The 144,179-nt window shown below is 34.9% G+C and overlaps 1 protein-coding gene across 2 annotated transcripts; it reads left to right on the top strand.

Moving 5' to 3' along the window:
- The first annotated feature begins 25,224 nt into the window (after positions 1–25,224).
- Positions 25,225–118,224, top strand: LOC129751676 (uncharacterized). 2 transcript variants are annotated; one of them, XM_055747333.1, is made up of 9 exons: positions 25,225–26,479; positions 54,331–54,450; positions 54,704–54,912; positions 89,450–89,588; positions 89,780–89,929; positions 90,002–90,145; positions 90,253–90,474; positions 108,120–108,388; positions 115,905–118,224. In XM_055747333.1, exons 1-9 carry the CDS (start codon positions 26,326–26,328, stop codon positions 116,415–116,417), a joined length of 1,920 nt encoding a protein of 639 aa, XP_055603308.1. In that variant the 5' UTR covers positions 25,225–26,325; the 3' UTR covers positions 116,418–118,224. The 2 variants fall into 2 exon arrangements, with proteins under 2 accessions (XP_055603308.1, XP_055603307.1); XM_055747332.1 differs by having other exon boundaries at positions 54,698–54,912.
- Positions 118,225–144,179: the final 25,955 nt, after the last annotated feature.

Raw genomic sequence — 144,179 nt, 5'->3', positions numbered from 1 at the left:
GTATATAATCCCCTAATGATGGTTATCCTGATTATTCCGTATTATTGTAAGAACAACCAAAAACCATCGTTGCATGTTGTTATTGGTTTTAATTCTCCCAGACCATTTATCGCCGGGAGATTACCAACAAACAACTCTCTGGGATTCTCAACGTGGGGCTGCTTTAAAGGAAGCTGAACCTTCTTAAAAACAATGATTTATGTATGCTCATAAAACAAACCACGAGGGATGATTTCCTTTTCTGAATTTCACTTTTTTTATTACGCTGCGAGCACTTCATTCATTTTCGAGCTTCCAGACAATTACCTAAACGTTTGCGTTCTGAAATTAAATCATTAACCAAGTGTACGACAGTTTTGTGCCGTTTGAAGAAAAACTAAAGCTTTAAAACTTTACCCCACATTTTTCAGATGTGCTTGCTGTGAAATTATCTTCAATAAAAAGTCTTGTTCAATATTTTGTTTCATTTTCTACCTGTTCAATAAAAACTGAAATCGATAATCTTCTGGTATAAATTATTAAAACATGTTGAAATACCTGTTAATCCTGTTATCCAGATACGAATTCCTCAAGGACGGTGAAGTGTCGTAAATAATTAAAAAATTAAAATATCTTCAAGAATCTAAGCTATTTAGCTGGTTTGATGAATGAATGATTGATTCCTTGCATGGGAAAATCAACACTTTGAATACCGTAAACTGGGTAAACATTAAACACCATTCAATTTTAATGGCTTCTAAAAAAATATGTCGAAAGATAATCAAATGGTTTATGTCTAAAAAATTTGTTCGTACAAAATTTTAATCTATTTCTATCCCTATAGCTGAAGTAGGAGAATGCATAAATTTGCTGCACACATTTAAGGACAAAAACGACTTGCTGTTATCGACAGAAAAAAATCCACACCTCTATAAAAAAATGGAGTAACGATAAATCCAAAATCGTTTAACAATTCGCTATTAATCAATAATTCATCTTGTATTTGATTTGGTTTCACTATTTATCTGCGAATACACTTATCTATTTATGAAAGGAAGATGCCAAAGATATCAATAGTTCAGTTCGCAACCCCAGGGTGCAATTCATTTAGTTCCAGTAGATTGCATTCCTGACCTCATTGTAGGTACTAATGATTGGCTGAAGACAAATACGGATCCCTTTGAGTCAATAACGTTTAGACATTACATTGCACAGACACCCCATGATATCTGTAGGAGAAATGGGGACACTTGATCCCTGGAGATAATTGATTCCTTAGCTACATCTCGAAACTGGAATGTCTTACACTGATCAAATGTATGAGAAAAATGAGCCAAATGGAGCAAAACAACAATGTTTTAACCCTTTAATGCATGACTTTTTTTTTAAATGAGAACAGCAGTTACTGATTCAGTAAAAAAAATTAACTCGAATAACATAACCCAAGTAATAATTTAGCTTCGTTATGGTCAGCAAAACTTCGTTAGGACTATTGGTCACCAAAGCTTTTATAAAGCTTTCATAAAACATTTTTTGTTTTTTTTTCGATTCTGTGAGTTCTCCGAGTTTTTTTTCAGCAAACATGATGGTTGACGATTGATGATTGCATTATTGAGATATGATTTGGTATAATTAATAGCCAAAAAACCAATGTTTTAACCATATTTTGAGCATCTTTTCTACTGCCAGTCAAGGATTTAGGTAGAATGTATATAAAATAGATCTTAAAATAAATGCACCTCGTCAAATCTGATGGTCAATCATGATAGAATTGATGGAAAATAGGCAAGAAAAATATTTTCAAAAACTTGACATTGTGAACCCATCAACATGGCATTATGCAACCAATATGACGTTAGTTAATTCAATGCTTAATTGCTTTATTATGGTCAGATAAATGGATAATTATTCTCATAATGGTTTTATTAGAGCCATATAAAAAGCTAAAATTGGACGTTCCTCTCGCCAGCAAAATCAATACACGCTTAGGATGAATTCCTCATTTCTGGGTTCTTAATCATTAGTACAGTAAATGAGGACAGACTTTTTAAATTAAAAGGGATTCCTTGGGAATGAGTTGAAGTCGAATTTCTTTAAAATGTTGAAAATGACTTAAAATTGCATGAAACCCCAACAATATTGGTATTGGGTGAAAGGGCTAAATGAGTAGAAATCGAATTTCGCAATCAAACGCCATCTTGAAATCCAAGATGGCAGCATCCACTTAACTTTAAAATGCTGTTAATCACTGAAAGTTGCATGTAATCCCCACATTATTATTATTTGGTTAAAGGGCTAAACCAGTAGAAGTTGAATTCCGCAATCTGAAGCCATCTTGATCCAATATGGTGGCTTTCACTTAACCTTAATATTGTTATCATCAACGTTATTCATAGTCAATTTCCGATCATTTTTTATCAATTTTTAATTTTTTTATCATTTTATTTTGCTTATAATTTTTGTTTTTTGTTGCTATTTATTTCATTCTACTTGGATGAGGGATGAATCTTCCTAAAAGGAAATACAAATCCGTAAAAAAGTCATTCTTCATCATTTTTTACCTATTTTTTTGTCATTTTCGTCCTTGGTTTGTATTTGGTTTTTAATTTTATAAAAATACTAGCTGATCCCGCACGAACTTCGTTTCGCTTTAAATCATTGGTACGTCAAAATGAGTTTAGAAAATGAATTCGAAACATTCTTTCGACAATTTTGGGGAAAAAATTAAACAGTGTTTAAAGTCGCTACTATTACTATTACTTGAAATTCAAATTTAACGGTTGATTGGCTTTTTATTAAAATTTATGTGAGAGTGTTTTCTTCTCGATCGATTGCAAAATCTAGACACTATGGCAGAAACATGTACTATTTGTTTATGTGCACGACTCTTTTGCTTGACCTTCACACTTAAATTGGTATCAATTAACTGCCTCCAACAAAATTATTGCACAAAACACTGAACTTTCAATGAAACCCTCTTTTTCCGTCCCATGGCCCGAAATTCGATAATTGAAACCAATTTTACGTTCCTCAAAACTCCCTTGTGCCATTTTTCTTTTCAAATTATATGTAAAATAACGTCAGGAACTTGAAAACAGTGAACAGTGAATATAGACGCCCTTTTCGCCGGCCCTTGACACGGAACATGCTACCTGGAGTCAATTGCTCATAGTTTATAACCCTCATCTGAACATTTTCATCTCAATCCGATGCATGATCACGACAATATCGCGAAAACAGTGAGCAACTAACATGGACGGCCTTTTTTTTACCACGATTCAAAACTTGACACCTGAAATCAATTATCTTTTCTGTTAAACTACCATGTGTCAATTTTCATTACAATTCTATGCTCAATCAAGAGAATATCGTAAAAACAGTGAACAGATAATAACCCCTTTTGCCGACCCCTGAGGTAAGATTTGAAACCTGAAAGCAAAAGAGCGTCCCTCAAAACTCCTATGCGGAAATTTTCATCTCAATCCAATGTAGAATAACGTCAAAATCGCAAAAACATTAAAGTTGGGTATGGACGACTCCTTCCGCCGACTTCTGATCCGCAATTCGAAACTTGAAATCGATTGCTCGTCTCTCAAAACACTCATGTGCTAATTTTCATCACAATACGATCTATAATAACGCCAATATCTCAAAAACATTAATCAGTGGATATGGACGACCCCTTTGGCCGACCCCTGACCCTAAATTTGATAACTATAATCGATTGCTCGTCTCTCAAAACACTCATGTGCTAATTTTCATCACAATCCAATGTAAAATAAAGCCAATATCGCAAAAACATTAATCAGTGGATATGGACGATCCCTTTTGCCGACCGCTGACCCTAAATTTGATAACTGTAATCGATTGCTCGTCTTTCAAAACACTTATGTGCAAATTTTCATATCAATCCGGTGTAAAATAAATCCAATATTCCAAAAACATTTACCAGTGGATATGGACAACCCTCTGGCCGACCCCTGACCCTGAATTTGATGACTGTAATCGATTGTTCGTCTCTCAAAACACTCATGTGCAAATTTTCATCACAATCCGACGAAAAATAACGTCAATCAAGCGAAAACAATATTTGTCTTGTATGGACGACCCCCTTCGGAAGGGGTCATCCAAAAATCTATAACATTTTTCATCATTCCTGGTCCTAATGAGTATCCATGCCAAATTTCAGATCTCTAGCTCTTAAGACGGCTGAGTCTATAGAAGACAAACAAACAAACAAACAAACAAACAAACATACAGATAATTGCTTTATATATATATAGATAGATTCATCTTTTTGTCATTTTTAACTATTTTACAAATTTAAAAAAAAATCGTTTTTCTTATTGCATAATAGGTATTTTTTTACACTGATATACGTACCGCGTAAAAAAACCGTGCAAAAAAACCGTGTTAATTCCCAAAAACCGCGTAAAAAAAACCGTGCTCATTGCGGAAAACCGTGACATAAAAGACCTTTAAATTTATGCAGCTCTGAAACTTGAAACAAAAAGACATGTAACTTGACGTTTTAGACCTGAGACTTGACACCTGAGACCTGAGACCTGAGACTTGAGACATGAGATCTGAGAACTGATACCTGAGACCTGAGACCTAAGACATGGGACATGAGACCTGAGACATGAGACTTGAAACATCAGACCTGAGACTTGAGACCTGCAATATGAGACCTGAGATCTCAGACACGAGACATGAGACATGAGACATGAGACCTGAGACCTGAGACATGAGACTTGAGACACGAGACTTGAGACCTGAGACCTGAGACCTGAGACCTTAGACCTGAGACCTGAGACCTGAGACCTGAGACCTGAGACCTGAGACCTAATACCTGATACTTGAGACATGAAACCTGAGACATGAGACTTGAGACTTGAGACATGAGACATGAGACATGAGACATGAGACATGAGACATAAGACATGAGACATGAGACATGAGACATGAGACATGAGACATGAGACATGAGACCTGAGACATGAGACAAAGAAAGTTGAGACATGAGACCTGAGACCTAAGACCTGAGACCTGAGACATGAGACATGAGACATGAGACATGAGACATGAGACATAATACATGAGACATGAGACATGAGACATGAGACATGAGATGACATGTCTCAGGTCTAATGTTTCAGGTCTAATGTCTCATGTCTCGTGTCTGAGATCTCAGTTCTCATATTTCAGGTCTCAAGTCTCAGGTCTAATGTCTCAGGTGTCAGGTCTCAGGTCTCATGTCTTAGGTCTCAGGTCACAGGTCATAGGTCTCAAGTCTCATGTCTCAGGTCTCAGGTCTCAGGTCTCATGTGACACGTTCTTAGTCTCAGAGTCAAGATTTTCCCAACTTCAAAAAGATTCTAAGTGTTTTCCTTTGAAAAGGATTTTCTCTCAAAAACCGTGTTAATTCGCGAAAACCGTGTAAAAAAAACCCGTGTTAATTCCCGAAAACCGCGTAAAAAAGCCCTGTAAAAAAAACGTATAAAAAAACCGCTGAAAAAACCTAGGTGTATTGGTGTTTGTCTAAATTATATTGATCCTATTGTAGCTGAAACTATAAGGTTATATTGTCTCTGAAAACCGTTCATGTGCAAAATGTTGCCAAAATAGAATGTTGCAAAAATGTGGCAAGAATGTGGCCAAAATAGAATATTGCCAAAATCTGAATTCTGATTGTTTATGCGATTTCCAATTGTTTACAGTATTTTTGAGATAAACGAAAGCTGCCATCATGAATTTCAAGATGGCGTTAGAAAGCGCAATTTGACTTCTTTTCGTTGATCCCTTACAAATAATATCCATAATATAAGGGTTTTATGCGATTTTCAACATGTACAGAATTTCCAAGTAGCCGCCATCTTCGATTTCAAGATGGCATCAAACAACGAAATTCGACTTCTACTCGTTTAGTTTTTTCACCATATACTCATATTTTGGATGTGTCATAGGATTCTCAGTAATTTACAGCTTTGAAAATAAAAACCATCATCTTGAATTAATGATGGCATCAAGTAACAAATTTTGTGTCCTATTTGTAAGGCCCTTTCACTTAATATTCATATTGTAGAGATTTTCATACAACTTTCGGTGATTTGAAGTTTTCAAAGATTTGTATAAATTTTTTATTTTAACTCGAAACCAACACACAAAACTTAAAAAAAAAATTAAAAAATAAGGATTCCAATTCAAGTATTTGCAATCTAACCTGAACGTGTTCTGTTTTGACATCTTGATCGAGAACTGTCACTAAGTTTTATGGTAATTTAATAATCAAGCACTGAGCGCTTTTATAAAACAAGCAAAAGAATGCTTTGAGCGAACTTCTAATTTGGGGTTTATTGTAGCTTTAACAGAGCATTCAAAACTCTTTCAAAACAACTAAAACAGTATGTTTAGTAAAAGCTTTCTAAGTGTTTGCAAAACTACCAGAACAAATGGTCGAAACAAGAACATAAGCATTTTCCATGGCTATTATAAAACCGTCATGAAACGAGCTGCACAAAAAATGCTATAAAAAAATTATAAAAAAAAATCCTATTTCAAGTTGGCTTTATCTTTGTTACTTGGGAACTATACAGGTTTGAAGTCGTTATTTTAACTTTTATAAAAGTTCTGGCCCATCAAAGTTGAACAATAATTTTTCAAATTCTTAATCAATTTCAATACTATTTTGTAAATTTCCATACCTTGTTATTTGGGTGCAGAAAATGTGTTTGTGGTTGATTGAGCACAACAAATTTAGTAGTTTTTTCAAATCTGAAGGAATAACAGCGCTTTCCCAAAATCTACTTTTTTTTCAAATAAAAAAAACTCTTTCAATTTTTTCGCATACTTTGTTTAATTTCTCACACAAACATTGAAATATCGTTAGAAAAATACCATTGGGTAATTTCTTTAAATCTCTAGAACATCTTTTGTAAATATATCACTCAAAAATATCCACGTGTTTCCGAGACATTTGGATTTTGATAAGTGTTGTTTCAAAACAATACTGTGGATTAAAGGGTTAAGCTCCAAAAATTTCCACAAAATAATTTTTCGAGTTATTGCACTTTGTTTGAAAAATTTCACAAAGTATGATTTGTAGTTTTTTTTTTTTTTTGAAGATATTTCAATATATCAAGCGTAAGTGTGTAATATGAACTTCAAAATGTCACAATTTCAAAGCAATGGTAAACTCTCAACTTTTTTTCAGAAAAAGGCATGATATCTGTTTATGTTTTGCAAATTATGAGTGTGTTTATATTTATCAAAATGAACTAAAATTCATAGATTCTTTACAAAAAATCTCAAACTCCCCTTTGTGTAAAAGGGAAGATAAGTGATTTTCATGCACAAACCATTTTTCACCCGAAGCAAAAATCAATATTTCAACCATACATGCTCTGCATTCCGTTCCATCATCAATTAATCGAAATTGCATCTCCCTCAATGTGATCTTGGTCAAGTTTTCGAGTGCGGTTTAGATACAAAATGTATGCAGGCTGGACTGGCAGGCATTGAGATGTCGATGTTTGCCTTCGGATTTCAGTGCAGTCTGTGGGGAAAGGATAGAGAGTGATAATTTATATGTCCTATCACATTCTACTCTTGAACTCAATTTAAATTCCCATCTCACGTCACATAACACACGTTCAATGCTAAAGAAAACACGTCCAAGTTCCCGCGATATTACACGATGATGCTTTATGTCCTGCCTTCTTCAAAAAATACTTAGACCTGTTGAACTATTAAATAGAAAAATTAAAAAAAAATATTCTAAGAAACATCACACCGGAAGTGTGAAGATACATTTTAGAATTTATCAAACTATACCTAAGTCGACCTTTCCCCACTGCATTATTTGAAACAACCCTTCTTTGAAAGTAATTGTATATTGCCGTTAAAAACAAGATTCCATTTCAGTGTTCGGCAAGCAATTTCTGAGTGTGTCTAAGTGATTCGAGAACAACTTCCTAGTTTGCACGCAAACTGGATGCACATAAATTGCATTGTCTAGCTCGACCGATGTGGTTTAATTTGTAGCATTACAATTCTCGATAGGTTTCTTGGTTTGACTTGGATTGTGAATACTTAAGCTGCTCGAAATCAAAGTGTTGGCCCTCAACCAGAACCATTATTGAATCAAACCAGCTGCATCTGTGTGGAACTGGTTCATTTCATCGCAAGGATACGTTTAAGATACTGAGTCTGGAGGCGAAGCGGAAGTAAATGAGAGCTTACATGTTTCGGTAAACAACCCGACCATTCGGCGGGTGAATTGTTCTTAGAGTTTCAACGAAAGTTTTTTTTTTATTCAAATTAAATGGTACATTTCACATTAATACATGACCCAACAATTTGTACACAGAAGGTCTTAGACTACGCGAAAAAGGTGATGAAGTTCAAACACTGATGAATTGATGTAAGTCTAAGCAAATGTAAGAGAAGTTTAACGAGGTGACATCTAGCTCATCATTCTCGAACCATAGGCTCTTGTGTGAGCATTTTCTATTCCACTAGCGCTATTCTAGAAACGGTATAATCACTAAGAGCAAGTTTTCTGGTGTTGGGAAAAAGTGGTAGAAATTTTGACATCTTGAAAATTTTACCATGCAAAAATGTTTTCAAGAGCTTTGGGCGTTGTATTTTTTTACAGCACTGTTTCTATTTCAGCCGTATGTGATACAAATATTGCTATTTTTGCATCACAGCATACAACACGTGTTGTAAAAAAACTTGAAGGCCACAGATCTTGAAAATGTTTTTGCAAGGCAAAATATTCAAAATGTGCAAAAAGTGACAAAATTTCTACCACTTTTTCCCTACACCAGTGAACTTGCTTTAACTATTGAGATGATGGTTGAGGGAAGAAAGGAAGCCCAGTGTTTTATCAGTTTCAGCGATCTAATTCGTTGTTTTCACATCAAATCCACCAAACATCGTATAGCTACAACGAACGACTCAGTGCAATGATGCATATGTTTTAGAATACTGAACACCGGCATTAGTTCGAAGAATCAATCAGCCGATTCATTTTTCGAATTCATCAGTCCAGATTGTTTTATTCGGTTTGATTGCTACACGCTTATTCATTTAAAAACTTGTGTTCGATGAATTAAATTATTTATCATGATTAATGATAAATACTGATGATGATCATCGCTCAATTGTTTAATAAAACATATTGCCTGGTACGGGATCTGGATGGATCGCAATAGAATGATCCAATAATTTTGCTTTTTCAGATTCTGGAACCGGTCAGATTGGCCATGGCCACGGCCAGATGTCCCTGAACCATTTCTCCGGTCAATTCACATCATGTAACCTTGCTCTCATGTGTCGCAACTAGAAATATGATAATTTTGATTTTTTAGATTTAGGATCCCGGATTGGCGATGGCGTAGGCCCAGATGTCCCGAACCATTTTGCCTACCAAATCGCAAACAACAAAAACTTTGCGAAACGACTATGGAAACATAAAAATCGCCAGCAAACAGATGAAAACAATTGGATCGATTTTTCCTTTAGTCAAAGATAAAACACCATATGGGGAAAACACAAATGTAATCTACAAAATCTAATGTGATGGAGAAGAGAAACCGGAAACAGACGATGAAAATGTGGGGCAAAGGCATGCTTCATAGGACTTACTAGCGTGAAACTGAAGCAGCGAATGTCCCAATATCGATGTCAAACAAATGAATTGAAACGTTTATGAGAACTTGGATACACTAGAGCAGACTACCCAATTGCAAAGCTGAGCCAACAAACTGCACTTCTGGATCATGAAATCACCACGCACCACCTTTTCGACATCGAAGGAGCCAGGATTATTGACAGGGGAAACAACCAGGAAAAATTGAAGATATTGGAAAGTTGCCACATTAAAACAATTAAAAACACAGTAAACATTGAGGAAGACACTGAAAACATCCATTCTTCATACGCTAACATTTTCCAATTACTCGGAAAAATTAGCGAACTGCCAGATAATAATTATTAAAAAAAATACACACAAAAAACTACACCAACGACACTCATACATAACAAGTGATTTTTGATCAAAACAAAATAAGTGAAAAGTGAAGACTGTGCTAAAAGTTAGATGCTGTGGAAAATTAATGCCAAAATCACTAGACAAACGGATTTTTATCCGCAAACAACTGTACGCAGTAAGTCGATACACTACGCCTTATATCTAAAAACACGAATTAAACTAAATTATTCGGAAAACAGATCAAAAGACAGCTATAAACGACCAGCCGAGTCAACACTCACAAGAAAACGGCATCTTTTCAGTAAGAAAACATAAATTATAATCAGCAGAACTAACTAAATAAACACTGTTTTAGTCCCTTAAGAAGATTCAATAAAGATCGAAACGTTGGAAACGTAAATCAATCAGTCGGTTTTGCTAAAAATAAGACTGCAAGCCGAAAAAACTCCACGAAAAAAAATAAAAAATAAAATGGAAATCAATAGCCATGATGAACAATGTGGGTGCAATGACAGATCCTTAGGGAACATCGGATGGTATGGTCTTTGCCGATGATCGTAAACCATTTATAAGAACTCAGATGGAGCGGTACGACAAAAGGCTCTTGATGTATAGGATCATACGTCCATTTATGCCTCATTCAGAAAAAGTTCGGATGATCATCGTCGGATCAACACGATCGAAGGCTTTTGAGATATCTAACGACAGAACTTCTAGGTAACTGCCAGCATGTATAGTTTCTTCCAGAATGGATTCAAGGTGACAGAAGTAGTCATCGGTAGAACGACCTGGACAGAACGCAAATTGTCGGTTGTCCAATTGTAATTTTAATCAAGAAGGGCCTGTAAACGTCGATTAATAATACGAGCCCTGATTTTATCGGAACGATCCAGTAGGGTAAAAGATTTATAATTATCTAAGTGGCAGGGATCCGAATCCTTAACTTAAACGTAAAATCCGTATTGTTGTACGGGTGTGAAACTTGGTGCACATATGCGGTGATGACACGACAACTGCAAGTTTTTGTGAATCGCTGCCTGCGGAATATCATCCGCACTTGGTGGCCTGGTAATTTATTTATTTGTTTAAGTCTTCGATATTCTAAATTATGCGCAGACTATTTACAAACTAAGGATTCTTGTCATATCAGGGTAATTGGCGAAGAGCGTATCTGAGAAATCTTTTCTGTACTTTTTCGATGCGCTCTGAATGCAGGGTGTAATACGGCGCCCACACTAGGATTCCATAATCCAAAATACGTTTCACGTGTGAGCAGTAGGTAGCGTGTGTGTGTTCCGCTTAATGAAACCCACCATTGCGTATGCTTTGTTAGTAGCGAAAGAAATATGCTCGTCAAACGAAAGCTTGGTGCCTAGAAATAGTCCTAGGTCATTGATTGAAGACTTTTTGTCAAGGGGAGTTGAGTTCATTGCATAATCAAATATAAATGGCGATTTCTTACAAGTGAATGTTATTGAGCAGCATTTATCTACATTGACTTCCCTGCTATTGCTATGACACCACGTCAGAAGAGCATTTATGTCCCTCTGGAGCAACGAGCTATCAAAATCTTCTTTCACAACTTTGAAAGTTTCAAGAACGTCGGCATAAAATAATTTTGATGACGTTAGTACAGTGGCGAAGTCGTTAACAAATAAAATGAAAATCTAAGGTCCTGAGATGCTCCCTGGAGGTACACCAGATGAGATTTCAAGCGGTTCAGATCGACTTGCCTGTACTTTTACATGTGCGTGGCGGCCGTTTAAATAAGAAAATAACCATTGCGTTAACCAGTTGGGGAAGCCCATCCTTATGAGTTTTTCGATTGCCAGAGCGTGTGGAACTTTTTAAAATGCCTTGCTTAAGTCGATGTACACGGGCGTCAGTTTGTTCAAAGTTAGCCATTTTATCAATCAGAGACGAGAGCCAGCAGATCGTGGCCTGAGGGGAAATTATTCCGTGGACATTCCAGTAGATGGCATCGTAGACCAGACGCTCGAAAACTTTCGATAAGTAGCTGAGAACGGAAATCCCTCGGTAATTTACTTCCTTATTGATGTTACCTGATTTCTGGATCTCAAACGTGGAACTACATCGCCGATGTCATCAAAAGGCACTAGAAATCGAGATTCGGGAGCGTAAGTGGAGATGGATTAGGCACACGCTGCGAAGAGATGAGAACGACTCGATAATTTTAGTAAATGTTACTTTGCGAATTGCTGCTTTTGTAAATTAATGCTACCCACGTACGATATTTAAAGTACATAAACCTAAGTGTACAGCAATTTGCGGATGCCCGGATATTGTGAAAAAACTACTTGGATTTTGCCCAATTTTATCCACATTATTTGGAAAATGAAATGAGAAAATCGAATTCAGTTTAAAATTGTTTGTCGAAAATAGGATTTGTGAAAGTTTGTTTCATCAAAAATCAAACCAAAACTTTCCTTCGTAAGCTTCAAACATAAATTTAACACTGCTGATTTGTTGCGACAAAAAATGTAAGTCGTTTTTCTTCACTAGATAAATGTCTGGAATTTCCTCAGATTTGGCCGGATATTGCTCGGTTTTTGGAATGGAAAATTTCAGATTATTTACCCGGTTTTCAATATGTTTTTCAAATAATTTGCCAGGAATTGCTCGGCCCGGCTACGTACAAAAATATTTTATACATAAACCTACATTGGACCTCTTCGACTGATGCACTGTTCCGCACTGCATAGCGGCTTTTTTTTTAAAGAAAACATTCCTGCATTGAAATCTTTCTGGCTTGATACACTGAGCGACACAGCAGCGTCGCTAGAGCACAATTTCCTAGCCAGCTCCTTCTCTTTTCTTTAGAGCGAGCGACGTCCACCCGACCGTCAGAGCAACCGCAATCGGGCGCACTCGGCAAAAAGATAAGTGAACGTTGATCGGCTGAGCAGTGCACTCGGAAACCGAAATGATAAAAGTGTAATTCGTTCTCTGCTCTGTTCTGTTTGCGAGGTGTGGGACAAGCATGAAACGAGTTTGCAGAGAGGCGCTTGACTAGAATCCAGATGGTCATCGAAGAAAAGGCAGGCCCAGAAGCTCGAGGCGGCGTAGTCTAGCCGTTGAAACCGACACAGTTGACGAGAACCTTGGCTGGCAGCAAGGAAGACAATGGCTCCGGATCGCCAGCAGTGGAAATTTTCTATCTCAGCCCTATGCGTCTGTCAATCGGCGCCGGACCCTTAGGTAGTATAGGGATTACGAGGCAATTTTTCCAACAATTGGGGGTTTCGCCTTCGCTCCAAATTTTATTAATGATTTGTTAGTTAAAATTGTTTTACTGATAGGGAGAATTTTTTTTCAAAACGGGTAACCAACCTCATCGGAATCAGCAGAGAGGCTCTTGACTTTCTTTAGAACAAACTCCAGTTCTTTTAGTGTGAAGTAAAAGTTTTAGTCTGGATTGTGGTCAGCGGATAGAGTGGTGATGTTATGGGGAAAATGATCTATAGGGGATGAGATTATTGGAAAGATCAATGCGAATAGGAAAGCCATTGTTGAATAGGGTAAGACTCTTAGAGGAGATAATACTTTCGTTATACGATCCTTTGTTGTCGGTTTAGGTATATCCCCAACTCGTGGAATGAGCAGTCATGATCAGAAAAGGGTTTTGAGGAATAAAATTGTTAAGTTCTTCGCAGAAATCTGGATGCCTCATAAAAGGAGGGATATAAAAAATGGACGACGCACAATAGGCCAGGAACCACACCTTTGTGTTCAAAATTGACCGCATGCCAGAGGGTTGGTTGTAGCTCATCGATTTCTTGGACAAAGTTATTCAACTATGTGTGTGTGCTATTGATGGATTTTATTCGTTTTTTTATTGCCTAAGTCCATTGAGATGCTTACCACTAGAAAGACCGCACCAGTCAAAATGACTGGTTTGACACTTTGTTTGTTGAATATCTTTTAAATAATTCGTTTTAAAAATTAGCAAAAAATAAGACTTTTTATAGATTTTGAATATAACCACAAAACTGTGTATTTTTTTTTCTTAAGCTCTTCTAATAAGCGAAATTAATTTCGCCATGGGCACTTGGACAGTGACCAGTCAAAATTACTGGTAAAATTCACAACCCTATAACTCAAACAAGCCAAATTTTAGATTTAGTACCTTGCCATAAGACGGCGATTCTACGTCAAAGTTTTTTTTTTTAATTATGTGACTCACCGCTCAAATGAGTCACATACAGTTGCGTTCAAAAAAGAATGAAATCGCGTGAAGCTGCGCACCCGCTTTCAATTTTGACAAGCTGCCATTTCTCTCTAGGTTGATATTTTTTCATGAAAATTTCACACAATCTAGTTCAACTATCCAACTAACACTCCACAAAATTTGAAGTCTTTACAATGACGGGAAATTAAGATACAGCTATTCCCGTAAAAAAAGGGAAATTTGGAACTGCTTCACTAAATTTGCTGTATCTTTGACAATTTTCATTGAAAAATCTTGAAATTTGGTCCACAGATGTAAAAGGGTTTGATCTAATACCAGGCCAAGTTTCGTCAAGATCGATGAACGTGATCAAAAATGGTGCCGGATTGAAAATGAGGTTCATTATCGCCCAGCAGACGATTTCATTCTTTTTTGGACGGATGTTTGTATGGAAAACTTCGTAATCTATGTATTCTTGGTTTTTCTTTTACAAAACCAACATTTATTACAAAGAATGTTGTAAATTGATAGGAACTTCATTCTTGCTTTGTTTTGAAATAGAAATTATTCCAACAGAGCTGGTATTGAAACAAAAGAGCGAATAGAATATTCGCTTTAATTGTGGATCAAATTTGTTTATCGGTGTAATTAGCAGGTCATTACTGAAACTCTGTTCTTTTTATTATGAACCTTGTTGGAACATTTTCTCTTTCGCAACAAAGTACGAATGATGTTTTTAGCTATTTACAACATTCATTGTGATAATTTTTTGTTTTAAGAAAGAAAAAACCAAGAATACATGGACTACGATGTTTTCCATACAAACTTCCGTCCAAAAAAGAATGAAATCGTCTGCTGGGCGATAATGAACCTCATTTTCAATCCGGCACCATTTTTGATCACGTTCATCGATCTTGACGAAACTTGGCCTGGTATTAGATCAAACCCTTTTACATCTGTGGATTAAATTTCAAGATTTTTCAATGAAAATTGTCGAAGATACAGCAAATTTAATGAAGCAGTTCCAAATTTCCCTTTTTTACGGGAATAGCTGTATCTTAATTTCCCGTTATTGTAAAGACTTCAAATTTTGTGGAGTGTTAGTTGGATAGTTGAACTAGATTGTGTGAAATTTTCATGAAAAAATATCAACCTAGAGAGAAATGGCAGCTTGTCAAAGTTGAAAGCGGGTGCGCAGCTTCACGCGATTTCATTCTTTTTTGAACGCAACTGTATATAGTTGGGGCGCGACTAGACTGAACCGTGCTAATTCACATCGAGATTTGTATTGCACTTATGCTCAATTGGTACGTTTTGTACACATTTCACTACTATCCGATTTCTTTTTTTAAATTATTATAATTCAATTATTTTAAACATTTTTCTGTGCTTGTCTTTTATCCTTCTGAGAAGAAATAATCCTGACTATAATGAAGTTTCAATTTTGCGTTAAAACTTTGTTTCATTATTTCTTTCATTGGACAAACACAAAACAGACATCAGAAGCACAAAGCATTCAAGACCGTTCCAGGATCTCGAATATCAACTTAATCGTGTTTACATCGTAATAGAAAACAAAAAAAAAATGTTCAGAACTTAGAAATGCATGTTTGAATGTTACATATGCTTCACTTTATTTTTCGGGGAGTGCATGTTTGAAATCTTTACATTTTATGATCCGTATTATCGACACACCGCTGAAATAAACTTCCGAGAGTGGAATATTACGAATACCCTTTGGCAAACGTTCTCACAAGTTTACCGTTGTTTCGAGAAAAACGCAAGAAGGATTTTTTCCCAGCAAAGGCGGCAGCTTCTTTTTCAAAGGGAAATAAAAGCGTCTTGCTTGTGAACAGTGTTTGTGAAGTGAAAATCTGCATTCTACATAACTTTGATCTAAACTATTAGAATTTTTTTTTTGCTATTTTCAATTAAAAAAAACATCATTATGAAATTTGTATATTTTATTCTTGGAGACTTCATATTTTATTCAAGGACTTGTAAATTTTATTGAAGGGACTTCAATCTACAAACACTGGCTCACCAACAGGGCGGAAAATAAGCCCTGCACATAATTCAGCCAAACAAGAAGAAAGCGCGGATGCAAAGTGAAGGTACACAGATTTTTGCTGACTCGAATTGTGAGGAATTGTACCTACATGTTGCGGATAAACAAACTGTAGAATCATTGAAACACAGACAAAATTGAAATACGTAGAAGAATGGGGCGGAAAAAATCGTACAATTTTTCAAAAAGCATCATCGTTAAAATTACTCGCAAAATTGTGTGCTTTATACCATACCTACTAGTCTGAAAACATCAAACGCGACTGAATTGAAATTTTCTGTTCATCTATGATTGGAAAACATTTGGATGAGAATACTCGGTAATTTGATCATGAGAAATCATTAAAGATTTATATCTGACTATGTGAAATCACAACAAACTTCAGATTTGATTTGTTTCTGTTTCTAAGCTTTCATTCTTTTGACCATTGTACAAAATTGATACCCTCGGTCAATCACGGAATAGCAATCATTGGCGATTAGAGAACTCGTTCTACTGAGCCACACCTACGATCATGGAATTCAAAATCATTTAACTAAGACAATTAGGAATAGCAATGGACCAATAAATATTGGAATGAAGCTGAAATGTAAAAATATCATTATGTATCAATTGCCATGGACCGAGTTTCTTGTGAAATATAAAAAGGTAACTTTTACCTCACCAAGGTGAAACTTACTCACAGCGAGATAAAGTTTACCTGAATCGAGCAGACAAAAACGGTAGAATTCACCTAGAAAAAAGGTAAATCCAAAAAAAAGTAAAGCCTACTTTGTAGCAAAGCGAAGTTTACCAGAATTGAGAAGAACAAAAAGGTACAATTCACCTAGCAAAAAGATGAATCCCAAAAAGGTAATTTCTACCTCTTCGAAGTAAAACTTACCTCATAGCGAGGTGAAGTTTTTTCAAAAATTCATTCATAAAATGTCCTCATCATATTTTGAAGCACCACTAATATAAATTTCTGTATTTTTTTAATAAGGAATAACTCAGGAATATGATAAAATTACGGATTATCAAAAATTCTTCTGATTTATGACCAAATCATAGAACCTATTTGCTGGAAAAAAATCATGAGAACCAATTGAAACATAATAATAGTTAAAAACTTTAATAGTAGGTGCTATTTTAAAGATATGAATTTCAACAAATTTAAAACAACCCGATCAGGAGAGCATATCAAAATAAGAACTTAAACATGTCTCAACGAGATATTTTTATCTTTTTCAGTTAGAATATTGTTCTCATAATTTTTGACTCTTAGTTTCTTGAATCATGGTTATATCTTAGTTTGATTGGCATTCTTGAATAGGATTGAACTCACTTTCAACGGTAAAGAATTTGTTTTAAATTGTTATAATATATTATAACCGTATCTTATTTTGATATGCATATAACTTTCCATGAAACACGGACATCGAAGTCAACGGCCCAAACCGTACTTCAATGAGTTTCGCGCAGCTGATTCATGAAATTTAATCAAATCTTTGGGATACCAAAAATTAAGCATGATTTTAGCAAATAGTGTGGGTTACTGACATTCCACTAGAATTTTTTCTCGTAGCATTCATATCTTGATAAGTTATAATTTTGATAGGATTTGTTCTGCCTAAGGGCATCCGCAGCAATCGCGAGCAAAGTGAAAATGCTCACGAGTTTAATCACTTTTATACCGCACCAAGGGTTAGTATGAAGGTGAGAAAAATAGGGCCTTTGCCGTCGGGACCGACAAAATCACCAAATTTGCTCACAAGAAAGGGGCGAGAGCAAACATGCACTGAAAAAAAATCTACCGTTTAGTGCTGAGTTAACGCCTTTCAGCGTGTAGAGTTTGTTGACATTTTGCTGTCGACAGAGAAATTTGAAATCTTTTTGTAAAACCTCTCCTTCGAAGGAAACCATGGTGCCGGAAAAACTTGAGGAACTTATCAATGAAAAATATCCCGGATCAGGTAAGTAATTACAGTTTAAATTCATTCAATTATAACTATATTTTGTAATTTGCCAGATACTGCTGTTTTTCATAAAACAAATGGAGAAAATAGTTAACGGAACTTATTTGGAAACAGTATTTCTGTGTCCTCCGAGCGACCGAATTGTAAGGCCAGCTGAAGCACCGCAGTCACGATGTAACCTAAAATCATCAATGCCAACAGATTTCAGCTGGTGGCCGAGGCATCGGTGAAAACTCAAAGCGGCTATGTTCGTCACATTTGGGCCAATTCCAGCATCCAGGAGGTGACACAGTTAAACCAGTCATTCAGAACCCTGGCCAGGAGCTGGCGTAGGCCGGTACAATTTTTAAATATTTTTTTCTGAAGATTCGCTGGAGCGTGTTGGAGCCGTGGCAGAATGATTGAAGCAGATGTCTCGTGTTAGCGCCAACAGTAGAAAGGGATCTTGCGTGGGAGAATTTTCTCCTGATGCGAACGCCTTATTTTTAAGTTCGGGTAATGCAGCTCTCAAGTTGGGAGTCGAAGTTGCAAGAATCGATGATGATCATCAATTAAAACACTTGATTATCAGTTTTTTCACTTTATTAAAAGCTCATAAAACCAACGTTTATGGCACAAATAAAACGTATGTGCATGTAAAATGTTTTCTTAAAACGGAAAAAAGGTGAATACTTGTTATAACACTCTTTCACTTAATTCAACGATTTTATCAATGAAGTTCATAGTAAATAATATTACAAACAACACTGATTGAAAAACAAACTACGAGTTCTCCCGTGAATCACTTAAATGAACTATTTTCCTGAACCATGTCGAAGGATATAATTCAAAATTTGCCAGATTTTTGGTCCAGGTCCTGAAAGAGATTTGTTTTTTTTTTTCATCACTAACTGTATAATGTCAAAATTAATGAATTTCTCACCTGAACGATTGCCCTCGATTGTTCAATGGAACCTGCTTTCTTCAGCCAAGAGAATACACCGACGGACAATTCACCTACCGGTTAAAACTCGGCCAGTTGTCTGGTTTCACTTCTTCTGTTGTTTTGTTATTCCGATCAGAATGGCACGCTGGAGTGAACGGTTCCGACTCACTGAAGCTGAATCCTGGGACTAGCGGCGGAAAACCTCCTGCTTGATGGTGGAACCCCACAGCAGCTGGTATATTTCGCGCAGGTTCCGTTGACTTTCGGATGACTGCTGCTTCCTGGACCCGCTGGGCTGGTCGCTGGGATCTGCTTGGCCCTGCTATTACTGTACGGCTAGTTCTTCCAGGATGTCGAAACATAGGCAACAATCACCATCTCGAAATTGAAAAACTCACGGCTCAGAAATTTATTTGGTTCTTATTAATTTAAAAAAATATATTTTCTGCAAAAGATTTCTCTGTGCAATGCTCAATTTGGAAATATAAATGCTTCCGTCCGGTGCGCGAAAGAGTGTGTATACCAAAACCGGTCCGCTGAAATGAGCAAAATCGGGCCGCGTATACTCCCGTATTGGTGCGTTTGCTCTAATATGCTATCTGAACCAGATATAATCTTGATAGGAGCATATCAAAAACTGATATAATTTAGCTATGATCGTATAGATTTTTTTATATAATTTGATTTTTTTTTGTTTCGATTATAGTCGTTTTACCATCTTTATGGCATTCGCGACTTTATCAACGGTGCAGTTGGCGGATTGTTATTGAAAAACTTATCCGGTACAACTGTGTTCGATGTTTGCTCTTGGGCTCGAACTCGCGGACATCGGCTCAGGAGACAACAGACTTGCCAACTAAGCTATATCACAAGCCCCATATATAATTTGAGATATTTTAACATCCTACGAGTACTGAATTATAACTTATTTAGATAGAAAAAAAATAGTATCAAAATATATCATCTTGATATAATTTTGTTTTTCCCTCCTGATCGGGAAAACTTAAAAGTGAACCCGATCAGGAGAGCATATCGAAATAATAACTCAAACGTATCTCCCCAAGATATTTACATCTGATTCAGTTATAATTAAGTACTCCAAAATTTTGATTTTAAGTTTCTCCAATCTGAATTATATCTTATTCTGATTGACAAACTTGAATGGGGTTGAGCTCATATTCAATGATCAAAATTTTTTTCGGATTGTCCTAAAATAAAATGATTATATCTTATTTTGATATACGTACAACTTTTTTTTGAAACACGGACATCGAAGTCAACCCGATCAGGAGGGAAAAACTATATTATATCAAGATGAGATATTTTGATACTAATTTTTTCCTATCTAAATGAGTTATTATTCAGTACTCGTAGGATGTTAAAATATCTCAAATTATATCAAAAAATCTATGCGGTCATAGCAAAATTATATCAACTTTAGATATGCTCCTTTCAAGATTATATCTCGTTCAGATAGCATAGTTTGATATTGGGCAGAACAAAACCTATCAAAATTATAACTTATCAGGATATGAGTGCTACGAGAAAATTTTCTAGTGGGATGTCAATAAACCACATTATTTGCTAAACCATGCCCAGTTTTTTGGATTCCATAAAATTGGTTTCAATCTTGTGGATCTGTTGAGCGAAACTCATTATTGTACGGTTTGGGCCGTTGACTTCGATGTCCGTGTTTCAGAAATAGTTGTACGTATATCAAAATAAGATCATTTTTATTTTTAATCATTTTATTTTAGGACAATCCGAAAAAAATCTTTATCATTGAAAATGAGCTCAACCCCATTCAAGTCTGTCAATCAGAATAAGATATAATTCGGATTGGAGAAACTTAAAATCGAAAATTTGGAGTACCAAATTATAACTGAATCAGATGTAAATATCTTGGTGAGATATGTTTGAGTTATTATTTTGATATGCTTTCCTGATCGGGTTGGCTTCGATGTCCGTGTTTCAGAAAAAGTTGTACGTATATCAAAATAAGATACAATCATTTTATTTAAGGACAATCCGAAAAAAAAATTGATCATTGAAAATGAGCTCAACCCCATTGAAGTCTGTCAATCAGGATAAGATATAATTAAGATTGGAGAAACTTAAAATCGAAAATTGGGAGTATTTAATTAAAACTGAATCAGATTTAAATATCTTGGTGAGATACGCTTAAGTTATTATTTTGATATGCTCTCCTGATCGGGAACGGCTCAAACCTTACATTAACGAGTTTCGCTCCACAGATTCATAAAATTGAATCAAATTTTTGGGAAACCAAAAATGGGGCATGGTTTTATCAAATAATGTGGTTTATTGACCTTCCACTAGAAAATTTTCTCGAAGCACTCATATCTTGATAAGTTATAATTTTGATATAGTTTGTCCCGTCCAATATCAAACTATGCTATCTGAACGAGATATAATCTTGATAGGAGCATATCAAAAACTGATATAATTTAGCTATGATCCTATAGATTTTTTGATATAATTTGAGATATTTTAATATCCTACGAGTACTGAATTATAACTTATTTAGATATAAAAAAATAAATATCAAAATATCTCATTTTGATAAAATTTTGTTTTTCCCTCCTGATCAGGAAAGTAAAAAATAAGGAAATATAAAGCTGAAAGTGTCAGAAAATTTATATAAAGTGTTATGTTTCAAATCAACAATTTATAGAATCAATTAGAAGCTTAAAACTCGAAAAAAGTGATCAAGGGTTTTTTGAAGGCCTAATTGTCAAAATAGCTTTATGGTATGTTCTACAATCTTTCATCGTTTTCAAATGCAAATATTTAATTGCAAATTTATTCCTGATTACTTCACCTTTAAGTGAGATATTTTTTTTTCTCTTTTTTGAATTTATCATTTTATCACTTTTAAAACTTTGTTACAGACGTCAAAGCTCTATCTTTTAAAACAACATGTTAAAAAGATATTTTTTCAAAAACTTACCTCTAAAAACTAAAAATTTGTTTGACTTATTTCGAAGCAAGTTTTGAGACAAACTCTATATGAGAGAGTTGTTGCAATTGTGAAACTACACAACTTCATTGAAGGTGTTAAGTCACTATTTTGAAGTTTAATGGCAGTTTTTAGGTGATTACTTTAAAAAACGGCATGTTTCCATTATTGTTCAATATCTCTGAAAGTTGCAAACATACCAAAACGAAAATATGTACATTAGAAAGTGCAATCTTTAGAAAGTGCAATCTTCAACTGACTTGACACCTTCAATGAAGTTGTGTAATTTTACAATTGTCACAACTCTCTCAAATAAAATTTGTTTAAAAACTCGCTTCGTTATAAGCTAAACGAATTTTGGTTTTTGAGGTCAACTTTTGAAAAAATGTCTTTTAAACATGTTGTTTCAAAAGATAGACCTTTGACGTCTTGAACTAAGTAACCAAAAAATATCAACCAAAATCAATAATAATAAACTAAGTTTCTTAAAATTTTATGATCTACATCTTTCCTAAAGACGTCATAGTGATAAAATGATAAATACAAAAAAATAGAAAAAGTTTTCTCACTTATAGGTGAATTGATCAGGAAAAAATTTACAATTAAATATTTGCATTTGAAAATGATGAAACATTGTAAAACAAACCATTAAGCTATTATGACAATTGTGCCTTCAAAAAGCCGCGAAGCGATCACGTTTTTCGAGTTTTAAACCACTGTGTTGTGGGGCGAACCACGCTTGACCTGCCAATGTGTAACTCTATCTGTATCTACCACTTCATAGTAGTAGGCCCGTGCGGAACAAAAATATGATATGTGATGATAATGCTTCTAAATAAATTCTACCTGCTCATTTTCACTATCTTTCATTTCAACTAACGTTCTATTCATCTATAAAATTTCATAATCTTAAGATTAGAGATGTACCGAATAGTAGTATTCGGCGAACGGCCGAATACCGAATATTGAACTTTTCAACTATTCGGCCAAACGAATGTTCGGCCGAATTTTCGGTCAAATATTCTATTAAGTTTTTAATGAAAAAAAAAAAACTTCAGCGATTATATCAATGCGCAATGCTTTCTATTTCTTCCAAATTAATGCCCCTCATGTTTTAGTCGATTATTTTAAACCAGATAATATTAACGGATAGTGTATTACAAGATATTTTATAGGGCCTTTCTGATTTTTAAACTGAACCTGAAAAGACATCGGACGACTATTTGCTACTAGGGCATTTATCACCAAAGAGATAGCGTTACAGTGAAATCTTGGATAAAACATGTCGAAACAGGTGCCAAGCTATTTGAAATTTCGTCTCTGATATTGAATTAGATGAAGGTCGAATTTGAGCAAGATATCTTCAAAATAGTTGTTGAAAAGATAGATGATCTTGAACATTAAGCATCGTATCTACACGGTCAGGCATTCAAAAGGATTTTTGAATAAAAAATAAAAAAAGGGCAAAATTTATGTTTATTTTGGAATTTTTTAAAAATCGTTTTTAAACACAAAATCTAAAAAAAATTTAAAAGAAATTTGATTTTTTTTTTGATTTAGCAAATAATCTGAATAAACCCGAGCAAAACTCATGAAGTTTTAAACAATATATGGACATCCCGGCCAGATTTGACTTATCTGGATTTTTTTACTGAATTTATGGGCTAGCCTGAATATATCCAGAACATCTGGAATAAACAATAATCAAAGTATAAAGCGATACCGTTCAGCATTCTCCTGTACGATCTACAGTGAAAAATACGAGGATACACCTTAGATATTTTGCTGAAACCATAAATTTTTAATGATTGCGTAGCTTTAACAAAATTACTTTTGGATTTTTTATAAATAATTAAAAGTTATTTACATAATTCACAGGTCTGTAGTACATATTCGGCCTATTCGGCCGAATACTTAGCTCAACTATTCGTTTAATCGAATATTAGGCTTAACAGTTTTTCGGCGGTATTCGGCCCCGAATATTCGGCCGACTGAATATTCGGTACATCTCTACTTAAGATGTCCCTACTTAAAAAGTCATCACTTTTTACCGATAAAGCCGATAAATTAAATATTAATTTGAATTGTGAAATGATGATTGGTTCGAAAACACTTGAAATCATTTTATCAAAATTTCGAAAGTTTTTTTTTTGCGACATTATTACACAAATATTTGTGAATAATTTTCCATATTGCAAACATTGTAGTGTTTAAGTAAAATTTACAAGTTTTGATGAACTGATTATAAAAAAAAGTCATCAGAATACTCAACATTTTTTCGGAAACCAAATATGAAAAGACAGAATTGTGGGAAGGCAGGAAATGGATCAAGTTTTTTTTTATTTGTTTAGCTACACCCTCTTAGAACACGTTGCGATCGACCTAAAACTACTTGATAGTTCTTGAATTTTCTTATGAATATGCACAAATAAAATTTTGAAAATTGGGTTTGCGAGCGCTTGACAATTTTTCCGTTGAAAAAAACACTTCCGTCATCGACGAACACAGCCTACCGAGTCCCTGTAAATAAATTTCGTAATATAAACTGTACGTATTTTGTACTGTTTCTTTCCTACAGTATTCGGTAAGCTTGAAAAGTATAACTCTCTGATTAAGCACAATATTTGACTCCTCGGTATTGACACGTTGCAATCAAAACATTTTCTCTTTTGGAGATACCAAAATCATCCATTAATTCAAAGACAGAAATTTTGTGAAATTTGAACCAACCATTGTGGAGATTTATGGAGCTTCCCTATTTCTACGTCTCGTCGTTTCTTCTTAGCTGCAATCATTTGTCTAGCGAGTGTGTTGCCAATTTTCAAGGCACTCTGAATCGTTTATTGCAGCATAACAGATTCCCAGCAACTCTGCCGGAAAGTAAACAAAAGTGTACCCTTCCATCAGCTGATTCTTCGGAAAAGCTTTCTGGGAGAACGAGAAACTCGGCTCTCAGCCGAGAAAATCTGGGCCAAAGCTTTCCGGTAACTCATTTTCCGCCGGTGCTGCTCTCGCCAAATAAATATGTACTATGGCGGCAGATTGAGTGTCGCCACCAGCAGTCAGCAGCCGGTCAATTTGGAACACACAATTTCTTTGAGGTAGGTTCATCAACTGGAAGTCTGAATCTAGAATTCAGTTACATCACAGAGTCCGTCGAAGGTGCACGTGGTTTTGGCGACCGGATTGGCCGGATGCTGTGGCTTCGATGTGTCCTCTCTACACAGCATCTGAGGTGGATTTAGAAGTGAAGTGGAGCCCATTTGTGGATGCGCCGTGAAATTTCCCCACAGCACAGGGACGCAAAGGGACAACTGTCAAGCGGGAAGTAATCCCAATCCAAAGGAGACGAGGAAAGAGAATATATCCCGGCAAAGATCGTATCGACCAAAGTGACGAGGATTAGGGTGGGATTGTTATTACTTTTTCGTTTTATATTTCCCAGCCACAGTCACCGTTCTGTGGTTTGGGACGAGGAGGTGTAAAATTTCACCCCCGCTGCTGTGTGTGAGTGCCAAATTCCACTTGAACGGTGTTTGGTTTTACGGTTGTGTAGTGTTACTTAAAGTTCTTGTACCGTGTGATGTCTCGGTCTTGGAAGGTTCAAAAAGCGTTTTAAAGGCTGCCCCTGAGTTCAAAGTGATTGATGAGCTTTTGATGCATGGCAATGAAAGCAGAAGTTCTATGCACTAGTGCTTCTTTCTACTTCATTCAAGACCTCGAATCGTGCTTCTTACAGGGCGAGTATTTTTTTCACGCCTCGAAGTCCACCATCTGTGACAACAAATTGCGGTAATGGATCATTCGCAGTTCAAGTGAAATATGATGTTTTGATTTGGTGAGTTCACAAAGAGAAGCAGCATCCGTGTACGGGGCTATAATTATTTTTTATTGGGAAAAATTGTCGGAAAGTCAGCATGGGGCCTGTTCGAAAATTGGCAGCAATAAATTGTGGAATCAATGGTGAATTTCGATGAGCACTGATAATGATGATGATTCATGAAGCCCCCATAATTATTATTTTCCGCTTCCGAGGGCTTACGGCGGAAATGACGAGTGTTTCGTGCCCTATCTAGATAGAAAAAAATCAACAGAAAAAGTGCTACCAAGCAGGGAATGTTTTTGTAATGTGGAAATGAAGGAATTATTGGAATAAAAAAAAACCCGAAGCTCAGCGTGTCACTACCATGAAGGATTAAGAGCTCAGATTGGAAGTGTTTGGGGAAATCTGTATGTGCATTGAATACGATGGTGACGGCTTTGTTCGTTTCACTGAGATTCAGAGCGTGACGAACAAGGAAAAAATGGAGCATAGGATCATAAGCGGTCTTTTCGGATTAATTATTATAGTAATTATTGTACGGCACATTTCCGGTGATGATTTAGGTAAGCATTTGATCGAATTCATTAATCGATTTGCGTTTCCAATTAGGATAATTGCCACTCAAATGTGTTAGAAAAGTACAATCTTTCTTAGTAAATTTAGTGATTTAGGATTATCAGGCATTTATCAACAGACAATTTTCAAAATATTTTGCTTAAATTAAGTTGCCATTGGGGAAATAAGGGTATATTGGCCACCTTAAGAAGGACGTTTATTTTACCATATAAATCAACTTTAATAAGTGAGCTACATGTGGTTTCATCTTGGTTTTGTGTTCAGACACTAAAAAAGTCTCTCTCCAGGCAGGAACTTGAAAAAGTAGATCGTTTAAAAACGCATTTCAATTTTTTTTGCCGAAACCTGAAAATCAGTTATTGTAGGGGCATAATGGTAGCCTTCTCTGGGGCAGTACAAGCACCATTAATCGGGGCATGATGAGCGTTTTCTGCCGTAAAATTAAGCAACGAGTTTAACTCGATGAAGTTAACTGAATTATAGAGCTATAGATTGACTATTCTTATCTAACAATTTGGCATATCGGTAAGATTTCGGAGAGATAACCAGAGGGCTCGAGTTCGATTTCTTGTCGAGGTGATTTTTTTTTCATTCACCATGCATGATCGATGCATAATCCACTAAACGGTGAGTCGTAGATCCATCATTCAAAGCAATGAAAAAATAATGTTTTATGTCTGTTTTTAGAATACAAACAATTTGCCCACACTTAAACATTTTGTTTCTGGTGCTTTGTTTGACGGAAGATGCTACTAGCTGTATGATGCAACAATCAAAACAATCGATAATAAATGGTAATCGAGTTCAAGTCGAACTTGAATCTTCTGATTACCTCCCCGACACCTCAGCTTACCAATCGTCAGATGTGAATTGATCAAACTGTAGCTCTATAATTTAGTCGACTTCATCGAGTTAAACTTGCTGCTAAATTATACGGCAAAAAATGCTCATAGTGCCCCGATCAATGGTACTATGTTCGCCCCAAGTCATCAAATTAAAGTAAAAAGGTGTTTTAAAATTGATCATATTGGAAAATCAAAAATTCTATGATGGTGAAAATTATGGAACAATGCTGCACGTTGCAGTGCAGGCATTATAGATCAAGATTGTTTAACGATAATAAGAGCTTATTTTCTGGTGCTCAAAAATTATAATATTTTCAGAGCTAAGTTGTTTTTTTTAAATATTTTTGTAAAGATTAATTTTTTGCTTAAAAATTTATACTAAAGGAACAACGATGCTGATTCTTGTGAAAATTCATATGAGAAAATACGTATTTCCTTAGAAAAAAGGGGTGCCCAGTTCGCTCCGGATGTTAATATTTAAATAATTTCATTGTAATTTGTAAGTAATCTTTACGTGTGATGGTTCATGATATATATGTTTGTATTAGGGTGGCAGTAAAATGGGTCATGTCGAATTTAACAAACTGACCATATACCATATAGCATAGAGTGCTGTTTTAGCACTTTCCACCGTCAAACGGGACATCATGCAAAAGCAGTGTTAGATGCAACATTTGTATACCACAACACTCATTAAATTTTTATTTCAATATACCTTTTCATGGAATGATAACAAATTGATGATGACATAGATTTTATCATCGTGAAAGATCTCACTCGATGTTGCCATGATATTTGCTCCCGCAGAGAAAACAAGATCCTTCTATCAAGATTTCAAGAATGCCGACTTTGAAGCTATCTCCCTCGTTCTGGATTCTATTAAATGGGCAGATGAACTAGATTTCTCTGATCCTAACGCAGCTGCCGAAAAATTTTCGAATATCCTTAGCTACACTATCGATCGCCATGTGCCTAAACGCAGCGTCGATGGTGATCTACGAACTCCCTGGGTTATTAAAGAACTGCGGCGACAGAAAACTGCAAAAAAGTGCGCTCTCCGAAACTACCATAAGCACAAGTGCCTCATCACGAAAAGGGAATATCGCAAACTGAACTCTGCTTATAAGAAAGCCAGCAAACGTTGCTACATAACTTATCTGAACCGATAACAGCGAAATTTCAAAAGCAGACCGAAGTCGTTCTGGAATCGGTTGAAAAATAAAGTAAAAATTATTTCCAAAATATAACTAAAACTATCGTTATATAATTTTTTTTCAATCCATTAGAGCCTTTTGAGCCAGCAAGTTCCTGCGTAGTGGATAGCATCTTTGTCTTCTATGGTAACTTTTTTTCAAGGGAGTTTAACAACCAGGTTCGTTCTTCCCTATTCTATGCCAACTGTATTGAGACAGAATCTTGATCGTCAAATAACATGAAAAATTAAAGATTATTACAACTTTGGACCTTAATAGATTGTAACTTGAAGTTGTGAGTTTAAAATTTAGGAACCAAAATAAATGTACGCTCGTGAGATAAAGTATAAAGATTTAAGTAGCTTATAAATACTAAATGAAAATAGTGTTTAGAGTAACGAAAACATTATAGCCGCTGCGGACTGTCTCCTCAACAGAAAATATGATGTTGAAAAATCGCGATACTACGCCAAAGACAAATCCTTTGCCAGAATTTTATTAGGCCTGACTAACGATTGACGCGAAGATTAATGACAGATACTAAAGTTTCTTATGAGAAAAGTTATTACAAAAAAATGGTTGATTCCTTCTTACAATTTCACAAATAATATCTATAAACAGATTTTCAAGCAAACGCAAATTGACATAATTTTACTACCAGACAGTAAAGGAAACAACATATTAAAAAATTTATTAATTTTTTATAATTGGAAAAAAAATTTGCTACAGATCAAAAACTAACATGGTTCTAAAGACTGGCTATAAAAACTGTAGATATAATATTTCTGATGTTTCAGCAAATTTACAAATTTAACGGCGAAAGTTTATTTATATAAAAAGTAGTTTTACCACGCAGGGTCATTCGTCCTCTGAACATATTGTTGGTTTCCTTGTTATCATGTTTATTATGATGTTCTTTTTGTGTGTGTCTGTGTATGGAATGTAAGACTCCTGCGTAAGTTGAGTTTAAATTCAGCTACACGATACCCACGCTCCGAAAGTATGTTGATGATCTATTTCTCATCGTACCAGCTGATCAACTCCAACACACGTTGAATGTGAAGGCAAACTCCCATACCTTGACATGACTGTGATAAGGCAACCAGACAACACGATCCAAACTGAATGGTTTATTAAACCTATTGCGTCGGGACGTTTGTTGAACTTCAACTCCATTCATCCTCTCTCACAGAAAATTGCTATCATGCGAAATTTCATCGACAGGGTGAACAAATTATCAACAATTATGGATGAAGACACGAAAAGGACGATAATCACCAAACATTTACTGATTAATGACTTTCCTCGTCATTTGATCAATAGATGCTTAAACCGTACCAACTGGAATAATAATCTACCAATCACTAAGCCATCCCAAGACACAAACAACAACAACAATATCACTACGTACCGATCCATCCCATCCATACCACTCCTATCTCAGCAAGTTATAAGACTTTTTAAGGAAACGTACCTAACAGTTAATATTACATACAGGGTTCATCCCAAATGAACGTTTTCACGTCAGTTGCGTTCACTGTTTACTTGGGGTTCGATTGCGTTGTAGACTAGAGTAGACATTGACTACGGTTTCATCAGGGATGTGGCAATCTAGTTCTTCTTTCGAACAAGAATCTTTTTCTTTTTTTTTATCCATCGGGAGAGACGTTTATGGTGTTTTCCTCTCAAAGCAGTACGAAGTCTCAAAAGTCAAAATTTCAACCAATGAGGAATCAGAATGATTGATGTGTTAGTGTGCTATCAACCATACTTCTCTAGCATTTAACATTTAGTTCGGGTCCTTGACAGCAAAATGTCAGGTTTGTTATGGGCCCACAAAATCGTGGGCCCGTAATTTTGATGGTTGTCAAATTCAATGACAAAGGATAGGGATGCCATCTCCCTGGGTTTCATAGATACAGTTTGTCTCACTCTCGCAGCCTGATAGAGGTGTCGCTCGTATATTCCGATGGCATTGTGCTGCCAAGCATGGTAGGAAAACGACACTTAACAAAATATACAATTGTTTTTCAGATTTATTCTAAATTATAATTGTTAATTTTATTGATTAAAATGATTATTATTCTTTGCTCTAAACTGTAGAATGATTGTTCAGTATGTTGAATTTCTTTTTTCGTGAAGCCACAAGTAATAGAAAAATGAGAATTATGTTGATGTTTTTTTATCCTACGAAATATGTATGTAGACTAAAAGCAGTTCAATTTATTCAAATCTTCATTGTTTTTGTTTTTGTTGTTGTTATTTTTGCATTTAATTCAGTATTATAGTAATAACTAGCTGACCCGGTGTGCTTTGCTACACCTTTAAAAATCAAATGATATTTTCAAAAATTATTCAAATTTTTATTGTTTTTTTATTATTATTTTAAATCAAATTATAACATAACCGCAATCACTATAAAATGAGAGCTGCAGCTGGAGTTTCCAATTGCAACGCAAAGATAACTTAAACTAATATTCTGAATCTTGCTCTACAAATTTGTGTTAATGATTTGATAATTTTAATCTGTCTGAAAAGTCTCACATTAATCGATCGCAAACAATCTTACTTATATAATATGGTTGTTTTTTTTAAATATTTTCTGGACTCATGCTAAAAAACTGATCAGAGAGCCCTCTCCCCTGTCCTTCCCTTCACCGCCTGCTGAATGGAGGTCTTGATCTTTGATAATCAAACCCATTTTTTTCGTTGCCATAAATTCTCTTATATCAAATATAGTTCCTTTGGTTGATAAGTGTTTAAGCCTCACAACAAAATGTATATGGAGCCTCCTCCTTTCTTCCCCTCTCTACACTGTAAAGCGTAAAGGTCTATAACAATCATAGAAACATATCTCGTAATCAAGTACCTTTCCATGCCATATTTGTCTTCATGTGTTGGCATCATTAGCATAAATTAAGAACTTATGCTATCAAAATTGTATTTGGCTCACCTCCCTTCTCCTATGTACCTACTCACTGAAAGGAGGATGGTGTGTCAGATAATCATAGAATCATACCAAAATGATTTTCCATGTTAAGTTTTGTCCATTTCTCGGATTTTGTAAAAATATTAAATATAAGCTTCCTCTTCCCTTCCTATAATCCCAATTCCATCATCCTACTGCAAGAAAGGTATTGTTTCACATAGAAAAAGTATTTTTCGTACTCAAATACTTTTTGATGCCAAATTTGGTTTTATTTGTTCGATTAATTCTCGAGTTATGCAAAAAAATTGTATGGAACCCCCTCTTTCCCCCTGTATATCTTTTCACTGAAAAAAGGTGGGGCTTCAATTTATGATAGAAACATTTCTTGTATCCAAATATCCTTCCATGCCAAATATGGTTATATTTGCTCGATCAGCTCTCCAGTTAGACTAAAAATTGTAAGGGAGATCTCTCCTCCCCCTTTTCATCCACCTCTTTGAATGAGTGAGGGATACCAAATATTCATAGAAGAATTTCTCGTACCCAAATATCGTTCTGTGCCAAATTTGGTTCCATTTGCTGTTGTAGTTTTCGAGTTATGCAGTAAAAATTGTATGATACTTCCCTCCCTCTTCCCTTTCTCCCCGCTGGAAGAAGGAAGTGGTCTCAAACAATCATTAAAACATGTCACGTTCCCAAATACCCGCCCATGCCAAATTTGGTTCCATTTGCTTTATTAGTTTTTGAGTTATGTAAAAAAAAAATTGAAAGAGGCCCCTTCCCCCTTTCTACTGAAAAGAGGGAAATACCTTCCCGTGCCAAATTTGGTTCCAATATCTTGATTAGTTTTCGAGTTACATGAAAAATTGTAAGATAGCCCCCCTCCCCCCTTTCTATCACCCCACTGAGAGGAGGGAGGGGTACCTTATATTCATAGAAATATTCCTCGTTCCCAAATACCACTCCATGCCAAATTTTATACCATTTGTTTGATGTGTACTCGAGTTATGCAAAAAAGTTTCTTTTGTCTGGGAGGCCCTCCCCCCCCTTCTTGGAAGAGGGAGAGGTCTCAAACCATAAAAGGAACCTTCCCCGGCCTCCAATACCCCCACCTGCCAAGTTTCACGCAAATCGGTTCAGTAGTTTCCGAGTCTATAGGGAACAGACAGACAGACAGACAGACAGACAGAAATTCATTTTTATATATATAGATTTACTAGCTGACCCGGTGTGCTTTGCTACACCTTTCAAAATCAAATGATATTTTCAAAAATTATTCAAATTTTCATTATTTTATTGGCATTACTTTAAATCAAATTATAACATCATTTATAAGCAACCGCTATAAAATGAGAGCTGCAGTTGGAGTTTGAATTGCAACACAAAGATAACTTAAACGAATATTCTAAATCTTGCTCTTTAAATTTGTGTTAAGGATCTGATAATTTGAAGCTGTCTGGACGGTCTCAAATTAATACTACGCAAACAATCTAACTTATAAAATATGGTTGTTTTTTCTTGATATGTTCTGGATTTATGCTGAAAAACTGATAAGAGAGCCCCTCCCTTGTCCTTACCTTCAGCCCCTGCTGAATGGAGGTCGTGATTTTAAACAATCATACCTAATTCTTTCGTTCCCAAAAATCATCTTGATAAGTTTTAAAGCTTTACAACAAAATTTATATGGACCCTCCTCCTTTCTTCCCCTATATACACTGTAAAGCGTAAGGATCTATAACAATCGTAGAAAGATATCTCGTAAACAAATAACTTTCCATGCCATATTTGTTTCCATTTGTTGGCTTCGTTAGCATAAATTGAGAACTTATGCTAACACTATTGTATTGGGCTCACCTCCCTTCTCCTATGTACCTACTCACTGAAAGGAGGATGGTGTGTCAGATTAGAATTATACCAAAATGCATTTCCATGTAAAGTTTTGTCCATTTCTTGGATTTTGTAAAAAAAAGATAAATGTAAGCCTCCTCTTCCCTTCCTTTATTCCCAATTCTATCATCCTACTGCAAGAAAGGAATTGTTTCACATAGAAAAAGTATTTTTCGTACTCAAATACTTTTTGATGCCAAATTTGGTTTCATTTGCTCGATAAATTCTCGAGTTATGCAAAAAAAAATTAAATGGAAGCTCCCCTTACCCTCTTAATATCTTTCCGCTGAAATAAAGTGGGGCTTCAATTAATGATAGAAGCATTTCTCAAATCCAAATACCCTCATATGCCAAATATGGTTCAATTTGCTCGATCAACTCTCCAGTTATACTGAAAATTGTAAGGGAGACCTTTCCTCCCCCTTTTCATCCACCTCTTTGAAGGAGTGAGGGATACCAAATATTCATAGAAGCACATCTCGTACCCAAATATCGTTCCATGCCAAATTTGGTTCCATTTGCTGTTGTAGTTTTTGAGTTATGATGTAAAAGTTGTATGAAACTCCCCTCCCTATTTTCTTTCTCCCCACTGGAAGAAGGAAGGGTTCTCGAACAATCATTAGAACATGTCACGTTCCCAAATACCCGCCCTTGCCAAATTTGGTTCCATTTGCTTAATTAGTTTTTGAGTTATGTAAAAAATTAAAAAGAGGGCCCCTCCCCCCTTATACCTCCCTACTGGAAAGAGGGAGGGGTCTTAAATAATCATAGAAATATTTTCGTATTCAAATACCTTCCCATGCCAAATTTTGTTCCATTTGCTTTATTAGTTTTTGAGTTACGTAAAAAAATATGAAAGAGGCCCCTCCCCCTTTCAACTGCAAAGAGGGAGGGGTCTCAAATAATCATTGAAATATTTTACGTATCCAAATACCTTCCCATGCCAAATTTGGTTCCAATATCTTGATTAGTTTTTGAGATATATGAAAAATTGTAAGGTAGTCCCCCTCCTCCCTTCCTATCACCCCACTGAGAGGAGGGAGGGGTACCTTATATTCATAGAAATATTCCTCTTCCCCAGATACCACCCCATGCCAAATTGGATACCATTGGCTTGATTAGTTTTCGAGTTATGCAAAAAATTGTCTTTTGTTTGGGAGATCCCTCCCCCCCCTTCATGAGAGAGGGAGGGGTCTCAAACCATAATAGGAACCTTCCCCTGCCTCCAATACACCCACCTGTCAAGTTTCACGCAAATCGGTTCAGTAGTTTCCGAGTCTATAGGGAACAGACAGACAGACAGACAGACAGAAATTCATTTTTATATATATAGATAATGTTATTTTTCACAAGGGTTGAACAAACATCCATAAGCGTTATGACAAATTCATTCATCTCAACGAACCGCAAAGCAAAATAAACTATTAATACTTAAAATAAACCTTTGTTGCATAAATTATATATAATCCGTTTAAACGTTTCGTTTTTTTTTCAATAAAAAAATCTGAACAAAATAAAAATAATTTATCTGTCTTGGTACTTTAGGTCACAATGCTTTCTTTCAATTATCTATAATTTATAGTTCTATAATTCCTCAATAATTTGTCACTGCATATTTCATATTTTTCATGATGATTTGTTGATTATATATTTATTCATACCGGTCTGTATATGTGCATATTTATAATTATCATATATTTTATCTTAATTGCTATATATTACTAAATATAATTAATCATTGTTTGTTACATTATTAAATTTCGTCAACTGTTTTACAAGAAAACTACTATATTTATATATTTTATTTACATATATTTTACAGACGGAATGCATCTGGGGATAACCCAAAGAAACTTTGCAAGCGGAGTGGTAGCCAACCATTGTAGGTTTCTGAGGGTTGGATGCCTTTTCTCGACGAACCATCGGCCGTGGAAGCCTTCGGGCCAATCACACAGACATAGGCAGGACCTTGCTACCGATGGGGGAACCATACATACATACATACATACTTAATCATTATGTTATAAAAGGTTTCTACTGTTGTATCAACATTTCCATCATTCTTCAATACACTTGACCACTCTACCTATATTAATTAGTTCTAGTTTCAATAGTTCGACGTTTGAGTTCTGATAGTCTGGCATTTCCTCGTACTCCCAGTCGCGAGGTTTGCACAGCTATGGATAAAGAGCGAGTATTCTATCGCTTTGTGAAATGCTTCGTTTTTCCATAGTTGATCAGCCGATTCGTTTACGCAAAAGTCTTCTATACAGTTAGTAAACAGTAGATCAAGATAATTATTGTTACTATTCTTAACATGATTAACTTGATTTAAGCCTAAAATAGAAGCTTTGCCGAAGATTAATTGTAACGTTTCGTTCTCGCCTACGACTGGAAGTAGAATTGCTTCATTGTCTTCATTCAAAATAAAGTCAGCATTGCGTTGATTGAAATCGCCATAAATGTGTAATTTTGCTTCCGGTTGTACAGCTAATGCATTTTCAAGAATGTGGAAGAATAATTTAAAATAGTGTGAAGTGGCATATTCAGGTGGAAAGTACACGGAAGCAAAAATGTGCATTTCCTTTGCCAATAATGTTTTTACAAAGATAGAATCAGTATATGTTTGCAATGTAATTTCTTCTAATCCAAAGCTACAAGAACGCCGGCACCTGACTTTTTTTTTGGACAACGCTAAATTTCTATCGCTGCGGAACACATTAAACCTCGAACCGAAAACTTCTTCACTGTTAACGCTAGAGTCCCAGCTAGTTTCAGTAAAGAGAACACTTTGAAAAGAGGAACCTAAAAGTTTCAAGTTTATTTTCTTCATTTTTACCGCGCTTCTCATACGGTTCACATTTTGGCAATAAGCTAGAATTTCGATCGAAGATCTAGTACCTAAAAGGTAGAATCAAGAGATGTATTTACAAAGTTGATATGAAGGCCGAACAACGCTCCTGTTCCGACATCAAATGAACTTCCTACATATTTCCAATGTGTTTGTTGACTTTTTTTCTTCGAAATTCACCGCTTGGATGGGATCCTACTCATTTCTCCTGTACAAGTTTTTTGGAGAACGAAGTAAATATGGCCTTTGGAAAAAAATTCAAATTATATTAAAAATTATCATAATATATATAAAAAAAATAATCCCACACAGCTTAAAAGTTTAACTTCTACGTAAGTTCATTAATATCCTTCTTAGAAGCTTCAGGTCATCAACAGAAGTGTTTGTAGAAGGCATTCGAAAAATATTTTTTCAAGAAAATTGAAATTCTAAATTCAGAAATTTGATGAAAAATACCAAATTTCCCTTTAGCTTGATGTTTTAGTATTCTAAAGTTTTAAACGGTTTAAGGATACATTCACTTATGACATAATTATTGATAATCTCATGAAAAAAAAATTATGTTGATAAATGTACCTCCGCTGTTCAAAGTTTCCCCAGTATACGGTAAGGTATATAATTTTTATCAACAGCTTGGGTCCATTGGATAATGTTGATAAGCTCTGAGTTTCTGCAAATAATAATATTTAAAGAACAAAAGCAATGCAATGATTTGTATGAAGGGGAAAATTATAAATGTAAATGTTTTTCAAGATTTCTCGTACCATAATATACCACAGCAGTATTCCAATCCAAGTTAGAACTCCAAATGGCTGAGTGTAATGCGATATATCTTCTGACTTATTCAATTTTTTCGTATTCCACAATCAATCGCCAATGGTATGAGTTTCGTCGCTGTAAAATCTAATAAATCGAGAAAAAATTGTGTTCCTTCAGAGCTTGAAGCTTGTTCCTAAACTTTCGTACAAACACACACTTTAAAGAAAAAAAAACTCTTCTATTTCACGAAACATCTTACAGAGGGAGTCGATTTTCTTGGGTCAAAGTTGGTTTCCTATTGGAATAGTTTTTGGAATTGGATATCAACTCAGAAACAATTTGATCCCTCCAGAATCAACTTTCAGTGTGTTTCCATTGCCCGAGATGGGGCTTCTAACTAAATGGCGATCACCGAACAACGTCAACACTTTGCCGAGGTGGCGATACAAAAATGTCTTCGAAAAACTTTCAAACGAAAACACGATTCGCAAAGTTTTCAACTAGTCCATCGGGCTTAACAAATGCCACATGAAAGGTTCAATGAGGTATAGGCAGTTGAAAGTTTTTGGGATAGAATATATCTGTCCGATGTTAGAACGATTCAAGGAAAATTGATGCGACAGTTTTCGATGTATGATTCAAAGCAAAGATTTTTAGGAAAAGCCACAGAACAGTTTATTTCAATACCAATTCATTCTTGTAATGATTTATTGTTGCTATGAAATCTTCATTGTCTACATTAATTTTCTAATGTACGCTTGGGTTTTGGGTTTTGCATACATTGTTTTTGTATATATCATCCTACATGCGATCAGAAACTGTAAAAGATGATGAGTTGTTGTTTTGTATCAAGACGGTATGAGGAACATAAGTAATGGAACAAAGTCTCCCCTTTTTACCCTACCAACTAACAGTTAAGCAAAAACATTTATAGCCCGAATTGAAATTGAAGTAGTTTAATGGACAGAAAGGCTTTCCCCTTAGGAAGTCGCATCAATTTCCCATTTGAGGGGGATCTTCTATATAAAGCCTCAGTTTGCCAAAACGCTCCAGTCTTTTATAGGAAAGAGTGAGGAGACTTAAACCCTCGGGTGCACAGTGGTAAAAAATGTGAAAAACGTGGTCGTTAATTATATTATTGCTAATTTATTTTGTTTTGAATTTTCTATTCTAGATGTATTGAAAACCATTGTATCAGAAATTGTAATGATAACACTAGTTTACAGCATTTTTGAACTCAGTAAACTGAAGGTCATTTCTAATGTGAAATACCACTAACTGCACTGTTTATCGTTCGGACCGTTTTGGATGTTCGTCCACACACTTTTCGGAGCGCTTGCTGGATGCGTCCGTTCACTTTCGCCGCCGGGAACCAAGAGACATGGTGATGATTCTTGACTCACAAAGAAACTTCTCGATCTGTCCAATTCACTTGCGTTCTTCCCAAAGCGTGCTGTCTTCGCGGCTGCGTTTCAATCGTACGCAACGCTTCGAACCATGTGCGTATTCGGTTTCGCCTACTTCGCTGACCACGTGTTTGAATTTGAACTCGCCGTTGGAATTATGCTAGCTATTTATAAATGTTTTAACCTAACTCCAACCCATCAGTTACTTTAAATAAAAAACAACAAAAACAATGTTACCGAGTTGGTTTGGTGAAAGAAGTTATTGATGAAAAACCAGTATTTTTCGTTCCTTCCGGGCAAAATACCTCAAAATTACATTCACGTTTGAGACTCAAGCAACCCCTCCCTATGGTCAGATCTTCCTGAAACTTGGCATGTGACCTTCTAGTAAGCTAATAAATAATTTTGACTATAACTACTTCAATTTTCAACCGATTTTGATAAACAACCACTTGAAATATTTGTTTTAAATTGACATTTAAGGGCAAAAGAAAATCGAAAATATTTTGAATGCTACCATTGAGTCTAAAACTTTCGTTGAAACAAAATTTTCTCTGAAAAAATGTTTTTTTTATTATATTTTCTCTCATAAAGTCACTAATATCAACAATACTGTTGGTCAAACTCAAAAACAGTGTTCAGATGATCGATAGAAAATTTATTCACCTTCAATATGCAAAAGAGGGATTTCAAATTACTGTTATGCCGTCCGAGATATTTCAATCTAAATACAAGAACTTTTTTATTTTTTCCGAAATTTCATATTTGGAGCATAACTCAAAAACGGTTCTATTGAGATGTTTTTGAATTTCATTTTCGGATTCAGCGCCCGATTTTACATTAAAAATGTTGGTCAGTTAATCAAGTTAACGATTTTTTTTTAAATTTTGTAAACTAGTGTAATTTTTTTTAACACCCCTATAAGTGAGATAGAAAATTCAACTTTGAAACCATTGATTCAATCTCTTTGCAGTCTTCCACAAACTTATTTGAAATACAATTTAATGAAGCTTTGTACTGAACGTCAAGTTTCAAAAACATTTATCTTAAGAGTTAAAGTGTAAAATATGAAAAATTCTCGAAAAATCAGTTTTTTAATCTTAGTATTTTTCCTGGTAATTTTTTTTTAAATTCTACAAAGCTGCTTAAATAAACAATAATATATTTTTATGGAACATTATAAACATATAAAATGTAATTTCTTAGAATTATATTGAGAAAATGCATAAAAATAGTAGGGGAGAGTGGGGTATCATGGGCCACTTTTTTTCTTTGCTCCAAAACTTTTTTATTATAAAAGATCCATTTTGACTGAAATGTTGCAGAGTGGTTGTTGAAATATGTCTGAAGTTTTCGAAAAGTTCTATCAATGAGATCAAAAGTCACGCGAGGTGCAATATTTCAGGCATGAACCTTGAAATGCGATTTCTATAGAATTTTGGACGATTCATGAGAACAATATCGTTTCCTCCACCAATCAGACAAAAAATGTCTGGCAAAAGCAATGAAGAAAAGAAAAAATGGAATAAATGATCCATTTGTGTTTTGAAATCAGAATCTCGCGATATTGTTGTGATTTTTCGGTTGAAATAGATTTACTGGTTGTTAAACCGAGAATATGATTATCCTATGGAAACATTCGTCCAAAATTCTATAAAAAACGCATTTCTAGATCCATGCCTGAAATATTGCACTTCGCGTAACTTTTGATCTCATTGATATAACTTTTCGAAAACTTCAGACATGATAGCTTCATATTTCAACAATCACTCTGCAAAATTTCAATTAAAAATGTAGCGTAGTTCAGAGATATTGCAGTTTGAATGAGAAAAGTCCAAAAAGTTCGATTTTTGTAGAATTACTGTTTCTCAGGCCACACAAACTCCAGAGAGCTCAAATTTTGTGTTATAATGGTGTGATAGATAGTTGATCTATCTAACGCAAAAAAATTGATAAAAAATATCATCAGAGTAAAAAGTTGTGGAAGTTCAAAGTCGAAGTGACAGTGAGCTTGCTTCCAAGTTCTATACAATAATGAACGGTACTGTAGCTCTCTCAAGCTAGCAAAAAACTGTAATTCGAGTGAAAAAATTGAATATTTTACTGGACAATCGTTTCAATTGCCTCACATCTAGTTTTATCAGGTGTTCAAAACTAGTACCGATCGAGAAGAAATTTATCAAGAAATGGAGGAACAGTTGTTTAATCTATGATTGGCGGCTCCGGAAGATCGATAATTTGAGGATTATTGAATTCATACTGAGCAGTTGTTTTTTTCTTTTTCAAGGATAAGTATTGAACCAGTTTAAATGCCAATGCATTTGATTTGTTATTTTTTGTCCATAAAAATGGATTGCTTTCAATTAATTGTCTGTCTTCTTTAAGTTAAGAAACGCAATGCATTATTATGAACTGATCATGTATATCAAAATTCATCGTTTCCTAGAAATGCATTTTGCAGAACGTTTGTTTAAATTCAGGTACATTTGAATGCAAAGGGCCATTTTTTTTTAAAAGAAAATGTGACATTATTTGTTTTATTAATGTTCTGTCGTTAGTTCATTAAAGCTGCATCAGAATACAGTAAGGTTTTTTTTTACACTGATATACGTACCGCGTAAAAAAAACCGTGTTAATTCCCGAAAACCGTGTAAAAAAAACCGTGCTAATTCCCGAAACCGTGTAAAAAAAGACCATTCGAATTCTGCAGCTTTGAAGTTCTGACACTTAGGACCTGAGACCTGAGACTTGAGACATCAGACCTGGACTTGAAAATGTAGACTAGAGACATGAGACCTGAGACTTTAGACATGACACCTGAGACCTAAGTCCAGGGACCTGAGATCTGAGACATGAAACCTGAGACTTGAAGAATGAAACCAAAGACATGGGACATTAGACCTGAGACCTGAGACTAGAAACCTAAGACATAAAACACGAGACCTGCGACCTGAGACATGGGACATGAGACCTGAGACATGAGACTTGAGACTTAAGACATGACACCTGAGACCTGAGACCTGAGATATGAGACATGAGACAAGAGGCATGAGACATGAGATATGAGACCTGAGACCTGAGACCTGAGACATGAGACATGAGACCTGAGGTATGAGACAAGAGCCATGAAAGATTAGGCCTGAGACCATGAGACTTGAGATCTGAGACAAGCTACTAGTGTTATTATCGCGAAAAATTATATAAGCTTCGATTACAACTTGCGACCCCTCTAGTGAAAGGGTTTGACTTGTAGGTGACGAAAAATAGTGTCGCGAAATCGCTAGTCCAAGCTACTAGTGTTAGTACCGCGAAAAATTAGTTTAGCGCCGATTTCAACTTTCGACCGGTCAAGTGAAAGGGTTTGACTTGTAGATAACGAAAAATAGTGTCGCGACTTCGCTAGTACAAGCTACTAGGATTAGTACAGCGAGAAATTAGTTAAGCTCCGATTTAGACTTGCGACCCCTCTAGTGAAAGGGTTTGACTTCTAGATGATGAAAAATAGAGTTGCGATTTCGCTAGTACAAGCTACTAGTGTTAGTACCGCGAGAAATTAGTTAAGCTCCGATTTCAACTTTCGACCGGTCAAGTGAAAGGGATTGACTTCTTGGTGATATTGGTTACAGGGGGTAATCTTGAGAATTCGGGGAATTGAATAGTATTTAAAGTGTATTTTTTATATTTTGTATCACGTTTTGTTTTAATAACTGGCAAAATAAATCAAAACGCGCAAACAGAAGCTGCAGCACCCAGCTGAAAATTGAGTAAAATCATCATTCTAGAGAGCTCTGAGAGCTGTGAGCCCGTGCGTTTTTTGATTGTTTGAAAACTTGAACAAGATGCTACAAATTTTCGAAAATTTTTATCAAACATCGCATTCTTTGAAAAATTTGCGGTTAATGAAAAAATAACTTCAAAATTTTTATCCATCCAATCATGATTTTTTATGATTTCAGCTAGTAGAATTTGGTACAGTGTTTTTCACCCCTAAATGTTTGTTGAACCCTCATGCTTTTTCCATAAAAACATTTATGGTTCAAAAAATATAAAATGTAATTCAAACAAAGCCAAAAACTACTGCAATTGGTACTTCATGCATTACGACATTACAAATACATTACAACTGGTGGAACCAATAATTTTTCTGACTACCTCAATTTAATGTGCAATCAACTTTAAAACTTTTTTGTACAAACGGTATGATTATCTGCGGAAATAATGTTTTTAAAGGCCATTGAAGTTGAAAACTGTTGAATGATGCACCAGATGCACCAGACGGTATCTCTGTTTAAAAGACAAACGTTGTCTATGCCGATTTAGGCTTTGTAGACTGAATTAATTACGTTGAAAATTTAAGATTAACATTTAACTCCAATACCGAGATGGGAATCGAACCCATGCCATCAGTAGACCAGCGATTACCGTCTTACCACGCTAACCACTCGACCAGCGAGACGTATCTCACAACTAACCTTGAGTTCTGTTTGCTTCAAACACTTTAACTTGATTGGTCGCAAATTGAAATCGGAAATGAAACTTCTTTCTACCGGTAATAACACTAGTAGCTTGTACTAGCGAACTCGCGACACTATTTTTCATCACCTTAAAGTCAAACCCTTTCATTTGACCGGTCGAAAGTTGAAATCGGAGCTAAACTAATTTCTCGTGGTACTAACACTAGTAGCTTGTACTAGCGAAGTCGCGACACTATTTTTCGTCATCTACAAGTCAAAACCTTTCATTAGAGGGGTCGCATGTAGAAATCGGAGCTAAACTTGTTTTTCGCGGTACTAATTCTAGTAGCTTGTCTCCGGTCTCAGGTCCAAAGTCTTATGTCTCAGGTCTCAGGTCTCATGTTTCATGTCTCATGTCTCATGTCTCATGTCTCATGTCTCATGTCTCATGTCTCAGGTCTCAGGTCTCAGGTCTCAGGTCTCAGGTCTCAAGTCTCAGGTCTCAGGTGTCAGGTCCCAGGTCTTAGGTCTCATGTATCATGTTCTTAGTCTAAGAGATAAGATTTTCGAAACTTCAAAAAGATTTTAAGTGTTTTCCTTTGAAAAGGACTTGGAATATTTTCTCTCAAAAACCGTGTTAATTCGCGAAAACCGTGTAAAAAAACCGTGTTAATTCCCGAAAACCGTGTAAAAAAAGCCGTGTAAAAAAAACCGTGTAAAAAAAAACCTAGGTGTATTTTTTTTATCCATTTTGATTGGAATTTAAATAGCGAAAAGATCTCATAAATTTCAAGATTAGGTGTACAATTTTAATTTCAGTTGCATTGAATATAACTTAATGAAAATAACGAAAAAAATATTTTGTTGCTAACATTTATTAAAATTGGCTATGTTTGAAGGTTCATTTACTCAATAAATAAATAAATTAATCAACCATGCAAAAGAAGAAATATCGAGCTACTAAGCAATCGTATATTCCTTTAAACAAGAATTTGTTCCAAATTGAAAACGATTTACTGAAATATTTACAATGTTTTTTATAGTAATTAATCCTCCTCTCAAGTTCGGTATTCCAACGTTTACTGTGATTTTATTTTTAATGATTGTTATTCTAGAATAATAATAGAATTTGATTGCTGTGAGGCAAAGATTTTAAAAAACAAATTCAACAATTGATATAATGGTTCCATCCTTAAAACAGGAGAACAATATTCAGAATTTGCAAATTGTTTCAAGTTTCATATAAAAGCTTTAAATCATGTTTGCTGGCGATACTGACTTATCATTGTTTTAAAGTTTTTCAATACACTCGTGGCGGCGAAGCCTAGCCGTCTTGACTGGGACCAGGTGAAGACGCTGGCTCCGGATCGTCAACAGTGGAGGTCTTTTACCACGGCCCTATGCACCGGAGGATCGGCGCGGGATCATTAAGTAAGTAAGTAAGTTTCAATACAAGCTTTCGAAGAAAACTGGAATATCAGATTTATGGTTGATCCTAGAAAGTATCTTACTAACAATCCTTCCTTCATACCTCTTTGACTTCTAGAACATGCCCGGTGCCGTTACTGATCTTTTTTCCATTAAAGGGAGAGCATGAGTTTTGTGTATTGATAATGGGTTGCTTATCCCAAGCTGCATTATTTTGGTACTTGTACAAAATTGATGGCATCTATCAATCACGGAATAGCAACCCTTGACGATGTGTAAAGGCAGAAACACAATACAGCGTCGGTCGTCGCGTCACGTCAGCGGTCAACGCTGTCGATAAGTACTAAAACGCGGACGCGACGCACCCGACGATTTTTGCATCACAATTCAGCGTCAAGAGACATCTAAGATGTATTTCTGCCTTAACTCGTTCTACTTAACCACGCCAGCGATCATGAAATTCGAAATGCATTGAATGATTTGACACAACATAGTATTACATTTTTATCAATACCATGAGAAAATTGTGGTACAGTGAAACTCCGATTTTGTCACCCCCATGATACATTTTAGCGTGACAATTTGGGGACAGTGACAAAATCGGGTAATTTTCGAAAAGCACCCTTTTTTTTAATAATTCTGTTCAAATTAATCAGAAACATCATTACTGCGTCATTTAAAAAAAAGTGTAGGGTGTTTTTTGCGTTCTATTAGTTGATAATTAAAGCGTTAAGTCTCTTTTTCATCGAAATATCACAAAATGATCATGATATGTTTCTTAAAACACTCTGTTTGGAATCAAGAAGAATGAAAGATCCTCAGTGATTAAAATCCCTATGATGTAAAAAAATCTAGGTGTTTAAATAAGTTTGAAAAATGTATTGTTCAAAACAACTTCCAATAAAAAAATCAAAACTGACAACTGGGGAAGCATTCCTTCTGCTTATTCCGAATAAAGCTGTACGGATAACAAGTTGATTGGGCTGATGTTTTAGATTTCTCGATAAATGACGTCATCTTCTTGTGGCGTATTAGGGAAATCGATTTGAAGAAAGCTCAATTGAGGCCCTCAAAGCCAAAGGGGTATAAGAGAAAAAAAAGGTCGATTTAAGGTTTTTAATGTCAACCAATTTTTCATTTTTCAAACTTTGTTTGGTGAATTTATCAGATTTTTAGCGTTTCATTTACTGTTGTGTTTAACCTAAAAATGAGTAAGATGAACTAAGCTTTCATAGATCAAGAGAGCGAGAGTAAACGGAAAAATTACTTGAATACCCTATTTCAAATAAGAAAATAAATTCTCGTTCATTAGTATCTTGAAAGTGGAACCGTATACTCGATCTTCTATTAAAGCCATATTTCTACATCCGACATCCACCTGCTGAAATACATCATTTTATAACATTAACATTCCTATTTTTGCGTTCGAATGAAAAATACAAATTTTCTAAAAATATATGGAAATTGGAATAACATAGCCACTTGAAAGCGTGTTTTTTTTTAAATAAGCTATTTCGCAATTTTAACCCTTTAGCTTCAAGGGTCCATTGTGTCGTTATATTTATTATTTTGATTGTATTTGCCAACGTTTTTATTGTTCAAATGTGAATAAAAACACTGGTAGAAAACTGACATCTTTTTTTTGTGTCATTCATAGTCGCTATCGATGTTTTTATGTGACATAACAATGTTGTCAATTAACGCGATATCAATTAATAATCATCCCAAAAGCAAAAGCACGCAAAACGTTTGAAACTGAGTATTTTTGCATTAAATAAAAAATAGTGACAAAATCGGGTCAAAAAAGGTGACAAAATCGGGGGTAGACAAAATCGGGGGCAGACATAATCGGTGCGTGACAAAATCGGGGTTTCACTGTATTGTTGAAGACTAATTAAAGTTTTTCGGGGTTAATGATATAAGGTGGATATGAGTAGTCAAACAAGCTAAGCAAAGCTATGCTAAGCTAAGCTAAAATATTGTTTTTGTTATCGATACCATATAAATTTTAGCCTGCAAGTTTGTTAGAGTTGCAGCAAAGATGATAATAACCATTATACCCCACTCCCAAAAAAATGGAAGACACACCGTGTGCGCCTTTCTCATCATTAACTTTTTTAATTTATTTGTGAAAAAAGGCATGTTGGTTATAACTTTTTTAATCTCTCCACGATTGAATCAACGACAGTCAATCTTTTAATTTTTTGAGCTTCTGACAAAAAAGATTTTTGTCAGATCCCGTCTTTAACTAAATAAACTTTAGGAAGAGGTTTATCACCGTAATTTCAGTTTGTTACTTTAAATTATCGGCCTTATCGGTGAAAAGTGATGCCCTTTCAAGTAGGAACATCTAAAAATTGTGAAATTTTGTTTATAGATGGATAGAAGGTTAGATGAAATGAAAGATGGTGAAAATGATAAATGGTGGTAAAGCATGATAACTCTGCTCATTTCCGGAAAACAGATTTTCTAAATGAAGACAACAAGTTACAGGAGTAAATATTAGGTGGTTTTGTTAGTTTTTTTTATTCTTTTTTATATTGAAGTCTGTGTATCCATTCAATCCCATCATTACACCCACTCGCACTATATTTGGGAATAATGGAGATGGATCATGTGGATGAAAGTTCTACAACAGGAAGCATGGATATTTTATAATGCATTGGATGTTGGTCGGTGATAAGTCATCAATTAAAAGCAGCTTTATTTGCAATACATACACCAGACTTCCAACAACCAGAAAATATATGGTGCGCTCAGTCATGATCATGATTGTTCTTACTGCGTATACTTCTGGATCAAAATTGTTCAGTTTTACCCAAAAACTTAGGAACCTTTTAGAAAAAATATAACAGGCTCGACTCGAAAAAATAAAATAGAATAAACTGTCGGAATTAAAGGAAGGTTTATTGTGGCCTTACTCAAATCAGTTTTTAATACCTGATACCCCTTGAACATCCTGCGCGAGGTTAATTGCCAATAAGTACAACAATCTGTTAATTAAAGCGAAGCTACAGATCTTGAAAATGAGTAACAAACAAGATGAACAAAAAGCATTGAAAAAAATGCTTCAAAATTTCCTTGAAGCACAAAAACTTATATATTGATTGAATTTGTTTTAATTGAATGATATTAAACACAATCATTTTCAATAAATATTTTTCAAGTTCTTATGTTCTTATCTTCTTATTTATTATTTTTTGCTTTTTATATCTATTCCCTACTTGAACAAGGATAAGGATAAAAATAAAACGCACCCAAAACTTATTCAGACTGCATAACAGAAAATAAAAAGACTAAAACCCTAAATAGATTAACAAAAAATGCACTAATGAACATGCCATTGGTGGATATCGGTGAGGCTCGGGCAGTCGAATCCAGGATTTCTGGGTTCTAATGCGTGCAATTGTTCAATTTATTTTGAAGCAATTATTTTTTCACCCTCGAGTCTCTTATAGAACTTTAACAAACGATTTATTTCCATTTCATTATAATATTTTTGACGTGTTTTGAGATTGTTGTCATCTTCGATTTATGTCAATAAGCAGTTCTGTTTCCTTTCTGAACGATTGAAAGAAAATCACGAATATTAACGCTCTCTGGAGCCACGACAATAAGTAAAACAGCCCATATTCCAACTTCTCCAGATTCGCATAAGTTAGTTCTTGTTGAATTGCTTAACGCACCCAGTGGCTGATTACGGGTAAGCTAATGGAAAAATGAAACTTTCCGGACAGTCTAAATACTCTCAGGAGCCACGTTTTTACACATCATAGTTTGAAGCCACCTCGAATTTCCGCGTTATTCATCATGCTTTAAAATTTGACTTTTAAAGATGACGCGTCGAACGGTTTGTGTTTTTGAATCGTTTCAGCGAAGATGGATTAAAGCTACAGTCACGACAATAATCTGAGCTTAAAAATCGTTTAAGAATTTGAAAATTAAAAATAATATCAAATAAAATCAACCTCATGCAAACAAACTTATAATTCTCATAACCTTTGCATGTGATCTTCTGGGTGTTTAGCTATGATAATTTAGAATCCGAGCTCTTTATTTCGGTGGTAACTACTTTACTAGATCTCGGATATGCAAAATTTTAGCAGCGTTGTGTTGGACTTCTGTTTTTTTATGAAATTTTTATATGGCCCATACGTTCAGAAGTATAAGAAGCCACTTAAGGATGCTCAGGAAGTTCAAACAAAGCATCGTTGTGGATCCCTTGATCTCAACTATGATAAAAAGTCTATGGCTATTGGGGATAACTTAATGCAGATCGCTTAACTATGCAGTAAATCCGTTTCCGGCAAGCAAAAATTGTTGCCTGTCCAGTAGACACCCCACAAATATCTCAAAATGAGCAGTTTCATGGATCGCAATCTGTACAACAGGTTTTTACGCAATGTTTCAGATGTGTTCTGATGGACAACTAAATTTATGTTAAAACCGGTCAGGTCAAATTCTTCGAGATGTCTACCTATGAAAAGGATCCAATCAGATTCCAATTGGTTTTTCCAGATTAATTTGTGTAAAATAAAATAATAGATCAATACATGACTGATAAAAGTATGCAAAGATAAAAAAAGATATTGGATAAAGTAAGAGTACTTTTTTAAATCAACGGTAAATCATTTTTTATATATATATTTTAACATTAAATACCATATTAACTTCTTCATTTCCTCCATAGAAAGTTTTTCGATCACATGAATAGTTTTTAAAATACACACGTTTGAAACTGCCCGGATTCTAAATGATCATATAGCCTTAATTGGATAAAACTCAAAATGTTTAACCAGGATCCATTATCGCGTACTGAGAAGTTAGCGGTGCTGATAAAATTGCTGACTCGATCGATGTTAGTGATTACCTGGTTAGAAAAAAACTATAAAGATTGGTTTTGTTTCGATAATATATAAATTTTCGCCTGTAATATGTTAGAATTGCAAAAAATCTCTGAATGTTGTGTTTGAGTACGCGATCTCGTGTTTGAAACGCTATTCGTTATTTGAACCTTAAATTGGATAAATAAAATTTTAAGACAGAAGTTTAACACCAGTGACCGTTGCAAGACACCCATTGAGGACAAAGTAAAATTTAATTTCTAAGAAAGAATCCTTTTTTAATTCATTGTCTTCTTTCTAGGAACTGTTGAACATTAGTTTTTTTCGTTATAAAGTGGAGGCGAAACGTTGGCAATGTTTTCTTGTAATACAGACTTTACTTATCTCCAAAAAAATTACGCTCTTTAAACTGTCTAGTAAAACTTCAATGACCTAGCATACATACAGAAATAAAGTTTAAAATAAAAAACTAAAACATTGATCATTTGGTGGAAAGAAATTGTTTGGTTGATTGAGACTAAAAAATTTGTTAGAACTTTTCAAATCTAAGGAAAAAACTACGATTTTTCAAAAACTACTTTTCTGAAAAAAATAAATTCGATTTTTTAAATTTTTTCTGCATACTTTCTTAGACATTTCGCATATTTTTTTTTTTTGAGCAGGGAAAATCCCCTTGAGCAGTACAGTTCATCTGACTCCTCCAAAGGGCATAAAACCTCCTCATCGTTTTTATTTTGCATTTTTTCAACTTGTGTTTTTTTGTAAGGTTTGCGTACATATTTTTGTAGTTTTTCACGTTTCACACTTCATAATTATTCATTTTAATATTGATCACTAGCGATAGTTGATGATAATGGCGGTGGGTGGCTCGGTGGTGAGAAGGAAAACAAAAAAAAATTGCAAAACTGGATATAGTCGGATGTTTGCGCAGGTTCATGATGAGGACTGATAGCTGATGGTACCTCCAGCGAGATTTAATCTCTTTGAAGGAGGTACACTAGAATCACTGATCAGTTAGGGACGTATTGGCGGATGGTTTTTCAGATTATATAGTTAGAGATTTTGTTACGAATATTAATTGGATTTGATAAGATTCCTTTCTTCTTTCAAATTATTTGGCAGCTGATTGTACTTCGACTTGCAGAAGTAATTGTAAGATGCTTTAGTTAGGTTCGACTTTGGACATCTAACTTCCAGCATTTGGTTTCTTCGCAGATTGTAGCGGTGGTTACGGATTTGTAGTGTTTCGTTGTGGTGGGTTGACGGGTTGTGCAATTTATTGTGGATTTGAACGAGGCATTGTAGTTCTCTCAACGCTAGAATGGGCATTATAGATTTCGCAGCTTCTGTGTTAAGACTTATTGTTGGGTGCAATCGTGTTTTTTGTAGATAGTTTTCAAGCATCGATTTTGAGTTGCTTGAAGCGACTTTAATTTTGTTTTCGTGGCACTTCCATATATCGCTACCATGTAATTCAATCTGGATTGAACGAATGCTAAGTACATGGCTTCTAACTGCTTCGTAGGGACAAACTTTGATACTTTCCATAAGAGGCCACAGGCAGCGCTGTTATCGTTTTTTATTTGGTTAATGTGGGGGTGCCAAGATAGTTTGGTATCAAAAGTTAGGCCCAGATATTTATAGCTATCGACGTTTTCTATGACAGTCGAGTCGATGGTCTAAACTCGGTGCTCTTCAAGTCGTTTTCTAGGTGAGTGGAACACCATGTACTTTGTTTTGGACAGGTTTAGCGATAGCAAGTTTTCGGCAAAATACCCCATTAACATGTGCATGTCATGTTTGATCCGGCTAATCGAATCGTCTGCGTCTCTTCCAATATGTGTTAACGATGTGTCGTCAGCAAATAAGCGTGTTTTACCTTTGAGCGCTAGTTTCGGTAGATCGTTAACGTACAGTAAGAACATTAGTGGTCCTATGTTACTACCTTGGAATATACCAACTGACATCGGTAGAAATGTACTTTGGGTATCGTTTATTCCTACGTTTTGGACACGGTCGGAAAGGTAACTCCGAATCAGATCATTAGCTGTTCCTCGAATTCCATAGTAGTTCAGTTTATCTAACAACAGCTCGTGGTCTACGGTATCGAAGGCTTTTTTGAGATCGAGAAAAAGAACTGCAGCAAATTGTTGATTTTCGAACGCTTCATAGATTTCGTTAGACAACTCACTTGCAGCGGTCACTGTACTAGATCCTGTTCCCCAGTTCCCCATCCTGAAGTTGATGTGACTGAAGGAAACCAATTAATCTGCAAACTAGCAGTTGTTCCAATATTTTACTCAAGATTGAAAGTACAGATACTGGTCTATAGTTGTTAACGTCAGTTTTTTGTCCACTTTTGTGTATTGGGACGATTCGTGCAATTTTCAGAAACCTTGGGAATGTACCGGTCGTAATACTTTCGTTGAAAACATTTTTCAGAAGATCAGCAAAAAGAACATGATGCCTTTTCACAAATAAGGCCGAAATTCCGTCTGGTCCTATGCTCTTTTTTGCATCCAAGTTATGAATTTTGATCAAAACCTCCTGCTCAGTTGTTGGAGTTAGGAAAATTGATTCGGATAGAGCATTTGTCAGTGTTCCATATTTATTTATGTTGCGTTGACTACAAATGGTGGAGGCAAGCTGGGGTCCCACATTTGCAAAAAAAATCGTTGAAGTGGCTGGCAACTGACAAAGAATCGCTGATGGCCTTTCCGTTTATGTTCAGTATTAGTTTATTGGTTTTCGCATTTTCCCGCATGGTCAGAGAGTTTATAGTTTTCCACATTTCTTTTTGACTTGAGGATTTGAAAAGAGATCCATAGTAGGTCTTTTTGGCTAACATTTTCGCTCGTTGAACTTTTTTGGACAGCTGCACAAGCATTTCTTGGAGTTTATTAAACTATCGATTCAAAAACACCAAAAATCAATTTCTTTTAATCTCTTGAATATTTTTTGTGACTATATAACGCTAAAACAATCCACACGTTTTCAAAACATTTGGATTTACATTATTGTTGTTCTAACCCTAATTCGCTCTTGAGTGCCAATATGACACTATTGGAAGTTTGGCTGTTTGTAACTTTCTTCGGGTGCATCCATATAATACAATTTATTCGGAGACCCTCAATGATTTCTTGAAATCTTTAATTTTACATCATAACTTTTTTTAATAGACGCACCCTGAAGGCCCAGGAAAAAAATGATACCTTAAGGGTCAATTTGACACTCCTCGCTTAAAACCACTACACCTCTTTTTTTACCAACAGATTTTTAACCAATTTATAGTTTTGTAACTGTAATATGTTTCCTTAAACAATATTCACAAGCATCACTTCAGTTTTTCGTTTTTGAAAGTCTAAGAAAAAAAAAACATACTTCGGAAAAAAGACTGTAGATCAGCTTTGGATTACTCAAAATATTTCACTCAGTGGCCAAGAAAGCTGAAGTTCGAAGCTACACGTTGCACATAAGGATATATTTTAAAAAAACTTTAAGATCTTGGCCACAAAAAAATGAAAAAAAGTGATGTAAAAACCCTACTTTTCAATCAATGAATCGTCAAAATTGTTTAAGTCGCAACAGATGAATTTTTAAAAGAGGATTGAAAAATTTACGTGATGTGGAACATTTTGCAATTTTAGATTGTCAAATAGTCTCATAGTTTTTGTCGAATTTTCAAAGTTGGCTGTTTTTTAAACTTTTGTGAATTTGCAGTATTTGCAGATTTTCTTGTACCTAAATTGAATTTTGCAGTAGATTTTGAGTATTTTAACGCAAAATTTCCTCAATAAATTCATATTCATTAAAAAGCCAATTTCATACCGATTCTAGTGAAATAATTACATAAGCGCTGAGATACTTTACAAAAATATGAAAAATAAAAATGGGACAGACTTTTTGAACAAGTCAGGAAGTCTTGAGTTACTATACTCCAAATCCAGTGAATAGTTTGATTCTAGAACAAGAAAATATGAGAAATTACAAATTCACAATAAAGTCGAAAAACAGCTACCTTTAAAAATTCGTCAAAATTCTGTGTTTTGTATTTTGACAATCCAGAAGCAATTTTTTGATGATTTCTGAAACGATTTCTGCGTTTCGAGGATGTCAATCAATGGAATCTTTGTTAACATTAATAAATTATTGTTTGTCATAAAATGCAGAAATTTCAGTAAAATCCTTGTTAAAAGTTTGCAGTATGACAACAAAAAATGCGTTTGGCAATCGATATGCTACCCTATGTTTGGTCTATTGTATAGTAAAGCGTTTAATTTCAGGAAACATGCTGACGTTCTGGTACCAAAATTTTGGTTCGGTGCATTTGCTATCGATTTGAGAGCTTTTTCTGTATGCTGGGTGCAACCGCCTGCTTGTGGTTTAAAACTTGATCAAAACTGGTGGACTTCTGTCTGGATAAACGAACATTACGACAGCAGTTTGAGCGAGACTCGTGGAGGACTTGGTTGTCTCTGCTAAGAAAACGCTAAGTCTCTCACATCTTAAGCTAGTTTTTTAATGTTTTTGATTCTCATAGACAATTGAAAAAAATGGAGCGATATATGAACAAATCTTAACAATATTTTTCATTCCGTAAAAAACTTTACCCAATATGACGGATGTGCTTAATGATCACCTACAATCTTTTTAGTGGTTACATAATCCTATTGGTGTTGGTGTAAAAATATTTTTCGAACCTCAAACCACCTCGAAAAAGTGAAACCTTAGATTACACGAAATATTTGGAAAACTGTATTCTTTTGCTATTAGATTCATCTATGCGCATAGTTTGATAAATACATGGATTTTGCCATGCTTGATACAGCAATTGATTTTTTTGCGTTATGGTCTTAATGGAATCATATTTTTTTCGAAAAAGCAATTGATTTGTTTTTGCGTTATGGTCTTAATGGAATCATACATTTTTCGAAAAATATTAATTTTCCTACGTTTTGGTCAAATTTTTGAGTAAAAACAAAATTTTGGACATATGTACATTTGACAAACAATAATAACTCGAGCATAACTAGTTAGCTACAAACATATCATTTTTGTTCTTGGGAACTGTGCATGACTTATTTTGGCAGTTTGGATCTTTACAGAGGGAAAGTTCTGTGAGTGAAATGAGTTTGTTCTCGAAATCGATTCGGAAGATGTTCGGATGAGGTTATGAAAGCGCAAAAAATTCAATCAGCCATTTCAAAGGCGAACTAATCAGATTTTTCTCCCTTTATTTCAGGACTCCTCTCCACCACTCTGCGAGCATTCCGGCAGATGAGTTGTGAAGATGAGCTTATTACATTATCCTGTCCCATCGGAACCAGCATCAGTGTCGAACTTGTGCAATACGGCAGAAAAGGTATACCAGAAAGTTAAATATTTTACTTAACAAATAGTTGAAAGGGATGCAGCTCAAGAATGGCAAAGAATTTTACTTATTGTTTTTCGGTTCGGGAGCTCTCCAAAGTATTACTGTTAGTACTTTACCCGCTCAGTTTGCTGGGGAAACCAACAGAAAAAAGGTTAATTTATGACTCATTTTATCTTTCGTTTCGTTTCGTTTCCATTGCTTTTTGCCCCTTTTTGCTTGATGATGGATTTTCCAGCTGCAGAGGATAATTCTTCCTCACTGCAGTGCACCTACACAAATGCGCTGGACGCTGTGAGCAGAAGTTCCCTGTACGAATCAACTACGATGATGGCGGATATGCCGTTCGTCTTGGGAAATTTAACATTTTCTTTGATGGAAAGCAATGCCATTAACGAATCATCGCTCCCCGAGAGAACGAAAAGCAAATGTGTGCAGAATTATGTGTTGCAGGTAAGGTTTCACGAGATTGATGTATATGTTATTTACTCCCGTCACATAACTCAAGATTAACCATTCGAATTGACATCACACAAATCATACAAAGCTTGTCAAGAAACTGAACATCTATTAATATGTTTCCTATGCAATTTCGTTCGAGAGAATATCGGTTTTAATTGGTGAAGCTAATAATAATCTCTTGTGGAACATATTATAAATACTGTTGTATAAAGATTAATAATATTTATGGCTTTAATGACGGATTTTTACAAATTTATGATACTATAGAAAAATTATCAAAAATGTTTGAAAATATTAAAAAAAAAAGTTAAAATTTATCTTCTAAACGGATTCAATGTCAAAAATAAAGCCTATGTACGAGCGTACATCGTTTACTTTCTTGAGCTATAAAACTCGTAGTTAGGTACCAGATGCTTTGAGTCATAAACAAAGAAGATAAATTTTGCTTCTGAAAACTGATCCCCGGGAGCTCATTTTTCCATTGAAGAAAAAGAAAATGGCAAAAAGACTGCTTTGACTTTGCTTAAACCTTTGAGCCACCTTACCATCTCCACGAGGTATTGTTCAAGTGTTCGCAGAACTGGAGGTTTTATTCACTGTGAAGTACGCGTTCATTGACGGTCGTCCCAAACAGGTGTATGCTTTTTCTCGCAAAAGCTATAGTTTCGCATGAAATAATATGAAACGTGAAAAAATTAGGTACAGTGAATTTTTTTTGGTCGTTATGAACTGGATACATGAAAGCTTTCGAAATTATTCATTTTGAGAAAAAAATTTGAACATGTATTCCCTTTTTTCTCAATTTTTAATCGGAAGCACAGGTTTATGCCAAGCAGATTGACCTATTTACAAGATGGAAAATCATTTCATGGATGTCAAGTTCTTGATTGCACTTTCCAATAATATTTGAAAATTTAGTTTACATAGAAGCGTCTGCATTTTGCATTTGCATAAGAACTTAATGAGAAAAAAAAATTCGACCCAGAGGTATGGAAGACTAAATACTGAGAAAATACTCCACAATGAAAACAGACTTGACACCAACTCATATAAAAAACATAAGCTTAATGCGAGGTCGTTTCTAGCAGTCTAACAAATTTATTGTAAGTAAAATACTTAATTTTTATTCATGGTACGTTCAATTCGAAATTAGAAGCTATTGCATGTACAACTATAAATTTCGATTCATTAGAACAGCAACCACAACAATAGGATCTGAGTTTCCTACTAAAAAGTCACAAGGTAATTTTTAGCTCATTAATTCATGAAACCCTAAAAGTCGCTCAACGAATCTCAATGTTGTATTGAATTCTGGCAAAGTGACAGAAAAAATATTTTAGCTCTCACAGTTCATTGAAACTAGAAATAACATCAAACAAGTTTCTTGCTTCATACAGTCTTGTGTATCAATACGACACCAGGCCCGAGCGAAGGACAGGCCCATGCACCCCCCCCCCCTCCCCCGAAACGGGACGAGAGTTTTCGAAATTCAAATCTAGCTTAAAATAATAAAAACCCAATGTTACACGATAAACAAGGAAATGGATTTCTAATATCATTTTCTTACTCATGATCAGTGCTGCAAATTATCTTCAAGCACGAATGATACTGACTGTGATTTTCTATCAGTGTAAAAAGCTTCATCTGAAATGAACGGAATAGAAAAGTCAACAAATATAAAAGCTTCTGATCGGCTCGGTCATCCTCGTGCCTACAGAAAGCTGTGTGAGTGTGTCTCTCAGTCAGTAGAAAGCTCACTCGTAAACCCGAACTAACTTGTTTCACTCGAAAGCTACGAAAGCGTCTTTCGCTTGGGCATTTCTGTCACTTACTGTTTTTCATCAGTGACTGCAGCTTAAGCATTCAATCAGTGTCAGCGAAAGTTGCTGATAATTTCAGTAAGCATTTGTTTTTGCCATTTTTGCAAATTATGAATTGGGATTCAAAAAGAAAACGCGAATTGAAAATCGCTGAGACTATACGTTTACTTGAAGCGGGACAAGAGGATGGATGTATATAAAAAAAATTGAATTTATGGTAATTAATAATGACAAAAATATGATAAAATGAGGTCAAAAAATGACAAAATTATTACACAATGTGATAAATATGTTGAAAACATGGCAAAATTTTGACAAAAGTATGAGAAAAATCTGACAAATATGACTAAAATTTGACAATAAAATGACATCAGTCAAACAATTATGTCATAAATATCATAAAAAATTGACAATAAAATGACAAAACATAACAAAAATAAGACAAAAATCCGACAAATGAGACAAAAATGTGACAAATGTGATAAAAATATGAAAAATAACACAAAAATGAAGCAAATTATTTACAATACAATGACAAAACATGACAACAAAATTATAAAATAATGACAAAGTCTGACAAAAACAACATAAATTAAACAATAAAATGATTTAACTTCGAGAAAACTTTGTCAAAAACATGTGTTATGTTATGAAAATAAGACAACATTATGACATAAATCTTATTATTAAAACAAAATTATCACAAAAAATTGACAATAAAATTATTTATGTGGTTAAAAAATGACAACAATTTGGAAGATTTGTAATATTTAATCATTTTGTCAAATTTTTACATAGTTTGACGACATAGTCGTATTTTTGTTCTTTTGATATCAAATTTTCTTGTCATTTTTTTTTTGCCATTATTTTGTCTTTTTTGTCATATTTTTGTTAAAATATTGTCACATTTTAATCAGATTTGTCATATTTTCGACAGAGTTGTGTTAGTAAATATTTTTCCATTGTATTGTAAATTTCATTCCTATTTGTCAGATTTTTTTTGTAACAATTTTGTCATACTTTTACCACATTTGTCATGTTTTGTCATTTTATTGCCAACTTTTTTTCATAATTTTGTCCCCCACATTCGTCTACACGCTCCCTCGCCAGCGTTCGTCTCGCCAACCCGAACACTCATTTCTAAACCTTCCCACCTCTTCACACCATTTGAAACAGACGTATTTTTTATCAGAATCCTTCAAAAATAGCGATCTCAGCAGTAATTCTGAAATTTGCGCATGTCTAGCGAGTCGAACAATCTTTGTCACCATTCAACTAAACTTAATGATAATAGAAGGAAGCTTTTTTCACTTTCAGCAATGTTCGCTTGAAACTGAAAATGAAGATTGGATAACCTCATGAACCTGCAAAGAGCCTGAATGTATACTAAGCACCGATGTTGCCGATTGGTGAATAAGTGTGCAGAGAGCTTTCAGGACTGAGCTTTCAGTTCATTCTCGTATGAATCTAGTTGGAATTGAACTGACCGATACACTGCAATAAAGTCAGCTGATAATTTCTCACTGACACTGAAAATTTGCAGCACTGCTCATGATTATCACACAAACTCCAAAAATTATAATTTTTGTTGAAAAAGTAAAACAAAATTTACAAAACAAATCACAATTAAATTTCCAAATCAATGATATTTCTGGTAAGTCTTTTATAAATTTCCTAAAATGAAAAATTGTAAGATCATGTTAAAAAATCAAAAGGAAAAAAATTATAGTTTATGCTCTTTAATCACAAAAATTTTAATTTGAAAAACATAGACAAACTTTTTTTCAATTAACACGTCTTATCACTATAAAAACTTATTTGTACAATTCAATTTATAACTCTATCAATCTTTTGTCTATCTTTTGTCAAATTCGAACTATCACATTTAGTTTTGGTGATATGGAGTTTTGTAATGTATCAGTTTTAAATGAAATCAATCATCGATAACTGATTAAATCAAACCTACATTTAAGAAAAATCTGATACAGATTTGGTTTGTTCATTCAACTAAGGAAAAATATTTCAATGATGATGATGCATGATCTAAAAAAGTAAATGTCAACAGTTTTTTTTTATTTGTAAAGACATTATTACATAAAAAATGTTTTGACATAACTACAAAAAGTTAAAAAAAACTTTTATTTCATCTAACAAATTTGTTTAAACCTGCAAAACGAATGAATTTATGCTTTAAATATATCTCAAATTCAAATTAGTTTAAAACTTCTTTTGAATTTCGCTGGTCCCAATATTACTTAGTCTTGAGGAAAATTTAAAATTGATTTTAAACTTTTATAGTCCCCGTTCGTTTTGGCAACATTCGATTTTGGCAAATGTACAAAATCTAACGTTGTTTTGGAATGACATTACTATATAGTGTTCACAATAACAGGGCCAATATAATTTAGACAAACCCCATAAATACGTTTTTAAGTTCAAGAATGTTGATATTTAATAACAACATTAACAAAAAATGCAAAAAATATAAAGCCCCCAAAAATTACAAAAAACAAAAAAAATAAAAAAAATCTCATAAACGACTACAAACAAAATAATGCCAAATGATAAAAAATATTAAAAAAAGATACAAAACGACAAACATAAAAAAACATGATTAAAAACAAACATTCTTACTATCATGGTTGTCCATTTCTCCCCGAGCGGCTCGAAAAATGCAACTTAGTGAACTTTTCGTTCTGAAACACTTGCCCTGCTCTGTTTAGACTAGGGTGGTCGGATTTACCGGTTTTTTTTCAAATCCGGTATTTCGGTATTTGTAATTTATAAAACCGATAAAACCGGTAAAACCGGTACTTTTCAAAGTATATCGATTTCATAAATAGGTTTCTTCTGATTGCAGTAGTAATGGCATAAAATGCTCAGAATTTTTAACGCAATATATTAATAATATTTTAAATTATCCCTCTGTCATAACTCTATCATCATACTCATGATAATCATAATATTTATGATCTTCATTTTATTATTATAATTTTGCTGTGAGGTTGCGGGAATGTAACTAATAAATAAAAAAAACTCATAACACTTTCACAAAGTTTATGACTCACAAAATTACAGATTATTGTTATCTAAAATACGATTGTTTTCCCCGCAACCTAGGTCGTGATCGCAGTAAGTTTGCCTTCCAAAAAAAAACGAACAAATAGAAATAAAAATCTATTCAAAAACCAGTCAAAATTCAGCAATACATATAGTTGCTTGGATTTGATTCATACACTTTTCGTTCCTATAATACTGTTGCAAATTTATAAAAACTTTGTTACTGCTATACCTTGAAAAAAAAAATTCTTGAACAGCGTTAAAAATAAAAACAACAAAGTTCCATCAATTGCCTTGAAAATATTGATAAAAAAATCATTCAAACAGTCTAACATTTTTAAAATGCTGACTCTGTTGAAAATTTTGTTAGAACCAAGGTGAGTATATATACAGGAGGTGTTACCGAATATCGAATTCCCGATTCAGCCATTTTGGCTATGTAGACTATGCAACTATGCGGAATTCATGAAGTTTGTTTACCAACAAACCACAGAAAAGCTGAGCAAAAAATAAACAAACTCATTGAGAGCCCCGCTCACTCCTCGCCTACTTACTGTGAAAGTCGGAGAACCTAGTGTATCTAAAGACCTTGGTTAGAACTGAAGTTAGAATTGATGTAAACATGTGTTGAAATGCTGACTCTGTTGACACATTTTATGTTTTGAATCAATTTAGGAAGCTTCTAATCAGTTTTTAATATTTTTCGTTTTAAATTTCAAGTTTGTGAAAGCCTGGCACCGTTTAGAACGATTTTGATAAACTTGGCCTTTATATGGATAAAACTTTTTTGCAAATTTTACCAAATTCCAGCTCATCAATGAAAAATTCAGTACTTAATGTGAAGCTTTCTTAAATTTCCTGTAGCTGTATCTTTTTTCAGTCATTGTACCTATTAAAAGTACGTCTTTAAATGTTGTGGAGCGTTAGTTCGATAGCTGAACTGAAATGTATAAAGTTTCATGAATAAAGCTTTGATTCAAAAAGTTACATCGACAATCAAATCTCACATAAACCTTGCAAAAAGATTTATTGAGCTTGGTTTTTGAAGCTGATTGAACAAAATTTGAGTATTTGTACTCATAAATATTTGGTAAAAAAAACATTTAGCTGTGTCAATTTTAGAACAATTCCTAATAATATGAAATGAATTTGCGGCTTTATCGGTGAGGGTTAAAGAGTTGAAATGAAAGACGGATAGAAGATCAGAAGAAAATTCTAAGGTGGTGAAAAGAGCGAAGAGCATTTGAAATAGAAGCTTGACCACATACTAAATTCTTTGTCCCACACCAATTAACTGTATTGAAGAAGTAGTACCCAATAGAGAAGGCACTACATTTTTCGATACAGTTAATTATGGATGGTTCGACCGCCATGTGAGTGTGCACATGTGCCGAACGGACAAAAAATTTAGCATGTGGTTGCTCTGTTAAGTCTTCTATTGTGCGATATCGTTCCATCGATGGCTAGGTAGATTTCTTATTTTCGTTTTGTGCGGATGTTCCAACTGGATTGAGTTGTCGCATACGGTCAACGGTCAGAAATCTTGGCCTAACTATTTTCGATTATCGGAACGATGTTTTGTAATTGATTTTTATAGCCGAATTATTTTTATTAGTAAGAGGAGAAATCACCGTGAATTTGTTTTATGAAATGAATTTGCGGCTTTATCGGTGAGGGTTAAAGAGTTGAAATGAAAGACGGATAGAAGATCAGAAGAAAATTCTAAGGTGGTGAAAAGAGCGAAGAGCATTTGAAATAGAAGCTTGACCACATACTAAATTCTTTGTCCCACACCAATTAACTGTATTGAAGAAGTAGTACCCAATAGAGAAGGCACTACATTTTTCGATACAGTTAATTATGGATGGTTCGACCGCCATGTGAGTGCGAGCAACCACATGCTAAAAAAAAAAAAAAAAAAAAAAAAAAAAATTTTTTGTCCGTTCGGCACATGTGCACACTCACATGGCGGTCGAACCATCCATAATTAACTGTATCGAAAAATGTAGTGCCTTCTCTATTGGGTACTACTTCTTCAATACAGTTAATTGGTGTGGGACAAAGAATTTAGTATGTGGTCAAGCTTCTATTTCAAATGCTCTTCGCTCTTTTCACCACCTTAGAATTTTCTTCTGATCTTCTATCCGTCTTTCATTTCAACTCTTTAACCCTCACCGATAAAGCCGCAAATTCATTTCATAAAACAAATTCACGGTGATTTCTCCTCTTATTCCTAATAATGATGAAAATTTTACCGGAAATACCGGTTTTTTACCGTCCCAAAAGTCGGTATTCCGGTATTGAGGAATTGGACGGTTTTACCGGTTTTACCGGTTTCGGTATAACCGGTTAGACCACCCTAGTTTAGACTCCGACGTACATACCGAGAAACGCATCTATCGATAAATGTGTCTCGGTCGTATTTGAAGCTTTTCTGAGCGATCACATTTCATCTTTTTGTTCGTTCGTACTGCAAGTTTCCGCTTGTGGGACGAACCACGCTAGGCCTACTATTGTGTGGTGGTTGCTACAATTCTATCTGTCTCAACCACTGCAAGGTAGTAGGCCCGTGAGGAACAAATCGATGAAATGTGATGAAAAGTTTTCAAATTAAAATTACCCTTCCGCTCAATTTTCAACATCTTTCATCTTATTCTAATCTTCTATCCGTCTATAATCTTTCAATTCTTGAATATTCTTTCTCAAAGAATATAAATTTCACCGATATAGCCGATAAATAATTTCACAAAATAAAATTTACGGTGATTAACTCTTCATTCAAAAACATTTCAAGAATGTTGTGTCAAATTTTCAAGTCAATTGAAGCAAAACTGTAGAAATTATAGGCCTTTATCTCCTCCTATCTAATACTGCAAGAAAGCAAGAGCAGAAACATCAAACGCGTTTTTCTCGAAAGCACATTTTTAAAGTCCGTGGACATCGTCATTTGAAAACTACTTATCCGATTCTTTTCAAATTTGGAACATATTTTCTACATATAAAATACCAGATCCCAACGTTTTTCTTTTTTGTTAAATAAAAACGTTGGGGTCCAGAAAAACATTTATTAAAAATATTTTGGTCTGGTATTTTGACTTCACATGATTCTGTGCTGAGAATCCGCAAATCCTGTTTTCTAAAAGGCATCCTCGAAAGTGCTCCGTCACTGGCTCATTTTTCAATATTTTTCTACGAAAAAATTACTAAATGTTCTTTTAACAATGCTTTGCATAATGCAAAAAATTTGAATACATTTGTTCGAACGATAGCTCGAGAAATAAATCGTGAAAATGGTGTTTTTTTATACCCGTTAGACCCTACCCTCCCCTTAAGCTTAGAGTGATTTATGAGTAAAATTCGCCGGAAGCCAGCTTGTTTACATTTCTTTTCAAAAACCTTTTAAGATACCAATACTACGGTGACAATTTAACTTAGACAAAAATTTCCATGGGGGGAGGGGTCCCGTAACCCCCTCCCCCCTCCGTTTGCGCGGCCTTGTATGACACCATTTGGAAATTTTACCGTGTTTCGTAGCTAAACAACTAGGATTTCCACATTTTCGTAGCTTAACAACCAGAATAATGTGATTCGTAACTAAATAGATTTCCACACAATATTCTCTATAATGATTTCAATCCACTTCCCAACATCGTACTGAGACTGAATCGACTTTCACGTTTGATTTATTGAAAAAAAAAACGATTTTTCACCACTTTTTTAGCTTTTCATGATTTTAAAAACATATAAATTGTACCGTTTCAATGAAAATAGGATGCATGCGTGCATCTATATATATAAAAAGCAATTATCTGTATGTTTGTTTGTTTGTTTGTTTGTTTGTTTGTCCTCTATAGACTCAGCCGTCTTAAGAGCTAGAGATCTGAAATTTGGCATGGATGCTCAGGACCAGGAATGATGAAAAATGTTTTTAGATTTTTGGACGACCCCTTCTGAAGGGGGTCGTCCATACAAGACAAATATTGTTTTCACGTTATTGACGTTATTTTCCGTCGGATTGTGATGAAAATTTGCACATGAGTGTTTTGAGAGACGATCAATCGATTACAGTTATCAAATCAAGGGTCAGGGGTCGGCCAAAGGGGTCGTCCATATCAACTGATTAATTTTTTTGCTATATTGGCGTTATTATACACCGGATTGTGATGAAAATTTGCACATAAGTGTTTCGAGAGACGAGCAATCGATTACAGTTCTCAAATTCAGAGATAGGGGTCGGCAAAAGGGGTCGTCCATATCCACTGATTAATGTTTTTGCGATATTGGCTTTATTATACATCGGATTGTGATGAAAATTTGCACATGAGTGTTTTGAGAGACGAACAATCGATTACAGTTATCAAATTTAGAGATAGGGGTCGGCCAAAGGGGTCGTCCATATTCACTGATTAATGTTTTTGCGATATTGGCGCTATTATACAACGGATTGTGATGAAAATTTGCACATGAGTGTTTTGAAAGACGAGCAATCGATTACAGTTATCAAATTAAGGGTTTGAGGTCGGCAAAAGGGGTCGTCCATATCCACTGATTAATGTTTTTGCTATATTGGCTTTATTTTACATTGGATTGTGATGAAAATTTGCACATGAGTGTTTTGAGAGACGAGCAATCGATTATAGTTATCAAATTTAGGGTCAGGGGTTGGCCAAAGGGGTCGTCCACATTCACTGATTAATGTTTTTGCGATATTGGCGTTATTATACAACGGATTGTGATGAAAATTTGCACATGAGTGTTTTGAGAGACGAGCAATCGATTACAGATATCAAATTTAGGATCAAGGATCGTCCATATTCACTGATTAATGTTTTTGCGATATTGGTGTTATTATACGCCGGATTGTGATGAAAATTTGCACATGAGTGTTTTGAAAGACGAGCAATCGATTTCAAGTTTCGAATTGCGGATCAGAAGTCGGCTGAAGGAGTCGTCCATACCTAACTTTAATGTTTTTGCGATTTTGACGTTATTCTACGTTGGATTGAGATGAAAATTTCCGCATAGGAGTTTTGAGGGACGCACTTTTGCTTTCAGGTTTCAAATCTTGACTCAGGGGTCGGCAAAAGGGGGTAATAATCTGTTCACTGTTTTTACGAAATTCTCTTGATTGAGCATAGAATTGTAATGAAAATTGGCACATGGGAGTTTAACAGAAAAGATAATTGATTTCAGGTGTCAAGTTTTGAATCGTGGTAAAAAAAGGCCGTCCATGTTAGTTGCTCACTGTTTTCGCGATATTGTCGTGATCATGCATCGGATTGAGATGAAAATGTTCAGATGAGGGTTATAAACTATGAGCAATTGACTCCAGGTAGCATGTTCCGTGTCAAGGGTCGGCGAAAGGGGCGTCTATATTCACTGATCACTGTTTTCAAGTTCCTGACGTTATTTTACATACAATTTGAAAAGAAAAAATGACACAAGGGAGTTTTGAGGAACGTAAAATCGGTTTCAATTATCGAATTTCGGGCCATGGGACAGAAAAAGAGGGTTTCATTGAAAGTTCAGTGTTTTGTGCAATAATTTTGTTGGAGGCAGTTAATTGATACCAATTTAAGTGTGAAGGTCAAGCAAAAGAGTCGTGCACACCAACAAACAGTACATGTTTCTGCCATAATGTCTAGATTTTGCAACCGATCGAGAAGAAAACACTCTCACATAAATTTTAATAAAAAGCCAATCAACCGTTTCATTTGAATTTCAAGTAATAGTAACAGTAGCGACTTTGAACACTGTTGAATTTTTTCCCCAAAATTGTCGAAAGAATGTTTAAAATTCATTTTCTAAACTCATTTTGACGTACCAATGATTTAAAGCGAAACGAAGTTCGTACGGGATCAGCTAGTTTTATATACAAAAAAAATCTTACTCGAAAAAAAAACTTCAGAAATCTAATAAGACATGTGTTTAATGTGTTCGTAAAAAATAATTAAATTTTCATCTGAAGACCCCCAATGCCTCCCCGTCAGATAATAAAAAAAAATCCCCTCATGTAACATTTAATTAAATATAAAAAATTAAAATCTTCCTTTGAAATATAAACATTTTTTTGAATCGAACTTTAAATTCACCTCAAGGACTTCAAATTAATCAAATTCAATTACGCGAAATGCAGTTAAGTAGTTAACTAGATGTAAATAAAATGTTGTCAAATTATGTATATCACAATTTTTGATCTGGGAGGGTTGATATAGAAATGATTGTTCATATTTCTTGCGTCGTCAAGAAAAGCTACATTTGTTTAGTTTTCTCTTAACCCTCTTCTGCATACGAGCTTATATCAATCAAAAATTCGATTCGGAATAACAAAACTGTAAAAAAACTAATAAAAACAAATTTATCTCTTACACTATTGAAACAATAAAAACTACTGGAAAATCAAGTATGTTTTTTTAGCTTAAATTGCTCAGTTAGAGGTTAATAACGTTATTTCCGTTGACGAAAATTTTTTTCTCAACGAATTAATGATTCATGCGGTAAAGGGTTTAACAGTTAGCAGTTACCTACTGTGTTTGCAATGTTAATAATTTTAATTGAACAAATTACTTATCGTTCTGTTTGGAAAACAAAATGGAACATGTATTCTGCCATTCTTTATTATAAAATCTGCTAATTTAAGAACTATTGAATCCATTGAAGCATGAAAATAAACATTTTATTTGACAATTTTTATTATAATTTAAACAATAATTTTCAGTAAAAATAATTCAATTTTTGCAAAAAAAACACCTGTCAAATAGTTATCACCAAGAATGTGTCATAAACAAAATTTTTCTATAATACTCTGAATTGAATTCATTTATTGTTCTTTAATTAGAGATTTCAAGATTAAGCAGTTTTCTGACTTACTAATAAAAACATTAAACATATTCTACAAGAAATATAATTGCTTCATTGCGTGAAAAGCTGATTGTCAAAATATTCTTACTTAACCCATTCAGAAAAGGAGGTTTTGAAAACTCTTAAAGTTTCATTTTTTTTTAGAAAAGTTTGTAAAAATTCTGGGAAAGTATTCCTCAAGGGCCATATCTGTAATACACATTCATACATACGTGTTAAGAAATGGCTGATAAATCAACCTATTTAATCTGTTCAGTTTGAAAGTTATACGCTTTTATTCGTCAATTTTCATACAGTGGGGAAGGCTTAACAAATTTCCAACCATGTTTGGTCATGTTATATGTTTAAAAAAGAACTAATAATTGAAAAGCATCTGTGTTATTTTTTTTTTTAAATACGGACACAAACACATAGGTACACTTAACTCTAAGCGTACATTTTTCGAAGATATGATGGCTAGCATCTAATGCTATAACGTGCTATAACCACCAAAACACAGAAAGTGTACTTTGTATGCTGTAACTGGGATTCGATTGGATTAGATTTAAATACTTATAATTAGTTTTTAAACTGGATAACAATTCAATATATATATTATTACATTTAATATTTATAGGAAAAATCTATTTCTAAAAAAATCTCTACGAATCTGCAAGAAAAAACACAGTAAAAATCTGGCAATCACTTCCTTATTGGCTAGAACTCCAACGGTTCCATCGGAGACAGTACAATAAAACAGATATCCATCACCGGTATTGCCTTTTTCACTTGGACAAATGGACGACAATCTCGTAATAGGACGCGGAACCTTTTTTGCTTCACTCGAGAACTAAGTCCGGGTCCGGTCCCAATGATCTGAATTGAGAGATATTTATGCTCGAACGGGTTCGGCCAAAGGTGAAGATGTAAAATTTGCCCCATTCGTTTGAATGACGCCATCCGGTCCGCCATTTGGTGATTCTTCCAGTCTCAGTGTGACATTATTGCGAAACACTCCGGGCTTTATTTTTTCCGGTTGTATTCTTTCTTCTCCAAGAAAATTTATCGTTCCCAATCGCTCGCTACCAGTATACCTGAACGAGTCCGGCAAAAGGATGTATTTTTCACCGGTTGATTTATGTAAAACTGTGCTTCCGGATCCATCCGATGCTGACCTTTTTTCTGCAGCCGAAAAAACGAATGTTCTCCCGGATGTTACCTAACCAATTCACGGCCGTCTTCTCTACCTTAATGGCATCGATCTGGAAGAGTATCAATGCAGACGGTAGCATATTCGATGGTTTTATTGTTCTTCACACAGTGGGAAAACGACGCGAGGTTTCATGTTTAGGGAAAATAAAAATTCTTAATTGTTCCAGTAACTAGTAAATTAAGACATTGAGAAGTGTTAATTAGATATTGTAATAAAAAAAATCGATGAAATTTTCAGTGAGGCAACCTAGTAATGTAAATTTGGTGATAATCTGTCAAGTGATTTTTGAGATAGCGTCTTATATTGAAGTTCATGGACCAAATTTTTTTTGCAGGATCAAGAAAAATCCAGAAAAGACGCAGTCGTTTAAGAGGTCCTAGAGGACCCATAAATGAGCTAAAATTTGAAAATTATCAAATCCTTGAAGTGAGAGGAAAGTGGTTTTTTTGCAATCAGGTTTTTTCTGACTGGTTCGCCTAGCTAACTTATTTATAGGCCAGACTTTATTTCTCCAAGGTAGAAAAGCTGCCCACCGGCAAAATAAACAAAATACGGTTGTCATATCCTGCGAAAAATATTTGGACAATATGGGGAGATATTTTGAAAAAGTTCGTGATGGATAGCAAAACGAACTCTTTAGCGTACACCTGGTTTCCAACCAGGAACTTTTCGTTGACAAGTCTCGCCTGTATTTCCCGGAGATAAACAAGGAGAAAAAATTGAAAAATTTAATGTCTAGTACTTGAGAAAGCTAACGATCTGTGGAAACTGCAAATTGCTCAGTCTTTCATAAGGATTGACACGAGGAATGGCTGAAAATACAAAGAAGACTACCCCCAAATGGATCATCTTCTTTGAAAAGTACTTGAATAGGTGCCTCAAATTTTATAATCTGTTTAAATTGGATCTGGAATCATGCCATTACGCAAAAACGATGATATAGTGATAAAAATTCAAATATATTGTTTTTGTGCTGAAGGAGGACAATCGGCTAAATTTGTTATAACTTCGACCAAACTAAAAATTTTAAGTTATTTTGAAGGTAAAGCTTCAGTAAACAGCAAACTTTATCAAAATAGCCTTGATTTGAATAAAAGGTGGTTCATAGAATGCATTATAGACGGCGCGCGGGTTGCCCAAAAATTAAAGTGCACAAATTTGTTCATTGGACGTCATTTCAAAAATCACTTGAGAGAACATCACAAGAATTTGCATATCAGCAAATAACTTGGCTTCAAATAACTTCATCAATTCACATCCATTTATTTCAAAAATTATTCCCAAAACAAAGTATTGCATGTTTTCGAGTACACTTCTTAGAAGCACTTAAAAAACAGTAACGCTCAATTTTTGCATGGGCACAAAGAAGAGCTTTTCCCGGTTCATTTTTACTAGAAATACAAATGTTCAATCGGTACCCCCGATTTATAAAAGGGCCCAGTGGTCCATATTCATTTGACTTTTGCTTTCAATATTGAAACAATATTTGATTTTATAAAACTATAAAAATACAGAATAAAAAATAAATAAAAAGAAAATAACCATTAACTAAAGATGCGCATTTCAAACCACAATATTTTTAAATAATTTATAATCAAAAAGCCGAGTTTTCAGGCTGACAAATTCTTACAGTGCTATATATTTTTTTCAAAATTACCTGAATATTAAGAACCGTTCAAATATTACGTAACGCTTTTAGGGGGGAGGGGGTATAGTAGTTTTTTACGCTTTTTGGATTTTGCTAAGAAATTTTGAGACAAATGTACAGTCCCCCCACAATCATGGGTCACACACAATTATTAGTAACCGAATATTTGAACTGCTAATATCTGCTGTACTGAATGAAATAAAATCATATTATTATTTTTAGATTATCGATAACAACATAAAATGCATTGAAAATATAATGTGTGCGCTTGGTAGCAGAAAAATTGCTATTTGAATAGTTTTTATCATGCGTTAACTATTATCTGTTGAACTATCGCATAAAATTTCAATGATATAAGGTTGACATCTTAACACTAGAAAGACCGGTTGGACACTTTGTTTGTTGAATATCTTTTGCATACTTCGCTTTAAACATTCACAAAAAATACGAATTTTCATGAATTTTGAATCTCTACAAAACTGTGTATTTTTTATTTCACTAGCTCTTTTAGTAAGCGAGAAAAATTTCAGTTTACCAGTCAAAATGACTGGTTAAATTCACAACCCTATAACTTAAACCAGATCAATTTTTTTCGCTTGCTTTTCGTTTCATTTGCAAGCTACATTCAAGACAATGAGTCCTAGTTGATTTATGGTGGGCAGAAGTGTGTCATTCGTTATGAAATTATTGATTTTCGATGCGAAGTCGTGAAGATTTGAAGAAAAAGTTCTCGGATTGGCCACTGTGTGGCGCTTCAAGCACTTGACTCCCAATTTTTTTGGTCTGTTTTGTTACTCAACTATAATCGAACTTTCTGTCAAAATTTGGCTAAATTTCATCAAGATTTGTAAAAGTTATGTTAGATTTAATACATGTCCACTCGATTAATCGAGTAGTATAAGTGATAAATATGTTTTATACTAAACTAGAATGAGTAAAATTATTATGAATTGAGTACTTATTTATTCAAATTTGAAGACATCAGCTATGAAACTGAATAATTTAAATGATATTTCAACATGGGTGCACGATATATTCTTATATGTTGGTTATCCACCATGGGTGCACGGATTCACCGCAGTTTTTGCCCTAATGTATTCACATGCATTCTTTGATTATTAGGCTCGACAAATTTCCAATGCAAGTTCACTTATAGGTATTCCGGCACCCGTGTATAAAGCTGGCAACTGATTGAACATTCTTATTGAACATTCTTATTATAAGAGGAAACCCATCTTACCTGTCGGCAACTTATGGGGTTTGAACCCAAGAATTTTCTTGCCGATACAAGGAATCGAATCCAGTACGCCTGGCATACCTAGACCAGACTCGTGCCAGGCTATCTGATGGACCACATCGGATGCGGATATTTCAACATGGGTGCACGGAATGGCTGCAAATTCGCCGTTGTATATTATATAGAGTGAAACAGTTTTCAACTTGCTTCAGAACACAACATATTCTTGAGTTAGATATGATAGGTATTTGAAATGCAATATTTGTCAATCGAAAAACTTTTAACGAAAAACAAATCAACGAATACATTTGACAATGTGGATTCATTATTTTTATTTTCACTGTTTTCCGTCACAAGACATAACTTGATGCATATAATTCCTAAAATTCACTCGGTCCATGGTAACCGTTTTCCAATTTCTTGGATGTTGATCAGATCTTATCAGATAAATGTACGATTGCAAAAACGTGTTTTGTAATAATAAATAAATAAATTTATTATTTCAAGATAAAATTTAAATATTTCTTTTCCAGGATTGAAATAACGGAACTTTAAATAAAAATCGTTATTTAAATCATTATGTCTGAACATGAAAGACATGGTTTTGACTTTGGTTTAGTTAAGATTTGTAAAAATGCTTTTTAAAAATTTGCAAAAAGTCCAATATTTAATTAAAGCGCGGTGAATCCGTGCACTCACAGTGAAAAACCATGTATACAACAAATTTTTATTTGAATCTATAAAAGTCTTTATTCTTTACCTTTAGCATGCAAAAAAATTGATTTTGGATGAAAAGCGGTGAATCCGTGCACCCATGGTAAATTGCTCTACTTATAGAAAAAATATGCTTTAAAATCTACAATAGCAGGTATAACTTACAGGCAACGTGTTGAAAAATTTCAGAGCGATGGATGCTAGAAAATATCTACTAAAACAAAATTGAAGTGAAACCGTGCACTCATAGTCAATACCCATAGCCATCTAACATGATTTTACAATTAGATTGATAATGTGTTATAATTTTTTGATAATTATTTGAAATATTCATTTTATGACATACACGCATTCGTCAACTATGCCAAAATGAGGTGATTCCGTGCACCCATGGTGAAAAAAATATTTTCATTTTATAACAAAAATGATATCGGATAAATAACAAAACAATTTCAAAAGAAAAAAGTTAAAAATATTATGATAAAAAAATTTCCTCTTTACCAGTCATTTTGACTGGTCACGGTCCGAATAGGTATATTCAATTTCCCGGTCCTTCTAGTGTTAAGCCGTTAAGCCCCTTTTTGCGAGTATTTCGAAGATTCCAAAAAAAAATATTAATCTCGTCACAAAGGACGAGTTTACATTTTTAAATGAAACTGAGCTAATCAAATGCAAAATTTCATTCATGTTTAGCAAAACAAAAGTGACCCATAATTGTTACAGCACCCACCAAATTCCACACAATTATGGGTCACTTTTTTGCAAGCAAAACAAAATATTTCTTGGTTGCTATAGCTCAACACAAATGCCCTTTGAATGTATACTAGGAATGAATGCCCCTGAATGTTTGCCAGAAAATTGAAGATTTCCATGTTGATGTTCGGGTGTAGCCATGGACTTCTAAATATGTGACTAATAATTGTGAGCAATTTGACTAATTAATAATTATTGTTACGGGTAACAATTTAGACCCATAATTGTGGTTTTGCTAAATGCTATTATTCAACAAAACTGAAAACAAAATCATATATGAAATCAAAGAGGGAATTTTCAATGACTGAAATTCATGCAAAGCTTGATATTTGGTCCACTAACAACTGAATAAACGAACATTTTGTGGTGAAATGATACGTTAAGTGACTAATGATTGTGGGGAGAATGTAAAACATAGGAGGCAGAGGGGATTAGAAAATGCTCGAAAATTGCTTTACGTAATATTTGTACGGCCCCTTATTTTTTACGTAAACTGAATCTAAAATTTAAAAACTGATCCGCTATATTTTTTTTGATATAAATCTAATCGGTATGCTGTTTAGAAGTGAAATGTTTTTAAAATAAATACTTTATAGAAATCGACCACTAAGTCACAAATCTATAAACATAAAAATTTATTTCTGTCTGTCTGTTCCCTATAGATTCAAAAACTACTTAACTGATTCACGTGAAACGCAGGTGGAGGTTTCTGAGGCCAGGAAAGGTTCCTATTATAGTTTTGGACCCCTCCCTCTCACTGGTAAGGGGAGAGGGTCTCTCCAACAAATGTAATAAGTCTTCATATTTCGAGAACTGATCATGTAAATAAAACCAAATTTGGCATAGGTGTGTTTTTCTGTACGAGGAATATTTTTATGATGGTTAGGACCCCGTTAGGAATGGTTTTTCAGAGGAAAAGGGAGGAGGGCTCTCTTATAATTTATCATATAGCTCGAGAACTTATCAAACAAATGGAACCAAATTTGGCGTGTTTGGGTATTTGGATACAAGGAATGTTTCAAGGGTTATTAGAGACACCTCACTTCTTTCAGCGGGAATTAGGAAAGAGAGAGGGGAGCTTCATACAATTTTAACTGCATAACTCGATAACTGTTCCAGCAAATGAAATTAAATTTGGCATGGAAGGGAATTTCGGCCCAAGAAATGCTTTAAAGAGTATTTGATATTCCTCAATCCTTTAAAGGGGTGGATAAAAAGCGGGAAGGGAGGGGGTAGGGGGGCCTCACTTACAATTTTCAGCATAACTGTACAGCTGATCGAGCACATGGTACCAAATTTGGAATGTAAGAGTATTTGAATAACGAGAAATGTTCCTTTTTATAGCGGGAAGTTATAAAAGGGGAAGGGGCTCCCATACAATTTTTTTTGCATAACTCGAGAAATAATCGAACAAATTCAGCAAAAGTTTTAGTACAAGAACTATTTCTATGAATGTTCAATACTCACCCCACCATCCAATGGGGTGATGGGAGGGGGGTTGGGACTCCCTTTTAAGCTTTTACATAGCTGGAGAACTAACCAAGTAAATGGAATCAAATTTGGCATGGGATGTTATTTCAATACGAGAAATATTTTTATTTGAAACAATTCATTTCTTGCATAAGGTGGATTGGATTGGGAATATAGGAAGTGATGAGATAGGCTTCCATACATTATTTTTACATAATCCGAGAATTCATCTAACAAATGGAAAACGTTATGGACTCTTAACCAAAATAAGAACAAAACGTTGATTAAAGCTTGCTTCTGATAAAATTAGAAAAAATACAATTGCTTGATTTCATATATATTTTTTTTTTAATTCAAGATTTTTTATTGTTATACAAATGGTAAGCCTAAATATACGATTCGTGCAGACAAAATCCACTTTTTACAACTTGCTGCATGAACAACTATTTTCGCACTGTTGTGTGATCATATGAGTCCAGTCTAGGTTTAATTTGAAAAATAAAATGCATTTCGAATGCTTGTGAATGAACAATATCTTACATAGCTACTTAATTACTAGGTCTCATGAATTTGTTACCAGGCTATTTTACCCGGATTGTTTATTTACAAGCGTTTTGTCGTAAATCAATCTTTCAGACGCATTGTGCCCGGAAGTTCAGAAAAAACTGGAAGTAGGAATTTGAAGCCTCTCAGAATGGATGAAGCCAAGTCCCCTTAGAGATCTGGAAAAGGTTTGAGAAAAACTGTAAATAATTGTCTTCCTCTTGGGAAAGATGCCTTGTTTTCAGAGCTTCTTATGTCTGGAAATTCTCTACCTCTCTATTTATCGTTTTGGTCTAGAATATGCCGGAACATAGTTCATTAGCCGTGATTAATATGGGTCGACCTGCATAATTTCGGAGCCATTATTTCAGTTTCTCTTTCGAGGAAACTAGAGCCGAGTTCAGGTAAGCGACCGGATTAAATATTCTCAACAGGAAAGAGCGTTTGCATAAAATTGTGGAAATGATGAGGTTTTGATAACGGTGAAGCTCCCCTTTTCCGATTGATTAGTCTGAGGGTGGCACTCGAGGGTTTCAGAAGGGACGTTCAAATCGTGTTTATGGTGAGAAAGGGTAACAAATGGCTTATTTTTCAATCGGAAGCTTACCTTTGTCGGACAACTTTTAATGTTTTATGAAGTGAATACTTCGTCCGTAATTAACATGATTTAAAGCAGTTTTTGGAATTCATTTGTATATCCGGATCATATCAAATCCTAAGAAACATTTTCTTTTTCGAGTATACTTACACAGATACATTACACTGGAACAAAGGATATGAAATCAATTTCCAAAGTTGACGTACCATGTCTGATATGCTTCCTTCGAATGGCAATCGAAAAATCAATTGGGCTGTAAAAAGCGAAATATATTGTGCCGATGTCAGGTTTCACACGGTCATTTTCAATTGAAAATTCGTGCCCCGTTTCTCACCGACATGTAATACGATTTCCCTTAATCAATGTGACACGCTCCAGTTCAATGGAGCGCAACTGTAAGGAATGTTGAACCGTTACTTGGGTGTTGATTGTCAAAAAAAGCAACAATAGTCAACGATTTCGAAAAGAAATTTCGAGTGGTCTTATCTCGTTTATTTGGAAAACAATATTCAAAATGGAAAGAACGGATGTGATGTATGGTGGATTTACTGCTTCTTATATTCAAATATTATTCCTCGACCGACTTAACGTTGCATTGAATGCCTGTGTTCGGTACGGTTTCAGACTGTCACGATTTTCTAGGGTAACGCATCTTCAGAAATTTCTTCTTGGTTGTGAATTTAATAAGTTTTTCGGCTATCGATCTTGTATGGAAATGCCCGATTTTATTAACTGTAGAAAACCGTCTTATTTATACTCAATGCTGGTTTCGCTTCTAAGTTTACGTACTAACAGTTACATTGTCCAATACCATAGCTCATCTTACTATAATTACTCATTTATTGTGAGAGGTATCGTTTACTGGAACCATTTACCCTTCGAAATTAAAAATCTTAAGCATAAAAAGGGATTAATAAATATGTACCTATTTATATATTTTAAAACGGCACACTTTTAGAAACGTGGTTAGTAGTTTATACAAATGAATTTTAACATATTGTAACGCATTAAAAGATCTGAAATCTTATGTTACATGAATAAAGATCAATAAATAAATAAATAGATAAATAAATAAAATAATTTCAGCTTACAATATAATCATTTAACGTCATGTTAATGAGCAAATTAGGCAGTTTGATAAAGTATTCTAGTTCAAATGTCAAACTCCTTAGTTTTAGAGGAAAATTTTTTAAAAACCTGCAGTTATTTTTTCAAATAGGTCGTGAAAGCATTACTATTCACTTTAACAAAGCAAATATTAAGCAAAAGCAAGCGGTACTATTTTTATTTCGCATCTTTTTTCATATTATTGATCCTCTATGCCAATTGCTGCATAAAAAAAAGTAAATTTATGCATTGTTTAACCGTGGAACGATTTAAACAAATTGCAGACGACGATTTGACGATTTTATATCATTCATATTTCAACTAGCAAAACACATACTGGCATTATTCTTATTTCGATCACTGTATTAGTCCTACAATCGCATTTCCGGCCTAACAACTTTCATTAAATTTTGTACAAAGTTTAGCTGAAGCTTTTCCTGTACATAAATATACTTTTTCTATATTTTTTCCCCAGGATTGAACTCCTCAACACATTTTCATATTGTTGCCTTCAAAATAACCCGGTTTTTTGCGATGGGTCTTAAGTTTCAGTGCATTGCGAGGACTCGTGTCCTTCGGTACAGCAGTGACTACCTTGGATTCAGATATCCTCAAGGCATTAGTTGAATAAGAGAACGATCGAAAATAGATCGAAATGGAGTGGAAGTCTACTCTATAGCTTATTTGCGTATTTGAACTGACCCACAAATGTAGATCTAGATACGAAAAGCTTTGGAAGAACATTTTTACTGCAGTTTCAGGCTTTGTTCAGAAATACAATTTTCTTAAAAAAAGGTTGTATTTTTCTCATTTTTTTCGACGCCTTTAAAACTTTTTGTAGCCAACAAAAATATATCAGCTATCAAGACTGGTATCGAGATGAAGATTCTGATCTTCATCTTTTGCCGAGCAACGTTCGCTTACCCGAAGAAGCCATTCTTGTTGATGATATGGCAGCATCTGATCTGTTTCAATTCAAGTCTGTGGAATACCGAATCAAAACAATCGGTTTCTTGATTTGTTATTCACGAACGACGTGGAGTGCTGTCAAATTGAAGAAACTACACCGCTGATACTGAACGAAGTGCATCATAAAGCAATGTCGTTACGTGTCAATGTGGATAAAGTTCAGTACGAAGATACACCGCCAGCACAGGAACACAATAAAACGGTATGAGAATAAACCGTACATAAAGTGATAAAGCGGACTTTTCACTTCGTGCTACGAAACAAGATTTGACACACCGAATATTCACGTGAGTGGTTCCGGATTTTGTCCACTGCCCTCCGGGGCTTCGACAGCAGATAATTCGAAAGAAGCTGCAGAACTATTCGCAAATTATTTTCGAAGTGTATACTGCTCGAATAATTTACCAAGTGATCAAGAATACCAATTCCCAGAAGAAGTTATTCCTGAGCTAACAATATCGATTTTAGATGTCTGAAAGAAAATTTTAGTGCTCGATGAATCCAAAGGTAGTGGTCCCGATGGCTTACCGAACTCGGTCCTTAGAAAGTGTGTTAACGGACTCGAAGCACCCTTACACCGCCTGTTCTCAGACTCACTTCACGAAGGAATTTTTTCGAAGTTTTGAAAGATTTCACACATCGTACCGATACATAAAAGTTCTTCTAAGCTTTTAGTTGAAAATTATCGTGGAGTGGCAATACTTTCTGTCATACCAAAGCTTTTTGAGCGCATCGTTTACGACCAAATGTACCTTTGGCTGGAGACAAGGCCGGATTAAAGGGGGGGCAAAGGGGGCAATTGCCCTGAGCCGGGGGGGGCCCCCCGAGGGAAATTTTTTTTTAACATTACTTTAATCATACTACCTCAGTTTCTACTAATCGATGAAAAAAAATCAAAGCAAGAAAATCGGTATAAAAACTTGAAATATATGTAACTACTAAAAGGCCCACGTGAAATAATATCTTAGCTTAGTTGACTACTCATATCCACCTTAAATCATTGAACTTGAAGTGCTTAGATAGGATCATTGATTCAAAACTTCAGATAACATATTTGATTAGACTTTGTTCAACTTACGCACTTCAAATTCCATGATCGCTGGCGTGGCTAAGCAGAACAAGTTCTACCTCGCCAATGGTTGCTACTCCGTGATTGATCGAGGCCATCAGCTTTGTTCAAAGGCCAAAAGAATGGTGCTTGGGACTAGCAATTCATTCACAATGCACAAAACTCATGCTCTCCCTTTGAAAATGATCAATAACGGCGCCGGCCACGTCCTAGTAGTCAATGAGGAATGAAGGAAGGATTGTTAGTAGGATATTCTCAGGATTAATTTACAACCTCTTGTCCCTTTATATTCCAAAGATAAATTTTGAAAAATCAAGTCAATTTAACCAACTATAGAAACCGTCTATACGTCTGCGAATCTATATTCAAATATCCAAGGAAATGGTTTTGTTAGTGGGGGAAAGGTTATAGATCAGGATCCATTTTGGTGAATGGTGCGATCGAGTTTTCCTACACCTCCTATGCTCCTAGATTTTTCTTAAGGAAACTCCTATTTCTAAATATGAGGCAGTGATGAAAAGTTTAAAAGTCAAGTAATGTGTTTTAGTTTTCATAAAACTAACTTGTTTCCCTAATTCTTGTTCCTGATACCCTAATGTGTTTTCAAAAACGACCCTTAGGATTGAAGATAATTCTATTAAACTTCGAAGAATATTTATGAGGAGATATTTCAAATATGAAAGTTTTGTTAATGGATGATGTGATTCTCCTTTTTGTTCCTTTTAATTTTTATTTGTTATTTAGGTTGTGTTAATTGAATAAGATCGTTTTTGGAAACTCATCAGTGCTATTCAACCTTTTGCCTCGGTTTAATTTCACGGAGAAAACAAATCAACCAAAAAAGTTGGTTATTTAGAGTACACAAGTGAGTCATCTATGAATATGTATATCTTATTTTTCAACATCTAAATATTTGCTGTGACATCTTTTTCAATGAATTTTCAAAACCATCCATTTAAAATTCACACCTCTGTGAACTGTACTATCCACAGTCGTTCATCCTATCCGTTTATGGCGTTTATAAACAGAGAACAAACGCATTCACCGAAAACCTCTCGACCAAACAAAGCAAATTCAAAGCTAATTTCAATTTCTCGGCAAAATGACCAGGATGTCACTCGAAAACACACCAAGAGAATACTTCTACCTTTTCACTTCCGCATTTCTTCAAATTTATGATAAAATAAGAATGAATAAGCTTAGCTTAGTTTGGCAGACCACTCAAATCCACATTTAACCGATCCACTTGAAATGCTTATTCGTTTACCCTGAATTCTTCTTTAAAACAAGAATTAAGCTGTGTCACGATTCATATTGATAAAAAAAAACTGTTGTTTGGATCATTTTTGTTTCAGTTCAAATGCTTTTAGTTTATCCATTAGTTTATAAACATATGCCAACGATAATGATTGCAGCATCCATTTAATTAAATAAGGCTAATTGCAAGTGAACTTCTTCGTCATATCAACATTTCACGTCAACATTTGAACCATCAAATCTGCACACCGTAACATTGTTGAAAAAAAATGATACTACAAAGTAAAAGAGTCTACCTCATGCAAAATAAGATATACTGTAGTCACTTTCTCCTGAGAACACTCACAATCAAATATTTCAATAATAAAATCTATTGTTAGCTTTGGTCACTATCAACTACATCAACAATTGATCTGCAATCTACTTTTGAAAATAGCATGGTAATTTTCGTCTTGGTGTTATTTTGTGTAGAACCGCAGTGTTGAAATGCTCGATTCAACTGATAACTTTTTGGATTCAATTCAGGCATGGTGTGTGACTCAATTCATAAGAATTCTTTGAGCTGTAATCGTAATAGCTTCCGAAAGAAAACTTAATTTCACAACCTAAGTATGCAACATCTAAACCTATTCTTACCGGCTGATTTCCCTCTGCAAAGCTTGCAGAGAAAACGAAACTGAATCAAATGTATCACTGAAAATCCTCAGAGAAAAATTATCAACACATTCGAGTGTTCAATAAAAATCTTACTCAAATTTAGTCTTGATTGGTTTTCGATTGAAAAAAGAAAAGAATTCATAAAACATAAAGAACATTTTTCACAAAAGCTAAACCGCGACGTTAGTTTCAACAGTTTAATTGAATGAATTAACTTATTTTGAAGAATTTACAAACTCTATACTGGGAGATGGTTATCAGATGAAAAAGATGAAATATTTAAATAAAAACTACAATATAAAAAGTAATGCTACCATACAAGTTCTGGTCTTGCTAGCTACACCATCTCTATTCAAGAATTATTTTTCGAGCAGATTATACAACGAACCAAAACAATGTGCTCGAATAAAATGACAGCTCATGTGAAAACTGCTCGAATGGCTGCATTAAATTTTTCCGTAATTTTCAGCTTACCGATCGGTAACTAAAATTGCAAAAACTTACCAAAAAGTTTAGTTCCTAAAAAAATAAAACCGGATTGCGATACACGAACTTCTTTTTGGTTTACCTAACACATTTTTTTACATGAAACAAACATTTAATACAACGAAAATTCAAAAATAATAAGCACTTTTTTAACTTCAACTTTACACTGCAGTGCTGCCCCATTTTTTCTCCTGCAAAAAAATAAACAAATCTCTTTTCACGAATAAACTCTTTGTAACTTTGTTGTTTGAGGACATGGAAATGACATTGAAAACAAGAATAAAAAGGAACGGACTCACCAATTTGAAAGGTTTAAACGGCATCAGCAAATAACTGTAACACATTTCCACCTTTGTTTCCCATGGCTCGAACAAAATCCAATAAAGACATTTTTTTCACATGATGATCCGCATTTAATTTTATGTTTAAGACACTTTGAATGCCACACATTTCCGGTACACAACTTCAACACAGAGTCTTTTTCCAATTGAACTCCCTCACGCTCTTCAAACAACCAATTTTATCAAATTGTTCGAACATAAAGATTTATTAACTTGAGCACGAAATTTTCTATGAAACTTTCACAACCGAAACAAAAAGCCACATATTCTTCATAGCTTCAATAAGTCGAAAAACTTTTCAGATAAAACGGACTTCACTCCAATAAGAAATTATTATTGAAAATTTTCACTTTCCCCGAAAATTCATGCGCAAAAAATTTCACGAGCGAAAAAAAACGACCGCACTCGATCAAGGCTTGCTTAGATTTTTTTTCTAAAAGGCCCACGTGAAATAATATCTAGAATAGTTTTTCTCTTACATAAATAAAGGAGGGCCCCTAGAGTAAGGTTGCCAGATTGTCCGGTTTTATCCAGGTTTGCCCGGATATTTAACACAAAATTTGACAAAAGTTCGGCCCGGCCCGGTTGCCCAGATTTCAGTTAAAAATGCCCGGATTTTGCCCGGATTTATTCACTTTATTCGCAAAACTAACAAAAAAAAACAAAAAAAAAACAAATTGTGTTGAATCATTTTTTATTTATGCGTCTAAAACGAAATTTTTTGAACCTGTTTTATAAAAATAACCATGAGAAGTTTTTTGAAGGCGTGAAATACGATTTAAAATAAAAAGTGGGGATGAAAAAAAAATATGTTTTTGTGTGATTCCTGGATTTGGACCAACTTTGCCTGGATATTGCCCGGATTTTTGGTCGACATTTTGGAATCAAAAGCCCGGATTTTGCCAGGTTTTTAGATGATAATAGCCCGGATTGTCCGGCCCGGGTAAGTGCTGAAAAAATTCTGGCAACCTTACCTTAGAAGAAGCAGTGAAGAAGTTCTTCCGCATTTTTCGGGCTGAGATCATCAAAATCTTGGTATTGAATTTCAAATTTTCAACCCTTAATCTGGACAAATAATGTAAACCGAATTCGAAAAAAAATCAAGAGAATATGAGAAAAAACACCTCAAGTTTTCTTTTTTTATCGAAACATCTCAGTTAGGTAAAAACATCACCTCATTTTCATTACATGCAAACGTCTTGCACAACTATAACGTTTTTTATTACGTTAACTTTCCAAGAAACGGTTACTGCACTAAAATAGCAGCTAATTTCGTAAAAAGTGGCTCACAGTGCTAAGAGAGAACAGAGAAGCTTATGATAAACATTTGAAAATTTTTATCAGTACCCGGATTAAAACCGGGTATTATTATAACTTTTCACTATTTAATAATTACCTACTATTGAAATTTTCGTTGGTTGATAAATTCTAAACCCTTTTGAATTTTTGAAAATAAAATCTATAAAAAAAACTGTAGTTGCTTAAATTGGACCAATCGACAGAACTGAGTTTTTTTTTATTGAATTTCTATCCCAATTTTTGTCTTAGGTTTAAACATTTTCAACTGATTTAACCAAAATTTTACCATATTCTGAAGTAAATATATCATTAATACGATCTCATAGTTGAGTTGCTAATATCATTGAGTGATTTTTTAAACATGAATATTCCTATGTTTTTTCATATTCAATTTTCCAAATTCAGTTCATTGAGATTTTCAAGTCTTGTGTTGTTACTTAAGTTACTGAATCTCAGTTCCATGGTTTTTCTGAATTTTTAGAACTCATCTCATGGATTCCTCATCTGACTTTTTTCAATGATAGCTGATTCTGTAATTTAAACATTTAATCTCTATTCTGAATTGTTTTTTTTTTCAAACGATATTATTTTTATTTATACCCCTTTGGCTTCAGGAGCATCGAATGAAACTTTTGTCACATTCTGAATGTCAATTTTATAACATTTTTTTTTATCTGATGAGAATCATACTCATAAACATCCCACGAAAACGTTTTGTTTGTGCTTCAAAGGTATAAAATTGAGATACACATTTGGTGCAATTTTTGCTTTAATCTCAATTTTTTATAAATTTAATTCATATTTCGTTCCTCAAAACTTGATTTGCAATTATGATTTAAATTTAAGACACTGAATTTTAGTTCTGAATATAACCGTATTTAAAGCTTTGAATTCTTAAACTCTTATATCGGTATCTCTATGGAATTTGAATTTCATTATTTTGTTTATTTTTTTGAATTTTGTATTTTATGATAAAATCTTCATGATACTTTCCAATTGTCATAAGGTGAAAATTTCTCGATGAAGCATAAACCAGACGATCAATGATCAAATGAAAAACATTTAAAATATCTATCCGGTCATTATTATAAATCAGAGAATTTTAGTTGGTGATAAGGGTTATACAAATTGAGAATTAAATTTTGCATTTGGAAGCTCAAATCAGACCTGAGAAATTCCTAAACTCTTCCGCAATGTTTGCACCTGATTGACTAATAATTTTTATTTGAAGATACCAGAAACCATCTTCTACATAGACAACATGGCAATTTGAAGAGAGTATATTGAACTCATCTCCAGTTCTTTAACACGTTTAAAATGTTCAGGATAGCATTTGAAAAAAAATGAATCGTAGGGCCCCCCGAGAAAAATTGCCCCGGGCCCCCCGATGGCTTAATCCGGCCCTGGCTGGAGAGGAAAATGTCGGACATTCAACATGGTTTTCTGAGACGGCGGTCGACCGTGACAAATCTTGGCGAATTTGTATCGCGAACTTCACAGTGGATGATGCGAGGACTTCAAGTCGATACTATATACACCGACATGTCGAAAGCATTTGATGTGATCGAAATCAGTGCTCTAATTTCCGTACTTTGCAAGAATGGAATTGCTGGTAACTGCTGGTAACTGGAGAGAGTCCAAAAGAAGTTTCTCAAATACGCGCTAAGAATCCTTGGTTGGCAAGAGGAAATGCCAGTTTATGTAGCCCTGTGCATGCTGGTCGGACTGGATTCGCTCAAAGATCGTAGGAAGTTAATTGACGCGTTGTTTTTGAAAGATTTGGCAAGTGGAAGGTATTATTTGCCGTACTTGTTCTCACAGATATCTCCCAACGAAGGACGTAATAGTTTGCGCAGCATGAGGCCGTTCCAGCTATCAAACAGGATCCAACATTACGCTAGAAGCGAACCAATGTATAGGACGATGGCACTTTATAACGCATATGTAGAAGAAATCAACTTGAATATGCCCAGAAACCAAATTAAAGCTAGTATAAAGAAGTGTTTTACTAAAAATTAAAGTGTGGTCGATGTTTTTTAAGTCCAGACTCGGATAAAAGGCTAAGCCTAGGATCATTAATAAATAAATAAATAAAAGACGAATTCAAAATGAATCTATTTTCAAATATCGGATTAGTAGTTTTGTCGCTGGAGCCTGAAACCGTGAATGAAAATTGTATATTTTGATCCAGAAGAAAAGATCAAATCACAGTTAAATACAAGTTGCACGCAGGGTTCAACTGTTTTTCGGAAAAGTGAAAAGAATTCTGGAAATATCTGGATAGTTTACTTATGAAGAGTATGACCTTTTTTTTTGTTCACCAGATCTCAATGTTGCAGATAGCCACTTATCGTTTGGTTCCGTCACTATTAGTTACATGTTCTGTTTGACTCTCAATATAACATACATCTTCCAAGCCTTTCCCATTATTAATAACTTTTATCCACTTCTGAATTCATAATTCATAAATTCAATCATTTTCTGCCATATTACACCATGACAATTTTGAATTTTCATAGTTTCTTAAAACAATGTATGTCCTTACCCAAAAATCTGGAATCGTCTGGAAGAATTGACAAAAGTCTGGAAGTCTGGATACCTGATAAAATGTCTGATAAAAATCTGGAAGGTTGACATCACTGGCTGCACGTTTAACAAGTCAGAAAAATCATAATTAGGTTTAATTTTATCAAACAATTTATGAAATATCATTTAAAAATTAAAAATCATGAACAAATTTTTTGATTTCCATTTTGTACCTATAGGTACATTTACCCCACAGTGACTTGATCAAAGAATAGAAATTTCACTTAAAACTGACACCAAATATTTGTGTTCATGATTTAGAACTAGACATACATATATTTTAACTGAATTTATTCTTCATTTCAGTACGAAGAGCTTCAAAAATCTATTGATAACAAAATTCGCCATTAACTGTATGATTTCAAGTTGTTTTGCCACATTTCGAGAATAAAAGAAGATTTTTCAAATTTTGTACAAAATAAATTAGCATAGTCGGTTTTCGAGTGGCGCCATTTTTTCCAACTTTCAAGAAATCAGCAATTGATGAAATACAGAAGCAATACATTTAAAGCTATTTTCATGCAAATTTCAAAGAAAAAACATTCAATCAGTAATTTTTTATAATTAAGCCTTATTATCCGTTCCACCAATAAAATATTGATTTTTGTAAATTTACGAAAGATACGGGATAGCTGTCGAAACTTTAATTTGGTGCCATTTAGAAAATAAAAATATTTTACGGGACCTTTTTTCAATCGGAACCAACTACAGATAATCTGCTCAAACATATCGACTTAATTCTAAAATATTTATAAACAAGATTAAAAGACCTACACAATCAATTGAATAACATCAAATTCGGTAAATTATCATTTTACATAGTTATTTAGTATTTTTTGTCATTTTTAGTCTGCTCTTTGTAATCGTTTTTAAATTTTACAAAATGTTCATTCTTTTTGTCATTTTGAAGTGCTGTAATACGATTTGTATTATTTTTGTTAATATTAAATCAACATTTAAGAACGTTAAAACTGATCTATGTTAAATCGTCAAATTATGTTGGTCTTGTAAGAGCGGAAAACATTAGGTAATGTTGTTTGTTTCAAAAAACCGTAGCCAAATAAAACTGTGCAAAATCGAGCGATTCATTTTATGTGATTACCACAACCTGGTCAGTTTACAACAGATAAAAATTCAATATACCAAGCCACTCCCCAGATATGTGGCAGTAGACCGAATCGATTTGAGGTCATTTTTGAATTTCTTAAACCCTGGGGTTTAAAGTGCTTCGTTTTAGTCTAAAGGGTGATACGGTCGAAATTTGGACAATATCAACTTGACGTATTTCTTTCTATTTTGCATTTAAAAAACCTGAACACCCCTCATTTTGAAGGTATGTGTGTGTAGAATGTTGCTCTTTTTTTGATTTTGGAATTCACTCTTCAGTTGTCAAAATGCCGTTCAAGGAAGAAGAGCAGCGTATCAAAATTTTGCTCGCGCATCGCGAAAATCCGACCAAAGAGCGATCCCGGAGGCTGTACACGACGATGCTGAAGAAGTTTGACTGCGTGGTAATGGACGACGAAACCTACGTCAAAGTCGACTACAAGCAGCTTCCGGGACACGAGTTTTATACGGCAAAAGAAAGGGGAAAGGGAGCAGATATTTTCAAGCACATGAAACTGTCAAAGTTCACGAAGAGTATCTGGTTTGGCAAGCCATCTGTACCTGTGGCTTGGAAAGCAGCATTTTCATAGCTTCCGGGACAGTCAACCAAGAAATTTACGTGAAAGAGTATTTGAATAAAAGTCTGCTTCCTTTCTTGAAAAAACACGGTTGTTCCGTACTGTTTTGGCTGGATTTGGCATCTTGCCATTACGGCAAAAAGGCCATGGAGTGGTACGCCGCCAACAACGTGTAGGTGGTTACCAAGGACAAGAACCCTCCCAACACGCCAGAGCTGCGCCCAATTGAGAAATACTGGACTTTTGTCAAGCGGAACCTAAAAAAACCAAAAAAGCTGCTAAGGACGAGCAGGGCAGGGGTTAAGCGTAAGGCCCGTCAATTCGGATTTGGAAAAGCGGAAGCCTAACTGAATATTTTTCCTGAATTTTATAGTAATTCAACTTGAAAAAGAAATTAAATTTGATTTTATAAATAAACGATTTCACCGATTTATACGCGTTTTCCCTTGACCAAATTTTGACCGTATCACCCTTTAAAACTTATCCATGATTTTTTGGAGAATTTTTAAGTAACGTTTAAATGAGTAAAATTGAACTTTGAAGTTTGTAGGGGAAAATTGAATATTTTGTACTGAAAATTCAACTTCTTTTTTTTCTTCTGTAGAACCGAGCCTGCTTATGGTTTTTATGCCAATTAATAAATTCTCATTGAAAATTAATTAATTAATTCTATCGACACCACTGCTGGGTGCCTAGCGAGGTATTGAATGAGTATTTTTCATACAATACTTCGCGAGAAACTAACAGTGACATCAATTGATTTTTTTCAATCACAATAGGCATAAGCCTGTTAAACAGCTATAAACTTTTTTGTTTAATAGATACAAAGTTACGGTCTTCAAAAGAGTTGTTCAACAAAAATTTTCTTTAAAGAATTTATAAATTGGCACATAACCCATGAGAGCAAGTTCACTGGTGTTGGTGAAAATTGGTACAAATTTTGACATTTTGGAAATTTTACCATGCAAAAGTGTTTTCAAGATCTGGCGCTGTATTTTTTTACAGCACTGTTTTATTTCAGCCGAATGTTATAGAAATATTGCTATTTTTGCATCACAGCATGTGAAACTACAACACGTGTTGTTAAAAAAAACTTGAAGGCCACAGATCTTGAAAATGTTTATGCATGGCAAAATTTTCAAAATGTGCTAAAAGTGACAAAACTTCTACCACTTTTTCCCAACACCAGTGAACTTGCTCTAAGCAGGCTCGGTTCCACTGAAGAAACAAAAATGAAGTTGATTTTTCAGTGCAAAATGTTAATTTTTTTCGTAGGGGAGATAATGGCCACCTTAAGGAAAACGCTTATTTAATCATATAGAATAGCTATAATATGTGAATTACATCATTGTTTCGTGTTAAGACACTCAAATAGTCTACTGCCTGATAGGATGAAACTTGAAAAAGTAGATAAAAATGTTTAAAAATGCATTTTAAGTTTTTTTGCTGAAAGCTGAAAACCAGTCACTGTAGGGGCTGAATGAGAACCCCCCTGGGGCAGTAAAAGCACCATTAATCGAGACACGATGAGCGTTTTCTACCGGGAAATGTAGTAGCGAATTCGACTCGATGAAGTCAATTGAATAATAGAGCTACAGCTTGACTTGTTTCATCTGACGATTTGGCCTATTGGTAAGGTGTCGGAGAGGCAATCAGTAGACTCGAGTTCGATTCCTGGTCAAGGCGGTAATTTTTCATTTATGATCGATTTATTTTGCACTAAACGGTGAGGCGTATATTCATCAAAAAAGCTAGAACAATATATTCTAGGTCTGTTTGTAGAATTCAAACAATTAACACATACTCACACATTATGTTTCTGGTGTTGTGTTTGACTGATGATGCTACTAGCCGTGTAATGTAACAATCAAACCTAAAAGTTAAAATTTACTTATGTATACGTTAGATTAAAAATTCTGCAAAAAATCATGGATGAGTTTTAGACCAAAACAAAGCTTTTTAGATCTCAGGGTTTGAGAAATTCAAAAATAATCCGAAATAGACTCAGTCTAATGTGGGGGTTATGGTTTTGGTTTTGAGTGATGAGCAATTAAATCTATTCCTTAAGTAAAGCTCTTATTTAATTTTTGGCATTTCGGCGAGTTGTGAAAATTCAAGGTAGAATATTTGGAAAGAACATGAAAGTATTATAGGTGGAAAGATCTTTTATCTTATATCCCAGAATATATCCCAGCGGCGATTAAAATAAGATAACAGAATTAAGTAAAGCTAGAGAGAATGTGTTTAAAAAAATCAATAGCTTCCATTCCGATCTTCAACTTACAAACCAAATTTATTTATTTTTTTTAAACCAAGCATATCTGAAGGTTTCTTCTGGGGCACGCAATATTCTTTATTGCTTTTCTGCGAAAAGATGCCACCTTCAGCCTTGTTTGGGGGCGTTCATCACTGTTTCGACTAAGTTGTTTGGTAAATCAAACCCATCAGAAAAAGTTATTTCTCCAAGCACTGAGGGTGAAAAAAGTTTGAACAGCTTTTTGTCATGCATTTTCCTATCACGAGTAATAGAATTGCTGAATACATAGCATCAGTCGACGTGAACCTTGTTGAAACCTTAAGCATTGCAGAAAACAACTGGAAAAATATCGATTCATTGAAAAACTCTTTGGATTAAACGGCATCAGTTTCTTTCAATTCATTGAAACATTGGATCATGGAATCAACACTTGAATTGTGTTTCTTAGGTCTCCAAAACATAATTATAGAAACGAAATGATGCAAACGATTGCTTTACTTGGGACGGGGCAGCGATTCGAAAAATGATTCCAATTAAATGAACGTAATTTAACATCCGTAGATAGGAAGAACAAATTAATTGAACATTGCTCGATCTGAATGTGCGAGGAAACATTTTAAGGATGCTTATAATTTGATTTCGTCTTCTTCAATGTAGAAGCGCTTTTAGATAGTTTTCAGTAGGGAGTAATTTTCTACGCCATGAGAAATACACTTGTCTCAACAAAAGCTGCGAGCATGACTTTTTCTGGAAACCGTGTAAGATTTCGGGGTTCTTCTGAAACCGTTTCCAGTATTTAAGGAGACTGAAAGACAAATTTCATTGCTAGAGATACCAAAAGCTAACAACGATTTCAATGTAATTATCTTCCCTAATATCCGCAAATACACAAGGAATTCACTAATTGAATTAATTCCAGTATTCTATCCTGCAAATCGTGGTGGAAGCCTGCCAGAAAAAGCGCAAATGCTCATTTAGGGCTTCGCCAAAATCCTTCGAGAGCACCCCCTGTCCCGGAATCCATAAGCTGGTGGAAGTGAGCCACAAATGTAGACCATGTAAGTGCCAGTGCCGACTCCTTCACGAAAATTGATTCGTTCATTAAAAGAACGCTCTGTTTTTTTCATTCTCTTTTTTTACTTTTGTTTGGTACCCGCGACGCGATATGGCTGCTTTATGGATGTCCGGATTTGCTTGCCTCTTCTGACTCGTCTCGCCTTTTACGTACCACACCATGATTGCGGAGCAGATGAGTTTCGCAGTTTGATTGCTTGCGAGAAGGATGTGATACGATTGGCTTGTGGCCGTTACACTCGAGTGGCCATCTACAGTGCCAGCTATGGCCGTACAGCCTATGAAAGTGGCCACTGCTCCCAGCCTCCCGGATCCAAGGAAGAGAGTGAGTAAACACTGCCAAATTGAACTCCATCTAGCCAGGATTAGGGCCCTAAGTGCTCTTTTGACTTTCCAGCTTGCCTATCCTCCCACACAAGTCTTACGCTGACGGAAATCTGCCACGGCCGGAGGAAATGTACGGTAGCCATCGAGGGATCCACTTTCGGTCAGCCCTGTCCGGAGAACGTGAGGGTTTCGCTGAAAGTTGTTTACGCATGTGGTAATATTCCCACGAAGGCTCACAATACTTTCTATTATTGTATTAATGCTGTTCCTATCCCATGTTTCCATTTTTCCTCCTTTTTTCGTTTTGTTCATGGCTGGCAGTTTCGAGAAACGTGTTCCGAGACCGGTATATTACTCCACTGGAAAATGATGAATTGGACCAGCAGTTCGAGCTGAACGAACTGTACGATGATGAATTTACTCCCGCCCCAAATCAGGTGGACGAATCATCTGCCAGCAACGGTGGCCAAATGAGTCATAAATTCTCCGGTGAGCTCGAGGCAACCGTAAAAGCTGAAAACATTCTCACGCAGAGCAAGGATGGTAAGTAAAATCAAGCTGCACAGAGCTCGTAACTTTGAATCCTAGGATACAACATGTGATTTTTGTAGTGATCAAAAGTTTGGGATTATGTGACTTGCACATAAATGAAAAACATGGGCCCTTATTCTGCGCCTCGAGTGACGTGACGATAGTAGAGTCACCCAAGTCACTCTATTCCAGCAGTCGGTTTAGGTGAGGATTGTCACTTCGGATGAACTTAGTGAGTTCTTACCCTATTCTCGTAGTCACCGTGGGTGAGAATCGTCGCATTCGGGTGACGATTTTAGGTGACAATTGTCGGTACGTTTTCAGGTGACGACGAGATGGAAATGAAATGAAAAATTACGAAAATTACAGTAAACCGGAGTTGTTAGTTGTTAGAAATCAATCAAAAAATATATCAAGCATGTTTTAAAGCTTTCAATTATCTATCAATTTTTAAACGACGAAAATTTCTTTTTATAAACGTGTTGGAGTTGAGGGGTTTTTTAGGGATTTCTGCTCAATTTGGCTGAATTAAATTTCAAACTGTTTGTTACCGATAAGTTTTTTTTGTAACATCTTTATTTGGTTCATACCTTTACGATTTAAGGTGACAATTGGCGGTACCTTTGTAACGCGCACGAGGAAAGCAACGGCTTTGCTTTCGCGCCAGGCAGCAAGCTGCCGCAAAGTCGCAAGTCTTAAAGGCCCGGTGAGACTCCTAAAGGGTCGTTTTAATTCTCGGCATATACTAGAGGACCCACCAACAAGAAACCGAAACGCGATCTTTACTGATTGATCAACAATCTAACGAATCAAAAATATCTAACGAACCAAATTCAGGGATTTTATCTTTGGCAAATCACAACTAAAGGTTAAAGTTAAACGCCGGAATTTATTCCTCCGGGAGATCGATTTTTCTGGGTTTTATAGCTACGTCACCTGATTGTTCTCCACCCGGTAGGTTTGTGTCCACGGTTTGTGTTGGATTTGGACGGCGGCTAAAGCGAGTCGGCTCCGAGAAATGTCACCACATCGGCGGGGGTGATGCTACTATGCTGTCGGCCGAGGGGGTTTCCGGAGGCACACATAAACTTTCTTTCGGCGGGATTATCAGGGGTTCCCAACAGTCGTCTTCCGGTCAGAAATGCGGCTTATTCAGACGGTCCGCTCAATCTCCAACCTGGCGATGTCCACTCCACGAGGTAACGGGGGAAGTGACTCGTAATTTTCGACAACGAGCCCCAAACCAGAACCTTCATTTGAAGGTTTCCTTCAAATGATAAAATTAGCTTAAAATTGTTTCAGCTAATGTCCCAGCCAATCAGATTACCTAATTCGGTCGGCTTCTTTCACGCTTCAGCGTGGTCACGGCACTTGACAAGCTTTGACTTTATGCTTTGTCACGACTTCTTACTTCAGAGTGACCACTTGGAATAAAACCTCTGAATTCGTATTGGCGATCAGAGCCCACGTTTCCCTAGCCTGATATCGCGAAATCTCGTGTCAGTTCCTGATTGGTCAGTTTTCTAGTTGTATGACGACATTCAAATCTTTATTTAGCGTTTTGGCGCTAGTATCGTTTAAGAGACTCGAGGGATCTTAAAACTCGCTTTAATATTTTTCAAATTTGAATCTTTACTAGGGTTGTACCCACATTTAACTGATATCTTTTGTAACACAGTTACATTTCCCTAAACACATTCGAGAAAAAATATTTTCTTAGATTAAAAATCTAAGAAAATATTTTTTCAAGTCTTAATTGTTCACAAATTTCTCATTTTCATTCATTACTCACTGAATTTTGTAGAATGGCTATGGAATTTACTTGGCATTTGCTTGAGGACTACAAAACTAAATCGTATTCTAACTTAATTGGCGTACGGTATAATCATTACACCTAACTGCGATTGTTTATCTAACAATCAAACTGATAACGTTGAGTTTTTATCTCAACCAAAAAACTGCTCGAAAGCTATACATCCCTAATTTTATGTTTCAACATCAGAATTCTTTTTCCGATAAAATTTCCGCACCCCTCGTCGGGTGAACTGACAGCATAAAAAGTATTCTCAAGCAATGCCTCTACTGTAATGTTTTTGACGTTAAATTTGACGGCTGTTTTGTGGTGAATTTCTTCAATTTGTTGTTTTGATAGGTTTTGATAACGAAGCTGGAAAATTTTGAGAAATTGTAAGTAAATTATATTTTTGGATTTATTCTACTGTAATTAATTATTAAAACTGTATTTATTTAGGAACTGGGCAACTTTGGCTATGGCGTTTTTGTGGAAAAGTGAAGGTAAGCAATAATTTGAATATTTTAAGTGAGTGAAGTGAAGTGAAATTGAAAAATGATTGAGCTAGAATTCTGTAAGACGAACAACATCGATGTTTTTATCTGCACCAAATGCAACTTTTCGTTAAAACTAAACATAATATCTTTCGGCGTACTTATATAGATTAATATTCCTTTAATTTCTAATCGTGAGTGATCTTATTTTCCAAGAATGAAAAAAAATCGTTTAGTGCTACGTATTTTCATTTTGTTGATTCCTTTTTTCGGTTTGTTTTCCTATCTACGTACGTTTTCACTCCGTCGAGCTCAAACAAACCGTGTTTTGTAATCATTCATCCGTAGTTTTGTTTTGATTCCTTTTTTTTTTTATTCTTGCACAAATAAGACTTTTTTTTTCAATTTCGTGTTCTCTTTGTTCTTTGAATTTTTGTTTTGTTTTGGTTCCTATTCTGGGTTCGTCAACCTGAAACGCTTTAAACTCTGTCGAGACATAACAAACCGTGCTCTTCATTTTCTTTACTTGGAAATTAAGTTTTGTTTTGATTCCTATTTTCGGTTTGTCCTCCTAATACGTTTTCACTCCGTCGAGCTATAACAAACCGTATTCATAGTATTTTGCTGTTGATTTCAACTTGGTTTTTGTACATAGCTTATAATTTACTTGATCACTCTACGTTGCAAAATATGCTAATTGTTTTTTGTTTCCTAATTTTAGCTCAGACCATGATGAAAGAAGATTCATATCAGGTCGACAAGTCCGGCCAGGATGGTCATGATCTGGGCCCTTCCAGACTCCCACTGTCACCCCGAGGTGGTATGGTCCTTTCTTCACCATTAAAGGTTTCAAGGCTTCTAAGGCAAACGGACTCTAGAGCAGTAACCTGATTCGAATTTCTTGATCACGGTATGGCATTTTTATTTATTTTCTTTTTCTTTATTTTTTGTTTTCGTTCTTCAATAAATCTGATCTTTGGTAAACTCCTAAGCTATTTCCTGATCCGTCTTCTAATTCGAAACAGTTCGAGCCTATTTTAGCTCGAATTTTAGCTAGAGTGTAAGTTTTTGCTAATTTTGCGTTGAACTTTTTAACTTTGTTTGATAGCGGGTAATTTTTTTTGTACACGAGTTCACCTACTGAAAGTTCGGGTAAATTTTTGTTAGCTTTTAAATTGTAATATTTTTCGTATCTCTGGAATGCCTTCTTGAGATTCTCTTTGACTTTAGCAAATACTTTTTTCATATCTTCCGATACTTTTTTCGGTTCTAATTCAACATTTTGATCTGAGTCTCTGATTTGTTGATATTCATCACCCATGCTTATGTGATTTCTCCCGAAATTTATAAAATAAGGGGTGTATTCTGTGGAATCATGACAACCTGTTCGAATCGCTAATGCTATTTTATGAATGTTTTGATCCCAATCTGTTTGATCATCTTTCAAGTATGCTCGAATTGCTGAATTAATGACACGATTAACCCTTTCGGTAGGGTTGTTAGCCGGATGATAATTTGCATTTCGCCAGTGTTTTACTTTGTATTTATTCAAAAATGACGCGAATAGTGCTGACTTAAACTGAGGTCCGTTATCAGAAATTAAAATTTCTGGGACACTGAATAGTAAAAATATATTGTTTTCAAGAAATTTAATCAGTGTATTTGTTTTTGATTCTCTCATTGGTTGAATTACAACGAACTTTGAAAATAGATCAGTAACAACTAGAAGCATTGAATTTCCTTGTTTCGATCTAGGAAATGGTCCTACATAGTCCACTGAGACTATTTGCCATGGCATATCAGCAACTTTTTGTTTTCCCATAATGGGTGTTTTGTTAATATTTGGATGTTTTGCTGTTTTGCAAATATCGCATGCTGCGCAATAACGTTTTATTTCTGTGCTCATTCTTGGCCAGTAGTATTTTTCTTGAATTTTCTTGAGTGTTTTATCGGTTCCTAAATGTGCTAAGCTATGTTCTGCTTCTAGGATTCGTATTCTCTCTTCTCTTGTTGGATAATACTTCCATTGAAATCGAGGATCAGCACTTCCTTTGTCTGGAAGAAATTTATAGATCTTTTTTCTGATTACTTTGAAATCTTTGTATTTTTGTGGATTGCTGTCGATGTCACGTATTAGTTTTTCATATTCAATGTCTACTGAGGATATTTCCAGGGAATTAATTCTGGATAAAGCATCCGCAACGATGTTAAATTTTCCTTTTCTATATTCAAGTTCAAAATCATAATATTGCAGTCGGAGGGCCCACCTCACGAGTCTGGCTGAATTACCTTCTACTGTAACTTGACTTAACCATTTTAATGATTGCGCGTCTGTTATGACTTTGAATGAAGTTCCTTCTATATATTGTTTAAATCGTTCTATGGCTAATATAACTCCCAGACATTCGCGTTCTGTCGCGGAATATTTTTGCTGAGCCGCGGTCAATTTTTTCGAGAAAAATGCTATTGGTTTCCGACAACCGTCTTGAATTTGTATCAGTACTGCTCCCACAGCGTGAGCAGATGCGTCGGATTCTATTACGAATTGCTTTTGAAAATCAGGGTTAGCTAGAGTGGGTGGAGATGTTAGAATACTTTTCATTTGATTCAATGCCACGTTGGCTTCCGGGGTCCATTTAAATTTACCGTTTTCTTTTTTGAGCAAATCCGTTATTGGACTTAGAATTTCACTATAATTAGGAATAAACTGTTTGAAGAATCCTATCATACCAATTAAACTTCGGATTTCTCTTATCGTTTTCGGAATTGGATAGCTAAGTATTGGTTCTAGTTTTTCGCTATCAATGGACAATCCCTCTTCGGATAATACAAAGCCTAGGTAGTTAACTTTCTTTTGGCAAATTTTTGACTTTTCCAAACTGATTGTTAGACCTGCAGATTTGATTCTTCTTCCTACTTCTTTTAATAACCGAAAATGTTCTTCTAGTGTGTTTGACAAAATAATAATGTCGTCCATATAAACGAACACTAGTGGTTCTAGGTCGAATCCAACTACTTTTTGCATCAGTTTTGTCTGCGTTCTAGGTGCTCCCTTTAGACCAAAGGCTGTTACTTTAAAACGGTATAATTTATGACCTGAACGGAATGAAGTGTAGTCTCTACTTTTTTCTTCCAATGGTATTTGCCAGTAGGCTTTTGATAGATCGAGTACTGTAAAATATTTAGCTTTTTCAATTTTTCCTAAAATGTTTTGCATATCTGGTATGGGGTATGCTTCGTTCTTTGTAACTTTGTTAATATTTCTACAGTCCAGACATATCCTCCATTCTCCAGAAGGTTTTCTCACTGGTAGTAAAGGATTACACCAGTCTGCGTTTGATTCCTCAATGATATCTAAATCAATCATACGTTTTATTTCTTTTTGAATTTCTGTTTCCATTGCAGGTGATCTTCTATATTTAGGAGGCCTTTTTGGTTCGGCTCCTTCAATCAAATCTATCCTATGCTCAATTAAATTTGTGCGTCCTAGCTTTCCTCCTGAATCGAAGCTTTTAAGAATTTCAATTAAATTTTTCTTCTCTGATTCCGCCAGGTCATGTTCGAACCTCATTTGTTCGAAGTTTAAGCTTGATGGAATTTCCACCGTAGGGATCTCTAAAGTTGAATCTACTTGTAAAGGAGCTTCCATAAGAATTTCTCCGTTTGGTTCAAGAATAACATTTATTTCCTCACTCTTTTCGGCAAAATAATCTACTGCTGTATTTAACGAAATTTCGTCGACTTGTGATAACTCACAGGATAACGGTTTCCATTCAGATCTTGAAACTATGGCTGGTTTAATTCCAAACCCATTCCAAAAGTCTATTCCTAATATTAACTTTTTCTCTATTTGTGGAACATAAAGCGTTGGAATAACTTTAGTTATGTTCTGAAAAGTGTAGGGAATATGAATCATGCCAATTCCTGGGTATTCTGTGCTATCTGCCGTTTTTATTTTTAAATTTGTCTTGGTAATTTGAAAATTGTGCTTTCTAATAAGATTTGTATCGCTTATAATGCTTATCGCGGCTCCCGAATCTAATAATGCATCCATTTCGGTATTAAGGATTTTAATTGAAATATGTGGACACTTGTTTGGCTTAATTTGAATTTGAATTATTTCGTTATTACTGTCTATGTAATTTTTGGGAGTATCGTTAATCGAAGTGGAAAGGTGACTCCCTATTGCCTCTCCAATGTTTCGTTTTTTGTTCTAACAACTTTAAACTGATGTCTTTTTGGACATTCTGTGGCAACTACATTTGATTCTCCACATATATGACAGAATATTCTTTTTTGTTTGTTACAATTTCGCCAATAGTGACCATAATTTCGACAGTTCCAACAAAGAATATTTTCTTGTTCATTTAACTTAGAGTTCTGATCAGTGTTTTCTATTCTAGAATTATTTTTGTATAAACTCATTGCGTTTAATTCCTGATTCAGTTCTTCTGAGCTTTGTTCCAGATTTGTTTGTTCAATTTCATGTACTCCTAACGACTTTCCACGGTTCGTATAGGTGTGATAAAAAGCTTTATCCAATTCAAAACATAATCCCGTTAAAGCATCTAGGGTAATAAATTGTAAATTAATGAATGCTAAATGTGGACGATAACTATCTCTCATATTTTCTAAAATAATTTTTAGTTTCTCTTTTTCGTCTAATGGAGTTGATAACTTTTGAGCCAGTCTATCAATCTCGGCTACAAAAGCAATAAAAGTTTCATTTAAATATTGTCGTCTTTCTCTTATTTGCTTTTCAATCACCCTATCTGTATTTGGCATTCCAAATCTCAATTGTATCATGTCCTTGAAAACTCTCCACGAGGTAAATTTCGAGCTATACGTGTAGTACCAGTCTTCTGCGATAGAATCTGGCTTGAATAGAAAATTTGCTTGACCCAAAAGTTCTATTTCACTAGTGCGATTATTATTTGCTAATGTTTCTACTCTTTTTAGGAATTCTTCTACGGATGGACCTCTAGGATCCCCACTGAATCTAACTGGCCACTTATCGATTGGAATTCTGGACAATCTTTGAGTTCCTCCACCTGAAGTGGTTTGTATGCCCCCTACATCGTTAGACGTACGAACATGAGATTGTTCCACATAAGGTCTAGACTGCCTAGCTTCCGGTATTTGTTGGAAATTTTCGCGCGAAAAAGGTTGAAAATCTCTAGCCTGATCACGTGGTTGGTAGATTTGCGAATGATTCATAAGTAATTCATTTACCTGAGATTGATTGTTTCTCAGTGATTCATTTAATAAGCCTTGATTCATTCCTGTAAGATTATTTCTTTGTGACTGATTCGACAGTTTGTCAACGATAAGATTCATCATAGTTTCCATTTTTGATGCTAGAACATCTTCTACAACCTTGCTTACTGTTTCTACTGTGATATTCCGTGAATTATTTAGATTAGCTTCCTTTATCGGAACTCTCAGCGTTGATGAATGAGCATCACCTACTCTATCATTGAATGGTTCTGGTTCATTCAAATCTACCAATAACGGTTCTGGATTTTGTATAGGGTTAATTTGAGTTAAAATCGATTGATCACCGGTAGCATTAGGGAAAATAGAATCATTCCTTTTGATCTCTGTCGATCGTGAAACATATGATGGAGGTGGAAATTCGTACGCGGGTATTCTGTTAACTTTGTTGTTAACTTTGTTGTTATCTTTGTTGTATCTAATTTAGATCCCGAAAAGGTTACTCGACTTGTTTTTTGTGTTATGTTAATTTCCCTACGCGTTTTATCTTTCCGAATTGAATCTTTTGGCATTCCGAACACGTCCACCAATATTTCAATTTCCTCTAGCAAGTCGTTTCTAGTCAGTATTTGGTACGCATCAATAGTTGCTGTTCTTTGCACTCTGAGGTACAGATGTCGCAATCGAGTCATTAGTTTTTCGTCATATCCTGCTTCTAAACCGTGTCTGTAAATTACTAGCTTAGCTTGAATTAAGTTTAAATCTTCGAGCATAGTTCTTCGCGAAGTGAGAATTCTAGGAACCTGAGCTTCTTTGCATTGTTCGACATAAAATGCACTCTGTCTGTCCTCCTCATTCATTCCTGGAAAATCAATCATTCTAATATCTAATTCAAATTCAAGTTCATCTCGAGCCAAATGGCTAGGGTTTATCCAAAGAAAGAGATTTTGTTCATTCATGTTTTCTGCCATATTCATCAAGTTGCCTTATTCTATTATATACAGTTAAATAATCAAAATTAAATAATAAGTTAATTAATAATTTTCTTTTTCCTTTTCAGGACCGTACGCCGAATTCAAAAGTTTAACTTAAAGTAAAATATTAATAAGCAATAAAAGAAAATATATGTACACCAAAACTAAATTTTAAAATAATCCGAAAAATTTCCAAAATTACAGCCAAAATATATACAAATAAAATTTTCAATCCCAATCAAGCTATTCTACAAAAAATCAATTCGTTCAAAATTTGATCTCAATTTAGTTATTGAACTTAGAGTCAGTAAATGCGTTTCAAAAATATTTTCGATTCGGTTTTACTTTAGTTGGGCGCCAATGTAACGCGCACGAGGAAAGCAACGGCTTTGCTTTCGCGCCAGGCAGCAAGCTGCCGCAAAGTCGCAAGTCTTAAAGGCCCGGTGAGACTCCTAAAGGGTCGTTTTAATTCTCGGCATATACTAGAGGACCCACCAACAAGAAACCGAAACGCGATCTTTACTGATTGATCAACAATCTAACGAATCAAAAATATCTAACGAACCAAATTCAGGGATTTTATCTTTGGCAAATCACAACTAAAGGTTAAAGTTAAACGCCGGAATTTATTCCTCCGGGAGATCGATTTTTCTGGGTTTTATAGCTACGTCACCTGATTGTTCTCCACCCGGTAGGTTTGTGTCCACGGTTTGTGTTGGATTTGGACGGCGGCTAAAGCGAGTCGGCTCCGAGAAGTGTCACCACATCGGCGGGGGTGATGCTACTATGCTGTCGGCCGAGGGGGTTTCCGGAGGCACACATAAACTTTCTTTCGGCGGGATTATCAGGGGTTCCCAACAGTCGTCTTCCGGTCAGAAATGCGGCTTATTCAGACGGTCCGCTCAATCTCCAACCTGGCGATGTCCACTCCACGAGGTAACGGGGGAAGTGACTCGTAATTTTCGACAACGAGCCCCAAACCAGAACCTTGTTTCAGCTAATGTCCCAGCCAATCAGATTACCTAATTCGGTCGGCTTCTTTCACGCTTCAGCGTGGTCACGGCACTTGACAAGCTTTGACTTTATGCTTTGTCACGACTTCTTACTTCAGAGTGACCACTTGGAATAAAACCTCTGAATTCGTATTGGCGATCAGAGCCCACGTTTCCCTAGCCTGATATCGCGAAATCTCGTGTCAGTTCCTGATTGGTCAGTTTTCTAGTTGTATGACGACATTCAAATCTTTATTTAGCGTTTTGGCGCTAGTATCGTTTAAGAGACTCGAGGGATCTTAAAACTCGCTTTAATATTTTTCAAATTTGAATCTTTACTAGGGTTGTACCCACATTTAACTGATATCTTTTGTAACACAGTTACACCTTCTAGGTGATGACGAGTAAGAAAAAATAAGAAATATATCGAAAATTACTGTAAAGCGGAGTTGTTACAAATTCAATCAAAATTGTAGGTTGCAAAGAATCAGTTATAAATTCAATTTAAAACCGAATTGTGGGTTCAGAATTAACTTGAATTGCTGAATTGAAACGGCAATCGGATCTGACAATCAACAAAAAAATTTATGGTTAAAAAGTGAGAATTGCCGGTATGGTTTCCGGTAATGACGAGGTAGAAACTTAATCAAATTTTCGCATCCACTACAAACTGCCAACCAATGCTGCCCTCTGGTGCTGCTGCAGCCTTGTTGACTTCGATACCAGTGCTCGGCATTCCATAATCCCTATGATCTATTGGCGACTGGGCTGTGGGCTTATGATTTCCGGCATGTCACGGTGATAACCTCAGGGAAAGCACCTAGATCGGCAGCACCAACTGAAAACAAAAAAAATCACGTTAATCGCTTATATCGTGTAATTTGTGTAATGACACAAATTCTGGAAGCTGTTCTGGCCAAGCGGTATACAAAAGAAAAATCACCTTACTTACTTGAATCCGCCTGTTGGACACCTGTTGGTTGCAGCAACAGCTGTCGATTGTTATTTTTTCCTTCTTGTTGGAGTTTCCGGTTTCAGCTTTCTCCACTTAGGACGCACAAAAATGCCCGTTTTTCCTCTTAAGTTGCTTGCTGTCACCTTATGACTCGTTGGTGGCCTTTTGCGAACCGGAATTATCACTAACCGCTTTAAAAATCAGTTTGGAAAACTCGAAGCGCGAACGAAAACAAATCAATACAGAACAAATTCTACCATTGTGTTCATTCAGTCACTCACCTCTGTCACTTCACCCACATCGACTCCGGGAATAAGGTGACAAAACTCACGGTGACTCCGAGGTGAGGTGACAAGCGTCACGTCACGCGCGGCGCAGAATAAGGGCCATGTTTCCTATTTTTGTGATGATAGCTTTCATATCTCGCGAACAAATAAATTTACATATTAAAGATTTGTCCTAAATCTTCGTATCAAAGATTTGTCTTTTCTTCGTTTCTCGTTTCCTTAAACTCCAAGCAAATAACAGGACATCTCAAAAAATTCTTTGGGGGAGAGACGGGCTTAATTAATTTACTAAGTTAAACGGTGATTTAATTGAATATTCCAATATGTGTACGGAAACAATATACTCATAAACATATATCTGTTTTCTATACATGAGACCCTTTTTCATACAAAAATCTCTAACAGTATTTGAAAAAACAATTTAATGATAAAAGAAGTCAAAACTGCCTATTTTCATTACTAGGTGATTTTCTTACCCACAAATTGTTATTTGTGGGTTAGAATAAACCAAAACCAAAAGAAGGGTGTAAGGAGTGAATTCGAAAAAAATGCAACACTTTGTATTGTTAATAGCTTTGAATTGATGAAATTTTCAGTGAAGCTACCTGGTAATGTAATGTTTATATGCACAAATTTTTGTGATGTTCTGTCAAGTGGTTTTTGAAATAGCGTCCAATGCCAATGTCCAATTCTTTCGACTTTAATATTTGGGCAACACTTGCAACATCTAGAATGCATACTATTAACTTTCCTTTTTTTCAAATCAAGGCTATTTTTGATAACGTTTTCTATCACCTAAAGCTTCGAAATAACTCGAAATATTGAATTTGGTCGAAGTTATAACAAATTTAGCCGATTGTCCTCCTTCAGCACAAAAACCACATATTTTACTTTTTATCATCACAGTGTTTGCGTAATGGCACGATTCCAGATCTAACTTAAACACAGTAAAAACTTTGTGAGACCTATTGAAGTGCTCTGTAGCGCAAACGGTCGCACTTGGAGGCACTCATATTTTTATTTTTCGCCATTTATCGTGTCAATCGTTAGGAAACAATGAGAGATTTGCAGTTTCCACAGATCGTTAGCGTCCTCAAGTACTAGACATTAAATATTTAAATTTTTTTCGCCTTGTTTATCTCCAAAAAATACAGGCGAGACTTTTCAACGAAAAGTTTCCGGTTGAAAACCTGCCACGAGACCGCTAAAGTGTTGGTTTTTCTGTATATTACGAAAATTTTCTAAATAACTCTCCACTAGCAATCCAAATACTTTGCGCACGATTTGACCATCGCATTTTGTTTATTTAACCGGTGGGCAACTTTTCCAACATGTAGAAATAAAGTCAGGATTGTTTATCAGCCAGCTATATGTAACAGTCAGAAAAATTTATCTTTTTTGACACTTCCTCTATTCATATTTTCGGATTGACCTTGAAAAAACCTTCATGGAATCTATAATATTTACTTTTATTCAAATTTAAGCTCATTATTGGGTCTTCTAAGACTTTTTAAACGATTTACCATATAAATTTTTGTCGAATAGTTGAATTCCAGCTGTTTCCGGGTCACCCACTGGGACTTTCCCGGAATTTTTCTAATCCAGCTCAAAAAAATTTGCGATTAACTTCATTCTTGGGCGATATCTCAAAATATCCTCGACAGATTGCCACCAAATTGTGTGCACATATGCAATACATTACTAGGTAGCTTCACTGAAAAGTTCTTCAGATTCTTTTCATGCATTCAAAAGTTATTCACAATACAAAGTGTTCCATTTTTCGAATACACTCCTTAAATATGTTTTAATAACTTTTTTGAGAACTTTGATGAAAAAAAAAAATTGCCGTGCTGTGTCTCTGAAAAGTTAAATTCAATTTTTCAATAATACCTTTTACCTATAATCATTCAAATATGACCCTCATGAATTTGAAAATGGCGCATTTAATCCATTTTATGTTGAAATACGGCTCAGCAAATTTCCAATTCTTTCCAATGTCCAATTCTTTCGACTTTAATATTTGGGCAACACTTGCAACATCTAGAATGCATACTATTAACTTTCCTTTTTTTCAAATCAAGGCTATTTTTGATAACGTTTTCTATCACCTAAAGCTTCGAAATAACTCGAAATATTGAATTTGGTCGAAGTTATAACAAATTTAGCCGATTGTCCTCCTTCAGCACAAAAACCACATATTTTACTTTTTATCATCACAGTGTTTGCGTAATGGCACGATTCCAGATCTAACTTAAACACAGTAAAAACTTTGTGAGACCTATTGAAGTGCTCTGTTTATCAGCCAGCTATATGTAACAGTCAGAAAAATTTATCTTTTTTGACACTTCCTCTATTCATATTTTCGGATTGACCTTGAAAAAACCTTCATGGAATCTATAATATTTACTTTTATTCAAATTTAAGCTCATTATTGGGTCTTCTAAGACTTTTTAAACGATTTACCATATAAATTTTTGTCGAATAGTTGAATTCCAGCTGTTTCCGGGTCACCCACTGGGACTTTCCCGGAATTTTTCTAATCCAGCTCAAAAAAATTTGCGATTAACTTCATTGTTGGGCGATATCTCAAAATATCCTCGACAGATTGCCACCAAATTGTGTGCACATATGCAATACATTACTAGGTAGCTTCACTGAAAAGTTCTTCAGATTCTTTTCATGCATTCAAAAGTTATTCACAATACAAAGTGTTCCATTTTTCGAATACACTCCTTAAATATGTTTTAATAACTTTTTTGAGAACTTTGATGAAAAAAAAAATTGCCGTGCTGTGTCTCTGAAAAGTTAAATTCAATTTTTCAATAATACCTTTTACCTATAATCATTCAAATATGACCCTCATGAATTTGAAAATGGCGCATTTAATCCATTTTATGTTGAAATACGGCTCAGCAAATTTCTAAAATCTCTCGTTGTAAGTTTTTCGGGTTTTTAATGTGATAAAAATATCACAAATAAATAAGCTTGAGCACAGCTTAAGTAAAAATGCTGATTCAGATCAACGACGATGACAGTTGGATTGAGGTTTTTATCTCAAGTTGATATTCTCAACACACATTCGAAAAACTTGGGTGTCTCAGAACATGGATGCGAAATTTTCAAAAACAAAAAAACGTTTTCTGCTGTCCACAAGCTTTAAAATGACTCTCATTTGAGAAAAATCTTGGACACCCATGCTTCATCAAACCAGCTTAAATCCATGGAATAAAGTCAGCTTTTTTTTATCAAATGTTTGTAAAATTTAAGTATGAAGCCTTCTAACCACATGAACTTTGGACGCAATTCTCAAATGTAAATCATTAGTTGGATTGGCGGAAACATTCATCTTTTTGACAAAAATCTGTACCAAGATCTATACCAATAGTCTATGGAAACTAGTAGAGTAGAGTGAACACAAATATTTCTTCATTTTTACAACTCCAGTGTTTTTAATTAACTCAAAATCAAACATTTAAACCGTTTATAGTCACTTGAGCGAATCTCTCTGATAAAATTTAAGTATTTCTTGAAGTCTGAATCATTTAGAAGGTATATTTTATACCGCAGTGCTATGAATTACACCAAATGTCAAACCTGTACAAATCTGTACCAAACTTAAAAAATCTGTCATCTGCACGTACAGAATCATTACAAACAGAGCTAAAAAATTTGTACTTTTCTACATAAATCTGTGCATGTAGCAACTATGCAAGTGAAATGTATATAGTCAGGGTTGCCAATGTGCCTGATTTTTCAGGATTTTCCTGATTTCTGGGGCCACAACCTAATAACCTCCCGAATAGGATTGTACCGTGAAGAAACCATAAATTCCATATTCATAGACCATATTTATATGGTTAACACAATGTTTATTATCGTCCTCGATACCGTGAATGCACATATGAATTCTTAGTTTCCGACCATACATTTCATCGATTTGGCCAAAACAAACTTGAAATTGTAATATTGTTATGGAGCGTGACCTTGAAAAAAAAAGCAATTTTCCATACTTTTTTTAAAGCCCAAAAATATTAAGTTCGTGGTTAAAACAACTTCCAGCTTTTCACAATAAAACCATGAAAATGCGTTTACTTTGATTGTTTTAGCGAAGATGGAAATCATGGTTAATTGATGGTACAAAAATACAATTTCATGGTTAATACAATGAAAAAACCATTTTCTTCTGAATTGCAATAAAACTATATTTATTTTCAATTTTTTTTTCTTCAAAGCATAAAAAACTAATTTCAATGAAATATTTAAACAAACATGCCAGATTTGCAGAGTATGTGATTCCTGCAAGGTCTTTCTGATGGCATTTTCTCCCATTTCACATCGGCTCATTTTGAAAGACACACCACATTTCCGACCGCTGCAAATGATTTTCCCGTGCTGTCTTTACCGATCAGGGGGACTTCATCGAGAGCTTCGTTAGAAGCATGCCTACCGGAGCTGTGGAACAGTATCTAGAAAATAAAATGAATTTAAAAAAATCTGTTCTGAAAATCATTACTAGTTTAAAAAGTTACTCACCGTATCCAAAATATTTCGATGCCCGCATTAAAAAAATTGTTCGCGAATACTTGTTTGCCGAAAATCAATTCAAAATACGTGAAATAACCAGAATTTACCATTGTTAGTTTTGATTTGGACTTACATTTTAAAATACGCTTTGAAAATGCGGATGACAGATATTTAGATACCTCGATGAAGTTGACTGTTAAATTGAAAATCACTGTTTGGTTATTTTAAAACCAAGGTCTTTACTATTCGTGTAACCTAAAAAAAAAGGTCTTCACGTTGATCGAAATTTCCATTAAACCAAGTATCCTGATTTTTATTTCTCATGTCCCTGAATTTTGAAACAAAAATGTTGGCAACCCTGAAATACATAGTGTTTCGATAGAAGGTCCAGCAGTAAATCGGCGGAGTTCGATGTGTACGCTCGTGTGGGTCGTGTGGGTGTGGGTATCTTTGGTAGCTCATGTTTCGCTAAAATTTTCCAGCACCATTGAAAATTTGATAATTCTCAGACACGAAATGTATTTAGACGAATTCATAACATTGTTATTGACGACACTAGTGTTTTAATCTTGGTTGATTACCTCTTTTAGCCAGGCGGCGGCAACGCTATTCAAACCGTATGGAGCACATCTCTCAGATTTCCCCTTTTTTCCCCTCGTTTTGACAGATTGAAGCTTTTTTCCTCAGATTTAAGCTTTCATCTCCTATGCTCTCAAGGCAAAAAAAGCTTAAATCTGAGGAAAAGAAAAGCTTAAAAACGAGATTCACGAGCACATGTTTAAAAGATGTTGGTCACACGATACATAGACAAATCGTGTAACGTTGCAGGGATCTGATTTTAGCATGAGCTTACTTGGTGTTGTAACTTTTAGAACCGCTATTCATCCGAACTAAACAAATGCGTACCTACTTCTTGCCATCCGACCGTACTATAAGATTTAAGTACTTAAGATATTATTTTAAATAAACTTTATTGTAATGTTGAATTCTAAATCCTTGTGTTTATCAACTTTTCACAACGTCTGTTTTGGTCGAACGGACGTCGATAATATCCCTATCACAGAGTGTCGCTAGAAAATGGGAGAGCATTTTTCAGAGATCGACAGTTGTCAACGGTGTTGCTGAAGTTAACATGGTAAACACCTGGTAACTCTAAGCAAATTTTAGCCAAAGATAAAATATGTAATAAAGCCTTTGAAATATTAACGAACATTGTAAGCTTTGCTACGGCAGGGTTACTTAATTCTTTCCCAAATAAAAATGCTAAAACGTTATAAGTGTCCTACACACAAAATTTTCAAGGCCGAAATTTAGCAAAAATTTGCTCAAATTTGACCAGCTAGAAACTTAGCAATCAATTCAGCAATATTTTTAAACTATTATTTTAGCAAACGAGCGAAAAGTTAGCCGCCGCAATTTTTACTCAAATTTTTAACAAAAACCGGAGGAAAAGTTCGCTGGTTCTGAAATTTCAAAATTTATTGTTTTTTTTCTCTGGAGAATCAGGGAGAATGTTTGATTGTGAAATAGAATACACAAATTTCCTTCACTTTCATTTTATTTTTCACATTTTTTGCTATTTTCTCTCACACTTTTCGTACAACGGAAGTTCCGATTCCAGCGAGCCAACTGCCGAGTCATTTACTTCAACAAATGCACCGGAGTGTGTACCGGATGCAGTTCGTTGATATTCCAGTTGTGGTCCCCCTTCATTTCCTGTCTGTTGCGAGTTTCCTGTTGCAGTTGTAACCTGGTCGGAAGAAAAACAAACAAACAATTTTGAATTAAAAATCGGAAAATCTGTACAATTCATAATCGGCCCCTACCTGTACGCATCCGGTGTCGATTTGGTTAGTATTTATTTGTTGACTTAGCCACCTCTAGAACCACCAACATCGAACTTTCGGCAACGCGCGCTATTTTTCTTCCAATCCGCGGCGGCTGCTGTCTGTACACAAAGCGGCTAGAAAACCTTCGTTTTACTAAAATCAAGCAAAATGAACTTTCTTTTTGCTAAAATCAAGTAAATTTAGCTTTTTGCTAACTCAACAGTAAAAAAATATTTTTGCTAACGGAAAGTAACAGCGAAATTTTGCTAAATGGAGCCCCGAAAGTTTTGTGTGTACATTTCCCTATTTTTCGTTCCACTTTATCAGGCGGTTTGAAATTAAAAAAAAAAAAACAACTTGACTCACCCTGTGTAGCTCATATCTGAAGTAGGTATTCAAATATTTTATAGACACCTTTATACTAAAATCAATTTCCATTTTGAATCAAGAGAAGTGAGGTCCATTGAATGTTGGGCTCAATTAGGTGTGGAGCTTATGTATTCTATTTCAATGTTTTAATATTCATCAGAGCCCTGCAATATGTACCTACACTGTTAGTTCATCTACATATTTCCTCTTTTTGCCTACCCCTGCAGGTACTCACTCGGTAGCATCAATTGATAACCGGCTGCTGGTAATTGTCGTCGTCGGCATTTTCTTCGGCTGTTGCCTATCGATAGGAGCCATAGTGGCGTACAAAATGCGATTACTATCGGCAACCGATAATGCGTGCATCAAACATCACTCGAGTGAATCGAGCGAACCACAATCGACCAACAATACGGCCAGCAATGTCGGCCAGAGCGAGGACTTCGATCTGGTGGAATGCGTTGCAGAAACGATTCCGGTTGCGGTCAAAATGAAGGTACGTATCTATCTATGAGAACATATCGTCTATCGTCAACTACTTCGGTAAATATTTCACACTTTGCTAGGATAAACACTGTGCTTTGCAGTTTGCAGTCAGTACCTACAGTGATGCTTATCGTTGTAGAGCTCATACACGAGAAATATGAAGATCTCTTTGATTATCGTATCATTGCCCTTCTTATTCATACTCACGTTGCTTGAGGACTTTATCATGAATAATAAATTAGCTTTTATTGTTATTATCGTACACTTTCAAACGACTGCCTTCCTATGTACCTATTCTAAAAAACTTTTATCCCGTATGAGTGTGGCAAAACGCAAATATTAAATGTTCTATTCAACTTTTCTAGCTTTGAGCTTCACTGTTAAATACTGGCTATGATTTCATTTTACTACTAGTTGGTTATGTAATCGATTATTGTTCCCGAGGCTGTACGAACTAAGTACCTAGTGTGAGTTCTGAATGTATTGGCTACCTACTACTCATTTTCCATCCCTCTGCCCCAAACTACCCGCCTTTCTACACAATGCTCACACAATTTTGTTTAAAAGCTCCGTCCTGTTATTTTGGGAAAATGGGACCAGCACTGCAGATGAATGGGATCGGAACCTTCCAATAGGGTAGAGCAAAATTTGCAGTCACTAGCCAGCGTTCCCATCTTTCTATCTCTCTCCTCATCTCGATTTCTCTCTTCAGCCTTTACTGCTTGCTGAAAGAGTACATAATTTATGATGGTCGTATCGGGATGCATTAGTGCCACTTATGCAAATTGTGTTCGGCAGCTGGGCGCACCTGGGAATCGGTTTGGTTCTCCCCAGATTGCCTGGGAAAACGTGCTGAAAGATACATTCGATAAGTGATTAGACCCATTCTGTGATGAAGCCGTTGATGCATGCCATAAATTTCGAACACGGGCGAGAATGTTGTAGGGGGAAGTGTTCCTAAATGCGCATGTTGGGTAATATGCGCATACAGCCGATTGACGATATGGCTAAAGATTCATCATATCTAATCAGTGCAGTTTAAGGGTAAAACGCTTTTAAAACATGGCATGAAAAAATTAAATTGTTATATAAAGTCGAAAAAATTTAAAAATTCAAACAAGATTTTTGTCAGTTTTGTTATAATATATTGAACTTTAATTATTGTGCGTAAAGATTCTGTGAACAAAAATTTCAATGGTTTTTCTTTCTTATTCATCTAGAAATCGAAAATTCAACAAATTGAAGCTTTTGGCAAAGTTGTAAATGATAAGATATTGGAATAAGAGACAGGTTCTGAATGCCCATATCAAGGCAGGTTAAATGCCTATATCAAGAAAAATAGATTATTCTTATAAATTTTTTACTTTCTATCATTTAAACATTAAATCTACGCTCAAATCACGATCTTACAGCGAAAAAAGAAGAACTTCATACTGATCCGATAAAAATACTATATGAACAAAATATTACCACGAAATATGGCCATATGGCATACTTAACTATGTTTCATGCAAATAAACTAGTGATGTTAAAAATTTCACAAAAATTTCAGCCTTGACGTATCCTTAACATCCGTTTCTACAATTTTCAATTAAATAATTTCAAAATATTGCAAGTGTAAATGAAATATAGCTTAAAACATAAATATGCGCATTTAGCCCGTCAGTTTCGGAAATCGGCTATTTTGACTTCTTTTATTATAAAATTATTTTCATAAAAACTGTAAGAGATTTTAACAGAAAAATTGCTCTTACGTATAGAAAACAGATGTCCGCTGATGTGCATACAGTTTTCAGACTCCTATCTATTGGAATATGGGAGAAAATGAGTGCTTTCCTTAATATGCGCATATAGCCCGCCTCTCCCCTATGTACCTACACATCCGACATCTTCCTACCCCTAAGCTATAGGGTATGGTGTATGTTTGCTCATCGATCTAAAGTAGAACTCTAGAGTTTGTTTTGATTTAGTCGTTTGAGTCAATCAACGAGTTTCGAGAAAATCCCTGAGGTAGTTCCGAAACACATTTTAAATTCTAGATTTGGAATTTCGTGAAAACTCGGTATTCAATTGCGAAATGGATTAGGAAATTACCTATGTATTCGATATGGGCATTAATTTTGTTCTTATTTATCAATCAAAATTTACTTACAACCTTTTGCATTGATTGTTTGGCACAAACTTCGTTTTGCAATTTGAAGAATTTAATCTGGAAACATGATTGCAATTGTCCATGTCCAGGAAAAGCAAGCGGTTTAAAGGGTGTCCACTAGACTGCCCCAAATTTGTATGGGAAATTCAAAACCTATGAAATGTAAAGCGCTGCAGGCTAAAATTGATCCTAGGCCTAGTATTCATTACTGTCAATGAGGCGTCTATATGTTCGACCGCCTCGACTCATTAACAGTGATGAATAACATTCTTAAAAAAGTTATCCCATTTTTTGAAGCTTAATAACTTCTTTATCTTAACTCTTAATCGAAATGCAGTCTTCGGAAGAAATATGTTTCATAATTTAGGCTTTAAGAAAACCCGTTTTTGAAAGAAATCGGTTGACGGGATCCAAAGTTATTGATGAAAAACTGGTTTTTCATGTTTCTCCCGAACAAAATGACTCAAAATCCCATACAAACTTCAGGCCCGTTGAGCGACCCCTTCCCGTGATCCGATCTGGCCAAATTTGGCATGGGATCTTTACTAGGCCCAGGATCAACTTTAGCCTGCAGCGCATAACTTTTTCAAAAATCGGGTCATTTGGGGCACTCTAGTGTCCACTAGACTGCCCCAAATTTGTATGAGAAATTTCAAGCTTGTGAAATGTTATGCGCTGCTGGTTTAACTTGATTCTAGGCCTTGTACAAGGTCTCATGCCAAATTTGGGCCAGATCGGATCACGGGAAAGGGTCGCTCAACGAGCCTAAAGTTTGTATGGGATTTTGAGACATTTTGTTCGGGAGGAACATGGAAATCCAGTTTTTCTTGAATAACTTTGGTACCCTTCGGGAGATTTCTTTTGAAAACGGGTTTTCTTAAAGCCTAAACTATGACAAATATTTCATCCGAAGACTTATGTCTCAAAATCCCATACAAACTTTAGGCTCGTTGAGCGACCCTTTCCCGTGATCCGATCTGGCCCAAATTTGGCATGAGACCTTGAACTAGGCCTAGGATAAATTTAAGCCTGCAGCGCATAACTTTTCCAAATGTCGGGTCATTTGGGGCAATCTAGTGTTCACGATGAAATTGCCACACACAAAATTGATTCGCAAAATTCGAGTTTTCATCCGATTGCCATCAAATTTCTCAGAGATTGAAAAGTAGCTATTAACTCATTTTACCATTTTAATCGTATTTTATTTACAGTCCATACGCAAATGCCCGCACCTTGGCCTTAACCCTGGCCAAAAGATTCAGCACAAGCTGTGAATCAACCGTTTTTTGCATTTTCCTCGACTGTCTTCACTACCTTAGGTCGTTTAAGAAGGTGCTGCTTCATAATCGCCCAGTACTTCTCGATGGGACGGAACTCCAGAGTGTTGGGAGGGTTGAACATTTTCGGCATGAAATTGAACTTAAATATTGTACGCATACCACTTCAGCACGTCCTTGGAGTAGTGCCATGAGGCCAAATCCGACCAGAAGATTGTTGGAACGTTGTGGGCCTTCAGGTGGTCAATCGTTCCTCGAACTGCTTAATCACTCGCGATACGGAATTGGCGATTCCCAACGTTTTAGCAATGAAACGATGCGGGAGATCCTTGATCTCGTGATAAATGCGCAGTATTTTATCACGCACGAGCTGTTCTTTGGACTCCATTTCCGCGAGTTTGGATCACATGAGTCTACAGTTTGCAGGATGTAAACAATGCACTTTGAAGTAAATCTACCCAAATTTTCATTAAATTCTACCCAACGGTTGGAAAGTTAGAGCAATTTCATAGTGTTGCAATTTTATCGTGGACACCCTTTAATGTAAACAGAGTACAGTAGTACTGAGTTTAATTCATCAAGTGAGAAAATTTTGAAAACCTGTTGCAGAATTTTTTAACCTGGAATTAGTTTTTGAGGCGTTAGCATCAGTTCTAAGTCAAGTTTGTTACTGCGATTGATTGAGAATTCGAAATTTTGAGTGTAGAGTACAATAAACTGATTAACTGGTTTAATCGCCGCGATGAATTGTTTGCTGTTTTCATCGACTTTTTTCGGCGAGGAATAAAACAAATAAAACAAACAAATAAATTGTTTCAAAAACAAATTCTATTAAAGGTCCACTGAAGAGGAGCGAACAGCCAAAAGTAGCTCGAAACGTTTGGACCAACTGGCAAGTAATTTGTTTTATACCTCGCCGAAAAAAGTCGATGAAAAAAACAAACAATTCATCGCGGCGATTAAACGAGTTAATCAATTTATTGTACTCTACACTCAAAATTTCGAATTCTCGTTCAATCACAGTAACAAACTTGACTTAAAACTGATGCTAAAACCTCAAAAACAAATTCAAGGTTCAAAATTCTGCAACAGTTTTTCAAAATTTTCTCATTTCTTAATTCAAACTTAATCTTTTTAAAATTTTTAACGAGATTGAATTCATTCCGAAATTTCTGGTTCCATATCATCATTATCAAAATTGTTTTCCTGTTTTCATATTTTGAATTCTGTATTAGGTTTAATATTTTTCATTTGAAATTCGAATCATTATTGCAATTTTTTTGCATACAAAGATAAAAAGGTAACGGACTTATTTTTGACCGGGTACATATTTCGGACCACTTTGCCGCTTTTTTCCAATATTTCTCTTATAAATCATGTTAATCATGAAAATTTTGAACAAATATAGTTAAAGCTACTTCTTATGATTCTAATCATATCTAACATTACATTTACATAAGCTGATAAGGGGGGAGAAAATTGAAAATAAAGTTTTGATTTTTCACAGTTGGACTGAATCAAATTCATTCAGAAGGATGTGTCATTATTGGAATCAACTTTCAAGAGATTTTCTGTATAGCTGTGAAGAAATTAACAACTACAAACATTTTCAAAGCTATCCAAAAACACTCAAAAACTAATTCACTAGCTCGAAGAACAAAAAAGACCTGTTTAATAGCAATCAGACCCATGTCGAAAATAGGACCTACTTAGATCATCAAGAAACTTATTTTTGACCACTCAATATCACCTGGGTATTAAACTTGCTGTTAAATATTCATGTACGTTATAAGACGTTGTAGAACGATATGGAAAGAATTATGCACACTATTCCAATCGCTTTTTAAAATTTAAATGTGTTATTTTGGAATTATTTTTTTGAATCAACTCACTTAATCCCAAATCCGCCTTTGAACGGGGTACACTTTAATCGACATAAATCCAAGGTAAAACATGTAAAAAAACTGCCATGCACCAATTTTTTTAATAAGATCATATTTTTAGATGCCTCATGGAACATTATTGACAGTTTGGTCTAAAATTTACAACCATTCAGGGTTGATTTTCGAGAAATATATACACTTGGTTAGGTAGAAGAGCCAAAAATATAAACTCCGCCTAAAGAAGGAGTTGAAAAAAAACAACATATCAGCAAATATGTAACAAGTTTAATTTTTGCAACAGTTGAAATATCTTAGTTAAGTAGAACAACTTAAACAAAACAGCTATGAGCCATGAGATAGTCTTTAAATATTTCAAAACTTAGGAAAAAATTGTTAAAAATGTGTAAAAATTACAAGCGAAAAAGTACTAAAATTCTAGTTTTTCAGCCCTGTGGTTATGCAATATTAGCCTTATGAAAATTCGGCCTAGCAGCCATTCGGCCTAACAGCCATTCGGCCTAGCTTGCAGAAAAGTGTAAAAGGTTTCTTATTGACCTAACAACCATTCATGAAGATCATTCAGCCTTATGATCATTCGGCCTAACGACCATTTGCCCTAACGACTTTTCGACCTAGCATCCATTTACTCTTACGACCATTCGGCCTAATGACCTTTCGGCCTAACGACTTTTTGGCCTAACATCCATTCGGCCTTAAGACCTTTCGGCCTTGCGACCTTCTTGAATCCATTTGGCCTTACGACCATTCAGCCTTATGACCATTCGGCCTCGCCACCACTCGGCTCTACGACCATTCGGCCTAATGACCATTCGGCCAAATGACCATTCGGCCAAATGACCATTCAGCCTTACAACGATTCGGCCTTACAACGATTCGGCCTTACGACCATTCGGCCTTGTGACCATTCGGCCAAATGATCATTCGGCCTAATGATCATTCGGCCTAGTGATCATTCAGCCAAATGACCATTCGGCCTAATGACCATTCGGCCAAATGACCGTTCGGCCTAATGATCATTGGGCTTAGTGACCATTCGGCCTAATAACCATTCGGCCTTATGACCATTCGGCTTAGTGACCATTCGGCCTAATGACCATTCGGCCAAATGACCATTCTGCCTAATGACCATTCGGTCTAATGACCATTCGGCCTAATGACCATTCGGCCTAATGACCATTCGGCCTAATGACTATTCGGCCTAGAAACCATTCGGCCTTATGACCATTCGGTTTAGTGACCATTCGGCCGAACATCCTTTCGGCCTTGTGGCCTTTCGGCCTAACAGCCTTCGGCTGGATAACCGTCGGCCGAATAACCCATTCGGCCTAGTGACCTATTCGGCCAGATAGCCCATTCGGCCTAACGTTCATCGGCCGAAAGACCTTCGGCCGAATGGCTTTCGGCCTCATGACTTTCGGCCGAATGACCCAGCCTCGTTTCTATTCCGCGCTACCATTATTTTGAACATCGATAAAAACCGTTTAAAATTTTTTGCTGATGAATCAAATTTACATGGATTGCAAGCATTTTGTGTAGAATTCAAAGAAGCTCTGCTATTTTTTCGCATACCACTGTACATATCGGGTTTTGCTTTAAATTGTCTTTTGTAGTAATGAAAAAAAATCACTAAGAACAATATATTTTTCTATGTAGATTTTCACATTAATCATACTCCAAGCCATAAAATCATTAAATAAATCACCCCTTTCATTCCTGTTTTTTTCCCTCAACATATGGATTTCTCTACATATCTGCATTCATTGTGCTTAAAAAGTCAAACCATGAACAATTGCTCGATTCAGGAACTGTACGATATCATTTCCATTTACATATTTTTTCTACATATCTTTCGAGCAGCTGGTAGCTTGATGATACAACAACCGAACAACAAACGCTTTTGCTGGAATCATTTTCCAAATTCTGATTTATTTCTGTTACCATTATCTTTTTCGGGTGACAGTCCAAAGTTGCTGATTTGTTATCACAGCACTTTTGCCAACATTTTTCGACACAAATCTGACTGTCAGATTCAAGAAAAAGTTTTCTGGAAACATAAACTTTTCCTTCTAATCACATTGCTTTTTTAATTGAAAGTTTTATCGCTCACTCATGCCTGTTTACGTCCTTTTCTCGTTTTTTTTTGCTGCTGCCCTGTTTTAACGCCTTTCGGCGGATTTTCTTGTTCCATTTCAGCAAGCAAACTTTGAGCATCCATCAACGTCTGCCACGACGATCCTGCCGACGTTCAAAGTTTTTAATCACCCCGATGCTGTACCGCAAATCTCAACGACCATGTTCATCTTGCCCAACTATATCGTAAGCCAAGAAGGCAACACCGCCAATTTACAGAGCAATAGCAAGGGCAGCAACAACCCAGCGATTCAACCCGGCCGCCCGATGGACCATCAGGATAATCGAAGCCTGGCCCTGACAGATGTCAACACACCCGGACCAGATTCCACGTTATTCCCACGTGGGACCGCTCCTTGTGGCGGGTTCAATTTCCTGAGCTGGCAACCGTCCCCGATGGCCTCGACCCTCACGGTTTCGGGAATCGGACCTCTAGCAATGGACCAGCAAATTCAGCACAAAATGGCGACTCTCCGCCGCAATCAATCATCCAAAATGCCAGAAACCGCCAATGAACACAAAATCTGCCAGCACGATTCTTTTTTATGGCTGGGCTTGAAAATCGGGGTGATGTAAACTTGTAGGGTAAAGTTGTCAAGATTGACTGCAACATGTAATCAGTTTTTATCAGCAGTAGTTATTTTGAAAATGAAGAAAACACACAGCAAGACTCCCTCCACAATCACGACGGCATCACTTCTGATGGCGCAAATCGTGTGGAAGTAATCATCAGTTCCATCATTCTATTTAGAAGACACTTGTAACAGCGTATTATGCTCCTTGGCAGCTTTACCCATTTTGCGAAAAAAAAAGAAAGAAAGTTCAGGAGGGTGAGACACGATGAGACAGCACGGCAGGCAATCCACATTAAAAGTTTTCCCCATCTCCGCAATGCCACCCGAGGACCCGAAGAAAGAAAGAAAGTTGAAATTGTGTGCAAAATTCACATCTCCAATTTATAGAAGCGTTTGTGTAAGTAAGTGTATGTGAACCGCACGTGTTAGTCAGCACGTGATCAAAAAGCATTGTGCACCACCATCACCACCGAAGAGACAGAACAAAAAGCAACCAGCATCAGCAGCAGCATCAAAGAGATAAAAGATAAGAAAACAACCAAACTCAAAAAAAAACTACCATGAAGATTAAACGACAAAACTTAAATAAAGACTAAATATCCCAGAAGAGTAAATGTTATTAAGCTGCTGCTATGTGGTCTCTCTATCATATAGAGAGCATTTAGAAGCGTTCTTTCCAGTTTCAAAAGGAGCATCCATGAGTTACTTGGGGCTATTGGAAATGTCGAACAGAATTAATGAACTTTGATGTGGTGACGATCGAAAGCTACATTTTTTTAACCTTTATTGGAACTGTTTTATGATTTATTGGCTGGACATGTTTTGCAAAACAAAAACTGTTTAGATATTCCTCGAAAAATATTTATCCTCAAGACTTACAAGACCCAATGACTATAAAGATGCCGATAAAAAATTTAAGCATATATCTATTTTTTTTTGTGATTTTGTGTTTAGGCTTCAAAATTCTGTGACGGTTTTATGTAAAGCTGTTCCTTTGAATTTAACTGAAAAGTTTTGTCAAAAATAACCAATCTTGTCATTTTTACCTTTTTTTTGGTAAAAATTCATTCGAATCATCAATGTCAAAACATTTTAAACATTTGGGAAACTGATCCAATTTCAATGATAAATAAAACTGAATAATATTGAAAATGGTTCGAAATTCAAAAAAATCTGTGAGTTTGTGAAATTTTTTTAAAATTGATTTAAAACTTGAAATTTATCCAGTTAGGTAAGCCATAGATTCTTGATTCCCGAACTATGAAGTTCTACGAACAGATTTTATGTTACATAAAGGGAAAATGAAAAATAAATTCATTACAATCCTTTTGAAAAAAAAAATAGTTAAAGAGTTGGGAAGCTTTTATTTTGAATACTCATACGCTATGAATGAGGCTGTAATGTTGACAAGAGAGCCAAAAGTCATTAAGCAAATATACATTGTAACTCATGGATGATTCCCCAAAAAAATTATTTATCACAGTTCAAATCAATTGCTCAATTGAGATGTTGCTTTTAATTTGAGGTTTGGCGAAACTGTAATACTTTTTTTTCAGTAACAGTCGGCATACGTTCCATTATGAACTGATCAAAATGCACCATATGAGCGAAAAAAAACACAACTGTCAATAAAATACGGCAAACGATTGTAAATAGACAAGCAAGCAAAAAAAAATCAGAGGAAAGGGAAATCAAATATAAATCAGACACAGTCCATCACAGAATCGAACGGAGAAAAAAAACATAAATATACACCGAAGCATGTAACAACGTTCAAACGGTTCAATAAATAATTTTTTTAATTAACATTTGACGTTTTTGTTTACTTCCACCGATGACACGCACCAGTGAGTGAGCACAAATATTTAGGATAAACTTCGAGCGCCGCGTCTCGCGCCCTACGGAAGGGTGAAGATTCGCTGGAGTTTTGCTTGTCGGCGCTTCCGGCGTTGAAATATTGAAAGCCTCTGACGTGAGGCAAACTCTCAAATAAAAATGTATAAAGTGAAAGCTTTTAGCAGTATGGTTAAAAAGATACAACTTTTAGATTTCTTCTACTGCTTCATAACTCATAATGTATTTCACTTCTTATATTTTCAATGCAACTTTAAACATTACAATTCATGATTTTATTTTTGTCAGTCATACAAGGAGAAAGCTTAAAAAGGTAAGTAGGCAAGTTTGTAAATTCCTTTGAGTTTTGAAAGAATGTATCAAAACCTCGAAAATCAGCGTATGAAGTTGATTCAACACATTCGTTAAGCTTTAACTAACATAATCAATATCCTTATGATTTCATATTAAATCTTTTTCAAGTTGATTCCATTTAAGATTAAAAAAAATCTGATACTTTCTCTTCTTCATTGGGAGTTACATCCAGAGAATAAATTAACCAATCTGAAGAAGTGCCGAACGATAGTTTTTTTTTTCGTTTCCTCAAGCGTAGGGGAGAATGAGGATACTTGATCCCTGGGGATACTTGATTCCTTTGCTATATCTCGAAACAGGAATGTCTTACAAATATCAAATGTTCTAGAAAAATGTGCCAAATAGATCAAAGCTACATTGCTGTTATCTCAACAAATTTGATTTTTTTTTTATTTTTCGAGTAATTGAATTTAGTTTTTTTTTATCACTTTAAAACGTTTCCCACATGGAAAAATTAAAATAAAATTATTTATTCCAATATATCAATCGTAAGAGTATGATATAAACTTCATTATGCCATATTTTCAAAGCAATAGTGAACTTTCATTTTTTTTAAGAAGAATTTTTCCAAAATATATGTTATGGTAAGCTTGCCAGATTGCCCGGTTTTATCCGGGTTTGCCCGGATATTTGATGCAAAATTTCGAGAAAGTCCGATCCGGCCCGGTTGCCCGGATATCGTGAAAAAAGTCCGGATATTGCCCGGATTTTTAAACAATTTTCACAAAGAAACAAAAAAAATCAATGTTTTTGAGTACGTTTCAACAAAATCGATTATCGGTATGGAAATTTTCAACGGTTGTTTCAAATAATTTCGCTGATTTACTTTTATAAACCTTTAAATATTTAAGCGTTCCAAAAAGTTGTTGGAAGTCTGCAATTACATTAATAAAATATTATTGTCGATTCTTTTTGCATTTTTTCTTTGCTTTTATATATAATAACACCTAAATTCTGCCCGGTTTTTGCCTGGTTTTTGGTTTTGAAAAATTGAAATCCATGCCCGGATTTTGCCAGGTTTTTTTTGAAAAAATGCCTGGAATTGCTAGGCCCGGATAGTAGTGAAAAACAATTCTGCATCCTTATGTTATGGGTATAATTGATTCCTAGAGTCCAAAACGATATATTTTTTCTTCTGAATGGATCGTGATTATTGGTAGTCTCGAAATTATTAATAATTTTTCAATAACCTATGTTTAACCAGTAATTATCTTCTAAAAAGCACTCAAATACTGTATTCATCTTAAAAACAAGAAAGTTGTGCCTTAAAGTATGCAATGAAATAGTATACTAGACCAGGGGTGAGCAACCTTCTGAAGCGACGGGCCACTTTTATTTTGAATTTCTTTCGGCGGGCCGCATTAAAATAAAGTTTAGTTTATAATGGTTTGCAGAGCTACGTAACTTTTTAAAGCGAAATTTTTTTGACAAAAACAAAACTGGAAAAGGTGAAATAAAACGAATTCACGTACTTGCATAAACTTTTTTTTTAAATTTAAGGTGATTAAACCAGCCGAAATTGAATAGGTTCATCACTAACTCTCGATAATTTTTCAATAAAAGAAATGTTTTCATTGATTCCAAATGTTTAGCGAATATCGTTTTTTTTCACAAAGAGGAAACATTATTTGCTAAAAGAAATGTTCTCATAGATTTCAAATGTTTAGCGAATTTCGATTTCTTTTTCACAAAGAGGAAACATTAACTGCTTACCTCTTATTTATTAAAAACAAAAAATTTGAACCGTTTTCTGAAAATAAAAACCTTTTTTTGTACAAACCGATGCAATGGTATTTTTCCTCATCACGTAACGCCCATTTTCGAAAAGTTTTTTCACATTTTATTCAAACTTTGTGATCAAGCCTCTTTGTTATTTTTTATAAACGGTGATTTTTTTAAAATTTGAAGTTCCCTATGAAATCATTGCATTTAAATGCTGCGCAAGTTTTCGATAGCATACAAAATTAATAATATCACGCAGATCTGTCAATGTTACAATTTACATTTTCTAATCTAAAATTTTTTCAAATTTCATGAATTTTATTAATTTAATTTTCATATCTCTGGGAAAGGCTTTCTAAGGCTGGTTTCTGGTAACGTGGATTGCTAATTTTTAAGTAAAATGACTCAATGCCAAGGCCGTGCGAACGGGGGGGATTTAAGGGATTTAACCTCCCCCATGGAGATTTTTCCCAAGTAAAATTTTCATTTCAAGATATGAATTCACTGTAGTATTTTGAAATTAATTGATCCTAAAAAGTGTTTAAAAATAAGTAGTATCCAACATGTCAGAAAATTTAAATCTATATCTTTCAAGGCCAAAGACATTTCAGTCTAAGAAACTTTACGACGTTCACCTTTTGTACTAAAACTCAAATACTAACACACAAAAACCTTACCTCGTCTTCATTTTTTTTCATTTTCTTATTAAAAAGTACATCCAGAAATTTTATCCTTCACTTTATTACTAATAAATTCGCAATAAAAAAAAACGTTTCATCATTATATGAAATATTCATCAAGAAACCATTTTCAGTTTCTATTTTTTCAGTGTTTCTTGATCTTCTCAATGCTCATCTCTACATTAAAAACTGTTCTGATAAATAACACAAGACCGCATTATCAACATTAAAGAATTCAAGAGCTGATTTTGATTAATTTTTATGCGCCCTGAAAATTAGAAAATAGGCACAAATTATAAAAGAAAGTTCTACACTATTCTTATAAAAATAATAGTTTTTATCTACTTTCCCCAAAGCCGCAAGTAATTTTGACATCTGCGAAAAAAAAGTTAAAAAAAGTTTTCCTAGAGTTGATTTTTTTTATTCTGTGAGATAACAGATTTTTTACGATTTTTAAAGAAGAATTAATTAAATTGAATTCAAGATATTTCTTAATTCAAAAATCAAATATTGTTGCAGACTTCAACAAATTTGTAAAAGGAATTGAAGCATTTTTTAACTTACCTCAGCAATATTTTATAAAAATTTATCAATTTTTGAAAACTGTATAATTTTAATTGTTAAGACACGGTGTGTTTATGGAAGATGTTTAAAAGAAAAAATACAGTAACTCTATTTTTTTCAGAAATGGAAAATTTAGCCTTTTCTGAATCATTTTCAGGCAAAATTAAAATATTTGGTCGGTGAGTCCCCATACGTTTTGTTTTTTTGAAGATTTGTAGTCCATATTTAGAAATTATTATCCGTAAAATTATTCCAGTGCAATGTAATAGTAACTTTTTTCATGGAAAATTTATTTTTATATTTTTACTCAAATTTTTGTCAATCTGAAACAATAAAAAATGTCAACGCCTGGAAAGATAGGTGATTTGAATCATCTGGAAAACTTATTTTGATATGAACATTTTATTTAACTAAAATTTTATTATTTGGAATACCCTTGTTATTATTGGTGTTATCCAAATGTAACATGAATTTATATTCATATGTGTGTATCTTGGAGAACAAATTCTGGTTAAAAAAAATGATATTTGAATAAGAACAGTCCAACATCATGTGATTGGTTTCCAACAAAATATTATAAATCTTTTCATTTTTTTCAAAACTGTCTTTTGAAATATTTCCACAACATTTGCAGGCTCTGATGCATATGGGTACGCACTTTAGAAAACAAAAATTAAATTTTTGACGATGTCACCCGTTTATGGCATTTTTTAATTAAATTTGAAGATTAAGATTAAATTTGAACATATCTTAGAAGAACAGTTTTCAACAAAACTTAGTTAAATGTTAAAGTACTTGCACTGCAATCCGCTTATCTTCCGCAACATAACATCAATTTTAAATTTCTTTTCTTATATTGATGATGAATAAATTTTTTATTAATCATTTGAACTTCATTTTGGCTTAAAAATTGAAGTACTGTTGATATTTTCGAATTCATGATCTTGTTGAACGATGAAAAACGATTTTTTTTTTCAAGAGAATTTTCAATTTTATCGACGCTTTAGACCAGATTTATGCTTTTTTTTTTGTTTTTATGGATTTCTATGGTTTATACAAACCAATGATTTCTATATTTTTTACTATAATTGGTATAAAATTGTAGAAGTAATGATTGTTTTACTGTAACATTAATGCTTCATTATGGTTTTATTTAATAATAAAGAAAAATTTCAGTGTACTGTAGAATAACTAAAATAAGTAAGGGATGAACAAAATAGAATGAATGTTACGCGCTGCAGGCTCGCTTGCTATCGATCATTTGCAATCCACTTTTGCCAACAATACTGTTAATTTGTGTACATTTAAGATCGACAAAAAGATTAAAATGCATTTTTCTTGGTAAAATTTCAAATTTCTTAAAGTTTTAGACTAGATTCATCATTAAATAAATTTATTTCCAAAAAACTATATAACTCAATTTAAAACAAAGAATTCAAGAGATTATTTAAAGAATATAGTGAGTTGGAAACCGAAGAAGCTAATATTATTTAACCTCAACAGTACTGCTAGCTCTTTGAATAAAATGGAAGAATCACAGAGTGCATCAGGGCTAGAAAATAATAAAAATAAAAAAGTTAAAGGAATCTCCATGCTTATAATGATCATTGTATCAAAAGACAATAACAAGCAAAATTTAAGCTAAATTGAACTGCTGTAGCGATTTGCATTGAGTCTGAAGTGCGAATGGAATTTTGAGACATTTAACTCAGGAGAAGTAAAAAAACTGATTTCTCATCAAAAATTACCTTTAACGTATCGTTAACTTTTCAATATTCATTATCCTATTATTGTTTTTTCAAAGGTTAAATAAAGGCAAAAGTTTCTACTCCAGATCGCATCACGATAAGCGTTATCATAAAAAAGCTTTTTATTCAATAAAATTCCCTCCAGTTCCCACAATCAGAAAATCTAAAGACAATGGATTTCAATGGATTCATAAATGGATTCATATTATTTTAGATAATTCTAATAATTTCAGATAATTTGACCATCTCGGACTGTTGGCAGGATTTGCCAGCAATTTTTTAAATTTTAGGATTAGAAGATACTTTTTAAGCATTTTATATGTTGAACAGCTCTGTAACTTGTTAAAAAATTTTTTTGAAAATTTTTCAAAGTTTTTGATGACATTGTTGAATTCAACTTAAAGGTATTAACAGTTAAAATTAAGAGAATTAGCACCTCTGAAATGATAAAACACTTAAAAATATATTTATTTTTTGAAGAATTCAAATAGAAAATTTTCAAAAAAAAAATTTGTATGGGGGGTCACCGACAAAATATTTTAATTTTCGGTGAAAATGAACCGGAAGAAGCTCTACTTTCTACCCATGCAAAAATTTGCGTTACTGTATTTTTTTTCTTTAAGTCCTTCTACGAAACACACCGTGAAGATCTTTCATTCATTTAAAAGCCGTTTCAAATAATGAATTTACAAAAAAAAACATACATAATCATCATCATAAAAATATTATTCCTCAATTGAATAAAGTAAAATAAACATATTCAGCTTTAGTTTTGTTATGTAGATTTTTTGGCACATCAGTTATCAATCACTGATTTTACTCAATACTGATTAATTTTTAAACTTATAAACTCCATATCCTCAAAACGAGAGGTGATAGACAAAGTCTGACAAATGATTCAAGCTCAGGACGCCAAAATCTACTAAATAATTTCAAACTTAAGATATTACAGAGGAATTTTTCAATCAATCTTCGATTGAAAATGAAGAAAAGAAAAGTAAATTAATAATATTGATAATCAATTATTGCTATAATTTTGCCCAAATATTTTTACCATGTGTAATTTCTGACCTTATCTGAAAATAACTTTTTTGAGGGAGTAGGCCTTGGCTTGACCGCAGTGCACGCGTTTTTTATCTCGTCCGTCGAAATTTTCAGAAAATTGAGTGTTTCTGGTGAAATTATATTGGGAATTAACAAAATAAAACTCTGGGAGTGTTGATAAAAGATGTCTTAAAGTGGACAAGTCAAATCTTGAGGTGGATCCACTGGATGAAAATGGAAAATCGTGATCGAAAAAGGACGGTTTGTTTTTTTTTTTTTTGTGTCGTCGCCTTTCAGGTCGTCGTCTTTGCTCTTCGATTTGGTTATCCGCGCGGTTTGATTATGGGTGTCCCTGGAGAAAATGCTGTATAAGATTTCCTAGTGTTCAATGTGTCGCTTATCATTGCAATATTGTGAATATCATTTGTGAATATTCCCAACGACAACAGTGACAGGGAATATGAAAAAAAATTATAATAAATTAGAGTAGTGTTGTGAGTTTTCAATCAGTCCCTTGGCACGATGGATTTGTTCAGCTTGCTGCGACCAAATTTTTTCTTTTGGTCGTTCATTCTTGTGTGCGTAGGGTTTGTGGAAGGCCAGGGCGCATTTGATAATCAATATTCAAGTGCTGAAAATGGCATTAAACTGTACTAAGTTCTAGATTTTACGGGTGAATCATACATAGATGAGTGGGATCCTAAAGAGTGGCAGGATAAATATTTCGTGCCGCGTTCCGCTAAGGCGCTGCACGGAACTGGAAATCATTGAGAGCAGACTGGAAAGAGGAATTCACCATCAATTAACACAGCCCAGATGTTTTACTTTTATTTGGTGAGTTCGTTCCATGATGTTTATTTTACTTACATGAAGTTAAATAAAGGTTAGATTCTGAGTGTTTCCACCCTCAATTCTCCAGATTTAGGCTTCATTTGAATATTATCGGCTGCAGGGAATCGATTGTGTTATATTATATGTTTCATTTTTACCGATTGTTTGTTTGTGTGAAACATTTTCCCAAGAAAATCAATTTTTAGTTTTGGTGATCAGGACACAATTGAACTATTTTAAAGTTTTGAATTTAGAGATTTTTATTATAGTTTATATATTTCTATTAAAAGTGTTAATTTTCAAAAAAAAACCTTTCGGGTTCGTAACAGACCTCGAAGGGTTTTATGTTCTTTTAATATTTTCTTATTCTCTTTTTTATTTTCAAGAGCGAGTAAAGGCGCTTTATCCTTGGTCGATGACCAGAAATGATTGTACATCGAAATCCAAAATAATTGAATGAAAATAAAAAATCTTAGAGTTTTAAAATCGTAATATTTATTAAATCACTTCTACAAAATGCATTTATCCTTAGGTTTTGTGATTTCTTTGTACAAAATGGATCATTTCCAACCACTGATGAGGAACCCCTGTGATTTGTGGAATTACTTCCAATAACGCGTGGTTTTTTTTCATCAAGGAGCATTTTTCTAAGCATGCTTCCAACGACATTGCCCATTTGAAACGTATGGTACTGGTGGTCCACGTTTCTTCTGTTCCTGTGTTCCAGATGTCTCTGCGTTCTCTGCTCCATGGTAGGCCCAACCATTTTGTGTTTTTCATCATTTTAATGTTTTTATGTTAAAATGATAAAAAGCATGAACAAAGACAAGAAGAATAGTAACTCACTTTTATTATTCTTTGGGACTCAGACATAAGTTCTGGCTGTGGAAGTACGATTAGTGATTATTAGTGATTATCTGAAAATAACTTTTTTGAATATATAATTTTTTTAGGTCTGAAGTTATATTTTGTGTTTTTTATATTTTCTGTGCACTGATTTCTATGTCCAATGGTTTAAATTCTTGTATTTTTCCAAATTATAATTCGCATTCGTTTTCTGATATTTTAAAAATATAGATTTAGAATTTCTAGTTCAGATTAAGGTTTATCACTTTGAATATTTTATTTGAAAAAGGTTTCAAATTATGATTTAAAATTTATTATTTTTTCGACTTTGTGAGATGGTCATGAGTAAGACAATGGTGCTAGATAGAAATTAGTATTTCTTGTTTATTGAGCATTTTTGGTATAGCTACTATTTCTAGCTAAATCTGAATTACGAAAAGTTGAATTTTTTAGTATCTTATTCTGCAATGCTGTCAGAAGAAGTTGTAATCTTATTTTTTGGAATTTATATTAATTGTTGAGTTATTTTTTTTAAAGCGTTGTCCTTGATTGAATGAAGGGAAAATCAGCTTTTGGTTTTTATGTAGGTTTATTGGTTTATCAGTTATGAAAATTTGATTTTACCCAAAACTGATTAATTTTAAAATTTCCACACGCCGTTTCAGCGCCATAAGCACCAAAAATGCATCAATGAAAAGAATTCAATGAATAGCTTAAAGCTTACAAAAAAAATCAACATTCTGGATGATAATGGGATAAAAACAACTGGAAACAGTTGATGTGCATATCAAGTTATTGAAATATCCTTTTTTGGATTAGGAGGGACTGCTATTTTATGATACTTATCAATCTATTGTAGAAAAAAATCGATGAATAAATTTTAATTTCAGATAAGCTTCGCGGGCCGCACAAACATGTCTCGAGGGCCGCATGCGGCCCGCGGGCCGTGGGTTGCTCATCCCTGTACTAGACAAACTTTTAGCATACTCTGATACTTACAAACAGTGAAACGAGAACTAATGTGGTAAGAATTATTCAACGGACGTTTTATCTTCTGATTTAACTGGATTTTTCCTAGAGTCAGGGCACCCTGAATTAAGGATCAAGTCTGCTTTAGTAAAGGATCAAGTATCCTGTAACTTCTATTTCATCTACGCGTTCATGTATCGTTCTAACTTTTGGAGAATATAAACTTGAAATTACACGCTGTCAGAAAATGCAAAAACGACAAGTTGCTAAATTTCCCGAAATGATATGATGAAAATAAGAAAAGGGGATCAAGTATCCCCATTCCCCCTATGGTTCAACGCCCTAAAGCGTAAATTGAGAATAGGTTTATTTTAAAAGAGTAGATGAAAAAGCCTAAGAGTCATCGAAGTTTTGAAAGCCTTATAGATTCTGAAAAATCTCCGTTGGATTATTTGTAGGAATTATAGTTTTAAACATTCTGCTTAAAAGGTACAAAATGTAATATCATGCATTTCAATAAATCAAATGTTTTACAGTTTAAACAGCATGCAAATCCAAGTAACTACCCAAGCTATCAAAAGTCACATATTTACTTGAATGAAGGCTTTGTAAGTTACATATTGGCTGACAAACAGAATCGACTTGATGTACTCATTAATGAACTTGAAAGTTGCAAAAGTGATTAATATGTTCGTTATATGTGACTTATTTCGCCCAGTTTCCATGAGTGAACTATATGTACTGTGTAAGACACATAAAGGGCACAAAAGTGCTGTTCAGGATCGCCCCTGATGGCAGGATCGATAGCATCAGATATTCCAAGATAAAATAAAAACGCACTCATTCAAAACATTACAAAATTTAAGTGGACTGTATTCTTTACAACTTATTTCGAAATAACAAACACAAACTTGTCCCTTCTGGACTTCTGACTCTGGCCACTCGGGCCTCTGACTTAGGCCCTGAGGGCCGCGAACTTATTACCGTGGTCCGTCTTCGCTGGTGGTTGGTCGGGAAAAGAGGCCGAACCTGGGGCTAAATTTGTCTCGGCCCTTTGGAAAACCCGAGACCCGAGGAAAACCCGAATGTTTTTGGCGCGCATTACATCCGTTAATGCGCGCAGCATCGCCATGTTGCTACTGGGCCTTTTCTGGTGTTAGGGTGGTTCAACGGAGCTCCTTCGTTCCAGAACATGCCGCCCGCCTTGAAAGGCGACGGGACGACGCATTTCGAAATTCCCGCTGTTTGCTGTTGTGCCGATGTTGATGTACCGTACTGCGATGAACCACCTCGCTTCGACCACGTCGATGACCTGCACTCGTTGTATGCGGAGAGACCTTGCATTACCGCCCGCCGTTAACCCACGTTGGTTCCGACCTTTGTGCTTGGGTGCCGGCTCTGTTTTTTGCAACCTCTTTGGTTGTTCGCCTTCGTCATGTGTTAGCCTGGATGCGTGCCTACAGGCTTGGGAAAGGAAGTATCACTCTTCTAATATCGATTTTTGCTTTAAAAAATACTTAACCTTGATTCCCGTGCGCTGATCTGCTTTCATAGCCAAGTTCAGCGCTGTGATACCTACTCATGCTCCGACTTGATCCGAAATGTTATTCTGGCCTTCTAATTCTGAGCTCTCCAAGCTCTCTGACTTTTGCAACTGACATGAGCCGAACATTCTAGTTCCCAAGCTCTTCCGACACATACCCAGACTTTAAATCAGACATACACATAACATATAACTGACTCAAACATACATTTAATACTGACTCAATTCTGACAATTTTCCGGCTTTACTCTCGATGTTTGTCCGCCAACCAATTCTGAATGTTCTTCAACTAAGGGTTCAGACCAAATTTACAATTGATTTTCCGACTGTGTTTCTGAATGTTCCCGATAAAATAGCAAATATTCTCTGACAAAATCAGACTCCAAAAAACTGACACATTTTCAAATGACTTCTGACCAATAGTCAAACCGTATCATCACTGACTCAGACCCTGATAGCTTCATTCCGATTGATTGATTGTGTGTATAAGTGTATGTGTGTTTGTGTGATGCAGAGTTGCGTTAGAGAGTCCTGGTACTTAATCCAGGATGATGTTGATGAAAAACAGCCAAATGCTAGTCCTGATCCCGTCGATCAGACTATCCGAAAACCGAAATCCAACGCAACTCTGAAGTGTACCGAATGATATAACCGACTGATACCGAATAATTGAATCCCTTGGATTCCCGATAACTCCTGATGGCGGAGTGACTGCACAAAAAACTTTCGGAAGTAATTTGTGGGTTCGGAGGCGCGCTGGAAAGCCCTGGTATTGCCATGCCCGATTGCAGCAGTAAAGACACAGCAAAAAAAAAACCGTCACATAAATGTCCTGATCCCGCGATCAGGTTAACCGAAAAACGAATTCCAACGCCTACTCCGACCATTTCCGAATGTAAATACCGATTGATGACCAAATGATAGATTTTCCGAATAGAATTATTACCGAATGGAACCCCGTTTGGTTCCCTTTATGATTTTTACCCAATGATGTCCAGTGTGAATTGTAAGTGTATGAAATGATTTGCTGAATACCGAATTTTCATGTTATCTGACTTCTCCGACTGACTGGGTCTCCGACTGATTTTCTGACTATAAATTGCACCCGATTTCCAACATATTTTTGGATCTGAATGATTGTGTGAATGACACCTATTTGAATCTCATTGATACCCGAAAAAAAAACGCTGAAGGATTTACTGACGTATTCGAGGCGAACCTGATTCAGGCCCCTCTATACTGAATGGTTGTCTGACATAGTCTGAATGATTCGCTGACTTATTCGAGGCGTACCTGGTCCAGGTCCCTCTATACTGAATGGTTGACTGAATGATTTGAATCCATCTGATTCCCGAAGTTATTCCGAATGATTTTCCGACATATTATGATGAATGATTAAAATGGAACCGAAAACAACCGTTATAGTTTTGAACCGCTCATACAACCACTGACACATTTTGGCAAACTTGATTCTCATTATCAAGTTCCACGATTCGACCCAAAACTCTTGACGTTTTTCCAAATAATGACCGATAGTCTGACGTTTTCTCCGATACACAAGCTGACATAATACCGACCGACTGTGTTTCAATATAATCCCAACAGTAATCCAATTTCAGTGAATAAATGTTTCAATTTCAATGAATGAATGATTCTGAAAGTTATGACCAATTCTCAAACTGAACCAACATAGTTTTCAATACAACTCCAACAATGCAACATCTCCCGATGACTGTATCATATGAACCAGAATGAAACATTCGACTTTGAACCTTTTTTTAAAATACTTAAACGAACAAAACTTTCACGTTGAGAAACCTTGACATATATATCTGTTCATAATTTCAACATTTATTGCGCAACGGAAACCCGATAAATATCATGGATTTTTTAATACTTCAAACCAACCAACTTCACCTTGTTGGAAAGAATGTGGATATTTGTAGGGATCTAAGGGTTTTAGTTTTGTTCTTAAGCGTTTGCATATAATCTTACTAAAAACATCGTTCTGGAGTTTCAAAGGATTGTTGAATAGCGAAATGGTAAGAATAAAATGGAATATTTATGAATAACATGATCTACCTGAAACGCATTGGCAATTATCTCATCGACGGTTCCATCACCTTTTTACGGGGGAGTTCCATTGACCACCGTAGAACCATCCTCAGACATTTCTGCGTGCAGATGTAAAAGACGAAACCGATGCCAGCAATAATCCAGATAGTTAAGCACCACCACTTTGCCTTCAACACAAAATTTAATATTCTTTTGCGGCTGTTGAAACTCTTCTTCAAAAACAAGCACTCGAGGAGAAACATTTGCACTACCGATGAATCCGTTTGCTAAGATGTAAACCACTTGAACGAACCTCAAATACTCAGAATATTGGAAAACAACGACGGTTTTATAATGTTCGGCGAGTTTCCTGGATCAGCGCGATTGTTTTGCTATTGTTTTTTGACACCGTATTCCATTTTCCGATCAGTTCCCACCTTGTCGCTATAGGAGGTGGATTCTGCAAGTGCAATGAATGTGGTGAATAACACACAGATTGTGGACGTTCAAGACTGTACCCCATTGGCGCATATTTTTTCGGTTGAAATTGGCTGACACTTTAGTAGATTGTTCGTACGCTCACTTATTGATCCTCAACTCGAATTATTGTTAGCTCTTTCGAACATTTTCTGAGACACTTTATTGTGGATGATTACTTCATATTTAATTGATCTAATGTGGTGTCGACTCGGTCTAATATCATATAGTGGTGAATATGTTTCTTGTTCTCTTATAGTCAATATTCGTAACACATGATATAACGTAAATTTGTTGAAACGTTTGAGAAGTAATTGAATCACTTATTTGTAAATTGATTTAAGGAAATTCCTCGAAATTGATCAAGGGATTTTCCTAAATGGAACATTCTGCTCCTTCCAGCAATTATGCTCAACACGAATACAAGTAAGTCTTTGTCTACATTATTCCGACTACGCCACGCAGATACGACGTCTAGTGATTTCATTGGATGGCAAAAGTAGCGAAATTCGAATAGTTTTTTCCCAAATAACGAAATGAGTTGCACGCGAATGTACCATTTTGTCGTTGATGACACAAACTTGATGGAGGAATTGTAGGATAGATCACACTGCTGAAATTGATAGGTGGATTCATATTGAATCTAGACGACGGGTGGATTCATGGATTTGGATAGCTTAAAAAACACTCACACACGCCATATGCAGCTAGGAGTCTTATTTCATAGTCGATTTGATTTAAGGGATTTTTGATTTCTGTACGCAACGGCAGGATGATTTTTAACGTTTCAAACACATTTCTATCACACTCACATACATACCATACCGAACATACCGTCTGATGCTATCCGCTGGTTTTATGATCTGGCTCGATAGGACCATGTTCAGGATCGCCCCTGATGGCAGGATCGATAGCATCAGATATTCCAAGATAAAATAAAAACGCACTCATTCAAAACATTACAAAATTTAAGTGGACTGTATTCTTTACAACTTATTTCGAAATAACAAACACAAACTTGTCCCTTCTGGACTTCTGACTCTGGCCACTCGGGCCTCTGACTTAGGCCCTGAGGGCCGCGAACTTATTACCGTGGTCCGTCTTCGCTGGTGGTTGGTCGGGAAAAGAGGCCGAACCTGGGGCTAAATTTGTCTCGGCCCTTTGGAAAACCCGAGACCCGAGGAAAACCCGAATGTTTTTGGCGCGCATTACATCCGTTAATGCGCGCAGCATCGCCATGTTGCTACTGGGCCTTTTCTGGTGTTAGGGTGGTTCAACGGAGCTCCTTCGTTCCAGAACATGTGCTCAAAATTGGATTTACTAAGTCACAAAAAGATAATTGGGGTGCTTTCAAAATCACATCCCCACTTCGAGTTTTAGTTTCAGTTAGAACCATCTAGGCGTGGTCTTGTGGTAGCGTGTTCACCACGAAGGTCAGGGTTCAATCTCCAAGCCGGGCAAGTTTTTTTTAATAAGTAATTTGGTACTTTAGTGACCATTCTGATGCGATATATATAGGAAATCCAGGAAAGAAGACAATGAGAAAGTTGTCGAGTTTGGAATCCGGCGCGTGGCATCATGGCGGCTTCATGTACAGAACATAGTAAATAATCAAGAGAAGGTGAGATGAAGCAACGCCAAGGGTGCAATTGAGATATAATTTTTTGCTCATTTTACGATTTTTTTGAAGCTGCATTAAAAGCCCACTCAAAGCTGAAAAGAAGATAATTAAGACTTGTTTTGGAACTTTAAAGTGTCTATAAGAACTTATTTTTTTAACTGCACGGAACGTACTTCATATCAATGATGGGACTAAGTAAGTTTTTTGTACCTATGGAACTTTTGGTTGCTTGGGCATGCTCTTAAAAGTGATGATCGAAAAAAATGTATGTACCTACTCTTAAGGCTGATCAACAACACAGATATTTGATATATTTATATGTTTTTAATTGATTCCGTGATGTACCGCAAAACACTGTTTTTTCGTTTCCGTTTCGGCCAAAATCACTAATCCTAGCCGAAACACCCAGACAACTTTGAATCATGGACCCTGACGCCAACTTACAACTTACAAATTATCAATACTTTCAAAATTATTTATTTCAAGAAATTTACATACGTTTTTCAAAATCAACCGTTTTACCATCAAAAACTAGTGATTTTTAGCTGTAATGTTAAATTTAAAAAAAAAAACAAGTTTTCTCATCTCGTCGTAGCCTTACTAAGCTTTTTTTTTCATCGGTGAACTCTGCAATCATTTGATGCCATGGTTCAATATATCAATCCAATCATATGTTGACCTGCCGTTCAATTTCGCACTGCAGCATTCGATGGCGATTGGTGTTTGTGGTTTGCATTTGTCGAGTGTTACCTGCCTCATTTTTTCGTTTGCCAATTCAAAAATCAATGCAGAATGGCGTTCGATACGAAGCGATAAGGTTGAAAGAAAAAGCTGTGAATTGCACACGGTAATGAAAAAAGTAAACCATATATTGCATAAACTTTTGTTGACCATGATGGCGCTTAGAAATAGATGTCTTGATAAGGAATATAAGGGAAGTTCGTCGTCTGGATTTGTTGTTATGGAATGCACTTTATTTCCAATTGTTTGGCTTGTATTGCCAAACTAACAACCGTTGCCATAGAAATTTAGTTTGTTTCATTCATCTTCAGTGTTGCCGTGTTGTTTTTTGATCATTGCTATATTATACCTAAGGTTGCCAGAATTTTTTCCACTCCCATCCGGGCCTAGCAATTCCGAGCATTTTTTCTAAAAAACCTGGCAAAATCCGGGCATGGATTTCAATTTTTTCAAATCCAAAAACCGGGCAAAAACCGGGCAAAATTTAGATGTAATTATACATAAAAGCAAAGAAAAAATGCAAAAAAAAAATAAAATTAATATTTTATTAATGTATACCAGACTTCAAAAACTTGTTGGAACACTTAAATATTTAAAGGTTTATAAAAGTAAAACAGCGAAATTATTTGAAACAACCGTTGAAAATTTCCATACCGTGAATCGATTTTGCCGAAACTTACTCAAAAACTTTGAATTTTTTTGGTTTCTTTGTAAAAATTGTGAAAAAATCCGGGCAATATCCGGACTTTTTTCACGATATCCGGGCAGCCGGGCCGGACCGGACTTTATCGAAATTTTGTTTCAAATATCCGGGCAAACCCGGATAAAACCGGGCAATCTGGCAAGCTTAATTATACCTTATTTGATTTGGGATTTATCACCGCGATTGTTTGTTCTTCGAAATTATCGACGTCTTTGGTGAGTTTTAATTATAACGAAACAGATTTACCAATTGTCCATACATTCCGAGCTACTCTGGCATTCGCTCCTCCTCAGTGAACCCTAAAATTATGTTTTAACGTTTCAACATTACACTTCAAATCTTAAATGATTGTAGAAAATTTGATTCAATAGTGTGTCGATGAACTGTTGTTGAAATTTGTTTTAATGTTTGTAGCCGTTGTACCAACCGATGTTGTGTAAAAAGCATTCTACGCAGTATAGACAAGATTTATGAAATACCAAATTCTTACATAAGTAGTAATTTTTTTCAATCATAATGATTCGCAAGAACTGCAAAAAATAAATGGTGCTGCTTTTCAACTTAAATTTTACAAAGCAAAAAAAACATTCTACAGCACTACGGACCTTGATTCTGTCGCATAATATAGAACCCGACAGTAGCAAATAAACTCAACAGTTACTCGGTAATGGAAAAAGTTACACTGGTTGACATAATTCATTTCATGACCACCGTTCGCAGCGGACGTTTTCTTAACGTTCTACGTCATGTAAATTTCTTTCGCTCTTGGGTTAATCTCGACGAGAGGAAATGAAAAAACACGCTCTGCTTATAATATTTTATGCGACGATTCACTTTAAATCGTTAGTTCTTAAATATATTTTTCCGTGGACAACAATGTTTGTAAACCCTTTTTAATCAGGATGTTTCTTACGTTCTTAAGTAATCACATCAAATAACAATAAAATTGATCTTAATTTTTATACGCCAGACATCTCATTCGTTCGTTTGGTTTCGCCTTTTTCGGTCCACCCAGATCCAGATCAACCTGATTACAACTGCCACCGAAGCGGAGGTACAATTGGCGGTTTAGTATTAAAGCGCTGCTGGATGTCGAGTGACTTGTGTTACGGTGTAAAAATAAATTTTGATGGGCGCCTTCATTATGCCATTATCTTAATTAGCGGCAGAGAATTTTCCCTCCCGAAGCTTGCAGAGTAAGACAGAACTGTGTACCGTCTTTATATTTTGTAACGTCGTTAAAATTAAGAGGGTGGAACGGTAAAAAATGAAATAATTAATTTTGTATCAGATAGGAAGGTTCAGTTAGGTGCATGATTATTTTCCTCACTTTTTTCCCTGCGCTGCCAGCGTTGTCTTTAATTAATTTATGGTGACAGGTATTTTCACGGAGCATCTTAACCTTGGACCCGTGTTCGGGAAGACATCCTTTGGTGTCAGAAATGGATTATTAATGAAGGTTGGAGCGTCGTGAACGGCCAAAACAACACTTGAAATAACTTTACCAAATTGCTTTACAGCACGAAATCGGAGGGCTTAACCCCGGTAGGGCATTGTATCATTTTGTATGGCAGTCCTCATTTTTTCCTAGTCTTGGTCTAGCATCTGCGAGATTGTGTCATCTTTTGATCAAATTGTAAAGCTATCATGAATAACATCGAGAAATGACCCGAAAGTCAGAGAAGATAATTTATTTTAGAGTTCTTATCCGATTCGCAAAAATGGGCAAGTTTTCGTCCAGCTAGGTTCTTTAGCTCACCGGTTTGTCCTCAAAGTTTCTAAGTTAAACGATTATGTTTAAAATAAGCATGAGGAAATTTTTTAAAGAAAGTTTATTACAAATGCTTTGATGTCAATCAATGGTTTTTGATTAATAAGAATACAGAAAAACATTTGTTGTTAAGTCAGTCGTTGGTTACACGCTGGATCAGTTCAACTGATCCAGCCATTTCCCGAGACAAGTTGTGGTCCGCATTGATTTGATTTCACAGTTTATTTATATTTTGAGCGTTGCAAATCAGATATGTTCAGTAAATAGTAAACAATGTGAATTCAGCTCAAGGTTTAACAAGCCAGAAACAGCTGATTATTAAGTATACTTATTATTAAGTATAACGCTTGAAGTCGTTATCGGATTTTGAATACAAAGTTTCAAAGTTTGACAACTCTTCTAGCTCCCAGCAAAAATACCTATAATATTGCTTACTTAATTTCTCGAAAACCAAATAACATTCAGATACTTTTGTTTACGGCTCTTTTAACACAGCTCATAACTCAATTTGTTAATATTTTGCGCATTCGCTCATTTCAAAGTTCACTACCAAATTCTAATTTCATTGAATAAAATGTCGATTCAGGGTGACGATTGTCAATAATGAAGTATGCATGTTTCATATAAGGTAAAAGCACTTTCCTGTTGTAGGGTAGAAGCACTAGCTATTGAACAGGAACTAGTAAAACACTAGCCAATTCAATCGACAATAAACAGCAGAAAAATGAATTAAAAATGGATGTGCAACTGTTGAAGCATTTTCTACCTCCTCTATTTATAAGAAGAATTTCGGACTCTTTTTTTTTTTTAATTTCTTAGCGGCCCACCACACTCCCCCACACCAAAAAGCTCGATTTGAGCCCCCTGGTAATGGACGCTAACTGTTCTCAGCATGTGTGGCAGCAAAACAAGAAAAAACTTAATATATACTTGAAAACGCGAGCAAAGTTTTAATAATGCTGAGAAATTTCAAAATGATTATTTAATGCGAGGAAATGTAATAGGAATATAACAGTATTTGTTAAAATGAATCTCAGTGGAAGAATATTCCTTTTAAGAGATCCATTATTTATCTAATGAAAAAAAAACTAAGATTTAAAAGAATTATTAATATAAAGAGTAACTAAGAATACAACTAAAACTACATAATTTAAATTAAATTTATCGCTAAGAAAATAAAAAAAATTAAAGAAAGGACTGAAATAAGTGGTTGGTTGATCATCGGTTTAGGTTATCTTTGAAGTACTGCATAAGTTTGGTCTTAAAAATATTTCTGTTGGAACTGTTTTTAATTTCTTCAGGAAGGCTGTTGAATTTGGTTGGACCAATGAAGGAAATTCGACGTTGGCCAAAGCTTGTTGAACTTGTACTGCGCATCAAATGTTGAGATTGACGAGTATTGTGATATCGCAAACCCGCATTGAATCTTAAGTTTTGATTATTGTTTGTAGAGTTTAAATTATCAAAAACATAGGTTATAGTTTGAAGATCACAAAGTATTGAGAGAGGTAATATATTATGAGAGCGATTAGAATAAATTAAATTGGTTGGATAGAGAAAGGGTAAAATGAATATGGTTTTCAGACAACGGTTTTGAAGGGTTTGTAGACGAGAAACAAGGGATAACGACGCTCTGCCCCATACAGCTATTAAATAATATAAACGGGAGTGTACAAAAGCAAAATAAAATTTAAGTAAAATATGACGTGGAACAAAAGCTTTCACCCTCCATAAGACTCCGCTCAGGGATGAATTTTTTTTATGTAGTTGATCAATGTGGCAGAGCCATGACAGAGTTTCGTCTAGAATTATTCCAAGATATTTGAAGTTGGTAACCCTCTCTATAGTTGTATTGGATAGATTAAGATCGCAATTAAGTTCGATTTTTTTCCTTGGAGAGTGAAAAATCATGTACTTTGTTTTAGCAAGATTGAGGGTCAGGAGGTTAGCTGAAAAATATTTGTGAAGGAGTTTTAAATCTTCTTCCATGTTGGTTATAACAGCATTTGGACAGTTTTCAGGATAAAATAAGGCTGTATCATCAGCAAATAGACGAGGTACACCACGCAGCGGTAATTTGCTGAGATCATTGATGTATAGTAAGAACAGTAAGGGTCCTATATTGCTGCCTTGTGGGACACCAACTTCCAAGCTCTCTAGAGAGCTCTTTGCCTCACCTAAGAGGACAAATTGTTTCCTGTTAGCCAAGTAGCTGCGTATAAGATTGTTGGCTAGGCCTCTTATGCCATAACACTCCAATTTTTTCAGTAATATACCATGATTAAGAGTGTCGAAGGCCTTCTTAAGGTCTAGGAAGAGTCCAACCACAATTTTTTTGGCATCTATTTTTTCAATCACAGAATCTAGCAATTCGCAGATGGCTGTAAGCGTACTTGTTCCAGATTTAAACCCATATTGAAGATTGTAGAAAACATTATTTTCGTTTAGAAAGCTGTTCATTTTGGTTATTAAGAGCTTTTCGAAAACCTTACTAAAAATGCTTAAAGATGATATGGGACGGTAGTTATTAACATCGAGAGCATCTCCAGATTTAAATATTGGAATAACTCTAGCTGTCTTGAGACATTCAGGGTAGGTTCCTGTCTCTAAAATCTTGTTGAAGCCTCTTAAAGCCTCAATCTCCAAAACTAGAATATGTGTTCAAATTTTGGTTTTTCGACTGGATGAAGAAAACAGCCTTTTTTTGATTAGTGGAAAAGTTGGATTAAAGACATATAAAATTCTAAGATAATAATATGAGTGTTTTCAACTTAGTCTTTTTAGATGATTTCTGGAAGAGTAGCAGCCTTTTTTATCTCTACTTTCTTAAAATTTTGCAAATCAAATTGTTCAATCAATGGATCACAGAAAACGTCCATGTTTCAATCATTGAACGTTCAATCTTGCAGTACTCGTTTCGTAAAGAAATGTATGTAGGGGAAAAGTTCATATAACGACCAATGTGGCTAGTAAGCGCCACTCGTGTTTTGAAGAATCCGAAACATTTCAAGCCTGCAAAATATTACCAATTTGTTCTAAATGCTGTGATAGGCCATGGCAAGTATGAAAAAATCCTTAAAATGACCCTGATTCGTGACAATTTCACAATTTAGTTTTTTGTTCATCTCGATGTATATTTCAAGACACTTTCAATCAGTTGTCATTTACTGAAGAAAAATGATTAAACACATTTTTTAAATTTTTTAAATTATGAACATAATTTAAATTACGTTTTTATGTTAAAGGGCTTGTGATATAGCTCAGTTGACAAGTTTGTTGTCTCCTGAGCCGATGTCCGCGAGTTCGAGCCCAAGAGTAAACATCGAACGCAGTTGTACCGGATAAGTTTTTCAATAACAATCCGCCAACTGCAACGTTGATAAAGTCGCGAATGCCATAAAGATGGTAAAACGACTATAATCGAAACAAAAAAAAAAAAAAAGTTTTTATGTTAAAAAATTACTCTAAACTCGCTAAAATATGCTTTTTATGGGTTTGTTTTATCACGGCCCTTGCGTTCGGTAAAACGCGCCACCAATAAAATGCTGAAAATAGCATCATTTTTCCAATTGGCCAATTTGTATTGAAAGTGAAAAAATGTGTAAAAACCACTTCTTGTGTATAATTCAGACCAAATAAATCAACTAAAAGCTTTTATCAATCTTGTCAATTTTGTCAATTCTGTCAATTTTGTGGATTTTGTCAATTTTCATGATTTGGTCAATTTTGTCAATTATGTTAATTTTGTCAATTTTGTCCATTTTTCCAATTTGATCAATTTTGTCAGTTTAATCAATTCTGTCCATTTTGTCAATCTAGTCAAATTTGTCAGTTTTATCAATTTTGTCAATTAAGTGTAATTGTCGATTTTGTCATTGTCAATATCAATTGTCGATTATGTCAATTTTTTCAAATTTGTCAATTTGGACAATTTAGCCAGTTTTATCAATCTTGTCAATTTTTTCAATTTTGATAGTTTTGTCAATTTTGTTAATTTGATGAATTTTGTCGATTTTGTCTTAGGCCAATGACATAGTGAGAGCGATGCGATGCGAGTTGGCGAACGCGGCCAATGCGAACTCGAGCGGCGGAACAAAATGACATCTGCTTCGCCGCGTTGAGTATGTCAGGTTTTAGCGATTCGCATACATTTTCTTTAAATGTGGTTCCCCGCATTGAATTGCATTCGCCGGTTCGCATCGCATCGCACTCACTATGTCATCGGCTTTAGTCAATTTTGTCAGTACTATCAATCTTGTCAATTTTGTTCATTTTGTTAATCATGTCAATTTTGTTGAAATTTCTAATTTGGGCAATTTTGTCAATTTAAGCAATTTTGTCAATTTTGTCAATTTTGTGAATTTTTTCGATTTTTTTCAATTTTGGCAGTTTGTTTAATTTTGTCAATTTTATCAATTTTGTCGATTTTATCAATTTTGTAAATATTGTCAGTTTTATTAATTTTTTCAATTCTGTGAATCTGTCTATCTTGTCAATGTTGTTAATTTAGTGAACTTGGTCGATATTGTCATTATCAATTTTGCCAATTTTCTTGATATTATCATTTTTTTCGATTTTTTTCGATTATGTCAATTTTGTCGATTTGGTCGCTTTTGTAAATTTTGACAATTTTGTCAATTTTGTCAATTTTGTCAAAATTGTCAAGTTTGTCAACATTTTCAGTTTTGTCAATTTCGTCAATCTTGTCATTTTGGTCAATTTATTGAATTTTGTCGATTTTGTCATTGTCAAATTTTGTCAATATTACCAGTTTTCACGATTTTGTTAGTTCTGTAAATCTTTTTCGATTTTGTCAATTTTGTCAATTTGGTCTATTTTTTGTTTTGTTTTGATTTTTGTCGATTTTGTCTTAGTAAATTTTGTCAGTACTATCAATCTGGTCAATTTAGTCAATTTTTTCAGGTTTGTCAATCTTGTCAAGTTAGTCATTTTATGAAATTTCGTCAATTTAAATTGTGTCATTTATGTCAATTTTGTCGATTTTGTCAATTTTGTTAATTTGGGAAATTTTGTCAGTTTTATCAAATTTGTCATTCTTTGTCAATTTAGTGAATTTTGTCATTGTCAATTTTGTGAATTTTCTCGATTTTATTAATTTTGTCAATTTGATTCGATTTTGTCATGTTGGTCAGTTTTGTCAATTTAACCAGTTTTATCAATCTTGCCAATTTTGTCAATTCCGTCAATTTTGTGAATTTTGTCGATTTTTTTCAATTTGGGCAGTTTCGTCAATTTTGTCAACTTTGTCGATTTTTGTCGGTTTTATCAAGCTTGTCAATTTAGTGAATTTTGTCGATTTTATCATCGTCAATTTTGTCAATTTTGCCAATTTTATCAATTTTATCAATTTTGTCAATTTTATAAATTTTGTCAATTTTGACGTTTTTGTCAAATCAGTGAATTATGTCAAGTTTGTCAACTACTTCAATTTTGTGAAATTGTTCTGTTTTGTCCACTTTTTCAATTTTGTCAATTTTTTTTATTTTGGTATTTGGTCAACCTGGCCAAAATGGTTCATTCGGAGTTTTTTTTGCTGTTTCTTAAACTTTGTCAATTATGATGATTAGCTTGTTAGCTTTATATGCAAAAAAAACCCAAATGCTTCGAACTCTACTATGGAGGGCTTGGTGGCGCTACTGTTTGGTTGTTATTTTCCACTGATTTCAGCAAGTGAAAGTTCGGATTGACTTCCAAGCCGTCCTCGTTTTTGCAAGACACTAACCCCAACAACAACAACGCAACAATTGCACAGGTTTTTCGATGCGAACGAAAAGTTTTCATCGCGCAACGTTAGATCTGGAGAGAGGAAGAGAAAAAGGAACAAAAAAAACCAAGCTCGAGAGGATTCAGTAGCATTTGTCCTATTGGATTCAATTTGCTTCTACGTGCGAAATTCTCTCCTGTCGTTCGTGCTCCCTGAGCACGAACGGCACGTGAGAAGATGAGATGGTGTGCTTACGTCGTCCGCGTTCCCGTATCGTTTTCCCCTTCTCAGAGCAATCTGTGCTTGAGAATCTATCGTTGGGCGAAGGACGGGACTTACCATCACTATAGAAATATGCGATGTGAGGGTCTAGTCCTTAGGCCTGAGTCATTCGATTACTGGGTTGTACCTCATGGTGCAATCTCTTATCATGAACTGTAATTTTGGGTTTCAATCCCAAAATTAATTTTTGGTTCCGGTTCTTCCTAAGGGTGGACTGGTATACACAAAAGTAAATTACAAGTTCACTAGTGAAATTAAAATTTAGACATTTTTGTTTGACTGACATCCATTTGTTAATATTTGTCATTCGATCGGAGGCGCCCTCTGTTTTCCTTATGGGGAATTACACGGAGTAGAAGCGTACCCAGCGCTTATCGCTCCATGATTTCGATCATCTTTATCTGTGATTGTTGGACATTGCTGGCAAGCCAAATGGATACGTTTTTTAGAGTGATGATTTGATGATAATTACTATAAAAATTTATTTTTCAAGCTATTTTGTTTTTTTTTCTCTCTTTTATACATTGAAGAGCGAAAAAAATCAAATTTTTTAAGACAAAAATCATTTTTATTGTACATCCCAGTTTCGCAAAAACGTGTGGACAAAGTTTACAAAAAATCACACCAATACACACAAATACAAGGACATCGTCTGAACTCGTCGAGCTGATTCGATAGGTACCTATAAAGGTATATCTAAGGCCCATAATAAATGATTTCCCAAATCGACCGATAACTATACCTTTCTGAAAGAAAGGCAAAAAAGGAGTGAAAATGAAATAGAAGATAGATAGCATGAGGAAAATGTTCTTGATAGACATAGGAGGCTTTGAAAATAAAAGATCAGTTTAAGACGTTTGTTGACACGAATAGTTGTGTTTTCAATAATCGGAAGAAAACTCTTTAATTCATAGTTTTAATATTTAGGCAAATTCAAGGGCCATGGTAAAAGACCTCCACTGTCGACGATCCGGAGCAAGCGTCTTCACATGGTCCCAGTTAAGACTCTCGTCGACAGTTCGTCTTTCGACGGCTAGGCTTCGCCGGATGCCCATATCCGGCACGTTTAATGCCTCTATTAAGAAAACAAAAATAGTTTAACCATATACAATTCTTGCTTTTCATCATTAAAACCTGTAATCTGACCTCTTATGATTATCTAAAAGTAATAAAAAAAGCTTAAAACTGATTTGATTCAAAAAAATCATATGAACGAAATATTATCATTAAATGGCATCTATAACTAAGTTTTATGCAAAAGAATGTGTGATATCAATATTATTGCCAAAATTTCAGCTTCGTATGCATAGTATCAGTTTCTTCCATTTTCAATTATATTATTAGAAAATAAGTTGTAAGTGGAACTGAAATATTGTCCAAAGCAAAAATATGCGCATTTTTGTGGAATTCGGCTATTTTGACTACTTTTATTACAAAATCGTTTTCTCAGAAACTATAAGAGATTCCAACATAAAAAAAAACTCTCCAATGTACAGGAAACAGATGTCTGCTCATGTACATATTTTTAAGACATCTATTTATTAAATATGAGAGAAAAAAAAAGTATTCTCCTTAGTATGAGATATTTGGCAATTTATTTCAACATGGCTAATAGGAACTTTTCCAACCAGTCAATAATATGGTTAATTAATTTTGTTGGCAATTTATTCAGATTTTTACAATTTCATTACGATAGAATCAATTCTCAACACCAAACTTACTCTTACGTCTGCAATACTTACCGGAATTCCCGCAAGCTAATATAGAGTTCGTCGGGTGTTAGCTAAATAAATCGATAACACCATGATATTGCAAATCGCTGGATAAGTAAGCAAACAAAAACACTTTTCCCTAACTGTTTCTTCTGACTCGTGAAATATCTATTCAGGTTAGAAGAAAAGTTAGCAATTTACATTTAAATTGATTTCGAGAAGCTAGTGTTTATTATTATTATTATTGTAAGCCTTCGGGCTGTGAGAGAATTACGTCGTCTTACCAGTAGACTATCCAGTAACTTAGAATTTGCAGGGAAGTGGCCCTACAGCAGTCGGAGAACCAATTTATCCACCATCCCAGAAGAGTTGAACATTCCTCCGTGGGAAGAAAAACAAACGCCTCGCAAAACTCTAGCTGGAGCGTCGTTTCTCGGCCGCAAAGAAAGCTTTACTCGGTTTTATTCCTCTCATATTTTGTGAAAAGTTTCCCATAAAACCATCGCTTTACGATCAACAAA

This window comes from Uranotaenia lowii, chromosome 3, assembly GCF_029784155.1.
Source record: "Uranotaenia lowii strain MFRU-FL chromosome 3, ASM2978415v1, whole genome shotgun sequence".
Lineage (NCBI taxonomy): Eukaryota > Metazoa > Arthropoda > Insecta > Diptera > Culicidae > Uranotaenia > Uranotaenia lowii.
The sequence above is the reverse complement of the archived record's forward strand: the minus strand, read 5'-3'. Positions and strand labels throughout refer to the sequence as shown.

Excerpts from the sequence above, each read along its gene's own strand:
- LOC129751676 (XM_055747332.1), top strand. The coding sequence starts at position 26,326 with ATGTGCATTGAATACGATGGTGACGGCTTTGTTCGTTTCACTGAGATT. Across the intron at positions 89,930-90,001 it reads TCCCGGATCCAAGGAAGAGA|CTTGCCTATCCTCCCACACA; the intron begins GTGAGTAAACAC and ends TTGACTTTCCAG. Across the intron at positions 90,475-108,119 it reads TCTCACGCAGAGCAAGGATG|GTACTCACTCGGTAGCATCA; the intron begins GTAAGTAAAATC and ends CTACCCCTGCAG.